Source organism: Macrosteles quadrilineatus, unplaced genomic scaffold, assembly GCF_028750875.1.
Source record: "Macrosteles quadrilineatus isolate MER2022 unplaced genomic scaffold, UCM_ALF_1.0 Scaffold_2__2_contigs__length_208266976, whole genome shotgun sequence".
NCBI classification, from domain to species: domain Eukaryota; kingdom Metazoa; phylum Arthropoda; class Insecta; order Hemiptera; family Cicadellidae; genus Macrosteles; species Macrosteles quadrilineatus.
In genome coordinates this window covers 73,034,215-73,157,220 of record NW_026542595.1, presented here as the reverse complement: position 1 = coordinate 73,157,220, position 123,006 = coordinate 73,034,215, and the positions used below count along the sequence as shown (strand labels likewise).

Here is a 123,006-nt window from a genome sequence, read left to right as displayed (position 1 = left end):
GATTAGTAGGGCTGAGTTTATGAAGAAATATCCACTAATTATAATAGACTGTTCTAGACAGAATGAAACAGTGAAGGAAGGAATTGTTGATATTAAATTAGAGATTGAAACTGCAGACAATGTGCCAGCAAATACATCTGCATATTGTTTGATAATACATGATAAAGTGTTTGAGTACAATCCTTTGTCAAATGAGATAAATAAAATGTAAATAAAAGATGAAAAACATTCAACAAGAATTGGTTGACTCTGCAAATCAAATACGAGAGAAATATAGAGCTTTAAAACGTGGCAAGTTTCTAGAGGCTGAAGAGAGGTCAAACATTCCAACCTTTAATAGAGCCATTACAAGAATTAAAGAAAATCACATCAGAGAGGCCTCGAATGGAGATACTCCCAATGACTCCATCTAGAATATCAATGATACCAAGATTACAGCCATTACAACCATCCACCCCACAGAAATTAGATTTTGGTCTTTTAGCATCAGACTATTTAGGAAATTACCTCAGTAAAAGTAGTATGACAGACACTACATATGGTATTAGACGAGAAGCAAATAAATTTTTTATTGGAAATAAGGAAGTTGATATTGCCAATGATGATGTCACAGTTGCAAATAAAACCTACAAGGGGACAAAAGGCTTGTGGCAGTTGTTAACTTTAAAAGAACCTGAGGATTATACTCAGGTTGATTTGCAAAATTATAAAGAGATTTTGGAAGCCACAAATGGACATTTAAAGAGTTACAAAGATGGTGCACCAATTTCAAGTAATAGACATACTAAATATCTTAATATAATTAAACCTCTTTTTAAATCTGTTGGTGAAGGTTTGAGACAAGTGACTGGTAATAAAATAGACTATATTTATTGGGATGATCCTAATGAGCTTGTAGATAGGTTAAGACTTCTTTGGCTAAGTCGCCAAGCCGGTAACTCAGGAGTGGATAATGAAATAGATTCCATTATTGAGGAATTAGAGAAAGTGGAATTATTTATTAAATAAAAATATGTTTATAGATAAATTTTATCGTTTATATAATCCATATAATAAGCCTACAGAACCCAGGGCTAGTAATGAACCTACTTTAAATTTACAAGACGATAGTTGGAATTGTTTAAACCGTAAAATTGGTAATGTTAAAGATGGGGAGTTTGTAGATGATGTATCAACTTTGGGTCAGACATTAACTAGAAAAGGTGATATATTTTTACAAGGTAAAACTAAATATGAGTTTTTAGAATCTAAGAATAAAAATTGGAATGCTAAAAAACAGAAAATTACTAATGTGGAAAAGGGTGAAAGTTTAGATGATGTGCCCACTTTACAACAGACTTTAATACGAACAGATGGTGGTACATTTGTACAAGACAATAAAAATTATGAATTTTTAGAATCAGAGAATGGTGTTTGGAATGCTAAAAAACGGAAAATTACTAATGTAGAAAAGGGTGAAAGTTTAAATGATGTGCCCACTTTACAACAGACTTTAATACGAAAAGAAGATGGTAAATTTGTACAAGACGATAATAATTATGAATTTTTAGAATCAGAGAATGGTGTTTGGAATGCTAAGAAACAGAAACTTAGCAATTTGATAGAAGGTACAGATGGTAAGGATGCTGTGAATGTTTCACAAGTTCCAAAAATGGAAGCAGGCTATTGGGATTTTAATAATAAAAGGTTAGTACGTGTTAAACCTGCCGTTGATGACACTGACTGTGTTACAAAAGAACAGACTATAACTTTTGATAAAAAAGAAAAATGTTGGGATGCCAAAAAACAATATATAAGAAATCTGCCAATGGGGGAATATTTAGATGATATTTGTTTAATGTCACAAGCTATGTATTATGATGGATCAAAATTTGTATATGGAGGAAGAAAATTTAATTTGATGGAATACAATCCTGATTTATTAGTTGCCGACCCCACATCTTTGAGTGGATTTAAGTATATAGATAATAGACCATATATACCAGAAAACTATGTATTTAAAAGAATGGAAGATAATCTATTGATTGGGGCTAATGGTAATATATTTACAGTACAAGGAAAGAGTGATGTTATAAAAAATGAATGAAATTGCATACGAACTTCATAAGCCTGCAAGAAAGAATTTCATTAGAAGGTCTTTTAAAGTATTAGGTATAAACGAAACTGTACAAATAGATTTAATTGATATGCAAAACTATGCTAGAGAGAATTCTGGCAATAAATATATTTTAACTTTAATAGATACATTTTCTAAAAAAGCTTATGCTGCTCCGCTAAAGAATAAGACAGGTTTGGTGGTTACAGAAGCCATTAAAACCATTCTACCAAAGGGGGTTAAAAACATTCAATCTGACAATGGAAAAGAATTTTTTAATCAATATTTTAGCAAACTAATGAAACAATTAAATATTAATCACTATCACACATTTTCTACAACTAAGGCTGCAATTGTGGAGAGGTTTCAGAGAACTTTAAAGAATTGGTTATATAGGGAATTTAGTGCTCAGGGGAGTTATAAATGGTTGGATTTACTTCCAAAGTTAATTCGAAAATATAATAATAAGGTGCATAGATCTATAGGAATGAAGCCTAACCAAGTGAATATTAAGAACAGTAAATATGTGCATGAGAGGTTGACTTCTAAAGTAGTGCAAGTTAAAAAGCCAAGATATAAGGTAGGTGATAGTGTGAGAATTTCCAAGTATAAACATGTTTTTAGTAAAGGATATACCCCGAATTGGACAGGGGAGCTATTTACAATAGCAGAAGTAAAGAATACAAAGCCTGTGACTTATATCTTGAAAGATGAAAATGGTAATATAATCAGGGGAGGCTTCTATACAGAGGAATTGTTAAAGACCAAATATAAAGACATGTATTTGATAGAAAAGGTTATTAGGAGAAAAGGTGATTTATTATATGTCAAATGGCTTGGGTTCCCAAGTAGCCAGAATTCATGGATTTCCACTAAGGATGTCCAAGGGAGCGCGCCATGAGCCGGGAGCGCGCCCGAGTTCGCGTACAAACCTCGCTCGATTTTGTGAATGGATGTGGATTTGAAATAGTAATAGTGTTATACAATGGTATTGAACATTTATATAGGCTTGTATAGGCCGAGAGCTGGATTTTTAAAAAAGTGGTCAAAAAAAGCTCACCATGTTATTCTTATGGGGAAAACGTGCCTAAAGTGATGTTAAACCGGCATATTGCCTCTACTTATATTTGGTCCCACTGCTGGACACATCTGATTGGAAGATTGCTGAAGTAGGAAGCAGCAGCAGTTGTGCAGCAGCAGCAGTTGTGTAAGCTCGTTGACTTTCTGAGTGTCGACTGTAATAGCTGCATTCCGTCAGCATTGAACTGCCTGGATAGGTCAATGTAGCCGTGAGTGACGGTAGTTGGAATGGCCTTGTAATGTCTTGTTGGAAGGGTGAGTTGTTAGTTGTAGGATCATGTAGCAATTCCTCCATCGTTCAGTACACCGATAATAAGATTATTCAGTGGTTGATTTTAGCATGATTTCAGTGCTTAGAAACAGCTTAATCTTAATTAGGGTTTTAAGTGAGTATGGATTAGGAGTCTGTTTCTGTCTAAAGATAGTTTATAGCGTCGCACAGTTCTTTCTCGGGTTGCTGAACACTTTCTATTTTCGTGAGATGGGTGATTGGCTCAATCAGTCAAATACATTAGTTTCAGAAATAGCAACAAAATATATATATGTTGCATACTAAAATATTCTGAAATTAGGTTCCTGCAAATTAAGGGTTGTGTGCAGGGACCATAGAACAACGAATGAGATGGGAAATAGAGTATTCTTATGACAACTCCTCTTCTTTAGCTCACTCAGTTCTTGCAATAACTTATGTCCCGGGGTGAACGGAGATTGCAAGAACTGAGTGAGCTGAAGAAGAGGAGTTGTCATAAGAATACTCTATTCCCCATCTCATACGTTGTTCTATGGTCCCTGCACACAAATCTTCCTTTGCAGGGACCTAATTTCAGAATATTTTAGTATGCAATATATACTGTTTATTTCAAGAATAGAAAATGATGGATCCACGATTATTGGAACAGAAACCGTATGGATCATAGCCATAAATAAATGACGTCACTGGCCCGAATCATACGCTGGTATGAACCATTAACAGAAAAAAATAGGATCTTTTCCTCCCAGTTTCCTATCAATGCCGATCTGATTCGATAAGACAGTCAATAAGTTGATTCCTCCTCTAAGCTGTACGATTTCTTAACCTATTTTATTAAAGTGGAAATTAAATACAGTACTACGGACGACCAACAAGATTCTATACGGAATACCCAGGAATCTACGCTCTTTAATTGAATCTACAGCTACAACTAAACTAGTATTTGCAATAACCAAATACAACAATATGGTAATGATCGGCATACATAAATTCCAAATCGATTGTGACTTTTGTCGCAAACAAAATCCAGTTCATGGTGTCGTTTACAAACTTTTACTAATAGAGAGTTGGACTTGACCTCAACTGGAGACTTGTACCTCTGTATCGGGCTCCAGTCAATTCTTCACAGGAAGTTAGAAAGTTCCGTCCTGCGACGGTCTAGGAGCGGCGAAGACGTCCGCGGTCATCCGTGACCTCCAGGAAGTGGACTGTTGTGGTCCGGAGCAAGAAAACCAGTAATGGCGTCCATTAGAGTGGCTGGTATAATGTGTAGACCCTGCAGAGATATGGAAAGTATGAACGTGTCTTTAACGCAGATTCACATTCATCACAATTATATCAAAAATACATTTTTACATATTCACTTTTGAAATGTGATATTAAAAGAAGGGGTTATGCCTATTTGGAAGGGAAGCACTGACAATATTAATTTTACAGTATTGCTAGTAACACTTATAGCTTTTTGTGTTCACTTGAGAAGGGAACTCTTGCTTTTTGCCGTATTTAACTAAATTACCATACTATCAAATTTTTATTGTGAAGAAGCTGCTTACTATATCAGTTGTACAATCAATCAATCCATCAAAGACAGCGCACACTTGGGATGAATATGATGGTGGGGTGAGTGTGGAAGGTGGAAGGTGGTTAGATGACATAAGCTGTTTCTTTAGTCAGGGCTATTTATTAAAAGCATCATAGTCGAGAACAGCTGGATCCAGTTTCGAACCACCGAAAGGTGATGACTTTCCCCGACTTTCCTCGGAATCAAACTGGCGTCCTTCATTAGACGAACACCACTCAACCTATTTACACAAACTATATGTGTTAAATCATATCATTATTTTAAATAGATTTGGGACTTTCATAGGAATTATAATATGATTTTTCGATTATCAGTATCACCCAAATACGTCAACGGCGTGAGGAACCTAGATATTCCTAAAACAAGGTATTTCTTATTTTAGTAAACCAAATTATTCTAGAACATTCTCTTGTTATCGGCCTGGGGCACAAAGCAGTGGCGAGATGTTGCACAACAGTCAACATTTGCTTTGACAAGAGACAAGAGATTGGCGTAACTGTTGCAAATGTTACAGGAGTCACGTGGCAAACTGGTGACATTTGGAGATCAGGTGACTGTTGTGGGCAAAACAACAGGTCCAACAACAAACATAACTGCGTAGGGGCCTATACGACCAAAACAGTGTTGTACTATACATGCTGTTGGAATAAATCCAAGAGTGGCTGAGTTGTTTGATGGAATCCAACACATTTTTTACAATTCTCCTGTCTGTTTAAAAAAAGTATTCAGACAAGTCATTCATTAAAATGTGTTAATTATTTGCCATCACTTCGTACGGAAGTAGCTATTCCCGATGACAGCTGGTATAAAGAATTCCCAAGCTATGATCTAGAGCATACGAAAAACGATTAGCGTATTTACTCTCATAAATTTGCTTTCTGTTGCTCTCAGTAATTTCTGCATTTGCCTATTATTCGCACTAATCAACTAGTGTTTCTTACCATTTATGTCTATGATTAAATTATGTTGTTTTACTATCTAATAATCAAAATGTAAATATAAACCGGAATGAGCTAGTTTTGCAATGTTTTGCGTGTTTGAAATTCTTCCAAATATGTCCATTACTCCTGATAATTTGATTTTAAAAAATCATTCCGAGATAACATAAAACCTTCTACCAAAAATGTACTTAAATAATTTTGATTTACTAAGGTCCATTATGCGGTATGTGTGTATTTTTGCAGCGAGATAAAAAATATCGTTTGTGTCTTATACCGAAGGAGTAGTTTCGATAAATTTAACAAATAATCCTTTCCAGAATTGTCTAAAAAAATTTAATTTAGTTTTTAGATTTAAACTGGTACGTATATTTGCAGCGTCGTTTAACAAAACAAAATTTTACTTTACATCGCCATTTTAAACAAAAACAAATATAGTGTGCATGTGATGTTTAGAGTCTGATTACAAACATATGATAAGCTAACAAATTCTTTTTCATGCCAATAGTCGTGTATTTTAAACCAGCAGAACAACAAGTTTTTGTTTTGATGGTCTTGCTACATGATTACAAAGTTTTCAAAGGTGCCGCTGCCACACGATGACGTGTTCACTGTACAGTTGTGCGTCCGATTCTATTGTGTTCTTGTTTTGGTTTTATGTTCATGAAAACAACACTCGCCTCTCACAATACTATCGCCTTGAGACGACGCTTTGATGCAGCTATTTGTGGGGAAGGTTTGCATTCAGAAATATTCTCTTTGATTCTACACACAATTAACATTACCTCAAATGACTCTCGGGTTGCACGCATTGCTAAAACAATGAACAGTTAATGAGGGATTTGTTATTGGTCAGATTTTAATTAGCATCCAGTTACAAAATTAACGAAGTGCAAACTTCGTTGCAAATAGTTGCAACTTAATTATTCAAAGTATTAGGATACGCAAATTAAATAATTATCTTTTGAGGAAAACATAAAACAAAGTTACCACCAAATATAAACTCCCTCGTAGTTTTTCTTGGGAACATAATCTAGCAAAACGTATATAACTGAAGAAGAATGATTTATAAAATGTAAAATAATAATAGTGATGTAAATTTTAAGAATACCTAATGTTGCATGGTCAATTTGTAATAAATTATCATTAGTTCATTATTATTGTAAACACCCTTTCGATCCAGCTGTATACCACCACAAAACCACGTTACACTTCAAGAAGTTATTGCTATTTTATAAATTGTTGGCTGTATTATATACTAGGATGCTTATTTAAAAAAATCTTATTGCAAATTTGTATCTTATTAAATTTAGTTGTCTACACCTGGCCTCTATATTTTCACTTGACTAAAAGCAATTATTGATTGACAAGATGTGAACCCGTGCTCCTTCATTATGAAAAAAAAACATGCTGAAAGGTCAGTAGCACTGTGCTTACCATATCCTTACGATACATTTGTTGACCACAAGAAAATCTCTTATATTTTTTTCGATGTCGTAGGAAATATACACCTAACGCTCCAGTACCCTCTACATGAGAAGATGAATATCAAGGAAAAGTATAGTTATTCGGGTGCATTTCACCGTCACCCCTTGGTTACTCTCTGGAGTGTGAAGTGTGAGGATCGGATGACCGGAGGCTGCGGTCCGCCACAGGAAGTGGAGATGCATGCCGGGTAATCATAGCACCGGAACTGCGGGAGTACAGCCCCAACTGTTTTGGAGAAGAGTGAAAGTTTCCAAAGCAAAAAATACAAATAAACATATTTCAGATATACCCTACCCAAACGTGGGATTATAATAGTATCGATTCAAGCACTTTCAGATGGATATTATTTTAATTTCGAGTTTTTAAAACCGTGGTGAATCTCTTTAGCTATTCTACAAAACCTATAGGTTTTGAATAATGAAAACCATCAAAACACGATACATACAACAAAAACCTAACTCGCACTTACATAGAATAAATCGTAGTGTATTTCAATTGATTTATGTTTTATTCTCTTCATCACTTTTCGTTACCTATATGAGATAGAGTCACGTATAGAGGCGATTTAAACCCAGATACGTGTTCATGTAAATGTAAATTAAGTGTAGTCGTGTGACTGTGTGATTGAGATGGCTTTTGTATGATTTTTACTAACATCAGCTGTGATGTTAAAAACCAACTAGGCTAGTTTTTTTTTTTTTTTTTTTATTTACTTTACAATCTGTTCTATTATATATTGACCAATAAGTAAATACTATGTAATACGAAAAATTGACTTTGGAACATTAAAAATAGCTGTTAAGCACTCTCAACGAACCACAAAAAACTATTGGATTTTTTCAGGAATGAATCCTTTTATTTCGACCATCTGTCTGGCGAAAGTCAAGGGAATACTTTACTTATCTTCCCACCCACACCTTGCGTGTTTCTAAAACTAATCATAACAAAAATTTAATAAAATCTTAAATATCGAGACGAAAATATTGGCCAGACAAAAATATTAAGAGGGTTTAGTTTCTTTAAAACGTTTATTTTAAAAATAGTATTTGCAAGTTTCCCGAATTTTGTGTTAAAAATAAAGCAATAAACTAACCAGGGATCGGTGTCAACCACAGCGCGTGTCCAGTACAATGTTGTGTCCGCCACGAGGAGGCACTTTACAAGTTGATTTGGCAGAGTGGGTCAACATTTCAACTACAAGCTACGAACTGTGACATTCCAACATTCACATCAACACTGCAACTTATCGCTCTGTATTTATTGTGCAATTAGTAAAACGATACTCCGAAGAGCTACGGATTCGGCGAGGGAGCTGTGAGATTCAACGGAGTCAACTATAGGTTGTGGATACAGTAAAACATCATTGTAAAACTATTTAGGACATACACAAGTACGTTTTATTTTAAATTATTTTTTTATTTATTTACATATTCATATTAAATTATCAGTGTATCACTAGAATTAACAGAGCGTTAATTCGTATTGGATTGTGGTTGCCTTTCTTTAGTTTACAAACGGATTTGAATACTTTTCTGTTGCTCCCTTGTATAGGATTGTTTCGTGTGTTTGCGACAATGTAGTAATGTTTCAATTTGAGTTTCCTAATATTCCTTAGCTATATCTTCCTGCCTATTATATGATGATTTCGCCCCTGGAATTGACGATTTGTACCTGGTGTTTGACCTGGTAGAAGTTTAATAAAAACTCCAACTGCACTATAAATTGCTGAAAAATGGTAAATAGTTTGGATTATTATAGCTTCTGCGGTTTTAAATGTTCTTATGTGTCAAATGATCAAAAGAGAGAGTCACTTAATAGGCAAAAATATACAATTAGCACAAAAAATACAATATAATTCTTAAAAAAATAATAGAATTAGTATATGATACTATATGAATCGTATTTGATACAACGACAAATAGTTATAATAAATGTAACTATTGTCCCAAACTGAGAAGCTTAGTGATGAGTCAAAAGTCATAAACCTTATGTTGAGTCAATGATTGAATTAGTCACGAGACTATTAGCTTTTCTTCGATAAGGCGTAGAAATACAGTGAATTGTAAACATAATTAGTTTGTTTTGATGACCTAATAAAACATACACAAGTATTTCCAGTTCACTGTTGATTTGATTACACTTTCTTGTGGCTTATATTGTTTGAAATTGAAATTCAAATGCAGTATATACAATTGTTTGACGACGAATTATAACATTGTTTATATTTCTACGATTTTGCTATTACGATTAATTCTAATAGAGATTAATTACACCATACACCACAACTACATCGAGTTATTAAACATAGATGTTTGTTACCATCGATGTATAACATAGATGTTGCTTACAAGATACTGGAACTTTATTGCCAGTAAAATACGTAATGTGGCACATTAGTATAACTCCTAACTCGTCAATTAATTCAATGATACAAAATATTTCGAGATTTTCTGTTAATTCGGACAGTCGTAATTGTAATACCAGACACAAAAGCTGTCTTTAATACCCTAAATACAAATCCTCAACTTTGGAATAATCTTTTTACTATCCTGGTGTTAAGTTGTATAATAACCTGCCTGATTCAATTAAATCTGCAGCTTACCTCAAATCATTTGAAACGCAGTTATTACAGTTTTTATTAAATAAATGCTGTTAATGATTTATCCGCTTGTGAAGTAAGATCTTTGTTTATGTCATGTTTATTGTATTGCCACTTTTCATATACAGGGTGTGACAATAAAATCGCCCCAATTTATAAATAGTACAAACTCAATAATATCCACCCTCTAGATATTAGCCATAGTCACCCATGGCTAGTGTGTTATTTGAGCACATCAAAACACAGCTTATCTTTTGCCATTCTAGCTTACGTTTTAAAAAGCATATTTTCTCGATTATCAATCAGCTATCTCAAACTTGATTGGCACAATAATCCGATACAGTGGTACTGTATGATTCGTCATTGGACCATTCTCGCTACAGAGCAGAATGTACGGCCAGAGCCAAGACCACGTTGCATGGACATCTTTGTATGAGCTCATTGTTGTGGTGACTTCAATACTCAATGCTACTGTACGTTCCAAGAGTTGTTGGCTACTGCTGCTGTCTTCTCAGTGGCACGGTGGAATTAGCCAACACATCATCAATCAGCAGTTCCTCGTAAAACTAACAGAACCTGGCTTCATGGAAGTTGTCAATGGCTTTGTTGTTGTGTATTTTAGTTGAAAGCAAGTGGATTTTCTCGGACAAATTATTTTCACTTGCAGTTGTGTTGTTTTTGGGGTGAGCCATTGATTCTCAAAACTTTTACGTGTTATATATTTGTCATAGTCGTTTTTTTGTACAAATGTAGCAAAGATGTTTTGCACAGTTACAGATTAAGAGGGGTCCAAGTAGTTACCAAGTATATATACAGGTTCCTACAAAAAAGAACCTCGTGGCATCATTAAGGTGTTTATCGAATTGAAATAAACTGTAAAATATTCACATACAAACTATGCCCTGGATGAACTGAAACTTCTTAATTGTTTCTTTAAGTATTTACAAAAACATTTTGAAAATCCGTAAATTAGTCTTTTTCACATGCGATTTTAGCTTCTAAATAAAAGTTAAACATTAATTTAACCCCATCAATTGCAAGCTCTGATATGTTAAGAGCAAAAAAGCACAATCATTGGAAACAAATTGGTTTTACAGTGTTGAGAGCTATATTCATTATTCTTATGGATCAGATAGAGACAATTTTAAGGTATGCGTCAGTTTGGTTTACGCAGAGCGCGAGTTTTACAGTTTAAAAGTAATTTATTTTTGTTTAACCATGTTCAAGATCATTTAAACTGAATACAACGATATATGTGTTAACTTTTCGCTGTAAATTGGTGCCATAAACTCAGAGAAAAGCACAAATTGTAACTTTAACCCTTAAAATAATTGAAAATGATTTTGTCGATTTCAGCGAGCTCTAACGATACTAAATATGAAGAACACACCAAAAACTCGATTCCGACAATACGATGAGAAGACTAATTCAATATCTAGATTCAATGGTTAAGATGACAAGTTAATTAAAGGTAGTAGTTTTATCGTGTAAATATTATTTAACATGAAGGGCCGAATTGGACAAATTTGCCGAACTACAGTAAAACACTATTTGAATCAATACAGCAAAATATTTTACTGTTTATACTTATTTTATTTTTTGGAAACCAATCTGTTGTAGAGGGTAAGATTAAGATAAAAACACAATGTCATGTACAGAAACATAATTTCTTAATAACTTTAATGTTTTGCAACAAAAATTGATTTTCCAAAAGCTTAGAATGGAAATAGAGTTTATAATTGCAGGAAGTGCAGTTTATATAATGCTAAACTCTCTGACATTCTTAGAAGATTCAAGTTTTGATGGAAATGTCAGGTCACGGTGTGGGCATTGAAGTTGCAAATCAACTTTCTACAAGTTATCACTGACGTAAATTACGCCTACAGTTTACTCAACCTTTGCAAAATATCAAGGGTGAATACAGATTGGTTTGGGTTTTGTTCAATTGTTTTTGTCAAAGATGTGTTGTGAATAGGTAGCTGTCACCTTTAATTTATTTTGTTTTATATGTCTAAGCTTACTCAGGGTGTAACATGTGTCGTACGAATAACATTCAATATTATAACGTGCTCGTTAAATTACTTTGAACAAGCTAAAATTAGAATACGGACATATATGTACAATATTACAAATTCTAATATTAACAATATTTACCTTGCTACTATCTCAATGATTTGGCTACTCAAAGGGATATATATTTTCTGTAATCAATTGTTTGGCAATCTAACCTATAGTAGTTTAAAAAATCCAGACAAAAATAACCTGTTTTTGTTAGAAGCCTAATTTATTTCTAATTAGGATTGTAGGCATTTTTCTTAAATTGTTAAAATTAAAATATATTACCAAACACCAAACCTATGGAAGTTTAAAATAATTCCTTTTACTTCATGGTTTTATCGAATTTTGTTCACTTTGTATACTGCATTTATACACTTGATTGTACTTTTTATTGTAAAATATGAATTAGTTCGTGATTTGGATTTTATAACCCTTTAACTAAGTGCGTAGTTGGTTGACTGAAGTTTATCACTCTTATTTTAGGGCAAATCTTAAATTTCTTACTCGACGAATCGAAGAGACTTCCATAGGACGATCAGTAGCTTACAAATAAATTATTCTGTCACTGAAATAATTTTAATGGTAGTAAAATAACGATGAATAAATAGATAATAGACAACTGATTTATCGCTTGACACAGAATATTGTCATTAGTTAGTAGACCATCTCAACAGATTGCACCAATTTTTTTGCCTTCAAATGTTTTCATTACATGGAAAGTCTATTCTGTGTATAGAATAGAGGTAATGTAAAAATTTATTTTTACATTAACGCATTACCTTACTCATCACCACACTAAAGCAATAGGTAGCCGATTAACTGTCTCCAGGTGGTCCATAAGAATTGCAAATCTGTAGGGCATTCGAAATGCAAATTAAATTTACTAAAGGTGAACATAAATACATGTATTTATACAACTTCTTTACGTAACCAAAGCTTATCCAACTCATCGATTTAAGCTTTATATCTTATATACTTTAAACCTACTTGAATGGCTGCTTCTAACTCCTGTGTGCATGTCTAGACGTGATATCACACTAATTAATGGATCAACACTTGAATTGATCCCAGCGTTACATCATCAGGTCAAGAACAGTTATTTGTGGATACCCGATAAACTCAATGTGGGCGGCTATAAATATACCAGAATTAGAGAGTGCTTATCTGTTACATCGATCGATTTATAAATTGCAAAAATTAAAGGACACTTGGTGATAGGCCAAAAGATAATCAAGGTTGACTTGATTTCGATTAAATGTTATTTTACTGAAGAAAATAATACAAATATAATTGACTGGTGAAAGGTTAACACACTTTTATTGGGTACAAGCATTGACTACACACAGAATAGACTTCCCTTGTAATGTACCTAACAATTTGAAGCCAAGAAAATAGATTAAGTTCAGAACCATGTCATTAAAGGGTCTAGTGTTTTGGGTTGAAAATTAATTAAACCCAATACAGTATCATAGCAAATAGCTGATTGATTTATCACTTGACACAGAATATTGTCATCAGTTGGTAGACCTTCTCAACAGATTGTACCATGCTTTTGGCTTCAAATTTTTACATTACATGGGAAGTATATTCTGTACAAGTGGGTGTAAATAATCAATTAATGTTTAAGTATTGTAGGAGTCTGCCCCCATATTTTTTTATAATTCATCTCTAAAAGATTTTATGAATGGTCCTTATATTTAGCTTTACCTTTGACTATAAAAACACCGTGAAGTACAAATGCTATTGGGATAATTAAGTTGAAGCCATTTATCAAATGAACAACTTTGTTGACTTTCTTATACACAAATTATTTAATCGTGCTTAACTGGAAGGAGAACCTATTGTACATGTGTATAGCATCGTCTATTTCCCCACAAACCACCACTGTATGCCTAGGTCCTAGAGTAAACATACCTCCAATAGCAGCACACTCACACTGTATGAGGGTCTCTTTTGATCATCAACTCGTTGTAAGGTACTGTCAGTTTTCCATGTAGATGGGGTGTCTAAAACTTCATCGATGTAGCTTGTATATAGATAGTTTACTTCGGTATCCAAACTCAATGGTTTACGAATTGATCAAGAGGGCATGTTGAGGTTAGCAACAGGATTCCTACCAAAAAGACCAACTCGGAATATTTTAATTATTTCTATTGATTTTGAATTTGTAATTGTCTTTGAATATGTTTTATGCTTGTCCACAAATTGTAAATTTCAACGATATAAACTTGGAATACAAAGAGCAAACGGCCATACAATATCATACATTTATTGCTCCAAAGAAAAAAGGTTAAAAAATATAACTCAGCATGCATAGTATAGATAATAAGGGGAGCATCAATATATGACTGTAAAACCTATAGGTAATTTCCGTTTCTTTACCCAACCAAAAATATGCATGTCAATGCTGATAAAAAGTAATTTTGTGATTGGTTTCAATAACTGGGTAATGGAACCCTAATCCAGTGGCAAAAGATTTAGGAATCAACTGTTGATAAATATAAGTTTTCAATCAAAATAATAATAATGTATCGAATGTATTGAATAAAAATGTTATACTATTAACAATTAAATACTAAAAAATATGGACGAAGAAGTAAATGAATACTTCAGTGTGGTCTAAATTATGAACCCGGATACAGGGATATCTATCCTGACACATACATAATTTGATTCTGAGTTTGTTTGAATATTGAAATAATTTGTTTTACATTTGAAATTTTTAGGGGTTTATGTCCCTACAAGCCACTAGTTATGCATTGTACTTCCACTTTATTTTATTAAGATAAATAATAATTCGTAGGAACATCTTTAAAATTCTATAACTTACTCTATATATTCAAACAAATGTCTAATCGTTCGTTTCGTAGTTTGGAAGAACTTTTCTCCGGAGGATAGTTTCGAAATAATATCACGTCCCCGACATTTTATCTCTTTCAGAGCTCAAACTTGTTTATTGTTCTCACCACTATCAGTTATCAATTTTTTAAACACAGTTTGTTTGCTAAACGATAAACAAAATCAGCTTATGTCTAGTTTTCTATTGATAGAAGATAACATCAAACACTAATCGGAATCGTTCTTATTTCAACATGATTACTCTAATAACATTTTGATGTTCTAAAAACTTTCTTATTCTTTGAGGATAAACTCACTCAAACTTCCAGAGGATTAAATTTCTTCAAAAAACTTCTTTCCATCATTAAACCTACTCATTATATTATGGTTAGGTCATTGTATTAAAAATAATGAAAGTTTGCAAATTAAAACAACCTTGATTGTGATCAAGTATTTGTATTCCTCCTTGGAGAAATTTCAATTAATTTTAAGTTCGCGAGCTCGTTATTTGTTTGTATTTACATCAACTTTGTAAGTTTCTCCACTCTCAAGGTTCAGATTCATTATGCAGCTCCGAGGAGAGACGAGAAATGAGAAGCTATCACGTGATGATAAGAGGGTGGGATGTCTTGGTCCTTGGCCCAAAAGAGAACAGTAATCCTCCCTACCCCCCCCCCACACCACCTGCCTCTCCCCCCTTGTAAGGGGTGGTTCAGCTTTAACACGAGAAATGATAATTTTACAGTGACCATCCTTCTAATAAAGGTGTGATTATGAACAACAACTCTTTCAACGGTAAATTTAATATAAATTATCCAACACTTTGGACACATCAATCGAGAGGGGAAATATGTAAGAAAAGTGATACAATTGACGGTCGATTTCGAGACAGCCTCAAGGATTGGGCCTGTCGCCCAAGAAATGGAATAGGGCCTACAGTACTTAGAAATTACCTTATAATTACCTTCCAAATTAGCCTTCCTCCTCGCTAATGAAAGAATAAACGATGGATCAAAAGCAAATGAAACTGTATTTTGTCCCCTGGAAAAAGAAAATAGAAACTCTAAAATGAAAAAGTGCACCATGCACTAGTTCTCGACATTGTCTAGTCCATCTAGCAGGATTGGGGACCGAGCTTTGTCAATAGATTAAACAGTTTTTTGTAACATGGGCTAAATGCAACCATGTATTAAACGATGTGAAAAGTGCTGATATCAACTATATGTGTTTCTCAACATCTCTGAATATTTTAAAGATTTCTATTGATAAAGTATTTGAATTTGTAACCGTATTTGAATGTGACTTATATTTGTCCACAAATAAATTTCAACGATTTAAACTTGGAATGAAAAGAGAAAACGGCTATACAATATTATACATTTGTTGCTCCAAGGAAAAGAGGTTAAAAAATATAACTCAGCATGCATAGTATAGATAATAAGGGACCATCAATATATGACTTTAAAACATAGAGGTAGTTTCCGTTTCTTTTACCAACCAAAAATATGCATGTCAATGCTGATAAAGAGTAATTTCGTGATTGGTTTCCATAACTGGGTAATGGAACCCTTATCCAGTGGCAAAAGATTTAGGAATCAGCCATCGGCTATTCTTAAACTATTCTTTTTTGAACTGTTGATAAATATAAGTTTCCAAACAAAATAATAATAATGTATCGAATGTATTGAATTAAAAATGTTATACTATTAACAATTAAATACTAAAAAATATGGACGAAGAAGTAAATGAATACTTCAGTGTGGTCAAAACATTGAACCCGGATACAGGGATAATTTGATTCTGAGTTTGTTTAAATTGAAATAATTTGTTTTACATTTGCACTTTTTAGGGGTTTATGTCCCTACAAGCCATTAGTTATGCATTATACTTCCACTTTATTGATATTAAGGTAAATGATAATTCATTGGAACATCTTTAAAATTCTACAACTAACACTATATATTTTAACAAATGTCTAATCGTTCATTTCATAGTTTGGAACAAACTTGTTTATTGTTCTCACCACTATCAGTTATCAATTTTTTAAATACAGTTTGTTTGCTAAACGATAAACAAAAATCTACTTATGTCTAGTTTTCTATTGATAGAAAATAACATCAAACATATTGGAATCGTTCTTATTTCAACACGTTTACTCTAATAACATGTTGATGTTCTAAAAACATTCTTATTCGTTGAGGATAAACTCACTCAAACTTCCAGAGGATTAAATTTCTTCAAAAAAACTTCTTTCCATCATTATATTATGGTTAGGTCATTGTATTAAAAATAATTAAAGTTTGCAAATTAAAACAACCTTGATTGTGATCAAGTATTTGTATTCCTCCTTGAAGAAATTTTAGTTAATTTTAAGTTCGCGAGCTCGTTATTTGCTTGTATTTACATCAACTTTGCAAGTTTCTCCACTCTCAAGGCTCAGATTCATTATGCAGCTCCGAGGAGAGACGAGAAATGAGAAGGCATCACGTGATGATAAGAGGGTGGGATGTCTTGGTCCTTGGCCCAAAAGAGAACAGTAATCCTCCCTCCTCCCCCCCCCCATACCACCTGCCTCTCCTCCCCATCGATCTCTATTAATACAACTGGATCGCGCGCTGTGTGTTGGAGTTGCGGTCCGGCCGCTCGGCTCTGCCCCCACCACTAGTCCGTGTAGAAGCGTGCTCTCTTACATTACACCATACGGCGGGACCACGTCTGCCGTCACGAAAACCGCTATATCTTCACATGTAGCTGCTCGATTTTCAATCCATTTACATATTTTTAATCCGTATAAACGTGTGAAGAGTATAGTCTAAATTTCATATCAAAATAATGTAATGGCAATCTTTAAGTAAGTTAGAAAGCGACCTACTGTTCTGATGTTTATTTTAACCACGTCATTAATTGTGGTCTGATTAAAGCTGAGGAGATCAGTCATTCCTTATCATTAGGTTATTAATACGTTTTATCGGTATACCAATCACCGATCATTATATTTCAAATAAAAAATAGTTAAAGTAAACTCCAATTTAAAATGTATACTGCAGATTATTGTATGAACACATACCAAACTTCTGTTTACCGTAAACATAGTGTACAGTATTAATTTTTAGCTTAAATTCATTTATTTTGAAATTTTTGACAAAATGTATGTATTAATTTAATCATTGCTAGGCTATATTTTTATATCTCTCAACTAATACAATTAATTTACGAGAAGAACAATAAATCACAATGAATACTTTTACACACTAATATAACTAATTCAGTTTCAAAATGTTGCTATAACATTATCTATAAACAAATTTAAAATAAGTAACGTGGAAGAAAATCAAATAAGAAATTCAAAGCTTAGAGGTAATGTAAAATCAAACTTATTACTGACGAATAAAATGGTTTAATACATAAACAATGATTCCATTAAAATATTTACATAATCATAATACATTAGTTGGTTCTCTATGTGTTTTTAAACAGGATTAACTTATGTAGTTTCTGTCGAAGTCCAGTGGAGCTTGGGTTTTGGTTTATTGTCCTCAATTTAGATTGGTGATGCAGCATAATTTTAAAATACAAGTATCCAATCATTTTTATTAGTTTAATTTCATGTGGAGTTTCTCCCAGTTGGACAACTTCAGTGTGACCTTGAAACATACTTCTGGCAAAGGTAGAGCATGCCATGTTGACAATACGGTCAACCATTCCACTCTTCGTAATGGTTTCATTCAAGTGGGAATGGAAAAATGTCATCAACTTGAAGACATCTTGATCGGGGTAAAACAAACCACCCATGTTTATTGATGTCATGAAGTCCATATAGGGCTGCGGCTTGGATCCAGACCTATGTTGTTTTACCACGACATTCTTACACTCCTCACATTTGATCTTAGATCTGATCTTCTTGACTATGAATCCTGATATGTAATATAAGATGTTGTCTTGGTAGTATGAGGTAGTCGATGTGAAGTTCCGTATGATGTCGAGATCCTCCTCGTCGTCCACATCGTCTTCACTATTTTCGGCCGTTGTTATGTGTTTTGCTTCTACCAAGCTCAATGTAGATTCTTGGATATAGGGGTCAAAGTTTAGACAGTTAGCACTGTCACTAGCTTGAACACTGTTTCTGAACATTAGTTTTCTGAGTGCATACTGAAACTGTCTCACGTTCGGGTTGTCATTGTTACCTCCCATAGATCTTATGCACGAAAAAAACAGTTCAAGGTGATCTTGGGACATTTTGTACGTTAGGATATACTTGAAAGATTCGTCATCCAGCAGTCGGTCCTCTAGTTTAAGAATGGTATTAATGTTCGTCAAGAATCCTAGTAAAAATGTTTTCCTGGCGTGTAGCAATAACGGCACATCTTCAACTTTGAGCATTTTTAGGTAGTTTACTGTTTCTTTCATGAACTTGTCATTCCATTTTTTGTTAGATGCTTTTATTGGTTCTTTAAAGCCTTTTCCGAATGGATTTCGTGAGTTTAATAAATCAAACAATCTGTCCACTACACGGATAAACCTTATTAATGGTTTGCATCCAACAAAATCGGGATGTCCATTCGTTTGCAGGAACTCCAGAGCATCAGCAACGCCAGCACTCAAGGTTTGAGCAGCTAATCGTACATTCATTTTTTTGTTAGCAAACTTAATATGCTTATCTGACAACTTATTGGCAAAGTTTAGACCTTCAGACTTTTGCAAGCTGTTTAGGGCTTCGATATACTTAAATTCGACAAGCCCATCCTCTGATTCAATTGATCTTTTTTCTGCCAATGTGTTACGGCATAGCTTTACCATATGACACGTATCAAGGGTGACATAGATATCGTGATTCATGGTGGGTAAACGAAACCAGGGTTTGTCTGGCAGTTTACATCCAAGATTAGAAAGAGCAGCAAGGTTGGTTGAAGGCCCATCACATGTTACATTGTGAACTTTTATTTTTACCTCTTGCAATTTCAAAATAATCATTTTGATTAACTGGCTAAGAATGTGAGCATTCGTTTTGTTTACAAAAAAGTGTTTTCTACTTCTGTTTGATTTTGATTAATTTCCATCGTTGTCGTTGTCTTCTGCATCACGTTCTCACCTGCTGACTCTATCTCTTCACTGGTAGATGCTGCCTGCAACATTTACCAGCGTGTTAACGTAAACTATATACATATGTTGAAATAAAATGTTTAGGTTAGTGTTCAAACATCGATGTCGCTTATACTACTTTTCCCAATCAAAATCCCTAAATATAGGTAATAACAGATAACAAAAAGTAAAGTTTTATTATTTGATTTTAAACAGATTAATACATAGTGCAATAGGGCCTTGATTAAGATGGGCCACAGAAAAAAAAACAATGAATATTCTAAATGCAATTACCTGAGTTCTGAATAGTATGCGCCTTGTTTTTGGTTTGCTTTCTTGCAGACACGGAGGTAAATCAAATTTACTTGGTATCACATTTTGCTTCAATTTTCTTCGTATACCACCAACTTCAAAATCATCCTCATCAAAGTGCTTGCTACATAAACTTGAATGATGTGTAGGATTGAAATTCTTTCGTTTCGTAGCAGCAACCCATTTCGCTCTAACAACTGGATCAGTAGGGAAACTGAAATACAATACAGTGCTTCACTATTATACTACTACTACAGTACTAATAATCTTTATTGACAGTGAATTTCGGTACACACTACAATTTATATTTGGTCGGAGAGTTAGGCTTACATTATGCTAAGATAACTGTCTAATTGATAAATAGGTTTTAATTATACTCAGCCTGATTTTTAAAATGTGGGCCATCCGATATCTATAGTTGTATTGATAGAGATCGATGACTAAAAATCATCGGCTAGGACTATTTCAAATGATAAACATTTACAACATTATAAAAATACTGTAAACAACTCTGATATTATTGCATTATACTCACCGGTGAAACGATAACGACTTGTCTTTGTCATTATTGGAGCAGTTGTACGCCGCACAGTATTTGGGCATGATGGGGTTACATATTATTGTGCAACCACAACAGGCAAATCCCAACTAATTAGTACTGAACTGCCAACTAAATATCTGTAGGTGGACGTGGTGAGTCAAGAGAGAGAGAGAGAGAGAGAGATAGATAGAGAGAGAGAGGGGAGAGAGAGAGAGAGTGAGAGAGACAGTACTATAAGACTTGACCTTTGAAACATAAATATATTACTATTATACCGTATAATTAATTCACTAATTGTTCAAACGACGTGAAACTTAACATACGTCTTCGTTATATTATGGAGAATGCAATAGTAAAAATCGCAATAAATTCCATCAAGTAACAACAAAGTTATGTCCAGGGCCGGATCTAAACAATTTTTGAGTGGGGGCAAACTAAAATTTGCCGCCCCTCCCCCCCCCCTTCACCCACAACAAAAAATCCCTCACAAATTAAACAAAAATGGAATAGGTAAAGTGGAATAGGTAGATATAACGAATTCCTTGATATAACGATTTTTTTTTAATCCCCTAGAACTCTCCATAAGACACAATGTATATTTTACCTCTACATAACGAACAAACTATAACAACGACCTTGATTTAACGAATTTTTCGTGATTTCGGCTAAAATAAGACACCTCAATATAACGAATTTATCATTGTCAGAACCTCTACATTGCGAATTTAACCTCTGCATAACGAATTGTCTACGTCTTTCCCTCGATATAACAAATCCCCTACCCAATTATTGTTTTGGGAAAATCTGTTTCTTTATCAAATGAAATGGAAAGATCACGTCATCGCTTGCGCTAACATTCGTCTGCTCCGATTTACATCTTTGTCTGCTGTCTCTGTGCTCGCTCTGTTGCAACTGAGAACTGATTTCATTCACTGAGGACTGATGACGACGTAATGTTTAGTAAGCTGTGATTGGGCGATATGGGATAACTATGGTGAATTGTAAAATTTTTTTGATAAAGAAAAACCTAAGAAAGAATATAAAAACAAAACCAAAGAGAAAGAATAACAACATCGCTATTTTAATATTCCTTTTACGAGTATTTTTACTATCCTTAAGTTGGCTATGATTATAGGCCTACACTTTTATAATGACTTATCTAATAATTTATTGTTTTCAATACGATTTGTTTCAACTAGCATTAGCAACACCTTCCTCTGTTGTGATAAATCAGTACTGTACTGTAAGTAGCCTACCGGCCTATCGCGAGCAGTAGCTTACAAAACTTTCTACTGTTTTGTTTTGTTCTTTACATAATTTATGACTACGCAATACAGTGTTTGGCTAGGTTTTAGGAGGGTTAGAACAAGCTGTGATTTTAAACTTATAGTTTTTAACCTGTACCAAGGTCAATGCCATTGTCATGATTGCGCAATATTCAAGATCCCTCCCCTTTATTATGCCGGATAGTTTAGGTTCTACTGTACAATGTAAACACTGTACTGTAAAGTATTGTAGCCCATGCTACTTTAATTGTACTGTATTTTAATGAGGTCAAGTCCCGACCTATATTGATCGACGCTGGTTCTGAACCTCGACTTAGCGAAATTCCTGCAAACCTAACCTCTATATAACGAACCACGGCAGTGAGGCAGGGCGGCATGGCGCCTTGACAGGGATGGCGATCAGATGAAATTGTAAACAAACTTTGCTGTGCTGCTAACTATGCTATTAGGGCTCTCAGTGTTTTCTACTCCGTTGCAATTTATATTGATTTCTATTGTAAAATTATTGTTTGTTATGCAGTTTTGAAATTACTCAATTGACGTTCCTTATGACGTTCGGCTCATTAAAAACTTTTACAAACTGTATTAAACAAATTTTCCGCAACCAGAAATTTGCCGCCCCTCAACCCTGCCGCCCGGGGCAACCGCCCCCTCTGCCCCCCCCCTTGTTCCGGCCCTGGTTATGTCAGTTTTTGTTCACGCAAACACGGTAGCTACATATGATTTGTAAGGCTACAGTGGCGCAGTTCACGGACTAGGGGTGGGGGGAGCGCTGTCAAGAGGCGGACCGCTATAGCACACACACTCATATGTGCAGCGCGCAATCCAGTTGTATTAATAGAGATCGATGCTCCTCCCTTGTAAGGGGGTGGTTCAGCTTTAACACAAGACATGGTAATTTTACAGTGACCATCCTTCGAAAAAAGGTGTGATTATGAACAATAACTCTTTCAACGGTAAATTTAACATAAATTGTCCAACACTTTGGACACATCAATGACGAGAGTGGAAATATGTAAGGAAAATGATAAAATTTACGGTCGATTTCGAGACAGCCTCAAGGATTGGGCTTATCGCCTAAGAAATGGAATACAGTACTTAGAAATTACCTTCTAATTACCTTCCAAATTAGCCTTCTACTCTACGTCACCATTTTTCATATCATAGAACATAATGTACGATGTCCGATGTCATTATTTTTAGTCCGTCAACTCATAAGAGTACAACTGAACATGTACATACATCGTTGGTTTCGTCCGATCTATCTAGCTAGCCTTGTTTTTATGTTTAACCAGTTAGCATGTTTAAGATTCGTGTGTTCATGTCTAAACACGTTATTATAACTGAAATTGAAGGTTGTTATTTACTCTATACCTTCCTGGAGACCCCTACAGGCTATCTAAAGTCAATGAACATTGACTCAGCGTCGCCATTGCAACCAACCTAACGACGTGAATGTACCGTTCAGCACCTCGGTAATGATGATTTGTTGCTGTATTGTGGTATTGTATCGTCGATGCTATCACGTTGGCGACCTTGTAGTCAGCTGTGCTGCATTGTATTATGGGTAATTGCAGCTCAAGGTCCTGTGCTCGTGGAAACGAGTCGCGCCTTCGCGGCAAATATCACAGCATCGGTCTTCCTGCTTGTTTATACAATTATGTGGAAACTCACCGCACACCTAGATGTAGTAGTTGATACCGGCTCACGTTGTCACTCACGTGTAAGCATGACTACAGTATTTGCTGTTCCTGAAGGGTCTTTAGGTTGATGCAATTACCCTCATAATAATAACATAAATTTAAAAATCCTTAGATATTTAACAGTCAATTGTTTTAAAAATAAATTCCTCCTCGTTAGTGAAAGAATAAACGATGGATCAAAAGCAAATGAAACTGTATTTTGTCCCCTGGAAAAAGAAAATGGAAACTCTAAAATGAAAAAGTGCACCATGCACTAGTTCTCGACATTGTCTAGTCCATCTAGCAGGATTGGGGACCGAGCTTTGTCAATAGATTAAACCGTTTTTTGTAACATGGGCTAAATGCAACCATGTATTAAACGATGTGAAAAGTGCTGCTGATATCAACTAAATGTGTTTCTCAACATCAGTATAAATTGTGCAGTGTGTTATGTCCTTTTTTTGGTAAATAATAATTTTAAAGTCAGATTAACGAGATGAAATACGCCGAAATCATCACGACTTGAACTCCTACTCCACCGCACAGAAACATCGAATTTGTCTTAGCAGACGAGAATGAAAATATCTCATCAAAGGCAGGGAAGTACTGTATATTCAATCTGATTGACATGTACTACGTCGTAAGTAACTCATAAATGCGTAGTTGCCGGAGTAGTTTATCAAAGCAATCATTTAATTGTGCCAAGTCAACAATGCAGAAGCAAAGTATAGATGGATAGGTTCATGGGAGGCTAGGCTGATGGATAGGTTGATAGGTTCAGATTAGTTATTACATCATTTCCCAATCCGCATTTTCACTGGTCATCAGCATTCGGTTTTACCGTCTCATTCGGATCTTCTCGGAACCGTAACTAACGTGTTGGTTCGGTTCCAAACCTCGGTTCCACGACATGCGTGTGCCTGCCTCGGTTCTGCCAAAACGTCTCGCCGGTGCCAAACTGTCTGACAGTGATGCCAAAATATCATCAACACTTCCCACAACACTTTCTGTTCTCTCTGGAATTTGTTGAATGGCAAAACATATTACAGACAAAGTGAGCTTTTTAGGGCCCGCCTGCTTATCAGAAGAGTTCCTGTTCGATCATGCAATAATAGCAGTACAGTAGCTTTAAAAGCTGTCAAATTGGAGCCACCTGTCCTTAGCCACTGAGCCTTTATTTAGCTAAAGTGCCAAAGCTAATCTTAGCCAGTTACAATGTCACAGTAGTGCTACAAGGATTAAGTTATTCCATTTTACGTTCATATTCTGCTTAAAAAACGTCACAAAGTACGTTGCTTTCTCAGTAATGTAGGGTTGGCAGACGACAGACCTTTTATCACGGAACATTCCGATACGCTTTAATTGTGGTAGAACTTGTTTAGTACAGACTAAGTACAAATATTTACAAAAGTTTGACCCTTAGCAAAATTGGATTTGGGACAATCGAAAAGGGACAAACTTAAAAAATCTAGACATACCCATTGAAGTACCTCTCATAAAATAAATTATAAGGCAACGTTCCCGTATTTACTCAACTTTTTGGTCCTTGTGGTTCTTTCTTTAGTAAAATCATGTAAAATCTCTCGAACGAATAAAAAGTGGATAAACAACAAGAACCACAAGAAACGAACCACGTTTTAGGGATTGTCAAACCTTTCTATGGATCAAAACAAAATATGTAGTAAAATTATTCAACACCTCATAAGTTCGTAGAGAGAAAATTAGCAACAAAATTCTCCATCAAAAAATGCATGTATTGACTTGTTTATTACGAGACAAAGTGTCACTTCGACAGATGCTTTGACGCCCGAGCTGTCAACAACCTCGTTGTCAACAACACTTATCATAGGAGTGTTATCTCTGTAATCAGCTGTTTTCTATTATCATTCGCAATGGTACCAACTGAGTGTAAACATAGCAGACTCCTCCACAGCTGCGCAGTGTGAGGTCAAAGGTCACGGAGGGCGGAGGTGACCAATGGTTCCTGTACTGATACGCAGCTGTTTGTTGTTTTGGTAGTTGTTCTCAAGGTAACCTACGATACGGCGTCACAGTCAGCGAATATAGTTGTGAATAGGAGACGCAGAAACTAGTTCATGGTTCTAAATTTTGACCTTGTGTTTGACCAGGGGCCCCAGAGGACTTTTTGGGCCTCATACATGGGCCCCTTACATGCTTTGTTTGTATAAATGGGAATAAACACAGAAATGAAATCTTTAAGCTTAATTAAATTTGTTGTAAAGCTCAATACTATTTTATGATTATGAAGGTGTATTTTTTATATCATATATCATCAAATATATACTCTAGATTTCCTTTTTGTGGTCTGATCTCCTTATGTCGTTAACTCTCTCGTTGGATGATCCAACTCACCTGGACACTGAATACTTTGCTTACTTGTTAGTTTTTCAATTGAGTTTACAATAATCGTTCAAGGTGAGGGTATGAAAAATCTTCGGACATTGTTTATAACCCACTAACCCAGCATAAACGAACCAACTGAAATTGGGATGATGTTACTTTCGGTAGGAGCAGGGACGGCCATGCGTAAAATAAAAAAAAAACTACAAATAAACTCTCTGATCACTCAAAGTAGCCTATATATGAATGTAAACGTCATGCAATAATGGGACTGGCCTACTTAATAATTAGAGCCCGGGTTTCGGAGCATAACTTGAGCTGTAGGTTTACCAAATCTAGATTTACATTTGTCTCCCAGGTTAGGAGAGCTATCTCTGAGTAGGAGTATCCCTCCACCAAAAGCCATATACTATAGGCTACAGAGATGTTGACGACTCTTTTACAGTCACACTCCAACTAATGTATCCCGAAACGTTACACTTTCAGGCATATTTTGACACGTCGCGTGAGACTGACTAACTCGTTCAACTTGTTCCCAATCTTGTTTCGCAACTAGTTGGAGCATTTGTCCGGATTCGTTTCTCTCTCTAATCAGCCGACCAGACAATTTCAACAGTTAACTACACTGAGACGCAACAGTGTCCCGGCGCAACAAAACAAAAACAATACAAAACTATAACGACCGTGGTAACTACAGTAATAACTGTTGTAGCAACTACAGACAGTAGAGCATCTAGATAGTGTTCTAACCGTTTCAATCGAGGAGATAATAGCAATAACCAGAAGATAGTTGCGTGAGTTAGAGCAATAAAGTACAGCGCGGAGAGGCGTGGGCTAGGACTAGAGAGCACTTGTTGAGGTCAGTGACCCTGTCAGCTGATCGCTCCATTGTTGATCACCAGTGTTGCCAATTTGACACGGTAAATAAACAACGGTGCCGTGATATGTATAAAACGGTACACGCGTAGAAAAATATTTTTGTTTATTTCATGAAGTACATGAAATAACAAATTTAATTCCTAATTAATTGTATTACTATTTAAATTTTAAAGAAACTGCGATAAATTAATAATGAAATAATAAATTATTTAGTCGTATTGGTTATAAATGTGATAAATGCATTTATAAATGTATATTGTCCATAAATAAAGTTACTGAAACAAATCCTTTACCAAGCGAGCCATTTGATAATTTATATTGCGGAATTTAAAGTTGTATTGTATTTCCTTGACAAACATTATGTACAGTCAACTTTTACGTTAAAACCAGTAGCTGTTAAATATTTTTACATTTTTACTAAAAATCTCTTTGAGCGTTTATAACTTATTTGATTACAACCTTAAGGGCATTTATTTTAACTCATATAATGTTGCGTCCCAGTACAGCGAGTAGGGAATAACTCTATGTGTCAACATCATCACACAACTCTCTTTGATTGTGTAAAGCTGGGTTTTCCTAGACGCGGAGTCGGCCAGCGGAGAGCGGACAACGGAGAGCGGACTCAGCTTGTCTTAGGTAATTTAATGTTACTGTTTTCCTAGCAGCGGAGCGGAATGCCATGTTAATTTCAATTCCGCTCTCCGTTGTCCGCTCTCCGCTGGCCGACTCCGCGTCTAGGAAAACCCAGCTTAACATTGAGATTGATGCCTTTTGTGTCGTGTTCGCAAAATTCTCAGAAACGTTCGTTACTTGTTTCACAATCCGTGTGCGTGTACTGTCATTACCACCGTCCATATAATCATGATTAGATTACTTTGAGGTATCAACCAGCGACGCACAGCTAGGTGTTTATTTAAGATGGACGTCATCGATCTAAGGTGCTGTAGAATGGTGTTAAGTGCGTGGGGTTGTGTAGCTTTATTAAAATAAACCCCATTCTGAATATACCGTAAAGGAACGGTCGTGCATAAATTGGGCCAAGCCCTCAAATGGTCCCAAAAAATGTTCTTAAGTTGCGCCAAGGCCAAGCCAGGTAGAGGTGAGTTGCCGGCAGAAGGATTGTCCTTGTTTATGTGTCATCCTAACCAATCCTAACCTAACCTAACTGAAATTAACATAATCTAACCTAACTTTACCTAAGAGAACCGCCACTTGTTGTAGTAATGAACGTATCGAGTGGCTTTCAGGAGTAGTTGGCGCAATTCAGGAATACCCTACTACCTGACTCAGGTCGGTTGGCGCAATTAATCCCTGCACAAAGGAACATAGGTCATTGTCTTCGTCTGATGCTATAACAATAAACGGATGGTTTACCAAAACAGTCAAGGTTACAAAATATAATATTTTTATTAAAAATTTATAAATCTAGATTACTAACAAACTTATGTCTACAAAGACACAAATCACCCTCGAAAAATGCAAACTTACACACTTTTAAACGAATTATATACACTCTGTAGTGACAATCTAATTTTTCAGCTGTCGAGGCTAAATGTGTTAGTATGCGTGGGCACGCTAGTTGAGAAAGCAGCTGATTAGCATTTCGCTTGTTCACACCTCATACACTCTGCATGTACTTATATTAGAAGCATTTCATACTAAAACGTTTTTGAAGACACGCAAGTTTTACTACACATGTTTTTTGCATTTCCCATCACTTCGTTAGGCCTCTGGGTTTTGATAGAAATTGACATCCAAATTCCATGATTTACAATAAACATGTAGTTGGATTGAGCTTTCAAAAGTGTGTGCGGCTGTCAAGGATTTATGCTCAATAATCTTTAACCACGCCAAACTAAAAGGACAACTTATGTAAACCATAGCATACTGTTACATCAACAATCATAGAATCAACAACTGAGGGGGGAAGTATAATATCTACGGTATCTTACCATAGATAAAATGGTATCTTAACATGGATAAAACATACACCATGTTAAGATGTTACATACATAACCCTTTGTAGATTTCTCATCCTTATGGATCAGCTGAAAACAATTATAACTCTTCTTCAGTTAAATGGCCAAACGGTAAAGCACGGTAAATCATGAAATTACCCATAAAAATAGAATCAAAATGTTATCGACACTAGCGACCAGTGTCACCGGACATGGTTTAGTCACGAAAAACTAGCTTCAAAATTTACAGTGGAATGAGAAGTCCCATTGTGTATCACCAGAAACCACCATTGCGTTGGTAGGTGTTTTGATAGGTGTTGTGATATATAGATGTTTTAGTTAGGTTATGTAAGTGTTGGGTATCTCACTATAAGATGCTCTACTATGCCATATTTGAATAAAGAAATTGCTACAGCTGGTTCATATAGATAAGATGTATACTTCAGCTTCCAAAATGCTATGATTGGACACAAAATTGACTGAAGAATTTTACCAACGTTATACTAATAACTACTACCTAACTAATGTTATACTGACTATCGATGTAAAATAATCCTTTAATACCGTAAACTTATCATAACCAACAATGAACCAAAACAATAAATATTTGTGTTATAAAATACAGATAAAGGCTTTTCTTAATCTCAGCCTTTTCTTTATTTCGAGCAAAACAAAAACATATATCACTTGTACAACGTAGCTAAGATAAGTAGGTCGCCAAAAACACAGCAGACAAAACAATAAACTCCAAGGTTTGCTGAGTGATTAGAAGTTTTTAGACCATTAATTTGTTTCAAAACAAACCTCTTGTCAAGTATTTGTTGTTTATTGTTGGTCAGCCTGCGTCGTATCAGATTGTTGTATTGTTTGAATGTTTGTGTCTAAGTCGCAGTGTCTACAATGACAAAGGTCAACCACGAGGTCTCGGTGATATATTGATAACAAGTTGAGGGAATATTACTACTTATAAATGTAATACGAGCGACATATAGAAGGACGTTGAAATTAACATCAGGACGAAAAAAGGGACGATATGTATTTCGTATGAGAAGTTATTTGAAAAGCTCTACGATAAAACCAATACAGAACAAAACTATCACTTGAAGAGATTTTTTAATTAAAGCATTGCATTTTCAAAATGCAAGTAGAAAAATGATATTATTTATTTAAAATGTGAAAAATCTTTAATTAAATATCTAAATTGAAATAGGCCCTATCTAAATATTTATTCAACTATAACTATATCGAAAGACAAAAATATAGCACAACAATATTCTTTGCCTATTTTTAAAGTGTTGTTCAATTTAAAAAATGGTGCCTTTGTTTTACCTAATTTACAAGTTGTTTATTGAAGGAAGTGTTAATCATTTAAAGCATATATACTAGAGTGGTGTTTTTAACACCGAAGCTGATAGGAATATGTAACAACATCCTTGAACACTAACTATTTCCTTGTCCTCAAAGCAACAAGTAGCACATAGCCAAATTAAATAATTATGAGTTCTGTATTTAGGTTAAGGTATAATTATAACACTACGATAATCCTTTGGAACAACGTTTTTTTTTTCAGTAAGAAAGTTTGATTCCTTTCATTTGGCAGTTAAAGAGTGAACATTAACTCACTATGGCCTCTGAAATACCTTACGAAAGCTTGATTTATTTACTTGTTTAGTCTGGATCGAAAAGCATAAATAAGGAAACAACAAAAGCGACTAATTCCAGTATCTGTCGTCTACAATTTACCAGAACGAAGATTTACTCGAGAGGTTACAAGTGGATAAATCACCAGATCGCGTCACATTGGAGTACCACAAGGATCTATTTTTGGTCCCTTGATCTTTAGCTACACGTGGGTAACATCGGCCTCAAAATCAATCACTTCTATTTCAGTCACATGTTCTTTTTAGCGAATTTCCCATATAGGGAATAAGCTATTACCGTAGTACTCATGGTAAGATCTGGACGCGGGACCGATTTTTTTTTTCGTTTTGAGGTCCCTAGAGGCTAAAAACACCATTCGTTCAAATTCATATATATATATATATATATATATATTTATATATTTATATATTTATATATTTATATATATATATATATATATATATATATGTGTCCGTTAGCACGATAACTCGAGCAAAAATGATCCGATTTTGATGAAATTTGGTACAAACGTGTAAACCTACGTTTATTCGAACGAGTTCGCGATCCAGCATGATCGGACCATGGGAACGGGGGTTTATGGGGGGTTTTATGGGGTAAAAATAGGTTTTTCCCATTTTTGACTCAAAAAACATAAAATTTTGCAATTTCTTTCTAAACCATTTTGTAGAGCTTAAAAAAACAAATAATTTAGTATATTGAAGCGTTATTATGCGCCTAATGGTTACGGAGAAAATTTCAAAAAATTGTAAATTTAAAATACCCATGTTATTCTTATGGAGAATAAGTAAACTGTTGTAGTTTGCTTGTTTATGAACATATTTTGATCAAATTTGGAAAATTTTTTATTTCTTACTAACTATTAACATTTTACAAAAAAAAACAGTTTTAACCTCCCTGATGCAGCAAACCTAAGTACTTTTTAAACTAATTCTATTTAAATCGGGAATAAATGTTATATTTAAGTAGACATTTCAGTGTAAATCCAATCAGTCAAATGGAAATTCGCTTAGTCTGCAGGTTTGCTGCGGCGGGGGTATTTGGTTGATCTCCCACATTGTCAATGTGTAAATGGTAAATTAATCTTGTATTTATTAGTCAAATGTACGGTATTTTAAATTTCCGAAAAAAAAAACATTGGAATATAACATAGACGTTCAGTTCAAAACCGTACAGGTTTTATTAATGAGTCGTGTTAATTGCTATATAATTGGTATAAATGTGTATTTTAGTAGGTAAAAAGAGCTTACAAAGTTTCGTTCAAATTTCTCAAGCCGTTTCAATATGGCGGCCATTTAAAATCTTTAATGCCAAATTGAAACGGCTACCTACTAAAATACACATTTATAATAATTTTGAAATTTCTATCTTGAAAAATGCCTAAGATACAAAATAATTCTTAAAAATCACAAACCGACCTACACACAGAAATCTAGGAATTTTAGACCCATACTTATATGGTATTTTATGTTTGTCTTGTTCCAAGGAACAAGTTCACAAAATATGTCCAGATAATTTGGAAAACCCTGTATATAACCCCTGTGAGGGTTGTCTCCAGTCCTACGTTGTAACAGCTTCGTATGTCGCAGTGGCCCTGGCCTGGTCTCGGGGAAGCCATCCCCCGCCGTTATACAAACTGTTGTGTCACTCCTTCACCTCATTGTAAAATTTGATATCGTATTATAGCTTATCATACATCAGTGGATACTTGCACTGTACATTATAGGGATATCTTAGCTTTTTTTCTAAGTAATAGCTAGTGGATTTATTTTAATTTTTCGTTTGAATACATTATCTACTTAATCGGGCACTCTAATTTTTCTTCATGATTTCCTTAAGCTAGTGTTTAAAACAGTCACTTTGCCTATCACGACACAATGCACAATACTACCGTGTTCACGGGTGCAGCTGCGACTAGCTGCAGATTAAATCGACGTTAGAAAGTGCGGAAGTCGAACCGTGAAATCTGGCGCGAAAAATCAGCAATCGGGTGTAGAGGAGGGAAATTTGGCGCGACGGTGGAACAATGGGCGCAACAGACTGTCAAGGCGTAAGAAAAGTGTTAAATTAGGGATCTGATGTCATTAAACATCTGGGACGGAGTGCAGTATGTTTCGAAAACTTAGTATAACAAAGTTGTATTGGAAATTCCACTAACCTGTAATTATTTTCATTTATTTGTAGAATAGGTGCTCAAAGATGTAAAAAGTATACAAATTGAAGTTGGACTGATGCAATTCTTTCTAGTGTGTAGATTAAGATGTGTAAATTAGATTTGATTGTCATCCGTAATAACATTTTCTCTCTATTTTGTACTTCAATGGTCTATGGGTTATGTTTAAATAATATATATATATCTCAAAATCGATAGTAGCCTACTTTAAATAAGCTTAACAGTAATATACTCCGTAGAACGATGTTCGTGAGCAAGAAAGTTTACTGTAGAATTAAGGGACGTATTGTGATGATAAAATTAAATGGAAACCTAGAGAAATATTTCCAATGGGCGAAAACTTAACTTGTATGAGAAGGGTAAGTTTGTTTGTTTATTAACTTGAGAGTGTGGTCAAGGTATGTAAGATGGTTTATTGTGTGATACATTAATGTCATCACTTCTTGTACATAATATCACCAATGTACTAAGGCATATTCAATATGATTATTGACACCGGATGTCGTAGAACATTTTATTGATTATGTATTCTTTTGGTTCTAAATAAAAATTACGAGAAGAAAAACAAACTAACCTAGAAAGCCACTTGGGTAGATTTAAGGTTACTGAGAGATCCTTCTCTACTCCTGATTGGCGCAAACACATCACGTGGCCGTCAGACTATGGTCACGTGACGATTAATTAAACAGCAACAATGCAACTGAAAGATTAACTAATATTTGGATACCACGCTCGGTGCAGTAATAATAAAACTATACATAGGTATTGTCTGCGCAGACACATTGATGACAGTGAAAAATACAGTTGTCGATATTTCGCCTGTTACTTGAAATTATAATTTACATACTATTAATTTAATTCGGTTAAAAATTACTTAATGTTAACATTACATTGAAAACGTACAACTTAAGGACATGTGTGTATACACTATACACAGTCTGTGTACAGTGTATACACACATGTCCTCAAGTTATGTGTTCTTAAGTTTTAACAATGTGATGTTTTAATAAAAAAGATATGGTAGATTGCTTTTATTACAATTAAAAAAAATATTGATAAGTCATAAAAATGGTTTGGTAAAAACAAATACAAAACAAAAAAGACTCTCTCCACACGCAGATTTACAGTCTTTGTGGGAAATTTTTTCCTTTGTACAGTTGTTTAAGCCATGATTGTACTCTGATTTGTAATTTTGGAAATAAATATATTCTTCTTCTTAAAATAAGTATTACGGCCAGAACAGTGTGAAGAAAGGCGCTCGCCTCATAATAATAATATTCAAGACATATTACCATATTTCAGCAAATACTTTAATGATATTTCAGCTCACAATTTATAAACGGGAAAATTGTATACATCAAACTTTACCACTATGTTAAATGAAATACCCCACTAACATTTATATACCTACTAACTTTTTTTTTTTTTTTTTAATTAAAGTTAAAATCTTTGTTCTAAAAATAAATTTACGGCAGAGGTCGTCGCTCTGGACCAACATAAGAGCAAAGTTTCCATGACAACCTCCTCCTCCTCCCTCACCCCTCCATCATATAAGGGATCCCCGATACACAAAGGGCATGTTTTGATTATGACGTTAACAGCAGTATTGATTTCCTTGACGAAATACACCATGTCAATGTCCATAGTTCAATATGTGTCCACTGTAATATGATTTTACTTCTATTCAATTTAAAAATTCATTTTTCCAAACAGAAAGTTAGTAAAACCATGCATAAAAATGGTCTGTATACTCGTAACACTCTAAAGTGGTGATTTTTTTTCTACGTAGTAATATACTGTTGGTAAGAACAGTTTACTGTGGCTACAAAATTTGATTTTTTAATCTGATGTGAAATCGAAGGTGATAAATGATTTAGGGATCTAGAGCCTTTTTTTTATCAGATACAAAGGTATAATTTGCAAAATCTTTTAAATCCACGATTTATACTTTATACTTCATGGTTCATACTTTTCTCATTCTTCATCAACTCCCTGATAATCATTATATACAGAGTTATCATAATTTAATTGCACCTCACGCTTCAAAGAGTTCATACCCTAATATCTCTTCTTCATTCATTACAAATGAAATAACCATTGACCGTACAAATTACCTGGAACGTACACAAACTGTTTTTGACTAAACATTTTTTGTTACATTTTTGTTTAAAAAAACTATCAGAGACAAACTACTCCCAGTTGCCTTTGTGTGTAGAATAATTGCTCTGTTCTACAGTTGTTTACAGAATATTCTCAACGACTTTCGGTTATGTGCGACAGCCACGTTTCTATGGTTTGCGTAATCCTCCAAGGGTGTCCCAGTTCTCAACGCACGTAGTCATTAACGCGTTTCACACGTAAAATTCCATACCTGTCATTAAATGGAAATTTCATAAATTAACATTCACCAGTCTTAGAGCTATGCAGTAGCATAATACTTATAAAAGGTGTGTGTGCTTTCTGTATTACCTTTGAATAGTGTTATTAAATGGTATTACTCCTCTTGGTTTATGGAAAGGTTTTTACACAATAAAATTGTTCTTAGCAATACAATTCTGACAAGAAAATGAGAATACGTAACGTGAAATATTCGAAACGTAAAAGTTTAACCGAAAGCTCTAGGCGTCGTTTGGAAATCTTGCAGAATTATGGGAGAATAAAGTCAGAGGGTTTTCCTTTCCAATCATACAGTAGTGTCCTTGGCAGCATTAACATTGCACATTTAGGTATTTCATCTACAGAGATCAACTGCAGTTATTTATGTTTACTTAAAGAGAACAGAGTCAAATTATATTTCAAATAAGTGTCCCTTACTGAACCTTTGAACATACGTTATTCTTTACTCTTTGTTAAACATGTGACTTCATTAATAATATAAAACACGCAAATTTAGAAATTGCAATTACAACCACATATGTTGGTGGCATATTTAAATTTTTAATTCCATTAGTACCTATATAGTTACACCATATAGTTATACCTCATGTTTATCTAATGATAGTTCTACAGAAATTTGACCATAGTGTACCATCCTTAATTGGATCATTTTCATTCATGTACTAGAACTGTTTTAATCTAGCACGTGAAATAATAAAATTATCTACTTTATTTGCCTAAGTCGCAAGCAGCGAGCACATAATAATAATAATAATAGAGAGGACACGGCGTTTAACCAAATGCACTGAAAGTGTGGCCAAATCCGCCATCTTGGTCCGTCATACAGCCTGAATCCAAGACCCGCGAGCTCAGTTCGCATTAAAAACCCCGCGACAAATACACGATCATAAACAACATTAATAGTTGACAAAAAATTCTGAAATTTTGCACACTTGTAGATATGATACTGAGGAAAACGATGGTGTTAATATAAAATTATTAGTTATGATAGTAATTGAGTTATAAATATGTTTAATACTTATGTAGTTTAATTTTTCAGATTCAGACATGAAAAAGTTGTATTGCGAGGAAATTTTTTATTTTTTGGTCAGAGAAATTTCTTCAGCGGGAAAGTTGTGGATAAATAACCAAATATAACTATCCGATTCACCAAAAAATTTTATCATGTTCGGTTTTCTAAAAAATCAGGTACAAAAGGGATCCATTGCCGCTGCTCCCCGCCACGCCCGCTGCGCCGCCGGGCCGTCGTTTATACATTTAGCGTGCAGTGTTTTTAATGTTTTATACTGTTGTACCGTAATATTGTATATATTAAAGAAATTTTCAAATATATTGTCTATGTAGAATTTTCAACAGTTTAGCACAACTTTTTAAGGACTAATTAGCTTTCAATATCATCCAAGATAAACTAAAGATAATTCTGTAAGTTAAATTAAACTTCCCAAATATATTTGTAAAATTACACTCAATTTATTGTCCCAGAAAAATTACAGTTTTATTGAGATGTTGCCTGATTTTATTTCTGTTAAGACTTTCGTTACTTATTTCACAGTAGTAGCGAACTCTAGCATTGAAATATTTTTGAGCAATAATTTTAATTAGGTACTAAACAAAAATTATTTTTGTCCATATTGTTTCATATCCTGAGAAATATGTACTATTTGGAAACAAATTTACTCCTACACATTGTCCAAGTACTTTGTTCGTCAAGTCCTCAATTACATTGTTTTCCTTTACACTAATATCATTAACTTTATATCTACTTTATTCTCATCAAGCATAGCAGACGACTAGCGCGCTGCACACGCCGGGACTACTGTCAGGGAAATAAATATGTGCTTGAGTTTGAGCCTAAATATCTCTTGAGGTTAATTAACCGATTTTGTTAAGACAAAAATTTAATATAAACTGGTTTAAATACATTTTACGTGGTAACAATTTTAAAAATTTCCGTTTACCAGAAAAATGTTTATAGTTGAAAGATTCTAAAAAGTACCGGTTTTTAAGAAACTCTGCACTAACACTGAAGTTTAAAACTTTATTGTAAACAAACCACTAAGCCAATCTTTCTGAAATTTGTATGGCTTATTGGTAGATTTATTGTTAACAGTTCCGAGCATTTTAAAATTTTTACTCACGATAGTTTTTATGCTGATGTTTATTTTTAAAACATATGCTAACATCGTTAATAAGACGCTAAAAATTTCGTTCAAAATATCATCGTGTTTGTCGTGACACAAGAAATAACACCAATATGACAGATTTATAATGCGAACAAAGGTGTTTTTTAAACAGATATATATTTGTAAACAAAAATTTCTCCCGCAACTGGCAGGCCGATTGGCTCAGTGGTTTGTTTACAATTAAATTTTAAACTTCAGTGTTAGTGCAGAGTTTCTTAAAACCCGGTACTTTTTAGGATCTTTCAACAATATACATTTTTCTGATAAACGGATTTTTTTATTGCTACCACGTAAAATATATTTAAACCAGCTTATATTTAATTTTTGTTTCAACAAAATTGGATTATTCATCTCTGAGATATTTAGGCTCAAACTCGAGTGCACATATTTATTTCCTCGTCAGGTAGGCTAGCGCCGCCATCTTTGTCCGTTTCGCCGGCTAGTAAGACTGCCACGCTCCTGCGCTCCGAGTAGCGCTTCTATTTTGTTATGTGTTCGCTGGTCGCAAGGCTGCTTGCTATGATCAGCTGTTTAAGTAATATTCCAGACAGCTGATGTCTTGATTGTTCTGTTTGTCTAATCAAGTCTTCATGTCAAACCAACTTGAGCCCAAAAAGAATCCTCGAGGTTTATTTGACATAAACATACTCTCTAACTGTTGATCTACAAAACCATAAAACATTATCTATATTAGATACTTAAACATTACGTTAGTTTTGATTTGTTTTAAATTGTCTTTATAATTACAAATTAAATATTGAGGTAAAAAATACTAGTTTTTATTTTGTTGCTTACTTTATTTTTACTTATGACTAACACTGATATTCAACGTGATAAACATCAGCTGTTTAGTCATATCACTCATCAAGTCTGCTGTAATTTAAGCGTGCGTCAGCGACAAGATCCACCTTAATCCCTGAATTGTAAATCCTTTAATGATGTTTTCTCATTTCAAACAAAGGTTTTGAGTCATCTCCAAACTTCTCTGTCTATTATCTTCTAAAAAATTGAACATAGTGATAGATTATTAAAAGCTTGTTTACATTTTGTCAACTTACTAAAGATCACAAGGTATATTATACGAACAGGTATTATTTACTCGTATTATTTAGGAATAGATTATTTAGGTCAATATATTTTTCAAAAACGTTAGAATGTAAATCCCAGGACTTCACTTATGGAGCAAAATAGAAAGTAATTCGAAAATGTTTTAGTCAAAAATTTACTGTCTTGTTTGCAAAAAGCACAATTTTCTTACATGATATTACTCAACATGTGTTTATTTCTCCATGAAGACATACTGTCCATTATTACAGGAAGACTTGACCAACGATTTCAGGGTTATACTTGGCTAATAACGCATTGTTTGATTTAATGTACACCATATGTCATTAAACCTTTTGTTACCTTTTGTTTGGCCAGAAACATATGGAATTTCTTTTTGAGTATTAAAAGCCAATGCTTTTATCAACTCGGTAAATAAAAACAAACCGTTATCGCCAATAAGCTGTGACGGAAAAGTTGTTCGTAACAGTTTCTGTCAGTGTCACTGCGACGTCTGTAGCAGATATTCCATAACTGTACACTAAATCAGTCAATTTCCAGGGAACTCAACTGATGTAATTCTAAATCTGTAAAGCTTTCTTACGTATAAGAAGACGTAAGAAAGTGGTTACGAGGGCCAACACAATGAAACGATTGACATATTACGCAACCTCTCTGTAACAGCCTTTATTTCATTGATCAGTCTCAATAACCAATGTTCAATCTAAAACTGGACACGTTGTTGTCTATGTGTGGTCTTTTGGTGGCATTAAAAGTTATATACAGTAAAACACATAGAATAGGATGTTAAAAGCTATGGTATGGGCCTTACTGGAATGTGAATTTTACACCATACGCGTTTAACATAGTTTTTTATTCAGCAGCTGGAACCGTTTTCTTAAAATAGCATAATGACTGTAATGACGTCAACTTTTAAGTAGTTATAATCTGAGGTTTATTGGCGTTGGTAAGTGATTTTGTCTTTGCATGACACCATGGAAAACAATCCATTGACGTGAGACGCAATGGCTGTGTAAGCTAGTTAACAGGATCATTTCGCAAAATCGTTCTAGAATTTATGTAAAAAAATAAATATGTCAAGCAATAAATTGTTAGCACGCGTACCGTGCAGCATCTTCCTAAACTAAAGCTAAAGCTTTTCCAAGTAAATGTCAATCAACCATTTAAGATGATATAGACATTTCGTCGCATTATTACAGATTAAGTGCTGCTCGAAAACATAGACGAAAGTTTCACTTCTTAATTGAAAGTAATTTGAGTTATCCAAATGGGACAGGTAATTTTTACTTCCAAACGGAATAAAAATTACATTCTAGTAACGCCTACTCATAACAGCTTGGATTTTTAATCTGCGTTTACGTATTGTTAGTGTTATCTTAGGATCTGCTGCTGGAAAAAATCTTATTTGAAAGTAATTCGAGTTATCGAGTTATCCATTATCCAAGTGAGAAAAGTAATTCTTACTTACAAACGGCATAGCAATTACATTCTAGTATAGCCTAACACCTTGGATTTTTAATCTGCGTTCACGTATTTTTAGTGTTATCGTAGGATAAGCTGCTGGAAAAAGGAGACGAAAGTTTCACTTCTTATTTGCATGTAATTCGAGGTATCCATTATCCGAGTAGGAAAAGTAATTCTTACTTACAAACGTCATAGCAATTACATTCTAGTATACGCCTAACCTTAAACATTTGATCGGTTTTAATATTTGTATGGTTTTACGTATCTGTTAGTATGTTATTGTAGAACTAAAATAAACGTACAGCGTAAACGCATTGACCAGCTGCACTGGGTGTGCAATGCATGAAAGGTGTGCAACAATTGTACCTTGGGAGCCTCCGTGTTACAGTTTCCAACACCAAGAACATTATCGAGTGTATGTGTGTGTGTGTTTGTTTGTTAGTGTGTGTGTGATTATCACGAAACTGGCGGATCTCACGAACGCTGTGGGAACTGGGACAACATCACTACTCTCATTGAGGAATTACAATAATTGGATATTGATTGTATGTTTAAATATACAGTCCCATTGGGTTTATCGTAGAGAGTACTTGGATATTTGTATTTTAGGAATGAAAGTTAATACACTTATCTATCACCTTGTCGATCAAAAGCCCATCAATCTATAAAAATGCAGCCTTTATTTCTCTCTCTCTCTTTTCATCACGCAAATACCACCGCCCAATTTTAACTAAAGCTATACACAAAATTATCCTACTCAGAACTACTATGTGTCTATCAGCGTATCACTGGCAACCGAATATAAGTAGGTACTGTAGCAATATCCACATATTAAGCCTGTGAATGTTTCTGTATCAATTTCCGATTTAAAATACCTTAGGGTACCGGTACTTCCCCTTTGCAGTATCAAGATTTGGGGGCTGAGATTTTAAAAATATCTGTTGAAGTTTCCAAGGAAATGAAAAGAATATTTTAATTTACAATTTTTACCCCGCTTAAACTTTTTACAATCTTTTCAGTCCACTTCAACATAACTGACTGAAAAAATCACATATAATATTTTGGAAGGTAAAACTGTATTCTAAATTTAAGTTAGTGCATTTGATAACTCTATGGTGATTGGTAATGCTGCATTGATTTGAGAAAACATTGTGATTTATTTAATCAGTGGTAATAATAGCTGTTTACAGGAATAGGATAAGCTGTTAGTTCTCTCCTCGTTGTGAAGGACAAGTGGATCAAGTACGGTAGTTAAAATACGAGCATTGCTTATGTAGGTTTTTTCTTAGCGGCGTAAACATTAAATTAGTATATGTAATGTAGGCTACTTGTTTCTATAAAACACACACACTATACATACTAACTCACAAACTAGCTCATATTTGACTAAATGCAATAACATTTTATATTAGAATAACCGGGTTAAACATTAAGCCGTTATCAGTCCCAAACTGGTCAAGCAACGTGATAAGCTTATACAGACGCCAAGTAAAATAAACAAGCAAAAGTCTTTGTTAGCTTAACCCTTGAAAGTGATAGAAAATATTTTTATTTTACCACAAATGGCTTACTAAAAAACATCTTAAAAAGTGAATTGATGTTCTTTATGAACGTTTTAAGTTTTTATACTCATAAATTTATTCTAGTAAAATTTTATTCAATTTGCAGATATTATAAAAATTGAAATGATTGAATCAATTTTTGCCCTGAGTGAATGTTTCACTCAAGCATTTTTGTTTTACACACATTGATCAGTGTAATTTGATTAATTTATTACATTGCATACAAAAAAGAATGAGGATATTATAAATATTACTCAATCCTTACACAAAAACGTAATACTGTAGTATGTGCCGGAAAGTTATTGAGGATAAATTTATTCAGTACAATCAAACGTGGTGAAAATTAATTTTCTTGTTTTATCTACACAAGATATGTATATCTGAACATAATACAAAGAAATATAATTTTATCACCAAGAGATACAACTATAATACATCGTGGATGTGAAACTATCATAATATAAGTTAGCCGGGTAGAATAAAAAAATACACTCTTATCTTATGTATCCCCTCCCTCTGTTGCTCAGGTTACAGCGATTAGTGATAATATAAGAGAGCTTGCTGCTGTCTGTTTGTCTATTTGTTACAGTTGAGTACAAACAACCAACAGGGCTGAAACTGTTTACAAAGTTGGTTCATTAACACGCTAACACACAATAAGCCTAATACTTGTGTCCTTAAAATCTACTCAGGTTATACACCCTGTGGACCCGAACTTTCGAGGTGGAAATCTTTGGAAGTATGGCAGGTTGGTCTCCATGGCAATAAGAAGAAAAACCACAACGTTTATTTGCAAATTTAAGCAACTTTTGCTCTCTTTACAATTTCTTTGTTTTGTTTACATTCCGATAAAGTTGTCAATATTGACTATGTTGAATCAATCCAAAGACAATATAATAGCATTACCTGGGACAATTGATTTTGGTTTAAATTGTGATTTAGGATTTGTACAGTGTAACTATTTTCTACAGTAGATTAAAACTTCACATTACTCTTCTGAGTCTTCATCCTGTTTCGAAGCAGAGTATTCCTCATCTTAATCATGAGGTGGACAATATAAACAGTATAAACTTATACAGGAGAATTTATTTGAATTTTTCAACTATTGAAAAGTAAATGTAAGAATGGTTCAACAAATTAAACCCCAAAGTATTCACAGTCAGTAATGTTGTTCACTCCCATGTGATACTTTGTCAGCCTTCTGTGTTCTGTTCACTGTTGGCAGTATGTTATCACCAGCTGTCCTCAATATCTCCTTCTCTCTCCCTCTAATCGACACGTATATCACTGTCTCTCTCACTGTAATGCTCTTGGCCTCCATGCTGACTCACCCCTTATCTAACATGTGATTATTCCTTGTCTGGCCTGGTGCAGCTATCCATATGTTTATTAAGAGTCTTCCTTAGTGGAAGCCATGTTGGATTTCTTCCCCATAAGAACAATGTTAACTTTGGGTCCAAATATCTCATCAGCAAATTGTCATATAATTATGGATAAGGAGTTAAATTTAAGGAATTGCGGTCCTCTTAGAGATTGACGTTTTTTATTTCACAATTTTTAATTTTTATAATGAATAATTGATTATTAATTAGCTTAAAATTAAGCTAATTATTGAAAGGAAATGAAAATGGATTTTCGAAATTCAAAAACCTCAGTCACGAGTCTATTATGTTAAAAATACAAATTATAAATTTCAAAGCTATATCTTAACAAATAACGCCGTTACGTGTCCACAAATGATGTAATGTTTAACATTGTTCTTATGGGGAAGAAATCCAACATGGCTACCACTAAGGAAGACTCTTGTAATTATTCTGTGGAACAGATATTGTTAACCACAAATTGTTAATGTTAATGACAAAAATACAGTATCAATGATCAATCATTGGGATGGGGCAAGGTGCGTATTTTAACCCAAATATGAGTGAAGGTTAGTGTAGAATGGTGTGAGATGATTTGTCTACCTTTATCAGCTGTTTCATTAGTTGGAATAATTTATTTAATCCTATACTCTAATACGAGCAAAGTTTGCTTGTATGTATGTATGTATGTATGTATGTATGTATGTATGCTTGCACCAAGATCTCGAAAACGGCTCCGACGATTTTCTTCAAATGTTGTATATAGTTTATTTCTGGCCTAAAAACGAGTTTACTGCAATTAGAACTGCCAACAAAAATCTAATTACGTAGAAAAATGAAACTGAAAATCACATTTTTTTAACATTAGTCTTATGGGTTGCTAGATAAAAACAATTCTTACAACAATTCTTATGGGTTGGCTGAATTAAATAACAAGGAAAAAATAAACAAAAGACTTGTAATTTGTCTATCCACAGTATACTAGCAAAACAAAATACAGTACAAAAGGAAAAACATCAGTTGTTACTCTTGAGCAAAGATTATACTGAAGATTACTCGATTCTATAGTCAAGGGTAGCAGTGTGGAGTGTGGGATCTGTTTATGACGATTAGATTACGGTATCTGCAATCCTTAAATGCTATGGAAAGGGAGCAAAACAGGTCCACGACATAGGAAGTGGTGAAGGAAGTAGTAAATGTGAGCAGTCCGGAGTGTGGGAAATGTTAATGACGATTAGATTAAGGTATCTACAATCCTAAAATGCTATGGGAATGGAGGGAATCAGGTCCGTGACGTGGGAAGTGGTGAAGGAAGTAGTAAAGGCGAGCAGTCTGGAGTGTGGAAACTGTTTATGACGATTAGATTAAGGAATCTGCAATCCTAAAATCCTATGGGAAGGGATGGAAAGAGGTCCGCGACGTAGGAAGTGGTGAAGGAAGTAGTAAAGGCGAGCAGTCTAGAGTGTGAAAACTGTTTATGACAATTAGATTAAGGAATCTACAATCCTAAAATGCTATGGGAATGGAGGGAAACAGGTTCACGACGTAGGAAGTGGTGAAGGAAGTAGTAAAGGTGAGCAGTCCGGAGTGTGGGAACTGTTAATAACGATTAGATAAAGTTATCTACAATCCTAAAATGCTATGGGAAGGGAGGGAATCGGGTCCGCGACGTAGGAAGTGGTGAAGGAAGTAGTAAAGGCGAGCAGTCCGGAGTGTGGGAACTGTTTATGACGATTAGATTAAGGAATCTACAATCCTAAAATCCTATGGGAAGGGATGGAAAGAGGTCTGCGACATAGGAAGTGGTGAAGGAAGTAGTAAAGGTGAGCAGTCCGGAGTGTGGGAAATGTTTATGACAATTAGATTAAGGTATCTACAATCCTAAAATGCTATGGAAATGGAGAGAAACAGGTCTGCGACGCAGGAAGAGGTAAAGGAAGTAGTAAAGCCAAGCAGCCCGGAGTGTTGGAACTGTTAATGACGATTAGATTAGGGTATCTGCAATCCTAAAATGTCATTTGAAGGGAGAGAAACAGGTCTGCGACGTAGGAAATGGTGAAGGAAGTAGTAAAGGTGAGCAGTCTGGAGTCTGGGAACTGTTTATGGGAATTACATTAAGGTATCTACAATCCTAAAATACTACGAGAAGGGAGGAAATCATTTCCATGACGTAGGAAATGGTGTAGGAAGTAGTAATGCTAGCAGTGCAGAGTGTGGGAACTGTCTGTGGCATTTATGTATCTTCAATTCTGAAATGGTATAGGGATGGAGGGCAAACAGGTCCACGACGTAGGGAGTGGTGAAGTAAGTAAGTAGTGAAGGTGAGCAGTGTGGAGATTGGGAGTGGATTAATGTATTTGCAATACTTTTCAGAGTAAACTAATAATTTTCCCCGAGCAAAGCTCGGTCCCCAGGTACTCCTATACTCTAATACGAGCAATGTTTGCTTGTATGTATGTATGCTTGCTTGCTTGTACCAAGATCTCGAAAACGGCTCCGACGATTTTCTTCAAATGTTGTAAATAGATAATTTTTGGCCTAAAAACGAGTTTACTACAGTTAGAACTGCCAACAAAAATCTAATAACGTAGAAAAATGAAACTGAAAGTCACATTTTTTTTACATTAGTCTTATGGGTTGCTAAGTAACCATGTTGGTTGAATGAAATAACAAGGAAAAAGTAAACAAAGACTTGAAGTTGTAGCATGTGATCATAATAAGCCAACCCACAGTATACTAGCAAATTACAAATACACAGTACAAAAGGAAAAACATCACTTGTTACTATTGAGCAAAGATTATACTGAAGATTACTCGATACATTGTAGGCCTAGTAAAGGCTAGCAGTGCGAAGTATAGGGAAGTGTGGGATCTGTTTATGACGATTAGATTAAGGTCTGCAATCCTAAAATGCTATGGGAAGGGAAGGAAACAGATCCACGACGTAGGAAGTGGTGAAGGAAGTAGTAAAGGAGAGATGCCTGGAGTGTGGGATCTGTTTATGACGACAAGATTAAGGTATTTGCAATCATAAAATGCTATGGGAAGGGAGGGAAACTTGTCCGTGACTTAGCAAGGAAGGAAGTGGTAAAGGCGAGCAGTCCGGAGTGTGGGAACTGTTTATGACAATAAGATTAGGGTATCTGCAATCCTAAAATACTATGGGAAGGGAGGGAAACAGGTCCGTGACGTAGGAAGTGGTGAAGAAAGTAGTCAAGGCGAGTAGTCCGGAGTGTGGGAACTGTTTATGACGATTAGATAAGGGTATTGGCAATCCTAAAATGCTATGGGAAGGGAGGGAAACAGGTCCGCGACGTAGAAAGTGGTGAAGGAAGTAGTAAAGGCGAGCTGTCCGGAGTGTGGGAACTGTTTATGACGATTAGATTAAGGTATCTGCAATCCTAAAATACTATGGGAAGGCAGGAAAACAGGTCCGCGACGTAGGAAGTGGTGAAGGAAGTAGTCAAGGTGAGCTGTCCGGAGTGTGGGAACTGTTTATGACGATTAGATTAATGTATTTCCAATCCTAAAATGCTATGGGAAGGGAGGAAATCAGGTCCGCGACGTAGGAAGTGGTGATGGAAGTAGTCAAGGCGAGCTATCCGGAGTGTGGGAACTGTTTATGACGATTAGAAAAATTAAATTAAGGTATTAGCATTCCTAAAATGCTATGGGAAGGGAGGGAAACAGATCTGAGACGTAGCAATTGGTAAAGGAAGTAGTCAAGGTGAGCTGTCCGGAGTGTGGGAACTGTTTATGACGATTAGATTAAGGTATCTGGAATCCTAAAATGCTATGGGGAGGGAAGGGGGAACTGTTTCTGACGATTAGATTTAGGTATTTCAAATCCTAAAATGCTATGAGAAGGGAGGGAAACAGGTCTGTGACGTAGGAAGTGTTGAAGGAAGTAGTCAAGCCGTGCTGTCCGGAGTGGAGAATTGTTTATGATGTTTAGATTAAGGTATCTGCAATCTTTAAATGCAATGGGAAGGGAGGAAAACAGCTCCGCTTCGTAGGAAGTGGTGAAGGAAGTAGTAAGGCTAGCAGTGCAGAGTGTGGGAACTGTCTGTGGCAATTACATTAATGTATCTGCAATCCTAACATGCAATGGGAAGAGAGAAAAACAGGTCCACGACGTAGGGAGTGCTGAAGGAATAAGTAAAGGCGAGCAGTGTGGAGTTTTGGAATGGATTTTTGTATCTGCAATACTGAAACTGCTTTCAGAGTAAACTAATGATTTTCCCCGAGCAAAGCTCGGTCCCCAGGTACTTAATCAAACCTGTGACCTATTGATTGTAGGTATGAACACTTTCCAAGGGCGATTTACAGGTGCCATTGCACCCCTTAAAGTTTGAGAACAAGTTTTCAAACAATTTATTTGAAAATGTTTTTATTTTTTTAGCTGTTTTAAAATAGTTAAAAAGGTTAATTGTTAATTCCATTTTATTTTTAGTTTGTTTTTAATATATAAATTGCATAGCTACACATATCCCCTTTATGTTCAGATATTAAGTCTTAAAGTTGATTTATAGGAAAACATGTTAATTGGTCAAGTAATACTTGAATTTTAAAAATAAATTTATGGAATTGTAGTGTGATTGTAGTTGTACTGACTGAATGTGTTTGATTAGCGATTTAATTTTGTATTTTACTAATTTTAGTAAACTCTGACAGTTCTTACTTGACTCTTTAAAGATTTACTACAAAATATAACAAGTACAATTAATTAGATAAACCTTTTTAGTAAATTTTTTATTCATTTTCACCCATTGTAAACTATTAGATTATATACACAATCATAAAAATAGCGAATTGCTCTTAAACTTAAACAATATCTACAACAAAGATTTGTTTAAACTGTACAATAACCAGACGGATACACACAGAGCGACAGCACATTCTAGCAGCAAAGAGCAGAACTACTTGCTATGGCATATGGCTGGAGAACACTCTAGCAGTAAAAGCTAAATAGTGTAATTCAAGTATTTTTATTATTTTATTACATTTTTATTTGAGATTATTTGTAACAAAGAAAGGTCGTAATAATGACTATAGCTCTTGTTTGTGTTAGAAAATAAGAAGGATTTAATAAAAAAATTACGGATCTTTACTTTTACATAAACAAAACATCTACATAGTAGGAGAAGCTATGGCCTTTCAATAACTTTATACAGACAGCAATCCATCATTACATTATCTGGGTAGATCTTGTCACAATGTTTTCATACTTTGCATTCACTAGTTTAAGTTAACACATACAATATTTACAACACTTAAAACCCTGATGCAGCCTTAAAAACTGTGCATGGGTGTTATACAGGGTGTTATTTTTAAGCTTGCTTCTTTAGTTATGTAAAAACTACAATAGATAGAAATATGCAGTTTGCGGGTGGAATCATCTATTGACGTAGAGGGGCCACAATTGTTGTGAATTCAACGTTTAGTTCCCATTCCCCCCTTTCGGCCCTTTCCCCCCTACCTTTAACTTAAAATTTGTAAATAGTAAGGTACCTCTTGTGTCAAATGAAAGGGCATCAAAAAAGAAGAGTGGCGCAAATTAGAGGTCTCTACGCCAATCCTATCAAAAGTAATGGCAGTTCAAAATTTTAATTTCCCCCATTTTCTTCAGACAAAACACGTAAAAAAAAACAAACGGCTATAGCTTGAAAATGGTAAGAGCTAGAAAGGATTTTATAGAATTTTCATGGCCAGGAATTAAATTTTTTACAAAACACTCTTTGACGTTTTCCGAAAATCGCACTCCTTCATCTTCAGAAAACGCCCTACTTCTAAATTTTGTAAAGTTTCTCAGATTTTTGACGCGTTTTTTACTGAACAAACATGCTAGCTAGTCACACCTTTGAAAAATGCTTGTTCAATCAAAAACATCTCAAAAACCCGAGAAATCCCTTTCATTTGATATGTAACAAGGGGTACCTTCTTTTAAAAATTTTAAGTTAAATGTAGGGGGAGAAAGGGGGTGAATGGGAACTTGACGATGAATTCAAAAAAATTGTGGCCTCTACATCAATAGATGATTCCCGCATATTTCTATCTATTGTAGTGTTTTTACATAACTAAAGAAGCAAGTTAAAAAAACACCCTGAATAAGTGCAAGGTTGGGTAATTAAAGAATGAAAACAGAGGGAAAAGAACATAATCCAGGTGGCAAATCCCTACTTGCAGCGGGTTGATGACGAATTGTGCTCGTGCACTTTAACTGAAAATCTGTTGAGCATTTTACATGCAAACACCAGATAATTATCCTTAATGTAAGTTAAGGACATCTTTAGATGTTTAAGTTTTTCACTGCAATAGTGGTGTTACGTGGCTTGTTGCAAATAAGTCCCATATGAATGAAACATCAGACCTTAAGCTCTACCTCTCCGCCGCGCGCTAATGTAAGGGTTTATGGTCTCCGTAATTGTCGGCTTAGTTCTTAACCAATTTAAAATATATTTATGTTAATTTATTCAATTCTTATTTCTATAGGCTTGTACTTTTTTGTATTTTTTGATAATAGTAGAATTTTAAGTGGGAAATGACTGGTAAATACGTCTAAATAAGCTTTTTTCTAAAGCATTTTACAGATACAAATACACTTTTAGAAGGAAAAAAAATAGAGTTATATATTTGAATCTAAGGAGTAAGGAACATTCTTCAGAAAAAAAAAGTTAAAAGATGACTGAAGAATTTGAGAGAACTTAAACGTCTGCAAGCGCTGTTCAATGGCGCAACGTAGCTACTGAAGCCCAAGCTGAGATTTCCGAGCTGAGGTAGAGCGCACCCTTAAGTAGAGAATTCCGCTGAGAATGAATTGGCTGGAGGTGAATGAATCGCCTCTCTCCACCTACCTTGTGGAGGAATTTTCTCTTCTTTGCATCCCCAACAAACCTAAACCCTCTTGCGCTCCTGGCCCAGGCCCATTTATTACAGCGGCCTTGTGTGCATGAGGTTACTTAAAGTCATCATTCTCACAGCTTTGTTTTGCATATTGAAAACCCTCACAACTAAAGCATGGTCCCAACTCCCAAATGGTAATTCCATATGTTGTGAGACAATTGAACAGGTTTAGTTAGTAATCAATAGAAATTCTTCAAACTCACAGATATTTTAATTAATGAAAACATTGATTAACTAAATAATAAAGAAGATTGTATCACTTATGGTTTTAATATATTTATATTCGATCCTTAATTATAGATAATCAATCATCCAACACATTTAAATTTAGAACTCTGAAATATACTACACTAAGGAACTAAAGCTAGTTAAGTTGTAAGTAGAAAACTAAAAAAAATTCCTAACTTCTAAGATACACTAGGCATGTTTTTTTAAGTAAGTACCGGTACCGTTTTTAAATTTCTCCATTCCAGCACTGTGATTGGCATTTTGGACATTTGTGCTGTGTATGTGCATCAATTGTCAAGCCTGCACCAGAAATTCGGCAACAATCGGCAGTGTTTACACCCGTTTTCGAGCATTCAAAATGGTGCCGCTTATTAAGACTGGTGCCGACTGTGAAATGCACGCTGTAATTAGATTTTAACTGCTAAAGGTGAACGCCATTGAAATTCATCGACAGAGTAGTGAAGTGTATGGCAAGAATATTATGAGTGATGTGAGTGATGGAATGGTACGAGTGATAGCAAGTGGGTAAGGGCATTTAAAGACGGCAGCACCAACGTTCATGATGAGCAACGCACTGGGCCTTTGGCCATCTATCGTTGCTGATGAATTGGTGCGTAAAGTCGATGAAAAAAATAGAGACAACATATGGTTTACGATCACGTCATTATCTGATGAGTTTCTTTTAGTTTCGAGAAACCTTTATGATATTTTTGGGACCAACAAATTAAAGTACCAAAAATTGTGCTTACGCTGGTTGCTGAAAATATTAACTGAGGTGCACAAAACCAAGTGTCTAGGCAGTGCATTGACTTTTCTTGAGCACTACTAGGAGAAAGGAGATGATTTGTTAAGATAAATGGTTACAGGAGATGAAACATGGATGTCTTTATGTTACGCCAGAGTATAAGAAAAACAATCCATGGAATGGCAGCATACACATTCGCCAAAGAAACTGAAGTTCAAGCAAATGAGTTCAGCCCAAAAATTGATGTGTACTGTCTTTTGGAACAGAAAGGGGGTGTTAACTGGTAAATTTTTTGCCTCGTGGTGACACAATTAACTCAATATCATACTGTAAGACCTTGGAAAAATTGTGCCGGGTAATCCAAAACAAGCGGCGTGGAATGTTGTCCAATGGGGTCATTTTGCTGCACGACAATGCCCGTCCACATGTGACTAATTGAGTGCAAGGACTAATCGAATCATTTAGCTGGGAACAACTTGACCACCCTCCATATAGCCCAGATCTAGCGTCCACCGCCTACCACCTTTTCCTTAAAGCAACATCTTGGTGGTCAGCCCTGAGACAACGATGAGGAGGTCAAAACGGTGTGACACAGTGCTTATCCAGTCAGGCGGCAGAATTATTTGAGAAAAGAATGAAAAAGCTCATGGAACAATATGATAAATGCCTTAATATTGATGTAAACTATGTCGAAAAGTAGATTAGGATACTGGCTTTAAAATAAAAATAAAAATATTACAATAAGTATACTGGTTTTTGTTTTATTCTAAAACGGTACTTACTTAAAAAACATGCCTCGTATTTACACACCTATAATATACACTTAGGAAACAATGTATTAGTTTTGCAAATTAAGTAGTTTCAATAGTTTAGTAGTGTGTGATAAACTCTGGTGTAGAGAAGCGGGACCGTGTGGGAAGGGCGTTTTTGATCAGAACTCTAATTTTTCCGATAGTCATATATGTCAATCCTATATGTTAGTCAGTTCTTAGACGATAGTGAGCTAACATTAGTCTGTCCCACACAGGACATTTTACGACTACACTACTGGTGACAAAATGTGTAAGCACACCACAAGGAACAAAAGAGTCTTTTAACTATTTAACCGCACATTTTCTGGACGCAAAACTTGAGCTTGTGTTAAGACTAGTTACTTTAGTTGGTACTGATAAAATATTCAATTTTAAACATCAGTAAGTTTTATCACAGCTTAATTTTTACACTCTTCGTGACCTTGAAAAACCTTGTCTGTGCTGCACTCTGGAACTATGGAATAATGGTGTTGAGTTTTGAGTTGTGTAAAAACTAAGGATTCAATGACACTGTGGTGCACCTGAATATTATGGAATCAATCGTGTGGTGGCGTACAGGAACAATGGGCCAAATTATAAGCATCTAGAGGAGCAGTGGCCTCCTCAGCACTGTTTTGCATTAGAACTACACGGACCAAATGGCACTTTAGTGCACTGGAATGGGCACATTGCATCAAAACGTTTGAATCAATGGTGTTGTTGTGAACATGATGCACAGGATCTAAAAGGGCCAGCAGGGATCTTTGCAGTCTCTCTCCCAAACCTCGAGTAAGCCTTCTTTTACGTCCATAACAGCTGTCAGAGTAGTTTCCTGCAAAACAAATTAAAATAAATAAAGAGGTATTACAGTTTCATAACATTGTAACATTGTTTGTCAGGTATCAAGATATGAAGATTTGAACAGTATAACATGTATAACAAATGTAGTACAGGGAGCGGCAAAATCATCTGACAGTATTCTTTGCCACCCTGTCGAGCGAGTGAGTGGTGGAGGGTGGTGGAAATAGGGGCGTTCCTAAGACAATGTGCGGACATTTTTAGTAGTCATGCAGCTGTGGATGGCAGAGCACAGTGCATTTGGGGAAGTGTTTATTTAAAGTGGCACTTACTGTGTAGCTGTTCAGTAGCAGTTCCGTATATGTTTCAATGTGGATCCAAGGTGAATATTCCTAACTCAAAATACCATTTTGCCGTGGGTGGGTAAATTCAGAACTACTAGTTCAGCATTGAAAAAAGTCAACAGGCCAAGATCAGCCCGGACACCAGTGAACATCGAGAGAGTGGAGAGAAGCTGTGGAAGCTAGTCCTCGGCGGCCAGCACGTAAATAAGCCGCAGCTCTGCCTGCACATATCTGGCCGCTTGGTGGAAGAGTATTACGATACGAGTTGCACTTTCATGCATAAAAAATGGCAATCATGCAACAGTTGAAGCCCAGTGGTTATGCAAGGCACATCTCATTTTCAGAACAAGTCGTCGGTTTGTTTAAACGTGCCAAATTGTCATTATGAGTGACAAACCGCACTTTCAACTACACCACGCAGTCTTCCTCACTCTCTTGACGTTCTCTGGCATCCGGGCTGACCCTGGATGGCCTTTTGATTTTAGTTTCAAAGCTGAACTAGTAGTTCTAAAGTTACCCACCCACAGCAAATTGGTGTTTCGAGTTGGGACTTTTCTTCCTTGACCCACATCGAATCGTCTGCTGAACAGGTACACAGAAATTGCCACTTTTAAAAACACTTCCACTATAACTCCATGGTTACTAAAAATGTACGCACGTTGGCTTTGTAACGTCCCTATTCCCACCACCCTCCACCACTCTCTCGCTCGACAGGGAGGCAAAGAGTCTGATAATTTTGCCGCTCCCTGTATGACCAGATATTTACTATTGTTTGGATTTAAGGAAACGGCTGCGTCTTTCTTTTTTTAAGTTACATGGTCTGCTGCAGTAAACTGTACAGGGCACATTTTCTATTTGTGTGGCCTATATGGTAATTTTGCAAAACCGATACAGACCAACTGGTCATTGCTTCTAGATCCATCCAGAAAGAGAAGGTAAAACAATTTTATTACATGAATCTTGAAACTACAATTTTATTTCCCTCATAATCGTTAAACCGTTTCAGGTAATAGTCATATATTTTAACAACAGCCTTTGCTGCAAGCCCTCTTCTTCAAGAACATCAGGCGACTGTGAATGCGGAACCAACCAGACCAGCCACAGTCTTTTGAATTTGAATCTCTTTGTCAATGTTGAACCACTAAGACGTAAGCCAACACTTGATGTGTGAAGAAGTGAAAATCTCTTAATGACAAGTTTGGGATGTACGCGTAATGTCAAAATTGTCCCAATTGATTTTTTTTCTAAGGTTCACTTGGTTTTTATAGCTGACTGAGGCCGAGCGTTGTCATGAACAACACAACACCAGACGCCAGCATGCTTGAACAATTATTTTGCACTGCTCTTCTTAGAGGTATTAAAATTTGCCTTTTGAATCCCACCTTAACCTTGAACCATGGCCTTTGTTGCTGAAAATCTAGACATGCTTTCATTGACTTAATTGGAGAATCTTCACTGCCCCATTGAATTGATTGCTATTTTGTTGGAGCATTCATGTAGACCACAAAATTCTCGCCAGTAAAAATTCAGTTAAAAAACCCTGGCTCCTCCTAAGTGTGGGGCCATAAACCTCACACAATTCACAATAAACTTTAGCTACTTTAGTGATTTTACTGCCAAATCTTGAAATATGCAATTCACTCTAGATGGAAATTTATAATGTGGCACTAATGTTATAACTGCACAATGTGTGAACAAGTGACAATCCGCTTGACACATAGTTATATGAATACTTATCTACTGCATGTAGAGATGGTGTACTCCCATACAAACAGAGGTTTTTTTCTGGATGACTCTTAAATTTTCAGTTATTCAATTTCTTGTTGGTCAATTTATAAAACAATTTTTTGACTAGAGAGTTTTACTTAAATTCAAAACCAAACCACTATCTTACCTTGTTCAGGATGGGTCTGGTTGAAAGAACCCTGTACAATGTTTCCAGTGGTTTCTGCTGGCCGATCTCATCCATACATTGTACAGCATGTTGTCGTCGATGGTCAAAGAAAGGAGTTCCTTTCCAGTGGTCGTAGTTGGTCTGGACGAGGAACCAGGAACCATTCTGCTGTTTGTGTCTGCTACCCAACGGCCAAACGTCTGCATCTCGCCTTCCTCTGGTTATTATGCTGCCCTTTACAAAGATAATATTGTTGAATAATGTACCTTAAGTAATGCGAGAATAATGCACATCTATGTTAAGGGCTTGAATAACAAAACAGAGTCTGACAGAAAATATGCATTAGCCAGATTGGTAACTTTCTATCTGCAAGTTTAAACTGTATCAAATGATCGGGACTCAATGTTTCATAGTTTTCATTTCCTGAGAGTTGACAATTTTCAGAAGTTACAAACAACAACAATTACAATTAGCAGAATTGAAATGGAAGTAGTTTTCAGAGGTTATCTTTACATGAAAAGTATTTAGTTTCTAGTTTAGTTTGTTAATTCATGATGCAATATGACAAAAAACACGGTTTATCACACACGCAAAAGTGTCATTTTCTGACCTCGGCTTTGCTATGAGCAAAAAATATGTGTATTACCTATATAAAATACACGATAGGTGTGAAACTTGAGTTCGGGTAAAAAGAGACACGCTTTATGCCCTAGTGATGAAATATACTATTATGAGCTGGTGGGAAGAAGTCACCATGATAGCTGTCAAGCTAATGGATAGAGCATGACACGGCCAGTGGTACTGATTATGTTTATGTGAGGGGTAGAGACTGCTGATTCTCATACTAATCCAGCCTATTTACATCAATATAAAGTGACCTGTGTGACGGGCCAACCAAACACAAAACATTATGGCTTGCAACCTTGATTTATCTTTAGAGGGATCTTTTAATGGCAGTTGACAATGAAACCAGACATTGGATGTTCTGCTGAAGTTACCTGTTGAGAGGTTCCAGCCAGTATGAAGTATACAGGAGCCACAAGAGGTGTGTGAGTCAGCATCTGTTGAGCCTCCTTGTATGTTGAGGCAGATTCCATGACTCGCCTAGTGAGCAGACCGAGCCATGACGAGTCCCGGATTCCCAGGATCCACTCAGCCAAGCCTACGTAGCCTCCGTCCAACATAAACCTCTCATCAATAGACAGACTGAAACTGTTCTGCAAACCAGACACAAGCTGTAAGTTGAGAAAATAGCTCTGAAGAATACATAATAAAACCACCTGTCCTACTTTAATGGAACAAAAAATCTAATTTTCTGGCCTTTTGGCTTTTTACTTTTGATATTTTTGTAACACATTTGCCACCAAAAACACACACAGCGAGTATCCGCTTTTAATCACTGCTTAATAGCTCCCAGTAACTAATATGAAGTACAGTTGATTAATGGAACTGCTATACGCTTGAAACATTGGTTCTAGACACTAAAGAAATACCTTAAGAGTCAAGATCAGTAATGAGAATGAGGCTATCACCACTGATAGGTTTACTGTAATCTGTGTATCTGTCTGTGCCACCAAAAGTAGCATAATATTTTTGGTTAATCCTATCTCACACTTTAAGCTGCCTCACACAAGTTATGGTGTCCAGACACTTATAAGGCAGATTGAGCTACTCCCATCATACAAGTTGAAATACTTTTAAAAAACTTGATCAGAAATAACCATAGTAATCATGTGTACATCATATGTGAGCTTTTAACGTATTCATTCATGTTTTTAATAACCCTGGTAGCTTGAACTTTTTTTATAAAAATTTTTGATTCTGACGTATTTGAACAAGAGCTACTAAAGAGTGGCTTAATGCTTTAGTTGACTCCCCGTTCAAAAGGCACACTATAGATTACTAGCACTGTAGCTTTGGTAGGTAATTTTATCTTGGACAGGAACCAACATTACCAAATTATGTGTTAGTTCACACTTGTCACCAAATGGCTTTGAAAGAATTCCTAATTTTAACTTCAACTTGTGAAAACCCTGAATTTTATTTTTAGACTTCCAGATATAGAATCTAACCAATCTTTTGTATTGCATTTTATTATGGGAGAGGTGGACTCGTGGTCCAAGCACGTCTCCGAAGCTTATTTTGTGCATCCCACTTGCCACTAACCGGGTAAGCCTGCACATGTCCTTGACTAGGTGCAGGAGCTTTTGCCCAATGTTAGCATCTGGTTCATCACTTGGCTGCAATAAACCAAACAGAGCCGTTCTCCTAGACCCAAGTCCGTCATCGCAATCCAGAATAGTGTGTTTTGCAGGCTCATCAGACTAGTTGCAAAGTTGACACTCCTGATAGTCATTGACAACTCCTAGAGTGTGGAGATGTTTCTTGAAATGGCCGTGTCCAGTGATAAGAGCAAGTACCTGCTTGACCTGCCCTCTCCCACTCCCCCGCTTAAGCAGCCAGCGAGTGAAAAGGGTGCTAGGTTCTGAGAGCAGTTTTTTGCTAAGTGATTGTTCAGGATAATTAAGCCAACACTCTAGGTGTTGTCCCCTGGTCCAATCTGTTACATGGAGGCAGCATACAGTATGTTGTGCCTGTTATAAAATACTATTGTTACAAGTTAAATAGAATGAAATGAAAAGAATACTTTACTGGAAGAAACTTTTATGATGTACTAAAATGGTCAAACTTATTTACAGAACAATTAATGAACAACAGAAAACCATATGTAAAACAAAAACATTTGAATTCTCATAAGGAAGTCAAAGAGTACTAAATATAATAAAAATAGTCCAATAGTTATTATATGCACCCCCCCCCCCCCTACTCAAGGCTTCCTAAAGCCTGGTTTACACGGGTAGAGTTGTGGGTAGAGTAGAGTTTCTAGTATAGTAACTCTACCTGTGTAAACACCCACTGGCGCCTAGTAGCTAGTATAGTAGATAGTAGGTGGTAGAGTAGAGTTACTAGCAACATGTGGCATAGTAGCTCTACTCTACTTCCCCCACCACTAGCAAAATTGTCACTCTCCTGCACACTATACTTGTGTAAATGAGATCCGCGGCAGCAGAGTAGAGTTTCTGGTAGAGTGACACTGTCTTGTAACTGGTTTATAACACTCATTTTGGGAATGGAGGTGGAACAAACAGTTCACAAACTATCATCAACACTCTACTATGTGTGAACAGTCGCTTGCTTAAAATCGGTAGAGTGGACAAGAAAGTAGCTCTACTATAAACTCTACACTACCAACAACTCTACCCGTGTAAACCAGGCTTTAGAGACTTCATAGGAACGTTAAGCCAGTCCAATTTTCTGTCTTAAAACATTCAACGTTGGTCCAAGAAGAGGTTTTGTAAACAAATCAGCTACTGTAGTTGTTCACTTGTGTCAATTTTCTTCACTTCAAGGTTTCCTGCTGTCACTTATTCTCGAATGAAAAAGTGTTTTATTTCAATGTGTTTGGTTCTTCTGTGATGCTCTGGATTCTGTGCTAGACATATAGCAGCTTCATTGTCTACGAAGATCACAGGTGTACTTTTAAGTTCAGTTAATGAATTTAGTAATCGCTTCAACCAAATTGCATCCCTGGCTGCCTCACTCGCAGCTACTATCTCTGCTCCCGTAGTGGAAAGTTGAACAGAAGGCTGTCGTTGGCTGATCCATGATATCGCTCCACCTGCGTACAGAGTCAGTAGTCCTGTTGTCGATCTCCTGGTTAAATGTTTTATCGTAGGTCTTTTTCCAAACCATGATTCATATGGAGTCTTTCCGGCAACTGATGACTTAGCAGTTCTGTTCAAAATATAGGCTGCAGTGTTTATCAATTCGGCCCACAAGCCTTGAGGCAGATCACCGTGAGCATGCATCATTGACCTTGCACATTCAACTATGGTCCGATTTTCTCTCTCTGCAGATCCATTCTGTTGTGGTGTGTATGGCATTGTGATCAACTGTTGTATTCCATTCACTTGAAGGACTTGACTAATACTTTCATTGTCAAATTCACCTCCTCCATCACATCTCAACTTACATATTACATGGCCTGTGACTTTGACTTCTGCAAGAAACTGCTTCAGCTTCTCTACAACTTGAGATTTTGTCTTCATAAAATAAACACTGCGGTAGCGAGTAAAGTCATCCTTGAACAATACAAAGTACTTTGAACCTCCAATCGACTCAAAGAAAGGTCCACAAACATCAGAGTGAACGATTTCACCAGGTACTGAAGCTCTGTGTTCATCTCTGCTTCTGAATTGTGTCCTGTGCATTTTCCCATAAGCACATCCTTCACATACCTCATTGTCAAGCTTGAGATTAAGGTTCAGTTCTCTTCTTGCAAACTCTTGTACATGAGTTTTGCTTTGATGTCCTAGTCGTTCATGAAGTAACTGCAACTGGTTAACAGCTGGAACTCCTTCCATAACAGCCATGAGGTCTACTGATTTACTGCTAATTTAAACAAGCCTCCACCTTGACTTCTATGTCCTTTGATGAGTGGTTTACCATTTCTATCAAACAAAGTGCAATCCTTGGATGTCGATACAAATTTACTAGGCTATTTACATTTAAATCTTGAGCAGCGGTTACTGAAAATAGGTTTGCGAAGATACCAGGTACATACCATACATTGGTTAGTTTTACTGAATTCCAAATACCATCCAAATTTGCTTCCATGCAAATTGTTCCTCTACCAATAGCACTTGTCTGTTGCCCATTTGCCATTGTAACTGCATGAGGTAACCCAAATTGTTCAAAGTCAGTAAACATTTCCCTACAATGTGTAACATGGTTGGTAGCACCACTGTCCACGTACCAATCATGTGATGCGGTAGTATTCTGGGTTTGAAAAACACAATTACTTAATATGGTTAGTGCTGCTTGTTTGGATTCTTTTTCCAAGCTTTTCTTTTCATGTTTTCTTTCAGGTTTTCCATCCGCTATCCATTTATGACACTCTTGCAACCAATGTCCTTTCTTGTGACAATAGTGGCATGGAAACTTTTTCTTTTTATCATTGTTTTTGCTGTTTTTCTGTACACCTACTAAGTTACCTTTGGCTTCTTTAGATCTATTGACTGCCATTAAAGCTGTATCTTCTTTCTCTTTTTCCTTTGAAGTCAGCTTTCTTGCTTCTGTACACAGCCAATTTGTAAGATTGTCAAGGTTTCTCGCTTTATCCTTGTGAATCATTAACCAAGTTGTCTGAAAGTTGAAATATTCTGCTGGTAGGATTTCAAAAATCTTGCAAATCAACAATATCTGAGGTAAACTATCTTCTTTCTTGTCTTGAATTTTCTTAATTTCTTCTTGAAGCTTTACCCATAAAGACTTGATTGCAGATAGGTTCCCAGCCATATCCAAGTGTTGATCCCATTTGTAGGTGAAGAACAGAGAGCATATATCATAGGCTTTATTTTACTCTATTTCCGCAAATAGATTATGCAGCTCCTTCCAAACCTCATCTGGTTTTTCTAGGTTTCTTACCTGAGCTCTTACTTCCTTACTTAATGAAGATGCTAACATAAACATTACCTCTGACTGTGTTTTGTTATACTTATCCATCTTCATTTTGTATTCTTTCATTTCTGCAGCTTGTGTTTCATCTTTAGGTTTCTCTGGCAATTCCATTTTACCAGAAATGGCTTCGTATGCATTTGGGATACCTTTAAGCCTAATTTGCATTAGATATTTCCAATCATCCCAGTTGTCTTTTCCATGCAGCAATTCCATTTTCTGCATAACGAATTCCATACTAAAGATTTTATCTCAAGCAATAAATTATTCTATTTAAAACCTGTAACACACAATATAAGGGTGTCTGGACCCATAACCTGTTATAAAATACTATTGTTACAAGTTAAATAGAATGAAATGAAAAGAATACTTTACTGGAAGAAACTTTTATGATGTACTAAAATGGTCAAACTTATTTACAGAACAATTAATGAACAACAGAAAACCATATGTAAAACAAAAACATTTGAATTCTCATAAGGAAGTCAAAGAGTACTAAATATAATAAACATAGTCCAATAGTTATTATATGCAACAGTGCCATGCACCGATTTTGATTTACACTTTTTTGTTTGAGTGCATTTAAACTACAACAAAAAACAAACGACTCTTATTGACTCATAGACACATGTTTGGTTTCGTAGCTATTGAAAGCGTTCACTGATGTATAAAAAAATAAACTTCGACATTTAGAGGCCGAGTAAATTGGCATAAGCAGAAACAGTTCAATAACACTAAATCAATCATTGTTTCTCAAACCTTTTTCACCCCAGTTAAGATGCCAGTATATCCAGCATAAGTCACAGCAGAGTAAAGTGGCTTGCCATTCTTGACAAAGTCTATCTTGATGATCAAGGGGCGGAGGATTTCAGTTATGAACCACGTGTGATTATTTGCATCCCACCTGAAATTGGATTATTTTTTAGTTTAGCTGTTGAGGCTCGCTGGTGGGCATTTTTTGTGGTAAACAATTATTTCTTTACTATTTTAGCATACCATTGCAAATCCTGATGATGCATCTTGTTAAGGTTACACAATAATATTTGGAAGATTATAGAGTGAATTTTTCAACCTGGATTGTAATGAGTGTTACACATATGGTTGTAATTGGCTGCAAAATGCGCAAGAGTGTATTACCAATGACGACTAATATTTTATGTCATAATATGTTTTAGACTCTCAATTTTATTTAACCAACTTAAAATTTAAAAAATTCAATTGGTGCCAGAAAATAATTCTTAAGCAATCCTACAGTCAGAGCAAGGGTAAAAATTAGATATATATATGACAAAGAAAATTGCTAGAAAGTGTATTTTATAGCAAAAGTAAATGAAGAATGATTGTTCAATGAATTAAATAAATTACTTTGTTACTGGTTAAGATCAGCCAGTTCTTTAACCAGAGAACCATTTATTGAAACCCAAAGGACAGCTGGGTCCATCAGTTTCGAGCCATTAAAACATACATCTCTCAGGGTCATACTGATACCTTTCTGATCATTGGGTGAGCACTATATCCAAGAAGGTATCCAGCTTGATTTGGTTAAAACACCTAAGCTGTGTCCCCACTATTACATAACAGTGATATACTAAGTTAGTATTACTCAGTAACGTCATCATGTCATTCATTCAAGATTCAAGACTCATTCAAGACTGATCTTCACCTTAAAATATGCACCCTAGTGTACAATCATCATATAAATCCAATGAACTAACTCCTACCCCATGAATAGTCCAAAGTCCAAATTTCTTCCGTGATACATGTTCCCGTTCTCAGCCTCCATCACAATGGAGGTGCAGAATGTGAAGAACTCATAGAAGACGTTGTAGAGAGTGACCCGAGCCACACTGATGCCCGAGGCTAGAGATAGACCGTTCAGTTCCCGGTAGTACTCTGACGGGAGACTTCTGTGCAACCAGATCAAGGAGGTGTCAATTACACTCATCACATTCGGACCCAGCTTCTGCTCGAAGAAATCTGCTAGCTTCTTGATCTGAAATATAGCGGTTGATTGAATCATGGGGAAGAACAGTGTATTTTATTTTATTTTACTTTATTTTATTTTGATTTTTTACTTTGTGTTACATAAGACTCTATGTCCTTCACTTCACAGCTGACAGCTGAGGGTGTCCATCTTGGGATCTCTTCCCTCTTAGGAGGGGGCCTAAAATAATTGAGTGCATTACATTTTGCTAAAGGATTTAATTTTAAAGTGAACTTTTATTCTTGTGATTGCCGAAAGTGTTTACAAATATTGAGCTTTTGAACTATATCTAAAGGAAACTCTGAAGAAATTCTTTGTTTACAAAACAATTTTATCCTATTCGAACCTACCTGCGCACTGTTCTGTTGTACCACTTCCTTCCATCTTTCTTCTGGCTCTGCATCCAAGTTGACTTTAAATGTCTTTATAGTCCTGGATTGAAATGAGGAAATTACAGTTATTATTAGTGTTGAAAAGTGGTGTTTAACAGGTTTCTATGCTCAAGAACTTTAAACGACAAGTTAATTTAGCTTGATTTTATAGTGATTCCTTATAACCTCTTCTGAGGGTGGATGGCTATTGTTCCGTCAACTAGATTTAACCTTCTTTAGATCCATGTTAAATGTTTTGACAACCACAACATGAGAGAAGCTTCCTCCTCTTGACCAGGATCTGAAGAAGGCATCATAGTCTCCAAAATAATCATCATCTACACTCTTATTGGAAGGTTAAGGATCACTAGACAAAATCATGGTAATTAAGTGATTAGTGGGTACAAAAAATTAAGTTTTAAAAACTGTTGTGGTATTTACCTCTGTCATATAATCCATAGGATATACATATTACACTCATTGGGAACATTTTCTAAGCTAGGTCATGTAAATTTTGATACTATTGAAATTTGGGCTCTTGCTTGCAAAGGTAGAATTATTTTGAGGTACTGAATCAAAAATAATTTATCTGATGATCTATATTCACATTAAGTTGCCCAATCAATTTATCATGGCTTTATTCAGTGGCGCAATTTGCTCTACAAGCGAACTTTATTTTTTCCATGGTAATGGGATCCTTATAGTGAAAATATCAGTTTATATCAAATGATATTTGGCCCAGTTGATATCAGTTGACATCAGCTGATGACAGTTGCATCAGTTGACATCAGCTGATGACAGTTGATAGTTTACACCAGTTGACATCAGCTGATAGCTAACTGGGTTTTAATGGTTTCTACAAGCAAAATTCTGTTGAATTTAGATAGATTTCCAAAGACATTTTAAAAACTGTAGGTCCCTTAGTTGCCATTAGCTGTAAGGGCTATTAATTAACAGCTGTGTCTAAGGAATGTCGGCCTTAGTCACTAACAAGACTACAAGATCGCGCCACTCATCCTACGCTCATCTCCATTCATACTTGGCTTAAAATACCTACTTTGTATGGTCGCCATTTAATAAGAAAGTATTAAAGTAAAGTATTAAAGTATTCACAAATACAGTTAATTCCTAACCAATGTTAGGTCAGAAGATTTCCTAAAACAGAATACCACTAGCGTCATTGAACACAAGTTAAAATAAATTAAATATTTGTTTTACTAAAGGAGTTAATTAGTTAGATTTTTTAAGCATCATTAACAGTTTTTATTTTGTTTTAGCTTTAGAAACAAGAAAAATGTCTACTTCAAAAAAGTGTATTTATAGTCTAAGCATATATACTTACTTAGATCCCGAAGATGGGTAGGGATCCTTTGAACACCCTTGAAACTGAAACATTATTTAGAATGGGATTTAAAAAAAAAAAGTTAAATAACATTGAGCTAGCCCAGAGGGTTCAACCAGAATGGAGCATAAAAACAGTGGCGGCCCTAGAGATTGCGGGGCCCAAGGCGAAGTTCAATAGCGGCCCTCTCTTAATACCTGAAATACAGCTGTGTAGGACCCCTGAAAAGTGTGGGACCCCAGGCACCACCTTGTTTGCCTTAATGTAGCCTTAATGTTCGCCTTGGCCGCCTCTGCATAAAAAGCATAATGATCAAAGCTAACATAAATATTCTTCTTGATGTATTAGAAAGTAAGACTGAACAAACAACATCATGTAAGAAGATGTGTCAAAGTCAAAACTATTCAGATCATAGATTTAACTTTTAAAGTGTTTTTCCAGACTTGATCAATGTGAGGTAGGTGTAGTGAAAAGTGTCTACAATATAATGTCATTTAAAAAAAAATAAGTTATGCAATTTAGAAGTCAAACTGTGCTAAGTTTGATGACCCAAATGCCAGGAGAAAGTTTCATTTTTTGCATGTATGATGAACTTATTGTACTGAAGTATAGATTTCAGCAAGAATATTATTTACTTACCGGATTGCCAAATGTAAAAGCTTGATTTGCAAGTTTCTTTAACCTTTTCTGTCTTCCTTTATCTAATAGTTTTTCCACATTCTTGAGAGTTTGTTTCAATGTATAAGCCTGAGATAATTCATCATTCCAAAACTGTTGAAACTTGTTGTAAGTGATTCCCACACTAGCAGCTTGAGTGAGGTCATAGATATTGTTAGTTTCTGGTATTGTGTTTGTAATCTCTCTAATCTGTTTGATAAAATCATCAGCTTCAACTTCAATATTGGTAATCATTTTTGCTCTGGAATTGTTGATAAAATATTGGTCGATAAAGTATCTAATGTGTGATTTGCTTTTATTGTTGACATCGTGTGATGATCCAACTATTTGGTTCTTTTGTAGACAAAGCACAATAATAAACAGATATTGAATTAGTCTGTAATTTGGAGCCATGGCCGCACCTGAAAATGTTTTGAGGTCAAATAAGTTGGATCGGGTGACTTGAGTCATATCGTGTAGCCATCAACTTATTTTTCTTTAGAGAACTGACAAAGTTTTTATAAATTAAAATTAATATAAACAGTTAGTTAATCCTTTTCTGATTTTTATCAAGTATGTGGTCTTTTTAGGTTAGAACTATCACACAGACACTTCATAACCTCCTCTAAAAGAAATAGCATGAAATATGTCAAGTTACTATCCTATACTCTTTCACAGAGGGAAGAAGCTTATGGGATCCTTTAGTCTTTTGATCTTTTAGATCGTTTGCTTTTAGCCCGGGTATGGAAATGTACTAGTAGCGAGATAGGAAAAGCCTGAACCGCAATGGCCACATTCACATAGCATATTATTTGTACAGCAGTTGTAGCGCACAGGGTCTTTCTACAGCGTCGGTGCTGTAGTACGTGATGGCGAGAGGGGAAAGAAGAGAGGAAGGGGATGACAAATAGAATTTGCTCTTGACGCCAGCAACTGGTGCTACCATTGAATGTATGCTCTGTATCTTACTTCTCTATGACTCTTTTGAAATTTGCAGTTAATGATTTGTAAGTTAGTGACTCCTCTTTTAAACAGTTTATTACGAACTGCGGTGAGTAACAGTACAGTACTGGTATTTCAAGATATTTTTAGTATTACTTGGGTAGTTATAATTGTCTGTTGAATAGTGTAATTATTTTCTTAAAAGCTAGTACTTAATGGCTAGTAAGTTTATGGATTATCAGGTTAATTCATCTAACACAATAAATTCAATTGCCCCTTCAATCTCTTATTCCTCATCTAATAACAGCTTGTTATTGTTTTTTTTTTTTTTTTTTATTTAAAGTACATGAACTCCCTTACTTTGGGCTAAAAACTTATGAAAACTGTCATTGAGTGCATAGCGCTAATATGAAGCTAGGAGAGTATTTTGACTTTAGTACTCTCTATGTTTTTAGTCATGTTTTACTATAATCACACTAATCAAAGAGAGTAGTTCTATTCAAAGCTTAGGAATCAAATCTTTAGAGACCATAAAGAGTAAACCAAGTTGTTGTAAAGACCATAAGTTGTTAAATCAAGCAACTTTTCTTTTAACAATTGTAATTTATTTCTTGGATTTTGATTACATCAACACAGTTATAGGTACGTCCACAGTTCGCTCCAGTTATATGTATTAGCATTGACTATACATACTTATATATAGTCAATGGTATTAGTTATTCTGTAAATTCTGCAACAGTATGATTAACTGTGAACTAATTTTCCTAAATCAAAAATCGTAATTTAAAATTAAACAACTCTGAACATTCGGTGTTGAACTATTGATACAACCACATTGAAACCGATATTACAAAACTTGAAGTCCATAAAAAAAGTTTATTTTTATTTACTCAGGGCTAAAACCATTTAGTCAAATGACAACAAAATATACTAAAAAATATTCAAATACTGTTCAGTGATTTCATTAATATTTAACATCCAGATTAGAGTTTAAATGGAATGTACCCATTTTTTTGTTTTCCGATTTTATATATTGGACTAATATTTTTACGTTAATGGAGTATCTTATTAATTTTCTCAACTGATTTAAAACTACTGATGTCTAACTAATTGAGCTTAAATATTTGAAAATGTTGATATGTTTACTAATATTTATCTTTGTAACCATACCTTTAATATTTTAATTCCTTGTGTCATAAATGGCAAAAATTAACAAAAACACTGATTCTATATACAAACAGAAGATCCCACTTCAAAACTACAACTACTTGCTGCTGTCCTTTGTTTGTTGTCACAGCTGGAACTGACTCACCAATCAGCTGTTAGTCTCAAGGCCATTTAACTGAATCAGCTGTAGCCCCCCTCTTCTTTCTTTTCCAGTTGAAGCACAAAGCAAAATGTGAAGTGTTTTGAGAGGAGAGGGGAGTATCAGTATCAGTGTAATATAACACCATTGCTTTCTCAATCTCATTTCTTGTCCCTAATTCCCTAATCCCAGTTATATGTTAACTCCTCAGATGAAAAAAAATGATTAGTCCAGGCAAAAAGGAGGTTTCACTCAAATAAAAAAATTACAAATAAATTAACACCAGCTCTGTTCATTTAAGTGAGGGTATTTCTGTTGTTTAACTCAGGGAGAAGATATGGAGGTTCCAGAAAAGAGAATCACCAAACGATGACTGAAATACTGTTTAGAGAATTTGTGGGATCAGGAAGAGCCAGGAATAGTGATCCAGTTTTATATTGAACCCTCAAGGAAATGGTTTCTACAAGGACCCACTCAGTTGCCACGTCCTTTGGTTTTGTGTAATATTTCATAAATACGCTAATTGTAAGAGATTCAGGGGTAAATAGATTTTAATACAATTTCGGTTTTGTACTTATTTTACTATAAATATTTACAAATAGTCTAGAACTGAAAAAAACACATTTAGCTAGTAAGACATCTTATGTATTTTATTTAAAAAAAAAATATTTAAAAAATTGGTATAGTTTGTTGCAAGATGGTAAATATTGCAACATTTTTCTTTAGTATAATACTTTGTCATTTCATAATAATCCAAATTTAAAAATTAAATTTACAAATAAAATAGTGCTAAGAAATGATTAAAAATATTGTTCTTAGTTCCTACAGCTTAATGTGGTACAGATAATAATACTGACACAAAATTAAAAACAAACAACTTAACTGAAAAATATGGCGCTGGAGTAAAAATATTAATTGGTGGAAAAAAGCAAAATGAAATGGATTGTATCACAGAATTGCTTTGAAAGCGCTGACAATATTTAGATATTTAAAATTTAAGGGCTATTAACTGGTATGAAACAAATATATGGCCAATACATTTTAAATCATTTAAAACTTTACAGTAACAAAATTAACAATATTTTGGCCATGGCCGTTTACTTCTAAATAGCTTAAACTACTTCACTATAAAACATAACACAGGTATGTATAAAAAATATTGATTTTGTATTCCTATGAAGACAGAGAGATCAACACTTAAAACAGTATCTCGATATATAAATATGTTAATTTTAATGTTGAAAGTTCTTTGTCAAAATCTATTTTTATGAATACAGTTTTATGTCAACACAAAAGAGAGTGGATGGTGAAATTGTCTAATCACTTCCGTAACTGTTCCACTTAAACAGTAGCAATCCTTCAACGTAGGACTTGATCTTAAACTGCTAGACCTCAAGCAGATAGTTCACAGCCAGGGTTGATCTTTGTCAGTGTTCTGCAGGGTGAAGATCCAAACTCTGAAACAACAATAAACTTATAATCGAGTTATCTGAAAATATTTTTGAAAATGAAATTCAAACTTTCAGAACTGTAATGAAGTTTTATACCAATTTATTTGAGGCGGAACAAAACTGTGGATACATGAAACAAGTTATTGTGGAACCTCTATCTCTGGCGAAATTACTCTTTTAAGCTTTATTTCAAGGAAATGCTCTTGGTCAGGATTTTTTTATTGTGGATAAAGGGAGGATGAGAGTTCGGGGACGAAATATTGTGTGTATTTTGTATCTTTTCCTGTGTTGTTTATTTTAATAGGCGACCTATATGTTTTTGTACCTGTACTTCTTCTAAAGTAAGCTAGCTGCTATTCTGTTAAGATTTAAACAATTTTTTAGTTAAATTTCCAAAAATACAAATGTTGCGTATTTCAATATTTCTTTTTCTTGCATTTCTGGTAGACAGTTACTAATTGATAACCTGTCAGTCTTAGGCATTGTCTCTCCAGCCAGGTCAGGTCAGGCTTACCATTATCTCAGAGAAAAAAAAACATATAGGTCGCCTATTAAAATATAGAGTTTAGAAAAAAGCTGATGAGAGAGAATGTCGTTCCCCCCAATTGATCTCACCCCACTACAGTAGGTACTGGACAGGATGGATGGATCCATGTGAGTTGCACCACAAATCATGCTTTCTGCTAGATTTTCCCATTAAAAACTTGTTTTAAAATAAAATATTCTGAATGTTTTTTATCCAGAAGATGTAGGATCTTGTTAGAGTAGTCATGACTAAACCACTGAATAGATCATTATAGTTCATAGATTCACTTACTGGTATGACTAATGTGTCCCCTGTCACTTGAACGAATTAGGTACTCTGGTAGGAACAGCAAACACATTCCTGAAAGGATCATAAGGAGTTGTTTGTCTGTAGATTGGCTGGACATCAGCTCGTAGTATCACTACACCTGTGGAAAATTTTAATATTAGCTTTGATTAATAGATAAATTTCATAATTCATTTTTTCTAGTGAAACTAAAATGTGCCAACGTGCTCTTATTTTAATGAGTATTTCAGAAACAAATTTTGATAGTTAGTCTCAGACTGCAAATAAATCAGTTTTTTGATCATAATGGTCGCTTTGTTCTAGGGGACAGGGCTGCAAATGAGATCATATATGGGAGTTTTTATATAAATTGTCCCAGAGCAAGAGAAAATCATATATTTATTTGTTAAAATCAACCAATTATGCCTTCTTTATCCCATTTTATCTCAGAGCCTTTTATGTTAAAATCACAAAAAAAAATAATGACTCTACAGCCATCACAGTGGAAACGTCTTTGAGTTTCCCGTGGTTGCAAAATTTAAGTTAAAAAGGGTGCTGTAAACTCAGAGTTTGAATGAGCAGCGTTATTCCATAACATTCTGTGTCAAGAATGGCTTGGAAATGCTTCAGTTGCTTTAACAGGCGTACAAGGATGACGCAAAGTTACGTGCCATGGATTTTATGTGGCACAAGCGGTTTAAAGATGGCCACAAAGATATTGAAGATGATGATCGAGCTCGAAGGCCTGCAATGTCGCAAAACCAAGGGAATCTGACAAAAATGCTGAAGTTTTGAATAGTAACTGACTCTTGAACATTGGTCTCATTGCAGATACAATAACTTTGGACCATGGTTTAGTGTTTGACATGGTTAGTGAGATTAGAAGATTTTATGATGAGAAAGGTCTATGCCAAACTTGTACCGAAAGTGCTCACGGACGATCAGAAGCAGCGGTACGTGACAGTTGCGCATTCACCCAGATTATGTCCTGAAACAACGGAGCAACGCTTCCGCCGCCACTCTATAGCACAGACCTCACCATCAACAACTTTTTTTTGTTCTCCTGTATGAAGAAGGACTTGAAAGGGAAGCGGTTTGGCTATAGAAGCAGTTCAAACGGCTTCGACAAAGATTCTAAACATATTTCAATAGATGAGTTCCAGGAAGTCTTCCAACATTGGAAAACTCGCTGGCAGTGGTATGTCGACTTAGAAGGAAACGGTTTTGAAGATTTTTAGTCTGCTATACAATGTTCAATACACTTCTTTCACTTCTTTTCCAGAGACCAGTCTTGAAACTTAACTAACACAATGTTAATGTGATTTCACTTCAACTCGATGAACTTGAGCTTTCATTTTTGACAATTGGATCAGACAATAGACCTAGGAGACTATCTAACAAATAATTCAATTCTATTTTTTATAAATAATAATGTTAGGGATCTCCGGACCAGACTTTTTTACTGAATCGCCTTGTTCGACAACTGCAATAGCGGAATCGTAAACCCGAATTTAATATGAATATTGTTTGCTGACTTGACCAAATCGTAATTGTCCTCTGCAGTCGTGGTGAAATTTTGGACATCTTCCGCGTTTGCGGGGACATCATTATGTCCTCTTGTGATTGTGACAAAATAATGATGGTCGCGGAGAAATAATAAAGATCTTCCACGATGCGGGGACATGATTTTTATAATTTTTTGTTTGTTTGTTATTTGTTTATCGTTGTTATTTTTATTTATTGTTGTTTGTTTGTGGAATATTGTTTTTTTAGTTGTTCATCGTGTCTGTTATCTGTGCCACAGTCAAAATGAAATCCTGGAAATCTTCCGCACACGCAGACGAATTGTGAACAGCTCCTATGGTCACGGCAAAATAGTGAAAATCTTTCACGGTCACTCAGGGACCGAATCCCTCCACTATAACACTTGACCAGCTAGTTCCCAAGGCAAATTACCAGAATAAAAGTGAGAATACATAGGTTTTGATCTTAACTTTGGATGATCTAAAACAATTTTTTACTTACCAGAAGGATTGACTTTCACTTTAATCTTTGTTTGAGGGCTTAGTATTCCATAGTCAACATCCTCATACAAATCCTGAAACAAAATATTGTTCAATTGAAGGTTTTATTATGAATTCAGTGTAACGTTAATATAACAGATTAATAGCTTTAAATAACAGCTCCATACATGTCTATACAAAAAATCTTTTTTTATTCAGAAACTTATAATGAAATGTAATTTAGATATCAACACAAATCTTTTGGCAGTTCATTAATTGGCCCAAAGATTGGCCTTGATAGCTACAATAACTAGGTACTTCAGTATTTTCAAGTCAATCAATGGAGGTAAATAGCCTATAGTTTAGTCTAAAAATCTAAGTATAGGTAGTTGTTTAGTCATATCTTCATTACCTCTATTCTGTAACCTCCAGGTGCCACCAGTCCCATCTCAGCTAGTGTGACAGCTACGTCCGAGGGGGTACCATCAGTGCGCCGGTTCAGGAACGCAACTGCGTACGAGAAGTAGTTCTGGTAGACAGGTGTTATTGGTCGAGCCCAGATCTCTATTCCTTTATGCTAAAAATTGAAATTATTGAATATCTGAACCAATAACAAAATAAACCTTTTTTTTTGTTATTATTACAAGACAACTATTAAGAAAAGTTAAAAATTTCAAGCTAATATTTCTTTAAACACAATATTGAACACATGAAACATTCCGCGTTTTCATTTTGTGTGTATTTTATATTGATGGCATTTTTCATATTTTTTTCTTGGTTAGGGAAGCTCTAGTCCAAGCCATTCTATCAAATCTCAACCTTTTTTTTCGATGAAATAGAGCAATCAAAGTAGCATTCTTTAGATTTGAAGGTAAACATGCAAATTAAGAAGGGCTCTATCTCTTTTTGTCCCAACACATTGTGGCACCCTTATTAGCTTTCTTAAGATTTGTGCTTATTATGTCATTAAAATTTAAAATGTTGTGTAGGAAAAGGTCTAATCCCCTGATCTTGCTATTATCTAACGTCACATCGCAAATCTTTTGTTAAATAGACCAATAAACCAATGCCGAATGTCATCTGGGTCTGGGGATGCACACCTGGTTTGGGGGTAAACCTAAAAACCCTTCCAGATTGAAACCCTTCCAGATTTCATGTGAGCACCATAACCATTCAATTACCCAGACTAAGTATCTTGATAAGTTACCTTGTATATGCGGCGGCCCTGGATGCCCATGGGGTCTTGGTCCACAGCAATGATCTTCTTGTTCTGCAGGATGGCCTTGTACTCTGGTCTGATTGTACGCAGGTCCACAGACATGAGCAGTGGAGCTGCCATGATTGCCCACAGTGCCATTTGTGTCTTGCTCTGCTCATACGACAGCCCGAAGTTGCCAATGATCAACTGTAACAAGATTAATGTTTTAAAGTTAGCTAACTCTTTTAATTTTGAACATTACACCTCAAAATCAGACTAAATTGACTCAAGTTATCATGTTTACGGACACATATATAACAGATGCATATACATGTATACAAATTTGAACAAACAGTGTTTTGTGCGTTTGGGGACATCAAAATAAATCCGTCCCTGGCCTAAGGTCTTACCGTGCCACCCACGGTAATAGCATTGACTTTATATCTACACTTTATATCTATGTAGATATAAAGTCAATGGTAATAGCTACTTCCCTATAATGAAATTCGCTAATGCCTGCACCGCCATAAATAATGCTACGATGAAATAATCCTATCTGGGCTGGTCTGTGTGTCCTGTGAGCAAGTACCCCCACTCCTCTAACCAGGACACACAGCGCCAGAATGGAAAAAAATTTCTAATATTCAAAATAGCTATCTCCCAATTTGTAGTAATATCTTGGAGCAGTGTGTAGTTATGATTTATTTAGATGTATTTTGCATGAAAATGTAATATGTGAACACTCCCTGTTCTTCTAGGTCTAGAGAATAAATTACTGCTATACTTGTTCCCTCACCCCGAACAAAAAAGCGATTATTACTCTCGCGGTTATTACTGTACGATATTTAATTTTAAAATTCTTAAGTTAAGATCTCATTACCATATCAGGGTCGTTCCAGTGGCCAGGGCCTGCGTTGGGGACAATGTTGTCTTGGTTGTTGCCGTAGTAGTCAATGATACTCTCCAGACTTGCCCAAGAGTCTTGGATGTCGTCAAAGTTGCGCCACAGGTTACAGTTCGAGATGATCGAGCTGAAGTTTGGCTGAAACAGGTTAAAATGAACATCAGTAGCTTTGCTTTAAAAGTTTACACGCTTTTTTGTAAGTTTCACAACAGTTGCATTTTCTGGAATGAAAGATAATCAAACAATAATATTCTTTTAAACTGCAACCAACCAAGAGGCAGGTGTAAAACTATTTTTTTAACAGAGTTAATCATTTTTTATCAGTCTATAATATTTCATAGAGACTGACCTCACATAGAGATTTTTATGTACACTAGGCATAGGTAGAGGTATTCTAAGGGTCCTCCAGGATGAGGTGGAACAAGTACGTCCTATGAGTGAAATATTTGTGCTCAGTTATTTCAGTGGGTTTTCAGTTTTAACTTTTGCCCAACACAAATAGGTAATCAGAAACCACACCTAATGTTTATAAAATGAAATTCATAATAGATTACCAAGTACTAGTACTAGTATCCTATATTACTCCACTTTTATTTATAATGTCCAGTCAGCCTGCAGAAAGGATTTTGGAAGAATGAAAAGGAACAACAATGGCAGTATAGCTAAGAACAACCTCCTTATACACATTCAAAAGATTATCCTGATTATGATTTATTTTGATTTATAGCATAACATTTTTAGGAATGGATCATAACTTGGTGAGAATTGATTCTTCCAATCAATTTGGCTGAATTTTTGCCTGCAGGGAAAGGCAACAATCTAGGAAAATTTTAAAGGAAAGCCAAGTAGTTAATTACAAAATGATTTGAAAAGTGACGGAGTTCATAAATCTTTACTTGAAAAAAATGCACTCTAGGGGCTAATAGATACACAATCTGCCAACCAAGCATAATAACAATATTTCAACCTAAACATATTTCCATTTGAGGTGGGATCCCCACCTAGGTGTGTATTTTAAACCCAAATATGAGTGAAGAATGAAGTGAGATTGTGTAGCTATGTTACTGACAAGACAAGATGTTTATCTAGCCACAATCCAGGTATCAAAGACCATTGATCAAGGACAGCTGGGTTCAGTTTCAAACCATCAAAAAGCTACATACTTTTCTCAGGACCGGCGACCTTTGAATAATAGGCAAGCACTATAACCACTCGTCTACCCAGCTGTCTAAAGGATCAACACCTATAATTATATAGAATGGTATTTTAATGAGAAAAATAGCAGTTAATTCAAAACTAGAAATAAAGGCAAAATATCAGTGTGTTACGTTACGTTTTGAGATATTTATTTGTGTGGTTATCTGTTATCTCCCCTAAGCCCATCTCTGGTCCACATACCTGCATGCCAGCATATATCTGGTACACAGGCCAACTGCAAGAGTAAACCATTTGACGTCCAGTCCTATTGAGATGCCAACCAAACTCTGGGTATCCTGTAAAAATGCACATTGCTAGGAACTTATTCCAAAAGAAAGGGCTAAAAGAAAGGCACTACCCATTTCCATTCATTGACTTTTTGAATAGCAGCAATTCTATTTCAATGATATATGTATTTCAATGATAATTAAAATTTATCCAGGATTTACAAATCAATATTGTAACAAGAAATATTTTGTCCAACATCCTACAGCCGCTAAAGCTCATACATGTTAATTTTTAACCTAAAACATATTAAAGGTATTACTAAATAATTTTTTCCTTGTACTAAATTCACTTAATCCACTTATTAAGTGATGTGGCTGAGTGACTCTTGGCTAGATGTTTTAAACAGAATATACAAGCAGGATAGTTGAGGTGATTGTGGAGCTTAGCTCCTGCCTCAGATTATCTGTCTCTCTAGCCAGGCATATTAATCAAAGGCCCAACCATCAAAGACAGCTTGATCCAGTTTCAAACCATCAAAATCTGTTGCCTTTTTCATAATTTAACTGATAAACATCACTCATATTTCTTTACGATATGGTGACACAGCTTAGGCGTATTTTAACACAAAAATGAATGGAAGACATAAGTGTTGTACAAATAAAATGCCTCATATAGTGTTGTTACTGACAAAGATCAGCGGTCCCCCCACCTCAAGGACAGTTGAGTCCAGTTTACAACCATCCAAAGCTACTGACTTTTCTCAAAAATTGAACTGGTCATTGAACTGAACCAGGCAATCATTATATCAATTTGAAAACCCAACAGCGTCTAGGCCATTGTTAAAAAACATTCTCAAGTTAATATTCAAAAGGTATTTCTTAAAAACTTGTTGTACAACATGCTGAGTAAAACTAGAGGCTAACCCCTGTCCATATCCTTGGGATGAGAGTAGCAGCCATCCAGCTTGACATAGTCGACGTCCCAGTCTGCGAAGGTGTAGGCATCTTGCTCTAGAGAACCCAGCACACCAGGGTAACCAGCACAAGTGAAGTTACCATAGTCCTCATAGATGCCAAACTTGAGACCTTTGGAGTGAACCTGCCAGAAGAAACATATTATTGTTTAGACTTAATTACACAGATTGGTATGTTTGGGGAATTTTTATCAGCTCCATCTCACCAACTGATGAAACTTGCAGGAAGATACTAAGGCTATCATGCTAAGGCCGTCATGTTTTTGCTTCCTATATACACTACCACTGAAGGAAAAACTATCCATCTATAGGTTAAAAGGTTTTAGATTAAAGTTTGTGTAAGTCACCTACAAAAAGTGCTTATGCACAGAGAAGTAGACACATGTCAGTGGTTTGTGTTGCTATCTAGTGTTAGTAGTTATCGTCATGGAATTTTGTGTGAGAGTCATCTATTTTGACATTCCAATAGTCAGGTATAGCTATGTGTCCACTCTAAAACTATCAAACTACTACTGAATTTTCTCAGCATTTAACTGGCAACCTTTTAATTGCCAGACAAGCATTGTATTATGTCTCTTCTCAAAAAGAATCCAAGGAGGATCATTTCTAGGACAGTTGCGAAAATCTCAATAGAATAATTCAACAACCACCAAAGAAATAATGGATCATCTTTATCAAATATTGAGAGGGTGTCTGATATTTATAGTACATTAGCAATTAGAATACTTACGTAAGCAGCGAGATCCTTCATGCCAAAAGGGAATCTCTCGGGATCAGGCTGCAGATGACCGGAGTATGAGCGCTGTTTGTCCAACCAGCAGTCATCCACGTTGATGTATTGGTAACCTGCAGCAGCATAGCCTTCAGACACCACCAGGTCTGCCATGGTACGGAACAACCGATCACTGCAACAGAAAAACGGAGGATGACATTCTGTATCTCATAAACAAGTAAATGCATAAACTGAATGAGGGATGTAATGGAATCATTCCCTCTAGGTGGTACTGATTAATGGTGTTAAACTACCAAATAATAAAGAATTGTACCATTGACTATAGTATTTATAGTCAATGATAATACCCCCGCGTAGCTGGACGACACTTAACCGGAATCCAGGTTTAGCATAATGAAATACGTTCATATTATTTACAGTGAACCTAAGAAGCATGATATTCAGTGATAGGCTATAGTAGTATGTTATTTATTTAAGGATTTTTGCCATAGAGCGAAAAGGTCCCCTTTGCCATGCTCAAATTGGGCTGGTTCATGAACAAATTTTTGCCTACATATTTGATCAAAATTTCTATAAAATTGGGGAAATTGTTGTGACTTTTGAGGATTTGTTATGTTATATTCACAAATGAGAATTCAAACGGTGTTTTTCACAAATAAGAATTCAAACAGTGTTTTTGGCTTTTGAAGATCCTCAAACAAAGAAATATAAAGGTCCCGGATACAAGTCCAACCATGAATTACTACTTTGATTAAGTGTGCTGCAGTGCTGCAGCTTGAAGTTCTCTTCTTCAAATCACTTGCCCCCAGCTGCTTTTCTCCAGTGTTCATTGAGTTTGATGAATTCTCCTCCTCCGGACACGACTTGTAGCTTTATCCACAGTTGGTCAGCGGGATCAGGTAAATTGGAAGCCTACTCAAATGTTTCACTTACAACACGATATATGATCTATAAAGAACGATTAAGATGCTCAAAGAAATTCTCAAACTCACTTTAAAAACAAAATAAGACAACCGACATAAAAAAATATATTATTGAAACCAAGAGAAGTATTTGGAGTGTGTTACCCTAACAAATCAGAAACGATTAAATAACAAAACATTATATAATTTCAGATTGATTTACTTTAAATTATTCTAATATGACCTTTCTTAAAGCATTAAAAACAATAAATAGTTTAACAGTTGTCTTTCATTTCTGGTACTTTGAAATTTAAGTCTGAATGGAAAATAAAATAGTAAATTTGTCTCCATTAAAGTCCCTGATAATTAAGAAATCTACACATAAAATGTGTCTTAATATACTGTAATGTTCTTTTAATACCTAATAATCCACCTGGTCAAACACTTTCCAAACACTTTTGCCAAAACACTTCCTATTTACAATATTTGACCACCCTATTCCTATTACAGTAACAGATTGACTTATTTGTTAAAATATGGAGAACGCCTGCAAGAGAAGAATACTACAAGTGATTCAGTTCAGTCCTATTGTGGTATTTGAATATTGCAGGCGCTAAACTTTTGACGGTTTGAGAACAGGAATCCAACTATAAGAGAACAATGAATTAATTTAATGTAGATCTCTGTTTTATAGGTTGTGCAGTCCGCAGTATTAATTAAAAAGTACGGATATTAGAACCTAAAACATTCTGCTGTAGAGCGTGTGATTATTATACTTACAAAAAAATTGAAAAGCTATAATAAATTGACTTTTAGATTTACGTGGCGTAACGAATTAAACAATAAACTTTAAGGTTAATTAATAAAATTACAAACTAGAGGATTCTAAAATATATCGGGCCTAAAGGGTGTCCCTGAACTCCCTACTGACCTTTTTAAAGGTATCATTCCTGGACCAAAGACAAAGTGGAATATCACGTAAAAAATTAAAACTAAAAAATTACCCGTACAGCCGCCATTAAGTTTTTTTTTAGAAAAGTATTTTTTTATTTTATTACGGATTTTTATAGTGAATTGAATTTTGGTGCATACAAAACAAAGTAAAGACCTGTATTAAGAAAAAAATATTACTTTTTATCATGTGTAGGCCTAGTTCCATTTTAGACAGCCGTTAAAAATAGTTAAACTGAAATAACATACAAACTAGATATATGTAAACAAAACTACTTTGGTAATGTTTTGCTGAGACGATTTTCACACAATTCTAACCATACCAAATCTAAGAAAAATTTAGTTAAACAAATGAAAGAATGTGTTGCTTTTAAATATAAATTTTTTTCTTAAACGCCAACTTCATCACTTTTCCTCACTGGTCGGGCAAATTATCGTAAGCCTTTGTATGGGTTTGATATCGTCAACAACTATATTGTATAAAAAATAGATAGATTTAATAATAGAGAAGTTCTAAAAGAGGCGTACTCTACTACGTTTCCTTTGATTAAAAAAACTGCTGCTAATAAATTTACAGTAGGTGGATTGACTAATTTCGTGTCCAAAGTCAATATTACCTGATACAGTTGTCCGGGTCGTTTTTGCAGTCAGTGTTACAGCGGAAGCGCTCCCAGGCCAGCCAGCCCATGGGTGGCGTCCTGGCCAGGCCGTTCTCCAGGCCATAGGCCACGCAGGCCAGGCTGGCCAACACACACAACGACAAGACGCCGTGAAGTATGCATCTTGACACCATCACACTGAAACATAACATTAGTTGATTAGTGAAAATCTGTAAGCAACGATATATTGCATACAAATATTCCAATACCAACAATCTTAGAGATGCTGTATGGCCTTAAAACTCGTCGGGAAACGGAATACGGATATGGGAAAGTGAAGAAACATTGTTGTGGAGTTTTGGTCGTAGATTCACCGAAAAATTACATTTTCGTGTGACGTTACTGGAGGAAAAGATAGCAACAATGTTTCATGGCGAAACAGTAAGGCTTGCCAACCTTCGAGTTACAGAATGTAAAGTAAAGGGCTTAACATCCCTCTCATTTATGATAGCACAACTTTTAACAAAATAGCCAGAGGCGACCAAATAAAGAAACTGATTTCAGAAACGATTTTAGAATCAAAATTAAAAACGTATTTATTAATAAACATATATGTACAACATCATTGTACAGTATAAGTCTTAATTCAATCCAATTTATGAAATATTGATTAGTGATTCAACCCTTCTAGCTGATTCTAGGGTATGAGAAGTCTACTGATGAAGGAAATAAACAATGAACGACGATTTTTTTTTTCATTTTAAAATATAAGAGACGTCATTTCAGGGTAGACGAATTTTCCAAACATTAATGATCGCAAGTGGGCGAGTGAGTTAATGTCTAAATTTTCCTCCCTTATTTCTATCTTAATATGCATTGTGCAGTTATAGCCTAACACCAGAGTTCAGTAGTAGCTTGAAAAACATTTTAACTCGTGGTAATTATTAAACAAATATAAAATTAACTATGATCTAATATGATCATCACAGCCAAAAACGTTAAAACTGTATTGACGAGATTATTTAAAAAGACAATCTATCTATGCTGTATGATGTTAAATCTATGGTTTAAGTCAACATTCAACAAAGTCGTAGTTAAATACAAAACACTTACACCACGTGCTATGCTTAAGGTATTCAGTCTATTGTTAGTACACACAAACAGGGTCAATACAATTACATTAGCGAACGGAGAAGACAATCTTCAATTCCATGTAATTTTCAATATTACAGCTGCGGTAACGAGGTGGAAACAATTACTACTTATAATTAGAGAAGAATTAGTCCCCATTAGGATGGCATCATTGTTGACCTCGGAGCGTTTAGTATTTAGCAAAACGTCATTATTGCAGGCAAATTGCACCATTAGGGAAACCTGCGGCCTTGCAGAATAAGCGGCGCCCCAACATAACCCGTGGATTTTGGACAAGAGCACAATGACTATTGTATTTCCAAAATGGAGGCCGAGGCGAGTTTCAGCGCAAACGTGAGCTAGTCAAGCGTGGACGACGTGCTGAGGTGGAGCGTGGCGGCCTTGACTACGGACTGTGAAGGAAGTGAACATAGGGATACGTCTGTAGTGAGGGGAAACCACAAGCTCCAACCAACAATCTATACTGTTATGAAAAGAATCGTTTATCGTATGATCTTATTTAATGTAGAGTGTCACCCTGCTATTCTCCACTAGCTAATATGCAACTAGTCTGCAATTTGAGTGAAATATTAGATACTTTCAAACTATTAAATTCAAATGTAACATTTAAAATGATTAAGGGATCCATTTGAATCCCTCTATTTCAGCATCAAAGCATAAAGGCCTACAAAATTCCACATTGAGATTGTTATTGGGCTTCGCGAAATCTTATTGGAACTTAGAACTCACTAAATGTACCAGTAGCTAAAGTAAATAAAACTACGCTATAACACAGTAAGTCTATTTAAATTGCATATCCAAGGATGAAGGTCGTGGAACCTCCTTCTACGGTCAACCCTTCTTCCAGCTGTGTCTAAGGTATGAAAAAGTCCTCTGATAAACTAAATAAAAATGTATGATGAGAAGACATGTCAATAAAATCGTGTTTATATTTTATTCGTATTTTTTGCTCAATAGTGTTTTCCATTTGGCCGTATGTATTTAAAATTCAGACTATATAATTATAATTGGTCCTCACAATGGCCGTTGGTGTATTGTATGTCAGCTTTCATAGCTGGAAAATCATCGATTAGACAGTTATCGTTCGTTAAGCGCCACCCAGGCTATTGGCGTGTCAGTACTTATTTATAGGGAAAAAAGGCACCATTCATCACTAGATACCGCAACTGTGGTGAATATGAAGAACTCTTCACAATTATTTAAGCTATTCATCTTCATCAGGGAATAAGCGACATAATTGTTTGTGATTGTGTCAACTAAGACGTCAACAGAGATAGTACAAGTCAAAGTCATAACATTGCTCGCGGTAGGTCTACTCTAGTCAAGGTGGTGGGGAGAGACTACAACTGTCAGCCAACCAATGACGTAGAGAGCATCACCAAACAACGCATGCGTGCAAACATCGCCAGTGTAACGGACAACGGAGTAATAGAAGAGTAAGAGTGGAGGCGTGTCCCAAGGTGTACCACTTTCTGCATGAGGAAGTCTACATTGGAACTGGTTCAAGCGACCCGTTTACTGAGCGAACTGGTTCATTGGTAACCGACTCACTGCCATGTTATGAGACGATACGTAACACTACTGGGTGCTGCAGTGGCGCATCGCTCGAACTGGTTGTGTCTTCTGTCTACTAATTGTAGGAGAGTTTTTGTATGGTGAAAGTTAAGACACAACAAGAAGTGGTCGGAAATTTTTATGTAGTTGTTTGTGTTACGAAGTAACCTACCTCATTAATCTAATGGTCGTTTTTAGTTGTTACAAAATTGTTTATGATAGACTAGGATTTTCTTGTTAGTCGTTGTTATTCGGGTTGGTTCCTGGCGTAGTGGTCACTTTGTTTGGTGCGAGAGAGACGAGGTTTTCACCCAGGCATATCCAAAAACTTCACAATTTAACTATGTAACCAGATATATTTTTAAAGACTAATCATCAAGACCGTTTTAAGGCACAAAACACGTATGTAAACCTTATATTATTATAAATGAATTCCATTCCACATGAATGGAACATTTTATGAAGATATCGTATAACTTGTATCACTACCTCATCTTTTAGTGTAACCTTAAACTCACGCCAAAGAACATAAATACTTCCATGCTGTGTTTTGGCAGTTTCAGAGACAGGTCCGTGACCCAATTTGTCGAGATCACGAGTTGAATATCAAGTCACGAGATAATTATAGAATTTCACGACTGACAGCGCACAATACATATTTATGAGAAAAAGTTTAGCGATTGTGAATACCCGGGGGCATTAGTATCTCGTACGGTTTGATTGTAAACCAAATACAAACCACACGCGTTTACGAACTAAATCTGTATATTTGTTAAAGCAGGAAATTGTGTTAGGTAACCAATTGATGTTAGAGTTGTTTAAATCCAGTGGTACAGACGGTTGGCTTTGTTCTATTCAAGGAACTTGAGGAAATTGATCAAACACAGCATTTTTAGCTCAGATTATTGCCTTCAAGTCAACTCCCACCGACTCGCCCTCATGATGGCAGTAGTTATATCCTTAAGTATTCATTCGGTTTTGCAGATTGATCACTAGAATTATTTGAGTGATTAATATTTTGCCGATAGTATATTTCAACCCACTGGTTGGCCAATTTTCACTAATTGGATGTTAGCCTCCACAACGCTGCCCTGAAGAAGCGACCAATTATGGTCCACCGGGCCGGATCCCGCCCCAGTGACGTCACACGCCAGCGGCTACTTCCCAGAGCACGCAAGCTTTGTTCTCCTCTGACCAACAATGTATCGATTATTGCCATCTGATATTGCAGTCCATTGTCTGGCGAATGAAGGAGTAGATTACTTCTTTTTGCAAGGACAAGCAATTAGTAATGGCACAAGAAATCAACGGGGAACGTAAAGTTGTTTTTTTACGCATGAACGAAATGAAGTCTTTTTAAGTTTAATTTGATATTGTAACTATAAACTATATATAGTTAATTATACTTCATTTATTTAATAACATTTGAAGATTTGTGAATCTAAATATCGGAAGTAAGTAAACGTAATTAAAAAATGTCGTAAAGAACGATAACAGAATAGATAGGAATTTTAGGCAGCAAAAAGCAAACAGTTTTTTCTATGTATCCATTGCACGAAATTCCAACGCCAAGCATTTCCTCACATACAACGAATGCTTATGTTTCAATGTTTTGAAGATCTAATACTCTTGACCGTGATTCATATCCTAAGCTAATACGATTTTTTAAATGTGAATCAAGAAAAACATTGCCTATTATTGAGAAATAGTTATTTGTGTGGGTAACATCAACTGTACAATCAACTAGTAGGCGAAGTGGCACTTTGCTACACACAGAAGAAATGTTTACGCACGAGCCGTAAACATGGAAAGTTCATCGAATGCAGCAAAGGCAGTTTGCACTCGTGTTACACATTATATTTTTCCTACAGTTACTACACATCATATAAATAATTAGTCTTTCAAACTATGTACAACACGTTTTTAGGTTAGGCTAAATCCAAACACTGAACGAAATGGGAAACGCTGCACCAGCTGATCGCAGTCGTAATATCTTTAAGTTTAGCCAACTTATTTTCAAGCGTACACTGATTACGTGCATAATAAAAGCAAGCTGTTTTGTGTTGAATTGGTTGGTATATTGGTGTGCGCTAAAATAAAAACTGTGCGCCAAAGTAAGAATTTTTGTACTATGATCTCTGCAAAGAAGCCCATATTGTCGGGTGACTGTAGGAAAATATATTTACTAAAGACATATCGTGATTTCACAAAATATTACAGTAAGAAAGAAACAATAAGGTGGTAAAAGTTTCAAATGAAAATAAAGGTGCACGAAAAAAATTGTGTCCTTATCAACACGTCTAACATTGTTCTCTTTTCTTAGAAGTTGTAGAGTACGATCAAATCAGGTAAAATAACAATTTTGTCCCTTCCAATCCAAGGCAAAATTTTGTTTTTTAAACATACTCGTATATTTTACATGGGACCACTGACTAGGCCACCTTGGCCACCATCTGGGTCACCTCCACAAGAGAGTGAGTCTCAGGTTGTCAAGATCACCCTGCAGCTGTGGGTCTGCATTGTCTTTGTAATTGCTTCTGCGTGAAAGGCAACTGTACAATCATTCAATTTATTGCCAGTCGAATGAGACACGATAAGTGACTCTTTAACTTTTATAGCTTTAAATCAGCTTCATGAAGAACATTGAGTTACATTCCTAACTTAGTTAACTTGCATATTAATCAGAGTAGATACAATGAGGTGAATGTATTCATCTGTTCAATGTACTTCTGAAGCATGTGTTCACTGATACATTACCGGACGTAGCAAATTGAGGCCCTACTTGTCCGGTGTTTGGCAATTCGTCCATGAGTGAGCTTGACGATAGCGGCTGAACAACATAATCGATTACCAACGACCTTGTTGATAATGCATGCATTGACGAGTGTGTTTTGCCAGAGTCTTGATGGTCAGTCCTTAAGAAGTTTTTACAGTACACATGGATGATTATTGAGCATCTGCAACAGTTTCCTTTCTTTTCTTGCAACGATGACAATGAGTTGCACTTATCTTATTAAATTTCTTTACCAGTGCAATTCTCGCTCAATAGCAACATTTTCCTGTTCTAGGCTACATTAGGTTCTACTGCATTTGCCTTTATCTCTTACACAATCGTACATAGCTGCAATTCTTTCCTGACCCTCTCTACAATTACATTGTCACAGAGCTGCTAGGTTTATTGTATTATCCACGCACTCGCTGTTTTTTCCTGCAGAAAAAAAAAACAATATCCTCCTACAATAATGTCAAAGATGATTAATCTTTCTTCAGATGACTGGGACGGGTGGCGTCGTCCTCTAATCCAGCTACTAGGAGTTCACGAATTGTGGATATTTATAGGCATGCACTGTGGATGTGATGCTCCCTGGTGTGGATTAACGTCCGCACTAGTGAGTACTACGACTTTCCGCGGTACTATCCAGATAATTATACCAATTCGTTAATCACAGGGAAGAAATGTGATTCGGATTGCACTATATACTGTAGGTCCCTTAGTTGCCATTGGCTGTATGGGCTATTAATTAACAGTTGTGTCCAATAAACATGTCGGCCTTAGTCACTAACAAGACTACAAGATCGCGCCACTCATCCCACACTCATCCTTCACTCACATTTGGGTTAAAATACACACATAGTGGCGTCCCCATCTTAAATAATTGATAATAATTAATAATCTTACAGCGAAACAGTAACAGATGCACCACTCCCCAACAACATAATAACAGAACCAGTATTCCCCAGTGTTTTTATACAATTACATTGTTACAGGATCAGAAATCTTTCAATAAAATAAAAAAAAAACAATTTACAAAATTTTTTCTTGCTCTTTCCTCAACTACGGTCGTACTGCTTTTGCGCTCTAATCCGGACCCCCCAAAAGGATTAGCAAGGGTCACTTAATCCCCGATCTCGTTTGCGCTTTCTTCGGGCCAGGTAGCCAATGTGATGGTATTCCCCTTTAGACAACTATTTGTAAACAAACCCTTACACACTGGATAAATATTTGTAAATAAGTCTACTCCTTGTGAACGCAGCCGTGAAAAAAAACTGATCTAAAGACCAAGTTGCTTGGAGAAAAGATTGTTCAGTTAGGAGAAGAAAAAATTGGGAAAATGGACTTTATAAAATGTGTGGGGTACAGGGCGAGTGTAGAGAAAAACGTTTTCCTACAGTCACTCGACAAAGTTGGCTCTCTTGTACTGTTTATAGTACAGAAAGCTGCTAATTGCTGCATATTTATACTTTGTCGTACGGTTTATACTTTGGCGCACATCAGGATTCTAACGAAACAACACAAAACAGCGTGGTTCTATTATGCACGTAATCCGTGTACGCTTGGAAATAGGTTGGCAACACTTAAAGATAATAATACTATGAACAGCTGATTGACTATTATAACTACGATTTAACCTGTCATTTCGTGTTTATAGTTTACGTTCTCTTTTCGGTATTTCTGAACTTTTCTTTTAAACGTTTTAAAACACTCCTAAAATCTTAATAAACAAGAAAATATCTTTAAAGAGTTTTTTTAGGCGCGGAAACCACTGCAAATTACAAAAATATACGGAACTATTTTCTCAAGTCGCGGAGCACATTGCTTGCCGAGGAAAAAATAGCGGAGTGATACGGACCAGAGACTAACTTCCTCTAGGGCACCTATTTGTGTTGCCAGCTGAACCTAAAAACGTGTTGTATAGTGTTTGAAAGACTAATTATTTATATGCTTTATAGTGACTGTAGGAAAAATATCATGTGTAATACGAGTGCAAAAGGCCTTTGCTCACTAGTTACACAAATAACTATTTAAATATAGGGTTAAGTATTATGTATATATTTCTTTTATTGTTTGTTGTTTCTATTGTAAATAGTTAAATCAAAAACATCTATTATATTTTAATTACTATATATATACAGGGTGTTTTTTTTAAAACTTGCATCTTTATTTATGTAAAAACCGCAATAGATAGAAATATGCAGTTTGCGGGAATCATCTATTGACGTAGGGGGACCAATTGTTTTGAATTCAACGTTACATTCACATTGCCCCCCTTTCCCCCCCTGACCCCAACTTAATTTTTTTAAATAGCAAGGTACCCCTTGTGACATATCAAATAAAAGATCATGAAAAAAGAAAATGTTTGATGAAAAAAAATTGAAAATCGGTTCATAAATTTGTGAGATATTCCCCCCCTCACCCCCCCGGAACTTAATTTTTTTTTAAAGCAAAGTACCCCTTGTGACATATCAAATGAAAGAGCATAAAAAAAGAAAAATTTTGGTGAAATTTATTTTTCATTTGATATGTCACAAGGGCGGGTACCTTGCTATTAAAAAACAAGTTATGGGTAGGGGAAAAGGGGGGTGATTATCTCACAAATTCATGAGCCGATTTTAAATTTTTTTTCATCAAAAATTTTCTTTTTTTATGCTCTTTCATTTGATATGTCACAAGGGGTACTTTGCTATTAAAAAAAATTAAGTTCCGGGGGGGTGAGGGGGGGAATATCTCACAAATTTATGAACCGATTTTCAATTTTTTTTCATCAAACATTTTCTTTTTTTATGCTCTTTTATTTGATATGTCACAAGGGGTACCTTGCTATTTAAAAAAAATAAGTTGGGGGCAGGGGGGGAAAGGGGGGGAATGTGAATGTAACGTTGAATTCAAAACAATTAGTCCCCCTACGTCAATAGATGATTCCCGCAAACTGCATATTTCTATCTATTGCGGTTTTTACATAAATAAAGATGCAAGTTTTTAAAAAAACACCCTGTATATATATATATAACATACTCTTTTTCAGATTGATTTTTGTATAAATATGTTTACGCATGGGAATGGGGAAATATACTGAGTTAAAAGTATAAATGTGTAATGTTTTAATAAACCCATAATAGAATACAAAGAGTACAGCTAAAGAAAATACTAGGCTAGTACTTAATTTTAATATAGGATTTTAATATACTTATATTATAATATTTAATATTATAATCGAGTATGATATTCAATAAGAAAGCAAGTCATAACTCTGAACTCTGACCCATTCGACTCTGCATGTTAGGTGTCTACTTATAACTAATTATACGATAGAGCAGGAATTACAATCCGCATTTAATACAAACGGATATATTTTACAAATTATGCCGCCAAAAAGCGCAAACGAGATTTCCCTGATGGGTTACCAGTGGGCCCGTCTGGGCTTGAAGCGCAAACGAGATCAACTTTCTACCTGACAGAGGATTAGAGCGCAAACGAGGTCCGCCCTCAACTACATAGTCTGAGAGTTGCATAACCATCTTACAACAACATTTACCCAAAATTATGTACAATATTCCTCTCTTTTTCCTACGATATTGTTAGAGATGCAGTTTTCCCTGTGTTATCAAACAGGAAATTGGTTATAAATATATCATTCTCCTGTACAGCAAAATATTCACAAATCACTATTTTTCCCTCTCCAGAAAAACATCGACGTTGAGCTGCAACTTTTATATAACCTTCATACAACTAATCCTTGACAAAGTTTCAAGGTCTATATGTCCTTTTTTACAAAGCGACTGTCACAGGTCTGCATTACCTTTCCATCCTCTTTCCCCCACAATCATGGTGATTCCGTATTCTCATGTTCTCTTATGTCAGCGTTGCGGCATTTTCTTGTGCCTCCCTAGAGCGGTGTTCTCGGCACGCTCCTACGTTGCGCCACACGCGTCGTCCGTTCCTCAGCCACGAGCCAGGAGGCTGCTGGGAACGTTCCCACGTGGTGAAGAAAGAGTGTGGAATACTTCGATTGGACACGGCTACAACTGCGGTTTCTCCGTCTGATAAGAAAAACACAGGCTTTGTGAGATGCCGCAATCTTCCACAGACCTTGTCATCGATGGAATAATGACGTTGGATGGAAATGTCAATCCTGATAGATACTTTGATCTTTGGCAACTATATGAGGGAGTGGCGGATCTGAAACATTACGCGTGAGTTTGACTTTCATTTTCAACCTATTGACAATGGAAACATAAAATGTGCCAAGTTTAATTCGTTTCGTGCCGTTGAATAAAGTTAAACGTAAATTGTTCCCTACCAAAACTCCAAAAATATCCGTCCCTAGGGCTTCACTTTATTCATATGCATGGGATATACATTTTAACATTGATACGAAAACGGTTGATACAGCAATATCACAATTGATTAGAAAAACATTCGTATTTGGTTAAAAATTTACTCTTTATTCATTATTGTAAGACAGAGAAAGCTGTCTTATTTCTCTTTTAGAAATGTAGTACAGAACGATTTTATTTAACAGGCGAATTTATTGTAAACAGTCGACGAAACTTACAGTTCAATCTTTAGCCTCGTTGGCAAGCTGATTATTTTTTATCTGGACGTAGATGGAATGCTCCATCTCAGAGGTACAGTTCGGCCAAAGTTTCTGTGTGCGCGACCAGATCTGGTTGGGTCTTGGCGGGGGTACATTCTTGAAAACATTTGGGTCTTGCTACTAACTCACCCCTACCCCTAACATTTCCAATAGCCGGTACCCGAATGTTTTAGTTCGGCTAGTAGCGACTCGTTTCGCGCACACAAAAGTTTTGCCCGAACTGTAGTGCTCACCTGAGAGTTCATATTTGGAAGGTTCTTTTGGATAGAATTCCCGCGCTATATCCACTATACCTGCTGCACCACTAAAGATTATTCTAATAACGTACAAGTTTTTATTCTTATTTCAATTTGGTCCAAACATAAAAGTCAGAAACTGGTGCAACTCGTAAGCATCAAGAATAAAATAAGTTATCTTCAAGTTTCATTCCCAGGAGTTTATACGATTTGTAATATTTATTGTGGTACTCTGTCAAACTCTGAACTACATCTAGATCCTAGGTTTAACAGCTGAACACAATACTATCACAATACTATAGCTGATAGCACATTTCTATCTCTTTATGAAATACATTCTTTAGAAACTCTCTAGCTACAATTGTTCTATTCTACCGCACTTCCTTCATGATCGGTTCATCGAGCCACTGTTAACCTCTAGCCTCTAGTTGTCTTCCTGATTCTTCACATTACGACCCCTGGGCAGCATCCTGCCAGATGACCGGAAGTCAGGGAAAGCCCAAGAACCAACCGAGAATGTTTTACGGGTGAGTGGAGAAGCTAACTGCGGTACCGAGGCGACCAACCGTGAAACGGAGACTTTAACGCTGGACTCGCCGCAAGAACTCCGTGGAAAATGTCGAGGACGACAATGGTGTTCATGAGCTGGTAATTTGTAGAAGTGGTAAATGTGGCTGAGTTTGCCTATTGTGACTGCATGTAACTACTTGTTGGTCAGAACTGGAAGAGTTCTTACGTAAATTGTGTAAACTGTCCACATTTTATTTACTTATTGTTGACTTCCCACCCCAGAACTAACTATCTGTGAGTACTTGAGGACACAATAAAGGTCCTTTTATACTGTCCAAATGTCTCAAAGTTATCTTATTATGAATCAAAAACTATGACAAGCGTATTAAGCATGTCCTAATTTTATTATACCAACCACGATACTTATCTTTTACTGCAATATAAACCAATTACAAAAAATAAAATATTTTTTATTACAAAACTGATTTAAATAAATTTAAATTTACTTAATTGATAGCTGTAAACATGAGTGAAGATCACTTAATGCATGTCTCCACTTTTTAAAGACGAGTGTTACAATGTAGATACGAGATTGTTATAATCCAACAAATATTCTTTAGGTCTGTAATATATTGGTACACAGTTCAAAAGATTTTTTTCAATAGCTATTATTATTGTATCTTCTCTTGAGAAAGATGTTTAGTGTATATTTTTGTCATAACTCGTCATTATATGTTATGTTCATTTCATCACACTGACAAAAATAAAATAATTGCTTTAATTCATTTGTCGCATAGTTTATTATAAGCAATTAAATTATCATCGTATTTTAGTAAATTTCTATGTAGGCTGATGACTAAATATTTGTAAATAAGATTATGATCTGTGAACTGCATAAAATATTTACATATCGAATTGATCACAATCGATAGATTCCTTTTCGAATCCTACTAAGGTATATTTCCCACGAAACAATACAGTTAAACTTAGCGATGATGTTTTCAATTATTCAAAACTCGGCAATACCAACCTTGAAACACGAACAACACTACAATTACGATGTTATCTCAGTTCGATGATCTACCTTCAGCACTTAGAGCTCAGCAGGGAGAGTGAAGAATGAGTAATAGAATGATTCAACAAAGTTCAGCGATGAGGCTGATTGTAACCCACAACACACCTTACAACAATTGTAACATCCTTCTCCTGACGTACAATCAGATATGAGATGATTAATGGTTTGGAATAAAAAGCGGTAATGTTGGTTGAGGATTTAATTATGCATAATTATCGATAAATTGAACTCTTTGTATTGTGATCGATTCGTAAATGAAATTTATAAACCTATCAAACCTATGATTATTGAGACACTACCACGAAGTGGATGTTCTACTCTCTCGTTTAAAATAGTATTGTAGTCTAGTCAATTTATTGAAGTGTTAGTTCAATGAGCTACCGACTGAGTGTTCTCATTGTGACTTTTTGTAAACATTGTCAGTTTCTAAAACAACAATTAAGTATGTAATATAAAAAGAGGGAAAAATAACAGCAATAATAGCTACATCGCAAGATGATTCAACTACATTCTTTTTAGATTTCCTTAAATGATTGTGGTCATTACGAATTAACCATTTAAATCCATTATGTCAGCCATTGTAAATTTAAAAGTGATTAATTTGGTATCATAAATGCACCACATGTAAATATTGTAATATTTTATTCATTTTATGAACATTTTTAATATCATTTTATACCATTTTCTTACTTCCCAACATAAAGTTTGATCTATAGTAGCCATAAATAAGAGTGATTGTAGTAAAAGTTAATATGCTATTTGAAATTTATGTAAATTGTAGGTAATACAAATAGGCCTATCAGCGTCGCAGATTTTTATTGCCTTATAAATAAGCACGCCATTTAGCCTTCAGTAAACTCTATTTTGCAACTATTTCATGTGTTTATTATGTTAAGTATACTTTCAGTTTTCTTTGTAACATTAACAGTAAAAATATGGACTTAAAACATTTTTTTTTAACCAAGGTCTGGTATTTATAATCAATACCTAACGTGATATAGAGGTTATAACTTAAGTGTTTAGTGTTTTTTTTATCTAGAAATGCAAATTTTTAGATTTTTATTCGTATGATCGTGGTGAAGAGATTTCAATCAGACAATTTTCAACTATTTAGTTCATTAGTCATCGAAACAATGGATAAACCAATTATAACTTGTGATATGTTCTACATGTCACATGGTATTTTTTGTTATTTGGTAGGTTTTTGGCCCTGTCAACATCAAACATCGAACCTAGTTGTCCTTGAGCACAAAGCTGTTGATATGGTTCAAAGCTGTTGATATGGTTCTAACTACACCACCAACTTAAATAAGTTGCCTCATTCATCCAACACTACCTTATCCAACACTACCTCCAACTCTCACCTTATCTTTAAGTAAGAACTCCTGTGTGTTGTCGTAAAAATATAACATAACAATCATCTTCCCAGCTCTAACTTAAAAAAAGAATCAGGCAAGTTCACATATTTAGACAATTTTATTCAATATTGTATACCCTGACCTACATATACTGTATATCTCAGCTACAACTACCTCCTTTGGTCCAGTGAAAGTTCCAGGCTCGTAGTCGTGTGTTGTGTTGTGTTAGTGGTACAACTAGAGCGGAACTGTCATCTACAAATATCCTGTTAATTATGACTTATCTGATCCTTGCTGCAGACTATTGGTTCACGTCGTGTTGAAAGAAGTGGGAAAAGTACTTTTGAAAGTTGTTTGATGTGTAAGTACGTTATAAATCATTATCCAGGAGGCAGAGGTAGTCCAAATAAAAAAAAACTTCAGCGTAACTTAGGTGCGTTAGTTTCTTTTTGGAGGTAGCCTAAAAAAGGAGATCCATCTTTTAATAAGCTTATTCAAAAGCGTCAAGCATTTGAACTACAACTATGAAGACTAATTTTTCCACAAGGAAGAGCAATCTTAATAGATTACATTGAATCACTATCGCATTATCTAGAATGTGTTCAAACTAATTCACTTGGGCTGGCTGTAATGACTTGGGGATCTTTAACTTTAAAATTATTATGAATGAGTTGGCGAACGAATAATATTATTTTTAAAATAATTATTCCACACACACCTTTTTAGAATTTTAACTATCTACAGTTATATCTATATCACAACTCCTCCTAGACGAAGGAAAATGTTATCTGGTTTTCATACTACTTTAATGAATTTTAAACATATTTCTGAAATCAAGATAATTTATAAGATATTTCTTTTACTAAAAAATCTTTTTTTTCCATCGAAAAACAATACTAAAAACTGAACTTTTACTTAAAAATTAAATTTTTACACATAATGATATACAAGACATCTACTTTAATGTTTATTCCAATTCTTGTCGTTTTCGACAATTAAGAAGCTGCTTAAATCCTCTTTGTGTTTAAAATATGCATATTTCTAAGATTATATGAAAAACATTGAAACGCAAAACATTTCATCCTTAAATACTAACTGATGGTAAATCATCACCAACCTGTTCTGCTGCATTGCCTATTGAGACAACTATGCACACTGAATACATCTTCCTTAAGTAACTCTAGGTAATACAGCTAAATTAAAAACAAACAAACTCTAACCACAAACTCCACGGTGTCGGCCAGTGGTTGGTGGTTGATGACTAACCATGACCATTCTCAAATTGTTTATTTGCTAAATTATCCACCACTTGCATTAAACACCTCACGAACCACATCTAGTGCCTGTGACGTCACCGGTTATGTTTTACACGTGCAACTCCGATATCAACTGCATTGTTGGGGCTCCCAGTGACGTCGTAACTGTGACCTTCTGATTGCGATTGTAACTTAACCAAACCACTAATTAACCTATCGTACATTATTTAATGACAGTTTTCCTTTTATTAACTTTCATTTTGAGTCAAGGACAAGGTCTATTGTTTGAATAATTGAGTGATTACTTCCGAGGAAAACGTGATGATTTATGAGGCGTTAAATTAATGTTGCTATTAGAGATGTACTTTGTGTTTTTATACTTTAGTTCCAGTGTCATAAACTGAAATGTTGTGATTTACTTTTCGTTAAAATACCAGAGGACAATCGACCTTTCGCAAATATATTATTATGTTCAGTTAAATAATGAGAAATAAGTAGTAAACAATAAAACGCCTTGACCATAAGCTGAGTATAATTAGCCTCAAAACTGTCTTTAGCTGATCCTTAACGATGATCAATCTAAAATAAAGTACTGTAGTTTTAATCTTTGATCGAAGTCACTTCAATATCCAAAATCTATCGTAAAACATGGTAAAACCATAGACTAAACCAACACAAGGAGTATGTTTTATCTATGGTAAAACGTAGTCTAGCGTTATAAACAGCTATTAACATTTGTAATTGAAAGGTTCCTCACTCTTCTGGTGAATAATTGATGTTTTTATTGATGATATTCTGATATAAAATTCGTAGATATTAGAAAAGGTTGAACCACTAGCATCAAGCATTGTACTTGCCACGGAGAATGCGTGAGTTGTACAGTGTGTTCCGGAAATGATAACACAACCGATATGGTCAAGGCTGAATGAAAAATGTACCATTGTACGACCGATAGTCCTTCGAACAATACAGCAGAAGAAGACATAGCCTTGCGTCGGCTGTGTACTTCTGTCAAATGTTTATCTCTATGACCGTCTGTGTGGGAGTGTTCTTTCGTTGATTTACCATTACTTCTGCCAGGCCGCAAGTGAGATGACTGCGATTGTCTGTGGTACCGGGTTTCGCAAACATGGGAACCACACATGAAAAGGCGTTTTAGACCCTATTGTTCATTTTCCCGTATTTCAGAAAACTTACGAAACAACATGTAATATTTTACAGTGGCGCACGCATAAGTTAACTTTGAGTGTGAAAAGATTGAGATAAGATTGGACAAACGTGCTTTGTGCTTTCTATATAGTAAGATGTTATATAGTTATTATACAGGGTGTTGAAAATGTCTGGAACCAACATTATATCTGGTGAGTGGTTAAAGAAAAACAACTGATATTTTGTGTACGGATATACTATGGTTTTACCTATCTTTTGGTGCCTTATGAAATTTTTTACCACTTAAAGGGAACGTCCTGTGGAGGATGCAGTAAAAAGTTTTAATGGAAGCCTATGATAAATGATACATCGTTTTTAAGGCCATTTTTTTCTGAGTAAGGAGCTGCAAGTTTCATCTCAAAAGGACCACCCTAGCGAAAATGGCGACTGTTTGAAATTTAAAAACCCACTTATAGGGAACGTCCTGTGGAGGATGCGGTAAAAGGTTTTAATGGAAGCCTATGGTAAATGATACATCATTTTAAAGGCCATTTTTTTCTGAGTAAGGAGCCGCAAGTTTCATCTCAAAAGGACCACCCTAGCAAAAATGGCGACTGTTTGAAATTTAAAAACCCACTTATAGGGAACGTCCTGTGGAGGATGCAGTAAAAAGTTTTAATGAAAGCCTATGGTAAATGATACATCATTTTAAAGGCCATTTTGTTCTGAGTAAGGAGCCGCAAGTTTCATCTCAAAAGGACCACCCTAGCGAAAATGGCGACTGTTTGAAATTTAAAAACATTGCTATTTAAATGGCCGTATTTGTTTCCTTTAAATGCTATTACAAGCCAGTTACGAAGTACAGTAGTTTATAACGTGATAAACTGAAAAATGACTTAAAAAAACACATTTAACTAAATTGTTTGTGTTGTTTTACTAAACTTATTTTTAACAGAAATACCAATTAAGCTTTTAATTATTTTCAAAAAATTCAAACAGTCGCCATTTTTGCTAGGGTGGACCTTTTGAGATGAAACTTGCGGCTCCTTACTCAGAACAAAATGGCCTTTAAAATGATGTATCATTTACCATAGGCTTCCATTAAAACTTTTTACTGCATCCTCCACAGGACGTTCCCTATAAGTGGTAAAAAATTTCATAAGGTACCAAAAGATAGGTAAAACCATAGTATATCTGTACACAAAATATCAGTTGTTTTTCTTTAACCACTCACCAGATATAATGTTGGTTCCAGACATTTTCAACACCCTGTATACGTTTCTATTAATATTACTCTTATCATTCCAAAATATATAATTTTCGATCACATAAAACCTTTATTTAACGCAAACAAAGAAATTTATTGATTTTGTAACATTAAGTACAAATAATAGCAGTACAGTTGGTGCGGTACCGAATTTGCAAGTTACTTAAGTCAAGTTGTAAACACATATATTAAGTAGTTTTTTACTTACTGGCGTTAAGGAAGTTAAGTAAGCCACATGAAGTTATACACCGCTGGTTTATCTGTTATGCTATATATGTTCTCAAATTGCCAATTTAAATAAATTGTACTGCTATAAAATAATATATTCTATGCACTACTCTTCAGCTATTTATCTCAAACATATTTAATGAAGCAATCAAGTTACTAAATAAATTATAAATACTGTGTATCAATCGTAATAAATTAAATTTAATAAATGCAAGGGGGAAAATGTGTCACTTAACAGTAAAGAAATTCAAAACATTATGCCAAGTAAAAGTATGTGCCTCTATTGTGACCCTCTTATTCATTCATCCACCAAGTCACTTTAAATCAATTCAACATTTTGTGTCGACTATGTCACCTTGTGGATATCCCAAACCTTATGTCAGGGTATGTCACATGATTTATTCAAAGTTGTATAAATTATGAAGCGGATGTCGATATGTCCTTGTGAGAACCAGTTTCACTTTCAAGCTTAATAAATGACTAGTCCAGCCTAGTTCTGCTCGAGGGACCCGCAGAAATGGCTGTCTACTTATTCGTGTACTTTTAGTTGCACTTTCTAGTAAGTTATATTACATTTGAACTTTAAAAGTCATTTAAGGCCCATTTACATACAAATAATATTCCCTACCGCATCAACCTGATTTCGTAGATTGCGTCAGTGATTTCGGCAAAGATTATGTAAATTGATTAGTTATGAAAGACACGACGGGGAGGAGCAGCTGGTATTACCTAAAACAGCAAAAGTCGCCTGGTGGGAGTGAGCACTGACCAACCACTGACCTAGCCACTTAGTACCAGCATGGGCAATGCTTATCTTAAGATGAGGCGATATCTTCTGCATCTGGTAGTTACGAAAAATATCTTGGTCTTTCCAGCATACCAACTATTGTGGAGATCAATAACATCCTAATACATTTTGCATCAGGATAAATCATCCATACATGCGATTTCTGTGTTGTAAGCACAATTCCCTATATTTGCAAATGCCCTTGACTCGGTTGGTTTGTACTTCGATTAAGTATTAAGGTAAGTAAATTAAAATTACACTTGAGACACTTATTTAAACTTATACTGTTTTAATAATACTTTAGATACATATGAAAGATTGTAGGACCTTTCCTTCCATAGATTCATCTTTCTTGATTCGATCGATTTTGATTGGAGGCCAATTTTTCACCTATCGGTTCTGATGATGTTTTTATTTGATTTATTTGTCATTTATTTGAGGATAGACGTAGCAGAGATCATTCCCCTCCAGGAACCCTCAGTCTACAGCGACGTCTCCTTGCCGTGTACAAGAAACATTTATATTTGTCACAAGATGACGATGATTTCCAGTAAAAATAAATTATTCACTTAAAAAAAATTATGGTTGGTAAATCAATACGAGCATATCCAGGCAAAGAACTCGTCAAGGGGTATTTATATTCTTTGCACGCTCAACAAATAACGTCAATGTCAATCAATCGTCCATTGAATCAAATGTGTTAATCACTGTATATCTAATAGAATTCCTTTCAAAGCAATGTGAAAAGTTTTCCTGGTTAACTGCAATATCGCTCGTTTGCAAGCGATTAAAATCACACAAGCTTTCGTGAGCGCAAACTGAATGCCAAGGAAAATTTTGATTAAAACAGATAACGTAGCAAGGTCGCATCAAACGGCATGAGATATCGCGTGCGATTGTGGTCCTGCTGTAGTTCTTGTATTTCCTCAAATTGTTTGCTTCTATGTAAATACAGTCTTGCTGATGCTATACTCAAATAAAACCAAGACTTTGAAAGATTATTTTCTGTCTCAAATGATAATTCAGTTTCTGTTATACGGCTTTCATTTCTTAAGTTTTCAGCTTTATCATCATCATTACTTAACAATACTGGGGTGAATCAGATATTATCACCAACTACTAAAGCTTTTAGATATGTGATGTTGTGGTTACTGGTTACCATTGATCGGAGACAGCTCAGTTTTAGGAACACTTATCTAGAAACCTAGGGCTCTCTGATGAAAAGAGTTGTCATATTAGAGAACTAATGTACCTCCTCTAAAATCCATTGTGATGTATACTATTATGCGCAATTGAGACTATGAATGCAAGATTTTATATTATCTGTGAACCGTTGTTACTAAGACTAGCCGATTGTTTGACCAGGGCCATTTAAAATTAAGGACGTCCAGGTCCAGTTTCGATACAACAAAAATCTGCTGGCTTTTCTCAGAATTGGACCAGCAACCTTTCAAGTGCCATGTCTCTCAGGTCAATGGTTGTGTTACTACGAGTTATATTGCAAAAGATAAACGAAATCGATAATTTAAACCTAAGTTAACTATTAAACCTATTCTAGGAACCAGCATTGATAGTAAAGAATAAAACCTTGTTCAGTCATCTAATGGGTTTTCGTGGCGGAAGATTGTAAACGGAATCGTCCTGACCTCTAGGTATATATTTTGTTCCGTTAGTTGAGCCATTTATATTGAAAACTGAAGTAGGCATCCCATCTATATGGACCAGCTGTAGCCAACTTTTTGTTAAAAAAGAACGTAGTTGAGTGAGCCAGTCACAGAATGCGCTAGTGACTAAAACTCTATTTTCTACCGTATTGTTTGTTGCTGGCCAGGTTGATGGGTCATAACAGTTGCTATAGCTCACAATAAGTCATTCCATTAGTTTGAATCGGTAAAAAAGATTTTGTATTCGACAGAAATCAGTCATTTAGATCAACACAATCTGTCGGTGGCTCACATCAACTACGACGATTTTGGTTGAGAAAAACCGGATACAAATTTAACATGGAGATGTAATGTTGAGCTTACGGGCTAACTTTGTTCCTAAAACCTGGGCCACGGCAATATAACTACCTAAATAACTATAATATGTGTACTACCTAAACTATAATATGTGGTATTTGAACCCGGGGGTCAAGGATTGATGTTCCAACCAAAAGACCAGAAGTGCTCATTCTTAATTATATTATGTGGATTATGCAAGTAGTAAATCACTTGTTAAGAAGCATATATATTTAAGTTATAATGGCGATGAACAGTGACAAGTCAATCTCTGTCGTTTTTTATTGTATTTTAACAGCTACATATAACAGATTTAACGTTTTGTAGATCTCTGTAAATTTTACAAATGAGTGTTTGTATTCGTTTTCTAATTAAATCCAACCAACTTAGCAGTTACGCTCACTTAGCTCTTCCATTATAATTAGCAACACGAACGTCGCGGCACTCTGCTCCTGTGCTCTTGCTGGGGGCTCAGCACTCGAGAGAGTGACATGTGCTGAATTTCTCGCTCGCTTGAGCAGTCTAGTGTGACATTGCTAATGTTAGGAGTTTTGTAACTGCTACAGTGTCTCAAGGTCCAGACCTGCCAGCCTTCAACACCGCCTCGCAACCCTCGGCCAAGGATTGGCAGTTTCATTGTTGAATTATTTAATGCCACAAGTGATTTGGCATCAGGTTGATTTACAAGTCTGATTTGAAAAGGCCAAAGTCGTAGATACATTCTTGGATTGAATTCTTCTTGGAACTATTTCAAATGAGTAGTTGCTGAGCTACTTTGTGACACTACAGTGCTGCTGTTTGCATAAGTCGTATCATCGTAAAAGTGTTTTGGAAAAACGTAAGCGCAGTGGGAAAATGTTTTCAAGATTTCCATTTCCTTGATTGAGATTACATGAAGTATTTCCTGCTATTCCATAGGTTGTTTGGTTTTTGTTTTCCAACACCATTCACTCTTTCCCAAGTTTTTTGTATGGGAACGGCCTAACCCTGGTCAGTGGTCTTGTTACCATCTAAGGTCAACCTTTTGTGAAATAGCATCAATTAGGTATTTATATTCCAATTTAAAAAAATTGAATCTCCGTCAAAAATTGATCTCACTCGGTATTATACAGCACCTACCTTTAGATTTGAAGGCTAGCCACTCGGCTACATTTATATGCACATTTATAGAAATTTGCAACAGTTTTATATTTTAACTTTAAATCACAAAAGCGAACATGCAAAAATTTAAATTACAGCAATAGGCCACGAACGCTACCTTGTGGACGTCCTCGATACCGTTTCTCCAGGAAACATTACTGACACAGTGTGTCGGATAGGAAGTGATGACACCGGAAGGAAAGTATAGCCATCTTGAAACAGCTGATTCATTGATAGCCCAATCTATGTTGCCACAATTAGGGTAATCATCACACACCTAGCAGCTGACGCCTCTCTCTCTCTCTATACACAGTGTTGTGTTCAAGATTTGGCAAGAGTGTGTGAGTCTGTTTGTTGGTTTTACACACAATACATTAGCGGTTGCACTCCTTGCCGCTTTCAAAAGCTGAGCACAATGAGCCGTCCTTATGTAAGTGGAATGAATGAGTCTTGGCTCCTACACGGCTATAAGACATGGTACAGGTTTTTGTGACAGTTTCATCCTACGAAGTGATGTGACGTGGTTGCGAACATCATATACACTGTGGATGGACTTGTGAAAAACTTATGTAAGTGAAATTCATATGGCTTGTTCCTAAAATGTTACACAAATTTCAAGTGACCTAGTTAGGGCTTGATTTTAAGTCATCAAAATCTAGTAATGTTTTAAAATATTAACAGCTAAGCTAAAGTTTATCGTTGCTATTTATTTCTCTTTATTTTTTTGAGTTTATTTCCTCCAGATCTACATCTTACATGGAGCATGGAAGACCGTACAAGGACGCCCAGGGCTATCAACATGTTTTATGGTCTAACCTCTTTCCCTCTCAACCATCAAGCATCAAAGAATAATGACCTGTAAAGATCACTCCTCTGAACCTTAAATGTTCTCACACGACCTTGGTATTTAACACGATCAATTTATTCGCAAACAGGAATCTCCCGTTGCCAAACCGGAGTTTGGTTGGTGTTGGGAAGACCCTGATCCTAAGGTTATGTGTGTGTTTTTTTTTTTTACAACTCTGTTAAGACAAATCTGTAATTTTATTCAGTATCAGATAAAGAAGGATAATTTACCACTATAAAATCAGTGTACTTATTTTTAAAATGGCCAGAAATAGGAGTACAGAATTAAATATCACGAGAAGTTATCAAATAGTTTATAGATCTACTGCGTATTTTTAATCATTTAAGTTAAATTATGTACTGCAGTAATCTAAAAACAATATTCAAGAGCATAAACACCAATAATTAAGCTATAAATCGATGTTTTAAACTATCGCTACATAGATGTCAATACTTTATAGTTAGGTAACTGGAATTTCCAATAATTGTTATGGTAACAAAATGTTACAACTTCTTAATAGGCTACATGTTCAAACCATTATAACGTTATATCCCCTTGGGATGCAAGTAAGGAAAAATGTAACACAAAAACGAATGGAACATGACTGAGGGGCTATGTAAAGTCGTTACTGATTAAGATGAACTGTTTCTTTAGTTATTATCATTTATTGAAACCCAATGCCCAAGGACAGTGTAGGACCAGTTTCATCCCATCAAAAGGGAGCCCTTCTGATTGATAGGCGGTCATTATTACCACCCATATACCGATCCATATCTCTTTACATGATTAAGTTCAAAGCTTGTAAATCAAGTATAGTTGTAGTATGAAGTACGATTACAATGTAACTAGTCTCACCTCCTCAATCCGCATGTTTGACCTTTCCTCACGATCAACTCCTGGAGATCCCGGAGATGTCCTGACTCCTGACCGACCTTGACCTCTACAGCCACGAGACTGTCTGAGGTCATCACTTGCCTTCCTCGCATTAGCATAATAAGTACTCGCAGCTCGTGAATCAGCTTGAGAAATCATCTGGTAGGAGCGTGAAACATCAGCAATAGTGATGCTTCCCATCAAAGCATTCAGATCTAAAGCTTAACTGTTTTTAATTTGTTATTGGGATAGGAATTTCATGTTCTAGTTGTTCTAGATTCCATACTTGGCCTTAGTAAATCGGGAAATGAGGTTGAATATTGGATGATTATATATAAAAAAACAACCAAAAAGTGCACGTTTTATTTGACCGAAAATGTCCAAAGTCAGGTTTTTGTGTAACGTTGGTCATGAACGAAATATCCTGGAGCAAAATTAATCTGCATTGGGGGAACTTTTTAATGCGAGACGGGTACTTTCAGCAAACACAGGCGGTTTTGAAGTAAGAACATTGAGTACTTTGAGGAAAGTCTAAAAAGTTGTAATGGTTTGACACGGTACCTAAATGGTATTGACGCTTTCAAAATTCGCTTCCAGAGTAAGTAAAAAAATAAACTACGCGACAAGTTACAAAGTAATTTTACCAATTATACATACCATAGTTACTTCAATATTGCGATAATTCTAAACCAAAATTACTACATACATTAAATACGACATTGATACATTTCTCTGTATGTAGCTCTAATATTTGTATCATTTTATAAAGAATTAAAGAGTAAGTATCAACAGAAAATTGAATTCACTGTTAAACAGGTTCAAACAGTCGTGGTTTATCCACATCACTCTCGCTCTCTACACAGCTCTCATCATCCGCTGTCTGCTGTCTGAGATCTTCACCACGATCGCATCTAATCAGCCCAGTCTCCCACGACATTTAATTATGCTACAAACACTCTCCCTGAATACCGGCGAAAGTTCTATTTACACTCTGTCAACTATGATAAATCAGAAAGCGTCATCTTCCCGCGACAAACCGTCGTGATCGCACAACATGGTGAAACTCAATCGTAAACGATTTCTGTCCAATTTGGGTTTATGGTGATTGTAGTTTCACTAGCGGCGTTGAAGTTGGAGAATGGATCGAAGGCTATTCATAAAAGGGCATCTTAGCCACAGTACTTTCACGGTTTACTACTTTTAAATTGAATATTGTCTAGAATATTGTATTGTCTGTAGCGGTATATTGCTATAAGTTTTAATTTATGGTCTTCAAAGATAAAAAATATGTAAAAATATGTATACAATAGAAGTAGTTTCTGTACCTGGGATGTGGTATGCATATCAGATTGTTTCAGATTACAGTGGGCTGGAATCTTAAATACAGTAAGATCATGAATTCAGCCAACTCCTAGGCATATTAAAGTCCTTAACATTCATGGTTTTGCTCGGTGGATGTCCAATGAATCGAGGCGAAGTCTAGGGCGGAGTTTGAAGAAGTAAATATAGATTTTACATGTCAACAAAAATGAATCCACAACGTCTACGTTTACAATGCTCTGTTTACAGTGTGGTATATTCACTCTGTTTAATCTTTGATAAAGCGTTTTATAATACAAGTTAAAATCATGGATATTTAATAGTTTTTAGTTCTTGATTAAGAGTCTCACTTCAGATCTCTGTACTATAGAACTTACTAATATCCCCTTCATATATCCTAATTCCTATTAGGGTGAAGTTTGATAAAGTTATTATGGTCTATGAAAAGACATTCCAAAATTATATTATTGAAAGGCTTAGGACTACTGACAATTTACTTAGGATCTGTCATAATTATTTTATTAGTGACCTAAAATGGCTACAGATCACTATTAGAGAGTTAGTAGACGTTTCACAAAACTATGAAATACAGTTTCACTTCACACCTACAAACCATTAATCTTACAACTCCAATAATACACCTCTACTCTGCCCTACAAGTGATTTACATCGCGGAAGTGACCACACAAAGAAACTCGTGACGTTTCTAATCACTTTCCCGCCAAAAGTCACGTGACATAAAGAAACGTGATGGCGCGAAACAGTGATTGACGCGGGAAGTTTGTCATCTTCCACCAGCTGACAGGCACAGAGTAAAGTTTGTCATCTTCCACCAGCTGACAGGCACAGAGTAACAAATCTCCCAACAACGAGAGAGCCGGACATTGTCAAGGGCGATGTTACTCTGTGTGGTGTATTGGCTTGCCTAATGAACACTTGTATATTGACTGAAGTGTGAGGTCAATGACCTGTGAATAGTTTTGTTACTGAGTTAATGTTTTAGATCTCTGGACAGAAAAGTTTCGTTATGGTAAAATGTTTGGTCATAACCAACTTTGGTCTAGTGGCTAGCTTTGGAAGCTATAGCTTAAGGAAGTACATATAGCCTATATGTTTGATTTTTTAAGCTAGGTCCTTTGAGTGTGCTCTACTGTACCAACAAGTTCATAAATCATATTTTTAACCCGCTTGAAAACTAGTATTTTATATTCAAAAGACTCGTGTACAAAATAGTAATTTCCCTTTTATGGAGGAAGATCTAAGTTAGCATTGATTTGAAAAAGATAAATATTGGTCATTTAAAAATTAAAAGTGTAACGTTAAAATTAAAAATAGTTAATAAAACATTTTAAATGCTCAAATATGCACTTCAAGGGTGTGAATGATTTAAATTTCAAACACCAATAATATGGAGATTTAAACAATAATCCATCTACATCAAAGACAAAACTTACCGAATTTTCTGTGTTAATGGAGTTAGCTTTTTGGTTTCAAATCATCTGATTGCATGTTTTAATGCAACTGTGGGAAAATCATAATATTCGACAAGGGAGGATATAAGGCATGTGGTTTAGAAATTTATTAACTCAATGTAGGTACATAAAATGAAGAAACTAAAATAATATTTGAAGATTAATAAGACAATCAAAATCAAAATCAAATCAAAATACTTTTATTCCAAAAATTAAATGGTACAATAATAAAACAATATATTACATGGAATTATTCCCCCGGATAGACTGTTGATCTGTGATCGGGGGAAAGACGTCTTGTAAACCATTGTTAGGCAATATACAAAGTATTTAACATTTGTTCGACCTACATCTACTAGAAATTAAAAAGACAAACACCTTTATAAATTGAATATTAGAAAGGAAAAACCCTAATTTGATTTAAACAAATACAGAGTCTATAGTAATACATTAAAAAAAATAATAAAATGGAAATAATAAGATGGATAATAATAAAATAGAAGTTACTGAAAAACGGTAACAAAAACATGGTTGAATTCTGCATCAGCCGTGGCGAAAACATCTTTTTCATGTAATGGAAAATAATTATGCTGTGTAAGCTGACTGTATCAGCGCCTCTGCAGCCGCCCACCCGATACGCGCGAGCCACTCGCCAATCCTGCGTTTGTACACAGCAACACTGCCACCCTCCGCCTCGATAATGTCTGATGGAAGGTTACGGTATAAAACGTGTGCTAGATAGAAAGCGTTCTTGTTAGTGGAATTGAGGAATGATCTAGGTATTTGGAATACATATTTGCATATTTGCATATTTGCATATTGCATATTTGCAATACATTTGGAAACTGTTCAACATGCAAATCAATAAACAGCATGTTATTAGCATTGAGTGCGAAATGAACCTAATTCATGTCCATACCGTACAAAGTTTTATGAAAATAAATAACTGTCATGTATATTCAAAGACAAACCTATCAATCATTGGATGAAGCAATCAATTTCTACCACGACACCGAACCCATCCAAGTGTGGCAGGTATCAAGGAGTGAGGAGTGTCCCACTTGGGCAAGACTCCGCGGATATCCAGACCATCACAGTAACACTTACGTAACTCGGCTATCGGAATGCAGATCACCGAACATCGCCAGCATCGAACCGCGACACGGCCAACTGTGGTGACTGGAGAAAGTCACCTTCCACTTCCGTTTGTGGAGCGAGCGAAGCGCGCTGAGTCGCTGAGCTGAATGTAAACTGTGCTAATGAGGTGAACTCAGCCTGAAGATATGCCAACACAAGGGCGTCTCTAGGCTGGGGTATTCCGGGAAGTTTAACCTTTGAGTCAAATTGGGATCCAAATTTTTAAATAAAAAAGAATTCTGCGGACTATTTTAACCTTATATTATTTGTCCTTCTACATAGACTACCGATCTGTGCATGGAACCTATCCAGGAAAGCAAGGAATAAGCCGGTATTGTACAAGGGTGTAAAGTATTGGCAGTGACCAGGAGTCGAACCCACGACATCACTGCCTTGGGGCCGAAGTATGTGACGCTGCCGACTGAGCCACCGAGTCACCAAAGATTTTATTTTGTTATGTACAAATAATACAGTAGATAGACAAATTGAATTAAGACATAGTAGTATTTAATTTGTGTAAATACTGAAGTAGCCATCCTATCCAAGAGGTGAATAAATAATCTGTAGCTATTATTTATTCAATTAAACTATAGTTGAATGAACTTTTCACATTCTGATTCCAGTCTGAAATTCTGTTCCCTTAGATTATTGTGTTTTTGTGTTGGTTTATGTGATAAAAAAGTTTCTAAAGTATTAAATATGCCCTTTCAGATTGGCTTGGTTAAAACTTTGCTACACAAAAAAACCACCAATTTGCATCATCACTACAACTTGATAATGCTATTAGAAAGTCTATTTCTATCAATGGTCACTACTACAGTACTAGTAAAAATATATTTTATAAAGGTTATCTAGGAATGGTTTTCAAACGGTTCTCAAAGCATGTTTTCCCTTTGTCTGTTAATACATTACTGTTAACCAGACGTATCATTCATATTTTTGGGTTTTAGGCAGTTATAGAATATAATTTAAACCTTATTTAATCCAGACTCCACCAATAGGAATTTTTCTTGAAATGGACACCTTTTGACAGTTTTTTGGAACAATATCTAGTAACAACATACAGCTAAGTTAGGAATTCGAATGCGCCACTTGAAATTATGCATGTTTGTAATTTAGTTTTGAGTACTTGAGATTATACAATTTAGGAATAGTACACTATCCACTTTTTATTGTAATATTATGTGTTTCGGTTTGGCGCACATTACAACTGCCTAATAGTTTGTTTAGATTAATATGGAATGCAAAAAACTCAATTAAATGTCATACTAAAATTAAACAAAACCCCTTTGCAAGGGTAAGCATATACATTAATCACTGTACAAAATTATAACACACATAGTGTAAGGCATAATTTCAATGAGTGAAAATTACTATTGACAGTTTTAAGTCAGTGTATTCGTAATCACTAGAATCTTTGATAACAAACAACAATTAGCTGCGATAAATCGATGTTTACATCAGCGAAACAGAGAGAGATGTCCAAACAAACATGTTTGTTGTGGAATGTTTTCCAACGTACAATTTTAAGTAATGGATTGCATTTAGTTATAAATACGCTTTATAGTGATATATTTTTAAAAGACATTTTAGAAACAAATCACTTAAATAATTCTCATAGGATCGAAACTTTAGTAACAAAACTAATATCTTTAAATATGACAATCGATAAACATACTCATATATGGATTTTGCTTCTTTAAGTGTGTTTGGTCAAAAATTGATGTGTTATTTTTTGTTATTGTTCAATTGTAATAAAAATCAGAGATACAAATATATAAGACAAAATTTTATAGGGTGTGTAATCTGTATGAAATAATATCACCACTATATGAACGAATATTTGATACAGTTTTATTTGTAAACCAATGAAGAAGTTTGTTGAATTATAACATAGTCAAAACTAAACATTTTAACAAAAACAAGCAACAGCTGTTTCATGATAAATATTAAAATAAAGTATAGACTAAAGGCATCACAGATGTGGCTAAGTTGACGCCACATCAGCCCCCCGCAGAGACTGGAAGTCCAGGAAGCTTGAGCTTAACATTTCGTCCATACCGAGTTGTATAGCTTCTGAATGATGCCGGGTTTGGAGGGTTGAGGGATGTGTTTGAAGGTTGTATATCTTGAGGCTCTTTGATTGTTGGATGATTACACTTTTCGGGTAACACATATGCAGGCTTCACCCTGTCTAAGCTCACTCGCACTTGTTTGCCATTCTGTGATATTACTAAGGATTTTTCATCACGAGAAACTACAGGATATGGTCCGCTGTAGGGAGGCTGTAGAGCACGTTTCACAGAGTCGTCTGTTAGGAAAACATCGGTGCACTTTCTAAGAGCCTGAAATATAAAAGTTTTGGGTATGACGTGGCGTGAAGCTTGGACAGGTTTGATTGAAGACATGTGTTGACGGAGTCGTACAACATAATCAGAAGGATCTTCATGCCTGGGTCCGTCAACAGGGAGATAAACCATTCTCCTGGAAGTCTTAACTGTTGTCCGAAAACGATTTCTGCCGTTGATGCTTGAAGATCCTCGCGGTACGCACTTCTTATACCTAAGAGGACAATCGGAAGAGCTTCCAGCCAGGATGAATCGTGATGACACATCAGTGAAGCTTTGAGATGACGATGGAATCTCTCCACCAATCCATTTGCACAGGGATGGTAACTGCAAGTCCTGATTCTTTCAGAGCCGAAAGTTCTTCCGAGGGACTTGAAGAGGGATGATTCGAATTGGCGGCCTTGATCAGTAGTTATTCTTGGAGGAGCACCATAACGAGAAAACCAGCACGAGACTAGACCTTCAGCGACTTCTTCTGCAGTAGTCCCCTTTAAATGATGAACCTCAGGCCACCTAGTGTAACCACGCTCTGTGAACTGTTTGAAGAGCACTTTAACTTCTTCATTACTAAGATATTTTGGGTTCTCTAGAAACGAATCATTATTAGCTTCAACTCTTGAAACTAAATATAGAGTAAAAGTTAAGAGTGGAATCAAAGCCAACTTCATTCTGTGTACCTAGCCTAGGACCTACCAACAAATTAGGCGTATCACTTCGATCTAACCTAACAAGGAAAACAGATACTTATACAATGTCAAAAACACTTCCCTGTAAAAGTTTACTGAAGGTATATTCAACAAATCTTTAAACCAATACAGAATCAGTCGCATTAAACATAAATTATTATTTAATTTTTGTAACTAAATCCTAAATCACAGTAACATAACACACATTGCCGATCAAAGGATCAACAAGTCAACACAGAACACAGTAAGGAAGAAGACAAAGAGAGAGAGACGAAACAGAAAGGAAAGGACTGGACGAGGACGACTGAACAAACCGAATGACAATGTGTGTTATGTTACTGTGATTTAGGATTTAGTTACAAAATTTAAATAATAATTTATGTTTAATGCGACTGATTCTGTGTTGGTTTAAAGATTTGTTGAATATACCTTCAGTAAACTTTTTACAGGGAAGTGTTTTTGACATTGTATAAGTATCTGTTTTCCTTGTTAGGTTAGATCGAAGTGATACGCCTAATTTGTTGGTAGGTCCTAGGCTAGGTACACAGAATGAAGTTGGCTTTGATTCCACTCTTAACTTTTACTCTATATTTAGTTTCAAGAGTTGAAGCTAATAATGATTCGTTTCTAGAGAACCCAAAATATCTTAGTAATGAAGAAGTTAGAGTGCTCTTCAAACAGTTCAAATCCGCATATACCAAGGCGAGCTTTTTGAAAAGAGGATCATCAGGAGATTTGCTTTCATGACAACACCCGTCACTTTGACCTTTCCTGGTGTCATCAAAGGGGTAGCTGGCCATAACTGTACCACCATGCAAGTTTCCAGAGAGTACAAAGGTATTGTTCATGATCCATTTCATCATAAAGTTTCAGGTTGTCGATTGTTATCATCTGAGTTTGTGTCAAACTGGTCTGGAAAGTCTCGGTTCAGATCAACACCATTAGCATTATTCCTGCCTCTGTATGTACCTAGCGAGTCACATAAGCCTTCCACAGACGATGCAAATCCATCTGGATTGAGGGATGGAAGGAGATATATATCCACAGTATCGAGTAACATTCTGACTCTAGGGTCAGAGATATAATTCTCTAATAAATATTGGGCTAAATAAATTAGGACTTCTCTTCCAATCGATTCATCACCATGCATTTTTGCTACGTATTTGAACATGGGTTTGAGGGAAGACTTTTTATCTACATCACTAGTGATTCTTATAACCCATAAGTCCCTTCCTTGCACTGACTTCCCAATACTAAAATAGTCACTCAGAGTAGGGTATTTGGATTTGAACTGTTTGTGGAAGGCTTATGTGACTCGCTAGGTACATACAGAGGCAGGAATAATGCTAATGGTGTTGATCTGAACCGAGATTTTCCAGACCAGTTTGACACAAACTCAGATGATAACAATCGACAACCTGAAACTTTATGATGAAATGGATCATGAACAATACCTTTGTACTCTCTGGAAACTTGCATGGTGGTGCAGTTGTGGCCAGCTACCCCTTTGATGACACCAGGAAAGGTCAAGGTGACGGGTGTTGTCATGAAAGCAAATCTCCTGATGATCCTCTTTTCAAAAAGCTCGCCTTGGTACATGCGGATTTGAACTGTTTGAAGATCACTTTAACTTCTTCATTACTAAGATATTTTGGGTTCTCTAGAAACGAATCATTATGAGCTTCAACTCTTGAAACTAAATATAAAGTAAAAGTTAAGAGTGGAATCAAAGCCAACTTCATTCTGTGTACCTAGCCTAGGACCTACCAACAAATTAGGCGTATCACTTCGATCTAACCTAACAAGGAAAACAGATACTTATACAATGTCAAAAACACTTCCCTGTAAAAAGTTTACTGAAGGTATATTCAACAAATCTTTAAACCAACACAGAATCAGTCGCATTAAACATAAATTATTATTTAAATTTTGTAACTAAATCCTAAATCACAGTAACATAACACACATTGCCGATCATTCGGTTCGTTCAGTCGTCCTCGTCCAGTCCTTTCCTTTCTGTCTCGTCTCTCTCTGTGTGTCTTCTTCCTTATTGTGTTCTGTGTTGACTTGTTGATCTTTTGATCGGCAATGTGTGTTATGTTACTGTGATTTAGGATTTAGTTACAAAATTTAAATAATAATTTATGTTTAATGCGACTGATTCTGTGTTGGTTTAAAGATTTGTTGAATATACCTTCAGTAAACTTTTTACAGGGAAGTGTTTTTGACATTGTATAAGTACACCCTAGGTACACAGAATGAAGTTGGCTTTGATTCCACTCTTAACTTTTACTCTATATTTAGTTTCAAGAGTTGAAGCTAATAATGATTCGTTTCTAGAGAACCCAAAATATCTTAGTAATGAAGAAGTTAAAGTGCTCTTCAAACAGTTCAACCACGTTCTGGGCCCATAACCCAGAGGTCCGTGGATCGTAACCACGCTCTGCTACCATCTGAACCGTGCCCTCGTACCCGCACCCAGGCTAACGACTTGGAAGCGTGAATCCATGTGCAGGCCCGAGGAGCGGCCCACCAAAAAAAAAAAACAAAAAACAAACAAAGTGAGAACCATGGATGGAGGTTCAAGAACAACGCACCATTTGAGAGAAACGAGCTGTAATTGACTATTTAAAAAAAACAACAACAAAACATCAACAATAATACATGAAACTCTCAAATAAACTTAATCATTAAATCTTTACAACCTTTCTACAGTATTCACTTTTGGGGCCCCTAAAAATGTTATAGTTACCAGATCAAATGAGTTTGTTAAAAGGAATTTTTGAAAAGTAAAGCTAGTCTGGTAAAGTCTTATCTATAAATTAGTATATTTTGAATGATTAAAAGAAATTATTGTAAGTTAGTAGGCCAGATTGGTAGCTAAATTTATTTAAAGTTTATTTGAGAGTTTCATGTATTATTGTTGATGTTTTGTTGTTGTTTTTTTTTTTAATAGTCAATTACAGCTCGTTTCTCTCAAATGGTGCGTTGTTCTTGAACCTCCATCCATGGTTCTCACTATGTTTGTTTTTCTTTTGGTGGGCCGCTCCTCGGGCCAGCACATGGATTTACGCTTCCAAGTCGTTGGCCTGGGTGCGGGTACGAGGGCGAGATGACGTAACACTAACGGTCTATGACTGTAAGACAGTATTTGTATGGTCCTGCTGGTGGTAAAAGCCCAATTATGTCAACATGGATGTGCTCAAAGCATGATGATGGTAAAGAAAATGTTCCTAGAGGAGCATGAACATGTCGTGTTACCTTGCAACGTTGGCATCGCTCACGAGTACGAGCCCGCTTTATGCGCTATATCAGCAAGTTTATCAAGTGGAAGATCATTTTGAGCTGTGAGAATCGCTTGAATGTTAACAGGGAGACGACGTAGCCAGAGTGCTCGAAGGATGTTGTCCTGTAGTTGGGCTGGACCGAGCAGAGTACGTAGGTGGCGTAAAAACTGCGATGGCTTGCGATCTGCGATATCTTCGTCACTTATCAACTGGCGAACACATTCTTCTTCACTATTAGAAAGCCTTTCAATTAGCTTCGAACGAAGTACCGCGTAACGATTTGTTGCAGGCGGATTTGTGATTATGTCCTCTACTTCCACTGCGTAACGTGTTTCAAGCTGAGAAACGACGTAGTGAAACCGAGTGTCATCATTTGTGATGCCTGAGATGGCAAACTAGGAATCTACCTGAGCGAACCATAGACTAGGTCGATCGGCCCAGAATGGTGGAAGCTTTACTGCAACTCGATTCACTGATACATTACCAGGGTCGTTGCGTTGCTGAACGTTGGTGGAAAGTCCATTTTGTTGCTCCCGTAGATTCGCCAATTGAGCTTCGATTTCTTCTAGCGACATTGGTAATATTGGTGTATGAATGTCGTGCTTCTTGTTGTCGTTATTCGGGGTCACCAATATATAGGGTGTGTAATCTGTATGAAATAATATCACCATTATATGAACGAATATTTGATACAGTTTTATTTGTAAACCAATGAAGAAATGTGTTGAATTATAACATAGTCAAAACTGGGACGGGTGGCGTCGTCCTGTAATCCAGCTACTTGGAGGTCACGGATTGTGGATATTTATAGGCATGCACTGTGGATGGGATACTCCCTGGTGTGGATTAACGTCCGCACTAGTGAGTACTACTACTATCAGCAGTACTATCCTGATAATTAGACCAATTCGTATATACCAAGGAAAAAATGTGGTTCGGATTCCACTATAAACTGTAGGTCCCTTAGTTGCCATTAGCTGTTTGGGCTATTAATTAACAGCTGTGTCTAAGGAATGTCGGCCTTAGTCACTAACAAGACTACAAGATCGCGCCACTCATCCTACACTCATCTCCATTCATACTTGGCTTAAAATACCTACATAGTATGGTCGCCATTTCATAAGAAAGTAAAAAGTATAAAGTAAAGTATAAACATTTTAACAAAAACAAGCAACAGCTGTTTCATGATAAATAAAGGCAACACAGATGTGGCCTAGTTGACGCCTAACGCCACAATTTTCTATTTTGAAAATTAAGCGACATATGGAGCTTGAAAATAGTAAATTTTTCAAAATTCAAAGTAGGAAAATTTTACTCTGATGGATTGATATTAAAAATTTTAAATTTTAAATAGCTAGTGATTATCATCTTATTTTTCCACACCTGAATGCCAATTTTGGTGAGAATCGCATTACCCATTCTCCCTGTGAATTGGTACCAAAGAAGAAAAATTTACTACTTTCAAGCTCCATATCTCGTTTAATATTCAAAATATTTTTTTCCTTATATATATTAGTATCTCTAATTTTTAGTGCAATTGAACAATAACAAAAAATCAGACATGACAATTTTCGACCAACCACCATTAACACATCAGTTGAAGAGAGCTTAAGGTACGCGTTTAATTGATTTTTCAGGTCCCTTTACATCTTTAAAACTAAAACTAAGTGATGGACTAAGTTGTAGCTATATATTACAACGTTCAGTTTATTCGTGGTCAACCTTCATCCAAGTTATGAGTTTATTACAGAAAGATACGTGGTATTCGCAGGTACAATTTTACGACCAAGACACTATAAATGGGACGAATGGTCATAAAACTTTGAACGATTATCATTAGCCAAAGTTGAAACTTTCCCTGCACTAAACCTGACAAACGTCCTCGATACGATTACTGGGACTTGAGCCAGTCTGTCCTGGGACTGAACTGCCCTACCTTCACCTACTGCCTACAGACTGTCCTGGACCTGACTTGTAGCACCTACTGCGCTTTAAGTTGTGGCTCCAACATAGATTAGTCATACAACACAGTTCTCTGGCAAACATTATTCAACTATGCGTTTTGTAAAACTGAAGCAGATAAACGTTATGTTCATGTTGAAACGTTCTTTGTCTTGCTTTATTCAAGACCATAATCAAAATAATTTACTATCACAGGCATTTCATTAGGGAGTAGAGAAAATCTACAAGATACGATTCCAGATGATTTAAACCAAAATGCCGTTTAACGTTGCCCACAAATTGGCGATTTTGTTCTGCAATATCAAAAACTGTGGCTAAATAGTGGCAAGATCAGGGCTTGGACTGTACTCTTGTAAAAACGTCAAAATCCCACAATGTCGTGGAAATACACAAAGAAAGATAAACTGCTTTTGTCCCCTCCTGGAATTTTAAGATCTCTAATATTTTTGTTTTAATAACTGATTGTTTAGATCCATGTCAACTAGTTTCATAATCGGTACAATAAATAATGTCAACATTGATCACTTCCCTGGCTTGCAGCCAATGACTGTAACGTCATTGTATATGAATCATCAGTCAAGTTACTTAGGTTTATAGGTTATAGGTGTTACTTGTGCAACTAACCACTCATGTACAGTAAAGTAACGTCCCACACCTAACACCAACACTCACCTTTGCTAAATTAATTGATTCAGACATCGAAACTCCTCTTGTTTTTCACGTACATCAGTGTTTACATTTTAAAGCACACTCCTTGATAAATGGCCTACTCCTTACGAGGAAGATGGATACCCACAAAAAATTAATTCAAATAAAACTTGTCCATCACTTTTAAGGACTTTGACGGCTAACCTTTTACTCTTGCAAAGGTAGACAATGTTACATTATAGACCTTCAACTGCAGCCCACTGTTTTCGTCCTACACCTCACTGGCGCCGAATACTGACTCTACTAACACAAATACTATTGTGAAATGTCTCCTTATCTTACACATAATGAATCAAAATATATTACAACCTAGCTTGTGCTTTTATCCAAGAACTATAAAAACTACTGTAATATAGGTGAATACTAAAATGTAACTACTGTAGATGACTGCTTGGTCAAAAGCTAGTCACAGCATTTATTATAAAATACTTAATTTAAGTTTTTTTTTGGAAGTGAATTCAACCCACCGTACATTATTTTTCCTGCAAACGTACGTTTTAGAAATACGTAGAGTAGGAGAATTTTCAATCACTAAAATAGTACTGAAATGATTTGTACTTAATTCTGTAGTCATCAATTATGCTCTTAGACCAATAAAAAGGTAAATTAAGAAAAAGTGTTGTTATTATTCTAATTAATCATATTATTTATTATTAGTGATTATTATATTATAGTCATGAAACAGACTATCACAATAGATTTCCCCCGAGCCTTTTTTTAGGGAACCCCCAACTTCTCATTGTTTTCCGTGATATCATCCTAGTGGTCATCGTAACACTGCAATAGTATAATGAATGCCCTGTTGAACAGTTTAAATGGTCGTTTGATGCTAATAAACAGGTAGATTCGGTCAGTTATTATTCTCAAGGATAAAAGAGGCTATCTCAATAATCACATGGTGATAAGTAGAAACACTTCCTCCGTCTCGTGCACTTCTTGAACCGGAAAACCTTGTCCTTGAAACCAACATGAGCCATTAAGATATTAGTTTATTAATTGTTGTACGGGTTTCCATGGAGTTCAATATAGATATGAAATAGAGTTTACTCGATAGACCATTGGTTCTCTAACCAGCCTTAGGTTCCTAAACATAAATAAATCATAGATGACTCAAGAAATAGTTCAACAGCCATTTTGTCAATAAAAAAGGAAGTTAACCTTAGTAAAATCACAGCAAACAGTAATTCTGAGACAATAACTGAAAAACGTAAAATATAAGTTTTAAATCACAATTAAACACTTCGAAAAATAAAAATATTCACTCTTAAAATTAATTAAAAAGTAATGAGGTATTTGTGCTACAATTTTCATTGTGTAGCAAATGCATTTAAACATTTTCAAGATCAAAATGTTAATACAGTTCAGTGGTTTGATTTAAATTAAAACAAACGTGTATGTCATTGGTCTAAAGAATATTCCTAGAATATTAGAAAGACTTTTGACGTAACCATAACACACATGTTGGTAGCCCTGGGCCATAATCATAAGCAGGCTGGCCAACGTTACGTCATTCACACATATTACACCACTGGTTCTGGTGTTGAGTTACATTCTAAGAATATAAAAGGTACTGAAAACATTTGTCGTGGTCTTTATTAAAATTTAAAACCGGGGATTTTGCATCAGTATAAAAGGCAACATTAAGTTTAGTAACGTAATGTTGAAAGAGTTTTGATAATAAATTACATAATTAAATATGGTAGTTCATGTTCGAAAAACTAATTGGAGTGAAAACCTAGAAAGGAATCTTAGTGAGCGTTCTCTACAACAAAAAGTTGTCTTCGCCTCCAAGATGTACAAACTAGACAACTTCCCATTAGATGAGGGTTTCTGCTACTGGGCTATCTACAGTAGTAGTGAAATCAAAACGCAATGAAATCAGTTCGAAAGTATTTTTATTCAATTGGATTGCATTAATAAGAATCTTAAAAAAGTAACTATAAAAATAGATTTGGAACTATGAAGAGTTTTACCACAAAGAAAACTTTAAAACACAAATGTACATATTTACTTAACATTTTGACCATTAAAACGCATTTAAACACAAATCTTAAACTTACATTGGTAAACAGAAAAAAATAATCGTTGTCATAAACGGAGGTCAGTTATTATTTCTTTGCTAAGAAAATGTGAGTACAGATAATAGCTTTTCAACTGTAACTACAAAATTAACCTTAATGGTGTTTTAAATTTTAAGTGGTTTGTTATTACCAATATTTTAGTCCAGACCCGAAACTTCGTAAGTATTTTTCGATCAGAGATTCGAAATACAAAACAATTCCACTGTAAACTCAAACCAAAACTATTCAACTAATTTAAAAACAAAGAATACGCTTTTCATCTAGCTCTTCATTCTCCAATGTTCATAGTTATGATTTAGCTGAGAGAAAGTCGGTAATAACCATGAATCGCTTAGAATCACTATCCTCATAGAGTTGATAGTAAAACTGTTTCGAAAGAGCTAAGCTGATTGTCGTAAATGTAAACCTGTCGTACTAGATTCAGCGTTCTTTTAAATCTAACCCAAGAGGTGATAAAAGTCAGGTGATAGTAAAGCAATTGATTAACGGTGGAAATGAACGTCGTACAATCATGATATTGATCATATAATACCAGGAGCTCCTGTATCTTGAGTAGGTGATAAATTTTGTCGCTATTGGTCAGTAAAATTGCTGTGCAAGGGAGGGACGATGTACTGAGGTAGGAACAAATATTATTTTAGTAGAAGGAGGTAGGTCTCCATGGAGTCGAAGTAGCCTTTGGTTGATGATTGAGTAGTGATTTTTTTGGAACTAGAGAAAATACTGGCTGACGTGTTGGATACATTGAAAGCAATCTATCTTCGGCGCAAGCTAGAGTTCTACTGAAGAGGAGGATTTTAACTACTATTCCTCTTTATTTTAGTCATGGATTAAATATACTCCCTTAGTAGGTTTTTCATCCTTCCATAAGGATGACAAATCTAACAGTTTTTGGATGGCGAAAGTAACAATAAAATCGTCTTCAGATGGTCCAGCAGTTGATTTCTTTGTTAGTTTTAACCAGTGCCACTAGAAACGTGTTTTTCTGTCCACTTTAATTTTTACAATTTCAGTTATAATCCAGTAAATTTGTATTTAAATGTACCCCTAGCGGGAAAGTTGTGGGGTAGTTTTGATTTTCACATTTTGCATGTTTTTTGGGGTGCCAAATCCGAATCTGAGGTTTGCTCACAATAATTCCTGACGCAACAATGACAAAAATTAGAATAATGTGAGGAAAATTTGATTTTTTGTAGTTTTTGGCTTATAACTTCTAAAATATCAACTTTTTGTAAATAGTATATATTATTAAAACTAAAGTACACACAACATGCTACAATATGTACCCCTTAAGTGTTAATCTCCGATGAACCGTTTAGGCTCTAGAGCTATTTGAAAATTGGACATGTTGTGTTAATTTGAAAATTTCTTATATTCTTCTGTCAATGTCATATATTCATTGTATATGCCCAGGTAAAGGTCTTATACAAATTCGCAGTGTTATAGCTTTGACTATCAATACAACTTCAGTATCCAATAGTCAATAGGTACTTTATAGGTACCATTGTTAAATTTGTTGTTACTGAATAGTTATTTTTTATTTCCAGAATGTTTACATGATCCGTTGCCGTTTAAATTATCAGCTGTTTCAGAGTTGTAAGTTAAAGGGACAGACTCTGACTGCTCTGACACCTTTTAACTTCTTATTTGTAAAAGCAGATTTGTTGTAGCTGAAAGTTTTTCAGGTGTATAAATCGTAAATATTACAAGGAACTTAGACACTTCTAAATTTATTGTCACGTACGTAGCTAAATTAATTAAGAAACCACAATAACGCAGTAATTCTTTACTGTGTCATAGTGTGCTTCTAGCACAGCTATTGATGTAAAATATTCAATTATAGCTATTGAATTATTGTTTTGAAAGATGGCGTACACGAGAGGTTTAACTAAGACATTAACTTCAACTAAAACGGAAGTGACCTTTTGATAATGGCGCCAACTGAATATAATTGCTTTCTTTATTGATGTTCAAGTAATTTGTCATGAAATATTGTTACAATAAAGGATTGTTTATTTCTTAAAGTGCATTTGTAAACACTTTAAGAGGAATAATCACCACTAATGTGGATTCATTGTTGTTTATGAAAACGGCTTTAAAATGTACAGTACATATTTTTTTAGTCAGTCTAATTATTTATAATGACAGTGCTGTAATTAGTATTTTATTTTACCTGGTACCTTATTATGACTACAAAGACGTATCCAATTTTTTTCACCATTGGTTGGCTACAAACCTTTGTTGGTTAGCATATAAACTTAAAACAATATTTCATAGTTTGAAAAGTAAGGAAATAAAACTCATTCTGGATGAATGGAATGGATGAAAAATGTGTTTTGTAGAATCATTTTTTTTCTCACCTGTGAAACATATTCTTTTTCGAGTGTGAAGCCCTACAACATAATGTAGCCTCCAAAACACCGGGCACAATGTTATCGTGTACACCATTAGTGATAGGAACCCGGACGACCATAAATTTGCATGCATAAATGATAAAAATGTATAAATCATAATTATATCCACTGAATTAAAATAGTTATTTTTTAAACTGAAATTGATCACAATTTATCCAGGTAAAAATGCAGGGTACTCGAAAGGTCGTGGTCTAGATCTTGAGCAACAATGGAGGCATATTATGATCAATCTGTTCCACTTGGCAGCGATTGTGTATCCAGCCACCTGTGTGAGGTGCCTTGCCACCAACCTGAGTATGTCGGTAAAGTGATTGCTTTGTTTTGAGTTATTTTATCCATGTTAATCGATGCAACTTATAAAGTCACAAAACTTGACTACAAGTGGTTAAATAATATCTGTAAACGCCATCATTGTGATTCATCAAAACAATTAGGTTTATTTTCCGTGTTGTAGCATAGTTGGGTTTTTCCGTTTCTTACAAGGAAATTACCCAAATCCTAACCTTGTCACTATATAACATTGAAGTTTTGAGGAACCATCATATGGCATCTGGCTCCAGTTTGGACGCCACTCAAAGACGAATTAGCAGCCTTCACGTGTGATAGCAAGTACTATAACGACTAGATCCAGATAAATTCTTTTTTATGACACATTTATTTTTGGTTTGATATTATTTGTTTACCCGTACTCCATTAGTGAACTCTGTACCATAATTTTATGGATGAAATGTCGATAGTTTTTTATTAGCATTTTCTTGAATACCTATCTACCATTATTATGAGTCAGATGTCGTTGTTGATGATTTTATGTATTATGGCTTATAAATATGTACACTACTCTAAAAGAGCGATGTTCACGATCAAAAATTCTTAAAATCTCAGGATATATGTAATACATTGTGGTTCCTTAAAAATTATCAGACGTTGATATAAAATTTTGTAGTGAAGGTGATATTTTGTTTTGAATGTTTTTCTTTTGTTGTTGTTTTTGTTTTGGGTCAGTTGAAGGCTGAGACCACGTGGCTATTGTTGTATCTATTTTAACATCCATTCTATCCTCCAACATCTTATAATATTGGTAAAAACACATACAGTATAACGTTTCGTTAATCTTAATTTTTATTGTGATTTTTACAAATTATCGTTGACTATTTCTTTTTTCGGCTTATCTTTTTATCTTTGAGTAGAAGTGAGATTAATTAAATAAATATATTTCCATTCAGATGAGACGATTTATTTGTAAAACAGTATAGTGAGAAGTTTTTTAAACAAAGTAAATGTAATTAATCATTTTAATAAATGGGAGTAGCTTAGAACTGCGCAACGTACTCCATGTAGCATATACACATTTTAAAAGCTTTTTTTACCAATATAACGACAATAGGTCAACATAAGGAATATGTAATATCGTATTGGTCAGTGATTTAAAGGTGATTTAAAATTCTGAATTAGTAACTCAGATAAGCGTCACCAATCATATTGCAAAGTAATAAACAAAACCTATATTACGATTATTGGTAAATTATGGGGAATATAAGTGATCAATTTGAATTTACAGTCAAAAGAAGCTAGAGAGACTATAAAATAAACGAACAAATGACTTATTGTTTTAATGACTGGCCAAGAAACAGAAAACAAGAAGAAATCAAGCAAAATGAATATTAACAAAACTAAAGATTAAAATTCTGGGAAAAAATAATACAGAAAAAAATAAAACTATAAAATGCACAAAATTCAACCAAAAATATCAAAATTTGTAAGAAATTGAAATAGAACGTTCAAAAAAATTATCTACAATTAATTTTTAATCCAACTGAAAAAAAGTGTTTTGCTTACCTGGGAGAGTTAATCACAAAACACTGAAATGGTTTCACAGACCGGTCACTTGGACATGTTGGCGGAGCAAGAGTCGCGAAGTGACTGAGCGAGTGATCACTTTCACCACCGTAGCAGCTTGCGTCACTGCTACAGATCTGCCAAGGGTCGGTGGAGGTGTGGGTGTGTGGGGACAAAGTGTTGGGGTCAAAGTGAACATGCAGCTATTAAACTATGGTCCAATACAGTACAATGTGTAGGTGTGTGGGGACAAAGTGTTGGGGTCACAAAGTGAACATGCAGCTATAAAACTATGGTCAAATACAGTAGAATGTGTGGGTGTGTGTGTGTGGGGAGAAAGTGTTGGGGTCACAAAGTAAACATGCAACCATGAAACTATGGTCCAATACAGTAGAATGTGTGGGTGTGTGTGTGGACAAAGTGTTGGGTTCACAAAGTGAACATGCAGCTATGAATCTATGGTCCAATACAGTAGAATGTGTGGATGTGTGGGGACAAAGTGTTGGGGTCACAAAGTAAACATGCAGCTATAGAACTACGTTCCAAAACAGTAGAATGTGTTGGTGTGTGGGATCAAAGTGATGGGGCTTTAAGTGAACATGCTACCATAAAACTATGGTCCAATACAGTAGAATGTGTGGGTGTGTGTGGGGACAAAGTGTTGGGTTCACAAAGTGAACATGCAGCTATGAATCTATGGTCCAATACAGTAGAATGTGTGGATGTGTGGGGACAAAGTGTTGGGGTCACAAAGTAAACATGCAGCTATAAAACTACGGCCCAATATAGTAGAATGTGTGGGTGTGTGGGGACAAAGTGTTGGGGTCACAAAGTGAACATGCAGCTATAAAACTATGGCCCAATATAGTAGAATGTGTGGGTGTGTGGGGACAAAGTGTTGGGGTCACAAAGTGAACATGCATCTATGAAACTATGGCCCAATACAGTAGAATGTGTGGGTGTGTGTGGGGACAAAGTGTTGGGGTCACAAAGTGAACATGCATCTATGAAACTATGGCCCAATACAGTAGAATGTGTGGGTGTGTGTGGGGACAAAGTGTTGGGGTCACAAAGTGAACATGCATCTATGAAACTATGGTCCAATACATGGGCATAAAGTGAGCATGCTACCATAAAACTATGGTCCAAAACGGTAAAATGCGAGTGTAGATGTTTGTGTGTACGGGGATAGATGTTTAGAGGAATTGTGAATATCTTACCATTCTAGCTTTCTAACTGAAAAATCTAATATAGGCCCTCAAGTTACAGTCCATTCCTTGTATTATAGATGGAGTCAAAACTTGAAGGAACTCTGTACCCTCAAATCAAGGCAGTATCATCAACCAAATAGCCATTAATGTTTCGTTGGATTTTTACCTAAGATTATTAAGATCGCCCCGGTATGGATCATAAACAACAAATGACGTTTTTGGCCCGAAAGTAAACAAAACCCCTAAACTAAAAGCATTAATTGACATATGGTTTTGTTCATTTTCGGGCAAAAAACATCATTTGTTTATGTTTATGATCCATACCGGGTCTTTTCTTTTCTAGTATTCGTGAGATCGCCTACACCCCACAAGATTCTTCTTTGTTTCGATAGAGAATTTTGTAGTTCATAATTGGTTATTAGTGTTTATGAAAATATCATAGCGTTCTAATTTTGGTTGTATTACAATCTATGGCAACAAAGGGATTTCGGCAGAGTAAGATTTCTAGTACAGAGAAATTTAGTTTCATCTAAGTATCTTTTCTTTTCATGTTCTCTTGATAAGACCTAAGGTTGGCTTTGAACGATCAAATAATGGTACATTAGCGAATAGTGCAATTCGAACCTCGGCTTCCAAGATGTCCCGCACTCTTACAAATACTACTGTCAAACCAGACAGTTTCCTGGTTTGAAAGGAAAATTTGTATTTAACTTATGGTATTGTGAAGAATATAAAACTACCTTAGCTCATGATAGGGAAATCACTGGACAGTTTCCTTTTAGCATTTAAGAATGGAAACTGGACTAAAAGATGGAAATTCTCCTCAAGTAAGATAAACCTAAATCTAATCCCTAATCTGAAATGACTTTCACGCATAATTCACCGTATGACCTTGATTCCCTTTCAGTTCACCGTAGATGTGTCCAACATGTTGTGTGAGCAGTGTGCATTTTAACATGTTCTTCTTAGAATAATTCGATACCGTCAGCGAAAAAGTGTCATAACCCATTCATACCCAAAGAAAGTTCAGACATGTCTTAACATCAAGATTCTAAATAAACATCTCAAAGATCG

General features: G+C 35.5%; 2 protein-coding genes across 2 annotated transcripts; both read right to left on the bottom strand.

Annotated features, from left to right (window-relative positions):
- Positions 1-49,998: 49,998 nt before the first annotated feature.
- On the bottom strand, positions 49,999-67,002 carry LOC128985576 (acid ceramidase-like). Its single transcript, XM_054405189.1, has 9 exons — positions 66,577-67,002; positions 64,447-64,886; positions 63,808-63,851; positions 62,445-62,526; positions 61,832-62,103; positions 60,870-61,014; positions 55,592-55,810; positions 54,594-54,827; positions 49,999-52,389 (listed from the first exon to the last, which is right to left on the bottom strand). Exons 2-9 carry the CDS (start codon positions 64,876-64,878, stop codon positions 52,300-52,302), a joined length of 1,518 nt encoding a protein of 505 aa, XP_054261164.1. The 5' UTR covers positions 64,879-64,886; positions 66,577-67,002; the 3' UTR covers positions 49,999-52,299.
- Positions 67,003-67,272: 270 nt separating this feature from the next.
- Positions 67,273-120,855, bottom strand: LOC128985577 (alpha-N-acetylgalactosaminidase). Its single transcript, XM_054405190.1, has 11 exons — positions 120,722-120,855; positions 78,681-78,860; positions 76,208-76,382; positions 75,428-75,602; positions 74,478-74,572; positions 73,056-73,217; positions 72,185-72,382; positions 71,390-71,554; positions 71,000-71,072; positions 68,981-69,116; positions 67,273-68,169 (listed from the first exon to the last, which is right to left on the bottom strand). Exons 2-10 carry the CDS (start codon positions 78,854-78,856, stop codon positions 69,004-69,006), a joined length of 1,332 nt encoding a protein of 443 aa, XP_054261165.1. The 5' UTR covers positions 78,857-78,860; positions 120,722-120,855; the 3' UTR covers positions 67,273-68,169; positions 68,981-69,003.
- Positions 120,856-123,006: the final 2,151 nt, after the last annotated feature.

Excerpts from the sequence above, each read along its gene's own strand:
- LOC128985576 (XM_054405189.1), bottom strand. The coding sequence starts at position 64,878 with ATGGCTCCAAATTACAGACTAATTCAATATCTGTTTATTATTGTGCTT. Across the intron at positions 63,852-64,446 it reads CTTTTACATTTGGCAATCCG|TTTCAAGGGTGTTCAAAGGA; the intron begins GTAAGTAAATAA and ends ATAATGTTTCAG. Across the intron at positions 52,390-54,593 it reads CCAGACCCATCCTGAACAAG|GAAACTACTCTGACAGCTGT; the intron begins GTAAGATAGTGG and ends TTTGTTTTGCAG.
- LOC128985577 (XM_054405190.1), bottom strand. The coding sequence starts at position 78,856 with ATGGTGTCAAGATGCATACTTCACGGCGTCTTGTCGTTGTGTGTGTTG. Across the intron at positions 74,573-75,427 it reads TCCCAAGGATATGGACAGGG|GATACCCAGAGTTTGGTTGG; the intron begins GTTAGCCTCTAG and ends GCATTTTTACAG. Across the intron at positions 71,555-72,184 it reads AGGGCCGCCGCATATACAAG|CATAAAGGAATAGAGATCTG; the intron begins GTAACTTATCAA and ends TTCAATTTTTAG.